This window comes from Apteryx mantelli, chromosome 15 (assembly GCF_036417845.1).
Source record: "Apteryx mantelli isolate bAptMan1 chromosome 15, bAptMan1.hap1, whole genome shotgun sequence".
In the NCBI taxonomy this organism is placed as follows: domain Eukaryota; kingdom Metazoa; phylum Chordata; class Aves; order Apterygiformes; family Apterygidae; genus Apteryx; species Apteryx mantelli.
In genome coordinates, this window is record NC_089992.1 from 1984889 (window position 1) to 2088608 (window position 103720).

The following is a 103720-nucleotide window of genomic DNA, read 5'->3' on the forward strand; positions in this document are numbered from 1 at the left end:
AGCGGGCGCCTGCAGAGCCCGGCATGGCCTCGGAGGCTCTTCTCCATCCTTCGCACATCGCCCTCTGGGCCTGGCACTTCCCAAGTCGGGGTGCAGGTTTCCCATAAGGAGACTTTGCTCCCAGATAAAGCGGATGCGAATGCAGGGATTTGCCCCGCAAACGTGGGATTTTCTGCTGCTCTGCAGGCGGAAGCCGGGGAGCTGGAGCTGCGCAGGCTGCGGGTGCGGGACGGCCGCCGGCCACAGAGGCTCCAGCCCTACAGAGGGTGGCAATGCCACAATTTGGGGCATTTTTACATGGGCTGGATGTGTGCGTTCGCCACGCGGGAACAACAGCCCTTTCCTCGGCATGCAGAGCATCCCCGAAGCTGGCACGCCTGGTCTCTGGCTCCTAACAGGGACAGGAGCCGGTAGCTGGTGACTTCTGCTGAAAGCAGCCAGCTTTTGCAGACTGTTCCCCCTATGCTTTGGTTACGCTGTGTTTTAAATTTCAAATGTACTTGTTGTCTGAGTTTTTTAATATTTCCTTCTCTTTCCTAAAAAAAAAAAAATTTAACTTTCACCAAAAGAATAAAGAAGTTTGCTCCCTTTGGCTGTCGCTGTCCCCTGAAATTCTGATTTTTGTTCCAGCACTAGGTATGGCAGTAAGAGCTGGACAACACAGTTAAGAACTGAGCGTGTCCAGTTTTGTTGCCCAGCGCTCCGCTGGTGGAAGGGTGCTGCCCAAGCGAGCTGCAGAGCACCCGCATCTCCGCGACGGTTTGCATCCCGCCGCTCCTTTGATCTCCGTCCCAGACGTGTCCTCTCCCGCCTGGAGTCCCCAAACATATATTTTCAGGAGGGAAGGGAGGGGGGGAATGAAAAGCAACTGGATCTCCCCAGCGCTCTGCGGCATCCAAGAGCGCGTCTTGAGCGGAGCTTATCTTCCCTCTGCAGCCAACGGGCGCTCAGGAGACAGGCTCCAGCCTTTGGACCCGTTTCAAGGCATCTTCACTGGTGGCTGGCGGGGAAGAGGGAGAAAAACCCATTCGGGACCTTCCCTTGCTCTTCTGCTTTTCCGGGTGGCAACCGGCCCTGCAGCAGCTCCTTCAGCCACCAGTTCCCTGGGGTTTTGCTTCACCTCCTGGCTGCGATTTGGGTCTCCCAGGGCTTGATGGACGCAGGGAGCACGTGAGATGCTCCAGGGCGCCCTTGCAAGCAAGGCCTGGCAGGGTGGGGAAAGGGCCCAGGAAAGTGCCTCTAGGGTCGCGTCTACCATCCATAAATAAACCAGGGGATGTATTTATCTTTTCCTTTGGAAAAAGGGGGGACTTGCAGGCAGCAGCGGGTCCTACCTCCCCGGCGGGAGAGGCCCCGGCTGACTCCTCTAACGTGAGCGCAAGCGAGGTTCGCAGGAGCTGTAAACCCGCCGGAGGCCCGGGTGCACCCGGCCCGAAAACGCCGAGTTCCCACGGGAACCCGCCTCGCCGGCGGCTCCCGCGGAGGATGGGGACGCACGGGACCTCACCGCCCCGCGGACATTCCCAGCTGGCTAACGCGGCTCCGAGGTCACGGGCCCCAAACTCCCAGCGGACAGCTGCCGGAGGAGCAGAGGGGCCGCGGGAATTGCTGAAACCCATCCGGGGAATCCCTGGCAGCGGGGGGGGGGGGGGAAACCCGCTTGCTGGCCTTTTCCTCCGGCTCCGTTGCCGTTAGCCATCCCGCGGGGCTTTTCCCGAAAGGGTGCCGGGGCCGAGCCTGTCCTGCCTCCCGTCCCCTCGTGCTGCACCTCCTCCAAGCTCCGCTCGTCCCTCCCACTCCGTCCCCACCGCCGGCTGCTGTCAGGGAGCCGGGAAGGGCTGGGGAGCAGCGAGAGGGCTGTTATCCGAGCAAGGCTACCGGTCTGGCTCGGTGCCTCCGGCGGATGCTCGGGGCCCATGGACCCCCGCCGCGGGCTCGCCGTCGCCTGGGCGCTCTGCCTGCTGCCAGGTGAGCGCCGCGCCGTGCCACGCCGTGCCGTGCCGTGCCGTGCCGGGGGGGGGGTCCCGCCGCCGCGGCTCCGGGGAGCCGAGCGGGAGCCCGAGGGGTGCCGGGGCGCCGGCGGGGGCGGCTGGCTGCTCCTCCTTGGCCGCTCGCCCGCGGGTCGAAGCTCGGCCGGAGCGGAAAGAGGGTCCCCAGCAGCGGCCGCTCGTGCTTTGCTTTTATCCGACGTCTCTCCGCACGCAGCCCGGGCTGGGCAAGCGGCGAGGTAAAGCGAGCGAAGCCCTTGTCCCGCCGGCCACGCATGCACCCGGAGCCGGGGGACGCTGCCGCCGCCGCGGCGCGCGTTTCCACGCATCCCCGTGGAAAAGGGTTCGAGTCGCAGAGCTCGGAACTCCTCTAACCGCGCCGGCGCTGCATGAAGCGGGGCGAGCGGCCGCGGAGCTGCCTGCCGCTGCTTAATGGGGAACATGTGTCGGTGCCTCGCGGCGGGGCGGCGCGGGGGCGAGCGGGGGGCGGCGCGGGGGCGAGCGCGGGGGCGAGCGCGGGGGCGAGCGCGGGGGTGAGCGCGGGGGCGAGCGGGGGCGAGCGCGGGGGCGAGCGCGGGACCGAGCCTCCCCGAAGGGCGCTTACGCGGGCGGCCGGGTGCCCTTCAGGAGCGGCCGTGCAAGGGGGGGGGGGGGGATCGCGGCTCTTGCAGGCTGCCTTTCGGGGGGGGGACGTGGCAAATCCGCGTCTCCGCCTCCGTGCGGACAGCAGCGCGGTGCCTGCTCGGAGGGAAATCCCTCCCCGGGGAGATTCCCGGAGCGCGGCTCCGTGCCGGCCGCCGGCTCGTTAAGGGGCGGCTCGTTAGGATGAAGGTCCGGAGCAGCCGCCCGGGCGGGTGGCGATGGCAGGCGGGACGCGACCTGCGGTGCGGGGATCCAGGGGATCCCGGCAGGAAACGCCGCGATTCCGCCGCTTTGGGTGCTTCGAACCGCGCGGCCGTTTTGCTCCGTCAGTTTGTTTTTGCAGAGGGGGGAGCTGGCTCGTCCCCCTCCAACGGGTCACCGAGCCGCCGAACGGCGCTGCCGGCTCCGTCGGGCACGGCCGGGATGCCCGGGGCTTCGGCAGCGGGGAAGGGGCTCTGGCACCGGATTTGGGGTGGCTGCAGCCCCGAGGCCGGAGAGCGGGGCCAGGACGCGCCCGGCCGAGCAGCAGCGAGAGCTGCCGCCGTCGCTTCCCGCCGCTATTATTTCATTCCTTGGTGCTGTTTCGTGCCGCCCCGCGTTCCAAAAGTGGCAAAGCAGCTTCTCCCCGGCTTTTTGGGGACAGAAAGCCGGGATTATGGAAGCACAAGGTACTTCTGTAGCTAACGCTCTGCGGTGGCTTGTTGAAGATTTTGTGGGTAACCAGGAATGTTGCAGAGCACGGGCTTGCGATGACTGATTTTGCATTCAGCTTCGGTATTCCCTGCTTTCCTCTCTGCAGCTGTATCAGCGAGCAGAAAGCAGTGTGTTTCCTAACGCCTGATGACAAGCGCAGGCTTTGCCACCGCAACCCGGGGAGGAATTTGGGGTTTTCAGCATTTCATTGTGCAAAGGGGGGGTGGACAGAAGTTAGAGCTAGAGGGAAGCACAGGGACATCTGGTCTGACCTGCTCCCTCTCGGGGCCTGCTAGCTTTTGCCCAAATACCCTCTACGAAGCTCAAAGGCTTTCTAGATAAGCCAAATATTTCAGTCCTCCAAAAGAAAAAAAAAAACCAAATGTGCATCACAGATGGGGTCCAGAGGAGCCTCCGATGCCACCAAAGACCCCGTGGCGGCAGGGACTTTGTGGCGCGGGCCCCCGCCGTGCGCACGCGAATGCGGCAACCGGAGCAGCGCGAGGTGCAAGCTGCAGCGCCGGCACCGCGGGGCCGCGACGGCGGGCACAGGAGCCGCGACAGCGCCAGCTTCTGCACCCGCACACGCTGCCTCCCGCACGTGGGCTGGAGCCGTTAGAGAGGAAACGGGAGAGAAAACAGCACCGCAAATTTTAAAGCGCCGGATCGTGCCGTTTGACCCCGGGGCCGCTCCAGGTTTTTGACAGATGTGGGCTTTCCGCCTGCTCTGCTCTGCCGGGCTCCCGGGCTCCCGCGAGAAGCAGCGTGCCGTGAGCGAGGGGGGCACGGCCCCGCGCGCTGCTCCCGTTGCACATGCGTGATGTTTTGCTCCAGCTTCCAGTGGGAAACGGGGCTGGCACAGCCATGGCCAGGTCACGCCGGGCTGCGCGGTCCGGATTCGAGTTCCCCTGTGCTTTATACGCCGCTGTCAGTCTGCGCCTGGAGGCCCCCGAGCTCTTCCTCTCTCGAGAAATTCTGTCCTGAGCTACAGAAGTGCCCGTGGCCGGCAAAACAGCTCGGTTTTGCAAAATAGTATTTTTCCCCCAGCCATAAAAAAAAAAAAAAAAGAAATTCTCCCACCAGCTCCGCTGTCCAGCTCGGTTCTCCTTAAATTGCAACGGCCCGGAGGCAACGATCACGCGCCGAAGCCCATCGCCAGGACAAGCTCGGGGCGCAAGACCCTTGCAACAAAAGCAGCCCCGTGCCGAGCGCGGCTGCACCGTGCCGCGTTGTGCCAGCTTTCCCGCGGGTCCCTTTGCAACCCGCGCCCCGACGGACTCGGCAAAGGGCGGTCTGAGAGGGGGGCGAGGGGGGACCCGTCCTTCGCAGGAACTTTAGCACCGGCTCGGGCAGGTTACCGCACGCATCGCGCTGCCACCCAGCAGGCTTTGCTCCCGCGAGCTGCTTTCCCAAAGTGTCCGCAGGCGGAGGGGATGGAGCCCCCAGGAAAGCGCCCATTTCCAGCGCTGCATTTCGGCAAATCCCTTCACCTGGGCAAGGGGAGGGCAGCGGGAGGCCCCGGCGGAGGGAGCAGGCGTCCGGGCCCGAGAGCATCCCCCTCCGGCAGGTCTGGCTGCCTGGGCTCTTGCACGGAGAACTTATTTTTAGTGTTTTGGCAGGAAAGGTAGCTTTTATTCCCAGTATTGTTTCCCAAATGTGCTTTTTTTCTTTTCAATATTTGACCTGACAAGAATCAAAAGTTTGGGCCCGGCAAAAGCTCCAGTTCCGAAAGGAGATATTTGAGGCTTCCTGCCTTGGCGGGATCGCAAGCAAAACATGTGGGTTTTGGTCACTTATTTATGACAGTGATGTCACTCCTGACAAGAAAATGGGACTCGGTTCTTTGGGTTGCTAAATCTCCTTGACAACCTTTCAAAAGGCTCTGATTAATTTAATCCAGTTTAAATACTCTCAGACTTTTCTTTCTGCCTCGAGTGCACCCACATCTGTCTGCTTTCCGAAATGCCTCCCCTCCCGTATGCGCATTCCCCGGACTTTGCCATCCATTGTTTTAAGCTTTCTTCCCGCTCGCTCAGTTTCTCTGGCCGCCGGTGCCGCGGCAGCAGCCCCTCGAAGGTGGATGGTGGCAGCCGCCTGCCTGGAGCGGGAGCAGTGGGCTGCTGTGCTCCGGCGCCTCGCGGTCCCGCGCTCCGGCGGGATCACCCCGCATTCCGGCGGGATCGCCCCGCACCCTCGGAGTCGGCATGTGGGATTCGTCTGCGGTTGGCTGCAGCTCTTCGTGTCCACACGGGCTTTATTTCTGATAAAAAACGAGCACAGAGATAATTTTAAAGAGAAGGAGAAGAGGGCTGGTCCCAGTGCAGGTCCTCGGCGCGGTGTTCCTGGCTGAGGAATCGGACGTCTTTGGTGCGCAGAGCCGTGCGGAGCCGTGCGGAGCCACGCAGAGCCACACAGAGCCACACAGAGCCATGCAAAGCCATGCAAAGCCATGCAGAGCTGCGTGGAGCCATGCAAAGCCGTGCAGAGCCGCGTGGAGCTGTGCAGAGCCATGTAGAGCCATGCAAAGCCTGCAGAGCTGCGCAGAGCCATGCAGAGCCACACAGAGCCACGCAGAGCCATGCAGAGCCGTGTGGAGCCATGCGGAGCCATGCGGAGCCATGTGGAGCCACGCAGAGCTGCACAAGCGATGCTGGCCGTGGCAATACCTGCAGCAGCAGAGCTCTGCCGTAGTCTGACTGCTTGCTCCTCTCCGCACCTCGGGGCTGCCATCCCTCGCTAGTCCCTGTTCCCAGTCAGTCGTGTCCGTACGCGTTGCTGCCTATGGTTTCGGAGTTAGATGACTGCTGCGAAGAGCGGGCGTTTGGCACCCCGGTGGCGCCCGTGCCTGCTCCCGGCCCGGCCACGCGCTGCACCGAAAGGCAGCGAGGAACGGCAGAGCGCTGCGGCTGTGCGCCGGTCCCGGAGCGCGCCGGAGGGAAAGGCCGGGGCGGCGCGCTCCTTGCTCGTCCTTGCAAGACAGCCGGGGCGGGCTGCATCCCGCTGCCCTGGCATCCCGGCATCCCGGTGTCCCGTGCCAGCATCCAGGAGCTCCTGTCCTGGGCCAAAACCCCACACTTTGCCCAGCGCCCGGGTTCGGGAGATGGGCTGTTTGCAAGAGCTTTGCACAACCCGGCCGGAGCGCGCGGCTGGGGAGGTGTTTCTGGGGGGCTTTCCTGGGAAAAGGCTGCTTCGGTGTAAAACCTGGGACACGCTGCTGAGCGCAAGCAATGCAGAACCAGAAGAAAATTCCTTGTGTTCTCCCTGACACTTTGAAAGCAATGTCGTTTCCTTGGTGTTACCTGAAATTGCAGCTTGGCAGTTGGTGCTGGAAATAATTTTTCCTAGAGAAGAAGCTTGCAATTTTGCATCTCTTAGTTAGAACTCGTGGAAAACGCTGAAGTTGTTTATAAAAAAAAAAAGTTTATCAAAAAAAAAGAAAAAAGATGATTTTACAGAATGCATTAAAAATCAAAGACAATGCTCCTGAATGGGTTTGGGACAGGAGCTGGGAATAGCCTGGGAGCGGGCTGCAGCCTGCGGGTTTCCCTTTCCATCCCCTGCAGCCAGACCCTCGAGCAGGGCCCTGCCCGCTTGATTTCCCCCAAAAACACCTTGGGCAGCTTTGAGGCTCCCGCCGCTTGTGTACGTGGGCAGGAGCCCGTTGTTCTTGGGCTCGTTCCCGTGCAAATAGGAATTAATTTTGCTTTTCTTGGAAGACAGCGGAGGGGCATGGTGGCACGTGGCAGCTGGATGTGTCACTGTCCCGCGGTGTCCCAGCTCCGTGGTCTTTCCCCGCTCGTCATCTTCCCTTGTGATGGCCTTTGATGACCGGTCTTGGTAACGAGGCCTTGATTTCCCCGTTGGGTAATGGTTAAGATGAAGCAGTTTTTAATATGTTTTTTAATGTTAAATAAGGTCAGTCTACCACAAAATATGCTGGATCTGATCCCCTGCATCTCTTTTTTTTTGGTTTCCTGCTTTCTAGAATTTCTTTTTGCAGGGTTTTAAAGGTCCTTACCTCAGCTCGCCTCGGCGAGACGCGGAGCTCCTCGGTTTAGCAAGCCAGCATTGCAGCTTTGTCGCTCCGACTGCAAAAAATCCTGCCTCTTCCCAACGTTCCTGCCTGTAAAAGCAACTTTCCATCCTGAGTTTTTTGCCTGGGAAGCGACATTCCCAGCTTCTCCTGATGACAACCTCGTTTTATACCCCTATAAATACCAAACGTGATCCCTCGGCGCGTTCTTTTCCTCTTCCAGCCGCCGTTCCTAACGGTGCCAGACTCTTATTTGTAACAGCATGAGACATCCGGCAGCCGCTCTCTGCCCGCGCGCGGCGAGCAAAAAGCTGGGATATCCCGGCCATCGCCTCTGCTTCCCCTTGCTCAGCGGAGTCTCCTGCGCGTCCCCCCCTTGCCCAGGACTTGGACCATGCGCGTCTACACTTAAGGAGACCCGAGGGGAAAATTGCATCGTAAAGAAGAACCCCCGCGCGTGGAAGCGGTGCCGTACGGGCGTGCGCGGAGGGTTTGGATGCGATGCTCAGCCGGCGGGTGCAGGCCTCTGAATGAGGATGTGCACCGGGATATTCCAGGGCAATATCCGCATCCGACCCCGCGGTGTGGGTAGATGCTCTTCCCGCGGGGTGGTCTCCGAGCCAGGCGGCTTTTCCGTCGGGGAGGCTGGGAGAATAATCTCACTAGGTCTAGGTCCTTGCAGCGAGAGGAGCTCGGATAGGGAAAGCGAGGAAAGAGAGAAACGGCCAGCTTTACCCCCAGCTAGACCGCCGAGATTTGCTCCAATGCAAGAAAATTGCCCCTGAAGGTGCATCCTGCCGGGCTTGCTGTTGCTGTGGGCGTTGGGCTCCTCTGGGCAAAACCAGCCGCGATTTTGCAGCCCAGTGAGGCAAAACCAGCTGCGATTTTGCAGCCCAGGGCTCCCGCTTCAGCCCGTCCGATGCAGCGGCTCGGCTGCTCCCAGGGCACGGCTGCGAGCAGCCCCAGCAAAGCCGACCTAAGCGGCTCGTCCTGGCTCGTGTTTCTCCTGCGGCTTCTCCAAGCAACGCTCCCCTCCTCGCCCGCCGCCCTGGGGCCTCCGCGGCACGTTCGGCGCGTGCACGCGTCTGTGTGTGCATTCACACGGCAAACCGCCCGGACGGCCGCAAAAAGATATAACTTTCAAAGTTACAGAAAAGTCTCTTTATGTGGTGGCGATACCCAGAAATACCCACGCCTGCTGCTGGGGTGGGGGGGGGAGAGAAAGGGCACCCGTTCATCCGGGGCTGTTAAGATGCTTGTGCTGGGTTGAAGCAGTGCTGCGCCGCTCCTCTGCAGCGGCTCCGCACCCGCAAGGAGCCGCGGGAAATCTCCGTGCCCACAAGGAGCCGCGGGAAATCTCTGTGCCCCGCGGCAGCCTCTTCCCCTCCGTTTGCATTTTTGCATTCCAGGATGCGGCGACGAGGCACGTCCCTAAAGCAAACCCTGTAGCGCACAGCGAATTTACTGTTCTCCTTGACTGCCACAACCACAGGATGCCGTTCACGCGGAGCCGGGGGGCGCCGGGATTTCCCTCATCCCCTTGCGAGGTCTGTGCTGCTCGCACAGATCCTGGTGCTGGACAGCACGCGCCTGGCGCGGCCGCGCAGGTCCCGCGTGCCCCCAGCCCCGGGGATCGGCGCAAGGAGGGCTCCCTTGCTGCCGGAGCGATGGTAGCAGCCCAGCAGCGGCCGCCTCCATCAGCAGCGGCAATTGCAGTGGTCTAGAGGAAAAAAAGCATTTCCTTTTCACAAAGCACAAGTGCGTTTTTGCTTTGGTGGAGCTGGCTGGCGCCGGCGCAGCACTGCCTGGCAGCACGTCGGCACCTGAAGGGTGCAGCCTCTTTGCAGGCCACAGGTGGGCTGGAGAAGGAGGAGGAATCTTCCTCGATGCCTGTGCAGCTGCAGCCTCTAAACCCTAAATGACCCAGCTTAAAACCAGCATCTCCCTGGGGTGGCTCAGCAGCTGTGGGTGCTGCAGGTGAGATGGGGCTGGGGTGGAAGTGCACTGGGGTGGGAATGCCTTGCTCTTGCTCCAGGTCTCGTGCAGGGCACGCTCTGTGTTTGGGGAATGGCATCCTCCTGCCGATGTGGTGCCTTGACTGATGGGGTCCCTCTTTTTTCTCTCCCCAGGGTTCAGTGATGCCTTCAATATTGACACCAAGAGGCCCAAAATCATAGCAGGCTCCAAGGAAGCGTATTTTGGCTACACAGTGCAGCAGCATGACATTGGGGGAAAGAAATGGTAAGTGAGCTCTGCGCCAGGCTCGGAAGAGGTGGGGGGTCTAAAGCAACCTACCAAAATGCCAAATATTTCCTTCTGCTCTTTCCTGTTGCTGGTTTGGGGTGGGTTATGCTGAAGGAAATCAAAGTTCTGCTCCAGGTGATGCTGGTGCCAAGCCCAGCTATGGAAAGCAATTTTGCACCAGATGAGAAAAGAAGTCTTCTGCCTGTCAAAAAGAAGAATTTTAAGTGAGGGCTGATGGTATATTTAATGTCTGCTGTCGTAGGTGTGTGGAGGGGAAGGGGCAGTGCTGGGGTGCTGGCCTCTGCCAAGTGAGCCTCAGTTGTGGTTCTTGTGTCTGTGAAATGGGGCTGTTGGGGAGGCGCAGGGGGCTTTTCGGCCGGTTTCTGCATCCAGATGGCAAGGGTGTTGTGGGACCTGGGGCCAACGGTGACCTCCAGCAGCAGGTGGAGAGAGCTGCTTGTGGTGTTTCTGGCATTTCTGCCATGGAAAATGCCTTTTCCCCCCAAGGACCTCGGTGGTGGATGAACCCCGGTGCAGCCTGTCGCTCTGCCCTGCACTGGCCTTCCAGCATGTGCAGCCGGGCTGGGGCAGGTGCTGGGAGCGGGGGTTTGATTTCACTTCAGCAGGTTCACAGTTCCCTGAGGTTGCTCTGACTCCAAAACTCAGTGGAAACCCATTTGATTTTTGGGTCAAGGCCATTCCGTTTTTATATAGTTTCCACCAAAGAGCTGAGGTCTGCAGAAGCGATCAAATCTGCCTGCGTTGGTTAGCAATGCAAGATGAAACTTGGATGAATTTCACTCGGGTTTTGGGTTTCACGGCAGACGTTTTGCTCCTAGCCAGGGACTATCCACAGCTGGGAAAGGAGAGGAGCCGGTGCTAAGTGGCCACTTGGCAGATCTCAGAGGAGACACTTAATGTGCTCCAGAGTCCATCCAGCTACTCCAGCGATGAGGGCAGCCCAAAAGCACATGAAACTCCCTGCAACTGCAGCGCTTAACAGTCTGGGGTCAACAGCCAGGCTTCAAGCAGCAAGCAGACACTTACTGCAGACTGATACTTCTGAAATTCGAAATAAGGCGCGTGAGCTTGGCTGGTGTTGGAGGGAGGCGCAGCGGAGCAGAGCCCAGAGCTCGGTGCAAGCTGTGGGTGCACGGGGCAGCAGCTAGGGAGGGCTGGATTTAACCTCGGGGTCCCCAGCTCTTGTCACCACTGCCCCGAGCATCCTTAGTCCCCATTTCCCTTCTCTTTAATACCAGGTCAGAGCCGTCTGCCCAGGCCCGCTGCACCGCGCTGTGCGTTGCTGCTGGCTCTGTGCCCCGGGTGCTGTAAGGCCACAAGCATTACATGCTTTTTCCAAATTGTACCATATATTGAGTTAATTACAGACGGAGCCGCTGGTAGCGGTGCGGGTAGGGGGGCTGTTATAACAGCAATGGTACTGCTGCGTCTGTGAGTGCCCAGAGCGCTGGACTGGTGCAAGGGAGGTGATTTGGGGTCCAGCGCTCTCGGCAATGATCCTGATGGGATATTCGCAATTAAACATGCGCTGCTGTTATCTCTCCTTGGGTCAGGGTTTCCCCCCGCTGCCCAGCGGGGATGCAAGTTGGTATTCCTGCAGCGTTGAGTGGTGGGATGATGCTCCGCTCTCCTGCAGGGTCCCGTGCTTTGTGGGAAGGAGGGCAGGAGTGCACCCTTTCCCTGCACAGCTCCAGCCATGCTGAGCTCAGTGCTCCTGGGATCACGGGCAGCCACCTTGGCTCATCACAGGACAGGTCCTGAACAGGGATTTTGGCATCCGAGTCTCTCCTGCTTCTCTACTTGCTTTTGGCCTTGCTGTGCCCAAATTGCAGGGGACAGCCCCATGGGGGGGGAGGGTCCTTCAGGTTTCCCCTCGGAGGCTCAAAGCCCTCACGTCCATGTGCTGCTGACCAGCTTTTCCAGTGCTTCAGCTCAAGAGCTTGCGCATGGCATAAGGCTGCTGGCAGCCTGCAGAAAGCCAACGCAAGCGGGCATGCGTGCAGGAGTTCAGGCGCTGCCAGCTGCTTCTGCTTGCTGCTTCTTGATAAGTGAAATGCTGAAACCCTTGTGGCTCAGGGAATGGAGACATCACCGGAGGACCTGCTAAATCAACACAAGCTCTTACCCTGCTTCCCTGTGACTCAGGCATTTAAAATTGAACAGGGGAGAGGAATAACCACACTTGCCAAATGCCTTGCAATTAGGGGTTTCGGGGACGTTTTTGGGTGGTTTGCTCTGAAGGGCGCAGTCAGCAGATCCTCCCTCTGATTCACCGCTGCCCGCGCGCGCAGGCGTTGTGCCAGGAGCGATTCCTGGCCAGGGGTTTTCTAGGCACCATGGCCACCCCGGGTGCTGGGGGACGTCCTCACTGGGTACATCCGTGTGTCTCTGGGCAGGTCTGCAAATGTCATCAGGGAACCTCCACCTGAGCTGATGCTGCCTGGTCAGCAACACGGACTAGGTATCTCCTGGGATCCTTTTGGTCCTTGCTGGCTACGGACCCAGGTCATGCGATGGTTCCCTGATCGGGCAGCTCATGTTTAATAGCCAGTAGCCAGAAGCTCCCAGTGCAGAAGAGAAGCCTCTGCCCTTTCTTTGCTTGAGAACACGGATATTTACCCCGAAAAATACTTTTTTTTTTGAGGGGTAAAGAGTTTTGGGCAGCCTGACAGCACAACTGCTTGTGGCCAAAGGCAACAAAGCCAGGAGTAAACACAGCTGTCAAATAGTTCCAGATTTGCATGTATAAAGTAAATTCCTGCTATTTCCCCTGCCCAAGGCAAGGGCAGAGCTGGCAGGGTCTGCTCCCAGTGACAGTTGCTGTTGCCTTGGTGTCAGGAGAGCTTCTTCAGCGTTGGATGGAAATATCACAATTTCACTTGAACCTTCAAGCCCAGAGCTGGGTGTGGGTGCAAACTCCTGGAAATGTACCGTTTCCAGCGCAGCCCCGTTGCTTTGCGCCTGTCCCAGCCCGTGGGGACCTCTGTGCGGTGGTGGCCTGTGAACCATATGGTTTTGAGCTTGCAGCCAGGTGGGCTGGAGCAGTCAGGGGTGGCTCAGCTCAGGCTGGAGTGCTGTCATGCCTTAGGGTCCATCTCTGCTCCATCTATGCAGGGGATGGTCTGGTTGCACAGTCAAACTGAGGTGGTTTGAGCAGGATGCTGCGGACAGAGCAAACACGCAGCTGGCAACAAAGTCCCAGAGCCCATTGCTGTAGCAACTCAGGATTAACTGCTCAGCTGATCATGTCAGGACCCTCAGTCTTGGACAGGCACTGTTAGACTAAGTTCAGATTTGGTAGGTTTAGCGAGGGAACCCGAATGCAAAGTGTCCTCATGCACCGAAGTGAGGCACAGCAGAAGGCTGTGAGCACCTCGCCGCTATTGCTGCGGAAGCACGCAGAGCCTCACCGAGCAGCGCGGGCTTCATTGCCGGGGGAATATCAGCTCAGCCCGGTGCCGGCATCACTCGCCCGTACTCCACTGTGTGTGCAAACGACTGACACGAGGACTTGTGTGCTGGTGCGTGCAGGTCAGGCTGGTTTCGAGCAGACCCTCAGTTTGCACATGCAAGATGGGGTGATGGGGACTGAGCTCTCTGGAGCTGCCCGTCTGACACCGCAGCATGCGCTTGTTTTTTATTTTGCACTGATCTCTGCTGTGAAATATCTTGTACCAGGAATTGATCCAAAACCCCAAAAATGTGATGGTATTTGACCTGGGCTCTGCAGGAGACTTGGCTTCCACAAAGGCATCTGATGGTCAGGGCTAAGCCCAGCAAACTGTTTAGAGATTGCAGTTCCCCAAAGCAGATAAGGAACAGGAGCTAAGTGTCTCTGCCTTCGCATTCCTGCCCACCTTTGCTTTTGGAGAATATGGGGTTTTTTTAATATTTCACTTGATTCTGTAAGTGCCAAAAATTTCCCCTTGGAAGGGAGCAGCATAGCTGAATGCAAACGGCATGCGCGTGTGCTGACCTTCAGGAGCACGGCTCTGAGGTGCTCGGGCACCGGAGTGCTCCTCCAGTGCCGTCCGTAGGTGGGAATGTCACTTTGGACCACGGGAAAGCTTTCAGGGACACATCCAACAGGAGATGGAGATGCTGCAGTGACACAGCTCAGTTAGGGACGCTGTTTTGGGGCTTTTCCACTCCTGCCGCGTGCCTTGGGGCTGCCACTGTCGCTGCTGGGGTTGGCGAGGGCCTGCTTCCCTCGGGAAGCAGCGGAGGGAGGATTTTGCTTCCTTTCCGAGGCAGGACGCTGGGTTTGGAGGCCACATCTGGCTCGTTTTGGCCCTTCCTGCATCTCTCCTGCCAACATCAACCTAGACTTTGCTGTAGCTTTCTCTTCTGTCTCTTCCTTTGCATGAAAAAAGGTTCCCTATGCAAAATAAGTGAATGTGCATACATAAATACAATATGCATTCACATAGGCAATTATATGGTATAAAATGTCTATTAAATATATGTACATATTTAAAAAATAAAGCCACCATGACTCACTCTGGTTAAAAGATAAATGACCGAACAAGCAAAACGTCTATAGTGTAAACCCAAGGGCCGCAGGGGGGGAGCAGCTCTGCCGCATGATAGTAATTCTGCAGCGCCTCGGCCCCTTCCAGGGGCTTGGGAGCTGGCAGAGGCAGAAGAAATGGGAATGAGGAGACGAAACCACAGCTCGCTGGTGAGGCAGAAGCCAGGAAAGGCATCCTTGAATATCAGCCCTGAAACGTCCAGCAAAATCCGCCGAAAAGGAGCAAAGGAGCCCCGAGACGCTAAATGGTTATCTCAGAAACGTGGCTCGTATAGGAGAGATCGTTATAACAACATGCGAGAACTCAGCTGCCAAGCGCCAAATGTGGAATCTGAGTACTTTGGCTCCCGTGCTCAAGTCTGAGTCTTTTAATGCTACTTCTGGCCAGCATAGATGGTTTTAGAAGGATTTCAAAGCTCTGTGTGTGTGTGTATATATATATATAGGCATATTTGTGTGTGTGTACACAAACTTGTGTAATATTCTGTAGGTACATACTTAGTTGTGACTATTTTCCCTTTTCTAACCTTTAGCCGAGGGAGCCAGACAGTTTGCACATGGGGGCTATAACTGCAGCCCTGATAGTGGAAAATCTGGGAGGAAAGAATTCGGCTTATTAAACTCCAGGGGGAAAAACGCTGGGATATACATTCAGCTCTAAAAGCCCGTCGACTCGTGGGGTCGCTTTCTCTGTTCGCCGTCTCCCAGATCGGTGGGTGACTTTCGGTGCTTTTCTCAACGCTTTTTCATTAAGCTGGTGCTGCGATCGCTGCTTGCTCCAAGTGTGCGAATGGAAAAAACGGTGACGAAAGGCACCGTAACGAGCAGCGCAGCTTTGTGCAGCAGCAATGACTCGGGGGCCGCTTTGCCCCAGTGCAGGCAGGACGTGCAGCGCCCGGCACTGAGGTCTGAATGTCCCGAAATACCTGGTGCCTAGTGCCAGCGTGAAGCTTGGGGGGAAACTGGAGCTGCCCTGGCGTCTGTGCTCAGACTGAAGTGGCTGGACAGAGGTTTTGGTTAGAGAAGATGGAGTTATTTTAAGGGCAGCGGCAATCGCGTTGTTATCCTGAAGGGATGACTTGGCCTGGAGCTGCTCCTCTGCCCCAAGTCACATTTTTGGCCTGTGCAATGTTTTGGGGTAGTTCAGGTGCGAATTGTGCAAGTCCGATCTGGCTTGTAGATGGATTTTTTTGGGGCAAAATAAGTGTGTTCAAACATGCTGAACCTCTCCTCGAATGCGCATGGGACACGTCCCTCAAATCGGGGCGCTCCCCTGCCCGCGCACGGTTCGGCAGAGCCCCGCGACCCTCGCACAGCACGTGGGTCTTTGCATTGCCTATGACTTGAATTACTTTGAGTTTTGGGGGGAAAATGTTCTTGAAGGTCCACGATCGGGGGGGAGAAGGGAAGAAGCTCCCTCCCGCTGTCGCCCTCCTCTCCTGGCTGCTTCTCTTGCTCGCTCTCCATTGCTGCGGACTTGCTTCTCCGTGCTTTCCCCGCCAGCGCCGGGCTCCCCCCCTCCAGCTATGCAAAAACCTGAAGCTTGGGAAGACTTGGCTGCGGAAGGAAAACCCTGGAAATAAACATCCGTGAGCCTTCAGAAGCCATAAAAATAATAAATATCCCATTCCCGAGCTGGCTTGGGCAAGCGCTGCGCTGCCGCTGTGCTCCGGCGAGGTGGCAATCGCTCAGGGAGCATCGTCCCAGCCAGGCTGCGCCGGCTCAGGACTCGGGGCGGTGGATGGTCCCGAGCTGCCCCCTCTCTCCGGCCCCCGTGCAGCGTGCGGAGCCCCGGCGTGGGGTCCAGACCCGGACGAGGGCAGCCGCGACCCCTGCAGCTGCCCCCAATGCAGACACGACGTTTGCAGTCCGAGCGTAACCCAAGGAGAAAAGGAGGAGGGAGGAGAATCTGCTCGGAGGATTCGCAGCGATAATTGTGCTGATCTGGAAAAACGGTTGCAGGGTTTGCTGCCTCCCTCCTTCTGCGAGAGGCTTTCTTGGCCGCGGCGCTCCTGCGGTCTGGCCGCCTCCCGAGCGCGGGGGTTATTCGGGTGGAAGGGCGCAGAGCTGCGAGGCGTTCCTCCGGCGCGGGGGCACCGTCTGCTCCCGCCGCGCCCCTTCCCCATCCCATCGCGAGCCCTCGGGGCTCCCGTGCACCCGTTCACCGCTCCCGGCAGCAGGAGCAGCTACGGGGCATCCCTGCTCCCGGCAGGTTTCTGGGCGCTCGAAAGACTTGGGAGCGCGTGGCATGGATAAAATCCTTGTGTAACGTAAGCAGGAGGTAGCTGGAAACCCAGCGGCTTTGTCACGAGCGTCCCGGTTGTCCGGGGCTGCTCCGCAGGCTGGGCTGCCCCCGCTGTGGGGCACCACGGAGCACCCGGAAACTTCCCGTCCCTGGGCATCCTTTGGGGCGAATCGGTGTGATTCTGTCACAGACTGCAGAGCCAGCTTGCAGCCGCTGCAGGGTTAGGTCCTTTTATTTGTTTATTTTTTGGAAAATGTTGGGTCTAATCAGAAAAATAGACGTGGTCCCATGTCAGTCCTTGCAGAAGAGCCGCCTCTCGGCACGGCTCAGCCTTTGCTGCCGGCCAGGGAGCCTGTGCTCGGTGCTTTGCATCAGCCCCTCGGAGCAGATCCCGGCCATGCAGGGATGCTCCCGGATAGCTCACCCAGCCGGCGGGGCAGCAGCCGGGGCTCTCCCCGATGGATGCAGCCCCCCAGTCGGCGCAGCCGCACCGTCCCGGCATGTTGCCTCCTGGGCTCGCCGGTGCTCCGGCACCTCTGACACCCCTGTTCTCCAGCCTCCCGAGGGCCGAGCATTTCCTCTGCCCGAATCCCAAGGGTTTACCTGGGGTTTCCGAGCCGCCGGGGTGAAAGCAGCATTCCCTGACTTGCACCTGCTTGCTCCAATGCCAGTGTGCGTGTCCCCATGCTAAAGTGCACCAGGATTTCTATAAAGAAGCAGGAGACGGAGGGGCTCCGCAAGGCAGGGAGAGGCAGGAGCTGGAGCCGGGCCCGCAGGTGCCCACGAGCCAGGATCACCTCATTTCGGAGGCGCATCGTCCTCCGCCGTTGGGTCATCAGCACACGGGTGAACGTTGTCTTAGTGGTTTTTAAAGCATCCTCGTTACAACACAGCATTGGCATCTCGGCCATCCTCCTGCAGCTGGAGGTTAGAGGTGTCCTGAAACCACATCCTACCTCTGCCCCTGCCTTGCACCCACCCTGCAAAGCCTCCGCAGCCTCCTTGCCGTGGATCTGTAGGAAGAAAGGGCATCCTTCTCCTTCCCATCCCCTATAGCTCGGCTGCACGTGGGCCTTTGCAATCGCAGCCCTGTGCAGGGTTTGGAGCACAGTCCTGGGACTCGGACAGGGCAGCCGGACGGAGCACCACGCTCCGCAATATCCGAGTGGTGCACCAATGCTCAAATGCACGGAGTGGGAACACCCACAAATACGGATAGCTGGCAGTAATGGATAATTTCGGAAAGCAAGAGGCAGCTGGGGAGAGCTGGAATCGGGGATCAGGGTTTGCTCCGAAAACCCCGGGAGGAAGCCGGAGATCGTGCGAGCCCCGAGGTCCCCGCAGCGAAGCGGCCGCCTGACGCCTGCCGAAAGGCAGCGCCGGGCTCCGAACGCCGCGGTGGAAACCCGCTGTGCGGCCTCGCCTGTAAACACCTCTTCATTACAGTATCCCTAAGTACAAGGGAAAAAATTACACCAGGAAAAACAGGAGAGTATCATTATTGCTGACCACAATATTCTGCGAGTTCCTGAGACATGTTTTGCAACGCGCCCGTCATATGCTATTTTAAGGAGAACTCCGGCAATTTTGCTTACTGCGACAGCCGTTTAATCGCCGCGGCAGAACACGCGGCTTGCTGCGAAAGGGGTGCTGCGCGCGCCGGGACGAGGCAGGGGCTCGAGCGCTCCTCAGCGCCGTGCCCAGGGATCACGCCGGCTTCCAGGCTGAGCCGCCAAGCCTTGCCCACGGGGCTGGTGCTGTTTTTTGGGGAGGCCGGTTGGCGCGGCGCCCGCTCGGCACGCTCTGCCCTTTAGTCTCAGCTTGCAAGCCCGGCGGCCGCGGGAGCGGTGTCGCGCGCGGCCCCGGCTGATGTGCTGCGAGCGTCCCGTGTCCTCGCGGGCAGTCGCCCTTCGCGGCGCTTGCTGCTCCCTCTTACGTCTATGCTGCTTAAAAGGGCCCTGGGTGGAGACGGCTCGCGCGGGAACGGGCTGTGTAATTAGGCGCCTCCCGTCCCTTGGAACAGCCGGCTGAATTACAGCCCTGCTTATGCTTCGCTTTGCAACGAGAAGGTTTGTTAGAAAACAGGCAAAACGCTGATCGGCCCTTAAAAAAAAGCCCCCGGCACCTGGGGCTGAGGTGGAGGGGGATCAGGCTTCGGCTTGTCCCCTCCCGGCTGGCAGAGCCGGGGACGCCGTCCCTAGCCGAGGGACGCCAGAAACCCATTGCAGACGGCGTGAATATCTTCCCCCGCCACTGCTAATTCCAGGGCCGTTATTCCCAACGCGCCTGCGGCACGTGGAGCCGGGCAGAGTTTTCGTGGCTCGGGGCCGTCCTGGCTTGGCGACCCTGGGGACTCGCGCTGCGGAGCCCCGTTCCCGCGGGGCTGCATCTGCCTCTCCGCAGGGCTGAGCGCGAGCGTTTCCCCAGCCTTGCGTCGCAGGCTCCCAACGAGAAAGCGCCGGGGCTTATTTTCCAATACTGTATTATTCCAAAAGTTTGACTGTGATTTGCTCCTATTTCTGTATCTATTTATTAACGCGCACGTGCATGCGCTCGCCCTCCCGCCGCAGGGAGCTGGTGCCGGTCTGCGCTCCGCCAGCGAGCACGGCACGCGGCCTCACATCGCTCCATGTGCGTCCCGCCGTGCCGGCAGCCGGATGCAATTCCTGTAACGTGGAGCAGGCGACGGCTCGGTCGCCCCGCTCGTCTCAGCAAGGCGCAGGCGCTATCCCGCAGGGGAGCTCTCGCCCCCGTTAAATGCTTTTTGCAAAATTGGGCACGGGCTCCGGGCTCCCCGGTGTTACACGGCTCCTTGGAGAGCACCAAAACCGGCAGATTTTCCATGTGCACCAGCCACCGCCGACCTGCGGCGCAGCCCCTGCGGGCCGGTCTGCATGGGCAGACGGCAGGGAGTCACCTCCAGGGCTTCCTTAACGGAGCAGATCCGTTGTTGGGTCCTGCATCCTCCTCTTTGCTCCATCCTCCGCTGTTTCTGCTTCTCTCCCTGGACTCCCTCTAGGTATTTCTTTTCCACCATTGCCAACATAGGAAAAAAAAAAATTTTTTTCAAAGTCCATTCCTCTGTCATATTCTGTCCAAAGAGCCACAAACCCACTTAAAGTTTTCCACAGCTGAACTCTCCCTTTCCTGAACCTCCTCCATCACTTCTTTGTCCAGTCCCATCTTGAATAAATTAGCTACAAGTGAATTTGTCTTGCAGGAGATTAAGTGTTCCGTTGATTGAAAAACCCTGTGAAAAGCGTCGCTGCTGCTCCGTCCCTCCCCGATCCTCGCGTGCCAGACTCACCAGCTAGACATACCTTCCTTTCCCGATTTCTTTCCATTTAATCAAAGCATCTTGGGAATCCAAACGCGCCCTGCGATGCACGAAGGGCGCCTGTTACTCCGGGGGTTGCGCCGTGAGAGATCGGGTGTCATCTGGGTGCAAAATGCAGGAAAAAGCCGTCGCTGGCCGGCGTCGATGTCCGGGCTGTTCTCACGTGTTCTCGGTTCGGGTTTTGCTCCCTGGGTTGGAGCCAGGAAACGGGAGCGATGGGAGGTACCAGCGGGTGCAAGGCGCTGCCTGGGCTCGGGTGTCTTTTGCTGGGTGGAAATGGCCTATAATCGACACCATAAAATGTCCGGTTTTGTGCAGTCGAGCCTCAGAATCTCTTGTTCTAACCTCTGAGATAAGGGCCGAGTGGTCACGAGAAACGGATCCCCGAATCCTCCGTGTTTGGAAGATGAAATTAGGCCGGGCCGCTGCCTCAGGCGAGCTTGCAGGGGGAACGGGGAGCGCGGAGGGGCAAGGCTGCGGGCTGACAACGCTCAGCACGGGCTCACGGGTGCTACAGGTAGGAGGAAAGCCTAAATTAAAAGCCCATAATACATAAGGGACGTTTGGCAGAAATTAAAAATTAGGAAATAAAGAATATTTGTGAAAGAAGGAAAACCATCAGGGTAATACCCAAGATTGTCAGAGCAGGACAGTGAAGTTTTTAGAGTACGTTAGGAGCAACGGCCTCGTTTCAGAAGGTGATGGGGCAAAACTGCTGGCACCAACGGGGGAAAAAGGCAGGACTGTGAGCCAATACTCACCTTTTCTTCGAAAAACCTTTCAACACAGGTGTAACCCAGAAGTTCAGGCGATGGAAGGAACCCTGCAGGTTAAAGTGCCTCCGTAAAATTTGGCTTGGTGGCACAGCAGGTTGTTTTAAGGGAGGACTACGTGGTATCAGCGATATGTACAGCAAATTATTAGCATCCGCTAAGGCCAGGGGCGAGCTGTCCCGCGGGACCGGCTTGGCCGCAGCCTTCCCGGTGCTCCGGCTCTCAGCGCCTTCGGCACGGGCGATGACTTCCCGGACGTGCTCCAGCCAAACATGGTTCACTGGGTTCAATGCGGACACAACCGGCAGAAATTAATGTTTATGACACACACAAGTTGGTCAGATAATGTTTTAGCACAGTGTGGGGGGAAAAACAAACAAAACAGTGATTCAGTCAGTACCCAGCAGCTGTTACCTCCAGTCGCTCTAAACACTGGAATAAGAGAGCATTTTAGAGGTGCTGTTGCCCTAAAATGCCAGCAGCAGTGCGCTGTGCGCTCTGTTAATGCTCACGTGAAATGAAACCATTTAAAACAACGTGAAAAAGCTGCAAATTCCAGAATCGAATCCGACGCGTTATTTAGCTGCCTGATAGGAAACTCCCTGCAGTTGCCCGCACCGACGCTCCAGACCACAGCTTGTGTGGGACACCATAACCTGGGACAGAGCCTGGTCTCAAATCTCCGGATGACTTGCAAAGCAGAAATTCAGCTTCCGTTTCCCTTACCTCAGGCGCAGCACAGATATTCCTAGAGCATTTCCACTAACATCTTGGTTTCGAGTTTTTTCCAGGATAAAAGCTAAAAACATGTTCTCAGACATATTGCTCCATTGCTCCGAGCAGTCTGTGCTTTTCCCGTTTAATCCTTGTTTTGCTTTTGTTTTCCCCAGAAGGAGTGCGCGAAAAGGAAGGGGCTTGTTTGGTTCTTATTTTCTTTTAAAGCTTAATTTATCAGCCAAACTGCGGCTGCCTCGTCAGCCTTTGCAGAGAGCTCTGCTTGCTCCGGCTCGGGCCCCGTCCGGGGGCAGCAGCCGTCCTGGGAGCGCGCAGGGCATGATCCGGGGTGATGCAAAACCGGTGGTGGGTGCTGCAGCCGGCGGCCTCTCGCAAGCATTTGTCATGGTGATTCAGGAAGGGCCCTTTCTTTAGAAGAGAAATGTTTAAACCACAGTTTACAAACCACAGAAATAGAAGAGGCTTGTGACCAGCCTGCGGATTAGCGAGCAGGCCGGTGTCTCCGAGCAGCCCTTGAACTCTGGTAAACATCTGCTCGCTTCCTGTAACTGGTACCGTCACCTTTCCGACAGCTGGAAAAGCCTTTTTCCCTGGCTGCCAAGTTTCCATGAGGATTCGACAACTTCAGATAATTAATCATTTAAATTTAACCCAAAAGGGAGAACAATGCCATTGTCTTGGGAGACAAAAATTCTGCTTTCATTAGCTCCGCAAGCCCTTTGCATTTGTGGCAGCGTCCGTAAATGTCTGGGCTTGCTTTGGGCTCTGACGTCGGGCTGGGGAATTGGTGGAATGTGTTGTTTTGCAGTCTCAGATTTTAAAGAGATGCTCTGAGCTATTAAACACTCCTGCTGGGGGTTAGCGAGCGTCGGTTGCTGAGTGGGGCGGCCTAGCTGGGGCTCTGCTGCTGGAGGAAGAGGAAGAGGAGCCCGCGCGGCGCCGCCGTGCATGGGGTGACTCCGATAGCCCAGGTGACGTTCAGGTCTCCGGGTGAGAAAATCGTTCGAGCCGTCAAGGCGTTGCTGCTCTGGGCAGTTAAAGCCTGGTTCTTCTTGGGGGGTGAAGAATAAAAAACGAGAATACGTGCTCTTGTTCATGGGGAATTTCTGAGGAGCGCAATGAAAACTGGATGTGAAGTAGGACCGAGGGACCGTTTTTTTCCATAGGTCGGGTCGTCTCTCTTTCTCACCTTCTGAGGTGTCTCAACCTTTATTTCTTTTCATCTTCAAGGTCTTTCCCTCCCCCCACCCCATCTCTCAATACATTTCGCATCTACTCTGTGCCCCGCTCTGAGCACAAGCAAGGGGGTGTCGATAGTGGGGCAGAGAGGAGACATGCGTGAGCTCCCCGCGCTGGCGGGACAGCGGGTATCCAGATTGCCCCAAACTTCTGAATGCTATTGAGGACAGTTTCAGACAGTTGTTATTTTATCCTAATTAATCTCCTCTTTAGCGCTGAATTTGTGAGAGGGGAAGTATTTCCATTAAAATCCTTAAGTGCTGCTTAGATTTTGGAGGTTTTGAATTGGTGAGCAATCCCGTCTTGTAGTGATGCAACCAAAGAATTAGTGTTTAATGTCTTTGTAGAATCAGTGTTACAAAAATGACCGTTTCTGTCTAACCAGGAACATCTGTGCTGAGGACAGTTGCTTTTCCAGCCGTTTTATGGGGTGATGCAGAACAAAAGAGGTTCTGTTTACTTGGAGATCTGGACATGGAGGGTTGTTTCAGCTTGCCTCCACCAGAAGGATTTTAAAAGCAAAACGCAGTAGAGCAGATATATTTTGGGCTAACATATTGGGAGCAGAAGATGCCAGTAATCCGTGGTTCGGGATATTTTTGAACTAGCCTGGAAGGAATGGCCGAATTCCTCAGGTTCCGCTCTCCTCCCTCTTTGGTCTGCTGGTTTGTGCTATTCTTGTCAAGTCCACAAGAAAAAGCGAGAAAAATACTTGCAGTGTCCCAGACACACACAGAGAGTGGCCTAGCCAATTGCCTGCACCCTGAGTAGAAGTATGTGTATTTATCAGCTGATGAGCCTCTTATTTTAAAGCACAGATAGATGCCAAACATCCCCGCCCTCCGCTGAGGTTGTTATCCTAGTGTACCTCTCCGGGCTCCTCATCCTCCAAGCAAAACTCTAGGAAATCCTTTCTTTGAGCTTTCTCAGGGAGAAAACTCCCCGCAGGTCTTAGTCTGCGTGACGGTCACCGCTATAACAGCTCCTTGCTTTTGCTCCCAATGTTGCTAGGCAGGAAGTTTCTCCTTTCTAGCGGGGTTCATCACCATCTGCATCCTCAAGCCCATCCTGACGTTCAAAGGTTCGTACCTTCAACAGCAGCAAGAGGTGATATCTCTCTTCCCCCGCCAGAAATGGGGGCTGCTGTGGCCCCATAAGGTGACCTTGGAAGGATGCTGATGGCTTCAGCTCCCGTCCTGGACACCAGGGCTGGGTGGTGGAGCTGCATCCTCAACCCTGATGGGGTGGTGGCCTGGGCTGGAGGTGGCTGGGGGACCTCAGCCCCTCCGTGTGCTGCTGGATGCTTTCGCCAGCATTCGCGTGACTGCTCCGCCTGCGGGGTGTAACTTCCAGCCAGGAATGAGTCACTTTATCAAACATTATCATTGCCTGCAGTTGTGGGAAGGGTGAGCCAAGCTGGCTGTCGGCTGCTCCCATTGAGCGCGGTGTCAGGGACGACCGCGTCTTCCTTCCAGCGAGTCACAGGCGGAGGAAGCTCCCTCCAACACGTCGTAAGCAACGTGGGAAGCGCTCGGGCCACGAGTAATTCTGGCCGCCGTCGTCGCCCCCCGGCGTGAGCTGCGGGCTGCTCCCGGGGCTCCGGGCGAGAGCGTGGGGGCAGCACGGCGCGTGGGGCCGGCGAGCTGCACTTTGTGGCCACAAGAAAGACGCGTCTGGCAGGAAACACCAAAACATCTGTTTCTGCCACCGGCGTTTTTTCTCTCCGCGAGGCTCCGGCAGCGGCTTACGGCCACCGACGGGCTCGGCCGTTCCCCCGGAGCGATGGGGCTGCCTGCAGCCGCGGGGAGATGGCATCCTCGTGCATGGAGGTGTGCACAGATAAACGTGCCTATGGGTGCAAGCCTGCTTTCAGAGAAGGAAGGGATACGTTATTGAGCTCTTCTGTGCCGTTTGGGGATGCGGTATGTCCCCCAGGAAACCTTTATTCGCATAGCTGCTTCTGTCCAAGCGCCTTGTTCAAGCTCAGAGATATTCCCCTCAAAGAGGAATTCCTCCCGTTTCCTTTCCTTCTGACTCTTCCGATGCTGAATACATTGGGGTTTTGTGGCTCACAAGAAGCCATAACTGAAAGCATTTTGACCGCTTCTTCGCGGGGAGGGGGTTTCGGGTTTTTTTTCCATGAAAAGCGGCCCTCACGAGCGGCCTCTGGGTACTGACAGAAACCTCTTCTCTGCAGGCTGGTGGTGGGAGCCCCCTACGAAACCAACGGGCAGCAGAAGACGGGCGACGTCTACAAGTGCCCGGTGAACGGCGACACGCACAGCAACTGCACCAAACTCAACCTAGGTACCCGGCAGCCGCCCCGCGCTGGGCTCGGGGCCGCGGGGCCGCGGGAGGCAAGGGCGCCGTTTCGGCACAGCTGGGTGCGCGTGCTTTTTTTTGCTCTTTCAAGACCCCTGCCGCGTTGCCGCAGGTTCTCTCCGAGAGCACGAGGGCAGGAGGTTTGGGGAGGATTTTTAGATGAGAAACGAGCTCAGGCGTTCGCGTAACTCCTGGTGCTGGGCTTCGAGAAACATTAGGATAAAGCCGAGCAACTCAGGATAAAATAAAAATGAATGATTATTTATTATTATTTATTTATGTTAGCTTAAATTGTTTTGTTTATTAATTGATCAGGATAAAATTATCAGCGGATAAAATTCTTCCCTTGCCGGGTTAGCTCGCGCTTGCCCTCTTTCTCTTGATTGCGCCTGCCTTTGATGCAGCCTGAGCGAGAACTGGGATAACCGGGCTGAGAAATAGCAAATAGCCTATTGCATACTCCCCTGTGCGTGTGCCGCTGCTGGGGGATGCTCGGATGACGTGCCCCCCAGGGGAAATTTCCCGGGAGCGGGCAGGTTCGCTGCCGGTATCGAGCCCGCCGCTGTGTCTTTGGTATCCGGAGAAACTTCCGTGCAGCCCCACCGCCGCCTCGTGGTGCCGCCTCGGCACAAGGAGCAGATGCCAGGGAGGCAGAGTCCCGCGGCCGGATCCCCTCCAGCCCCGGGAAGGACAGCGCTTCTCATGGAGAGGGAGGAAAGCCCGGTTCTTCTATACCGCCAAGGTCTGCGGGTGTCTTTGGTCTGCAGAGGCGTAAGCGCAGGAGGAGCTCGTCTGAGCCGTACCGACGTCTCGAGCGCGGCCGCCACCAGACCCCGAGCTACCTGCATAACGTCGCGACGCGAAAGCCCAAAAGTGCCGTTCGGCCGCTAGAGCAGCGTCAGGAGATCCGCGGATTCGTGCGGACGCAGGGAAAAACACGTGGAGTCGGCCACCAGCTCCCAGCCGTAATAACCCACTGCGGCAGCACCCGCGTTGCTGGGTGACTGTAAAATACAGCCGCGAGTGCCAGAGGTCAGAGCTGTTTAGCGAGAGCTTGGCCGGCATCGTGCTATTCCTCCAGCTCGAGTCCCAGGCCTCTTTCTCAGGGTCTTCCTCTCTCAGGCGAAGCAAGCCCTGGCCGCTGATGCAAGGATACGGGGATATCGCAACCTGACCTTGCCCAAGTCAGCGCAGTGCAAGGCGCTGGGGCGCCGAGGGCGAACGATCCCCCTTCGCTGCCGCCAGCGAGCCCGAGACCAGAGACCCGCGCCGTCGATGGGCATGTCCCCACGGCAGCAGGGAGTGCAGGAACCGGGAACTTTCTCATGATCTTGAGGAACATCGTCTGGGTTCGGGGGAAAAGTCTGGGATTTTTTATACTGGAGCAGCTGTGCAGCTGTCGTTTCATTCTTCTTTGTTATTAATCTGAAGTATTCTCGGTTTCGAAGCTGATAAGGCTGGAAGAACTTTGGCTCGTTCAAAATATTCCTGACTGAAAGTGGAAAAAAAAAAAAAGGGAACCAAATCTATTTTTGTTCGAAAACATTCAGTTTTCATTTTTCTCTTATTTCTAATGACAACATCAAAATTCTTCAAGGAAACAAATCTCTTTTGTTTTTAAATTTGAATTTTACTAAAAAGCAATTTCTTTTTCCATTAGAAACAAATTTTTTAATGAGAAGATCTATTCCATGTGCACATGCTATTTTTTATTTTTAATTAACTTGTCTAGTTAGTGCAATCCATTGGCACCATTTGAATAAAGCCACGTGCAGAGCTGCCCTCCGGGGATGTCAGGCTACAGGCGAACGTGCAGTGGAGATGACCATAGTGGAGCGAAGAGGGGGCCGACACAGGGCCATGTGGTCCTGCAGGTCTGCCGCTTCCTTTTCCGTGCAAAGCAGGCTGGAGATGCCAGCACGAGCCAGCTACGGCTGGGAGCATCCCGGTCCCTATTGCAGAGCTGTGACGCCGATGCGTACACCTGGGTACCCACAGCACTTACGTGTGTCTTCAGCACAGATTGATTATCCGTGGCTGTAGCCACGATCCTGCTAGATTTATAACATGCTCTAAAGCCCCCTTTTCTCCGGATTTGCTGCGGCGTGTATGCAAACAGTGTGAAGCTCGAGGCAAGGCAGGGTGCATGTGGCTGAGACGCAGCGATGGAGGGAGATGCTGGTGGCCAGCCGTCCTCACCTTCCCGCAGCTCCTGAGCCGGGGCGGCTTGGCCCTCCTGCCCTGTGGATCTGCACCGCGTAGGAATGGGCCAGACCCACCAAGCGGGGCTGCAAGAGGTCCTGGGGGGGGGGTGAGTTTTGAGCAGATATCCTGCCAATTAAATGGGAAGAAGCTTTTGTGTTAGAAATGACCTTGAGCTGCTCGGCGGGAGGCACAAGTGAGACACACGAAGGAGCTTTCCCCAAGCCGGAGACTTTTAGAAGAGGGCTTGTCCAGGGCCACCTTACCCAGCGTAGGATGCTGAGTTTGGACCGACCTCCCTCGTGCTCCGGGCTGCGGGTCCAGGTTTGCATTTGGGGGCTGAGCCTCCTCTCGATTTAAACCTCAGCAAGGAACTTCCAAAGGCCACAAAAACCAACAAATAAAACCCCCCAGTTTTACCATAAGATGACCAACTTCTTCCTCTGCGGTTTCCTTCTCGGGCGGAAGGCAAAGGCTCCGGGCGAGCCCTCGGCGAGCGCAGGCAGCCCCGGATCCGGGCAGAGCCGGCCGGTGCCCCGCGAGCCGGCACGCGCTGCCGTGTGCGAGCCCAGCAGCTGCCCGGCCACCGCGCGCTGAGCTAGTTTTGACGGCCTGATGAAACCCTGCTGGAGGAATGAATGAATCAGACAGTGTTTTTGTTAAAGCTAAGAGATATTAATGTTAACCCAAATAAAGGGTTGCCCTGTGGGCCATTCCCAGCTTTGGGATTGCGACAAGAGGAATGGAAGAAATGCACAAATATAAATCAGACGCTAAGTGCGTGTTGGACCAACAATAAAAGATGAGATGCTAGGGCCGCTTGCAGTGTTGTTTCCAAAGATTTACTGTGTAAGAAATGCAGTTTCTGACTTGCTCTTTCATTCCCTGGAAGACATGTTTCTCTTTGTTGGTTGTGGGATTTAGGGAAAAAAAGTCTTATCTCAACAACTGCTTCAAACAGAGCATGAACACAAGTGCCGCAATGTAAACAGGGCAGAGCTGTCTCTCGGGCTTTCAGCTGGAGATACAGGGGAGCAAAACGGAAACGAGGATTTTCACACTCGCGCGAGTCCCGCGGCCGGCACATCGCCCGTGCCCGCCCCGCGCACGGCCCGGCACCGCTAACTGCCCTGTTCTCTCTGAAGGAAGAGTGACGCTTTCCAACGTCTCCGAGCGGAAGGACAACATGCGTCTTGGTCTGAGCCTGGCCACCAACCCCAAGGACAACAGCTTCCTGGTAAGAAACGGGATGTTTGCAATAGCTCTACCTCCCTATGCAAGGAGTTGAGGCTTTTCTGTAATATACATAAGTGTATAAAGTTATACAAATATGCAGGCATAAATATATGCATATATTTAAATAGACATATGCACACGCATGCACATGTCTTTCAGCAGCTTTGTATCAGCTATTTGCTGTTTTAGGATCTAGCTCCGGGGGGGTGGTCTCATGCCAGACTGCCAGCCCACCGCATCGACAACGTCAAAGCACGCTTCCCCGCCGAGCGATGCTCCCGACCTGGGTGTCGCCAGCCTCGGTGGCCGCCCTTGCTGCTGCCTGGCTGCTGCTGCGGCACACGAGCAGCCTGCCCCCGAGCCGGGCGCCCGCGCGCTCCCTGCGGCACCGACGGGTCGCGCTCCCTCTTCTCCGGGGGGGAAGAGGTGCCGACGGAAAGGAGAGCCTGGAGCCAGCGGGTTTCTCCGCCAGCTCCTACTCAGGCCAGCAGGTCCCAAGCGGACGGGAAGCGCCGAGTCCTGTTTGCTGCTCTTTAGCACCTCCAGAGCAATGGCTTAAGAAGTGGCAGTTTAAAGCCGTCACTGACGCTTTATTTTTCCCTCATTTTTATAGGCCTGCAGTCCTCTCTGGTCCCACGAGTGTGGGAGCTCTTACTACACCACAGGAATGTGCTCCAGGGTGAACTCCAACTTCAGATTCTCCAAAACCGTGGCTCCTGCTCTCCAGAGTATGAGAAACAATCTGTTTTGCAGCCTCTAACGCAAACCCGGCTTTTGAAGCTAAAGAGAATTTTTGTTCTTTAGTCGCTCCAGCACCACTGAGAAAACAAAGCGATGTCAGTATTTAAAAGGAGGCAAGATAGTAGAGGAAATTGTTGCAGGAAAGTGATTCAAAGGGGGTTACGTATGCGGACATCTGGTAAACATTTTCCTTTTGACTGACACTTGGGGAAGACAAAAAATACCTTATTCTTCCAAAAACAGAAATAAAAGTATCCAGAATATTTTATCAGCGCAGTTAGGAAGGCAAAATAGGGAAAGAATTCAAACCCCGGCCACACAATACAAAGAGCTCATTGACTGAAAGCTAAACATCTTGGCCCAAATTTGTAAACTTGGGTGCATAGAACTGGGACCTGGTTTTATTCCGAGGTTTTAAATGAGCCTCCTGGTTTTCCCGTAGGTGCTAAGAAATCGCAGAGGCTGGTGCCTCTGCGGGAGTCCCCAGGCGGGTGCGCGGGCGGCCGACCACGCTGGGCTCTCCCAGCTCAGCCGCGGCAGAGCCCCACCACCCACCAGCCCCATCGCCCTCTTATCAAGGGAGGTTGCAGGACACGGAGGAGAAACCTTCCGCTGGGTGATCGGTTTCTACGGATTTTGACAGTGTCGCTTCCCTCCTTAAGACCAGACGATGCTTTTAGCCCTCGCTGGGACGGTTGTGGGTGCTTTAGAAGGAGGAAGGTTAACGCGCGTTGTGCCACGCGGCACGCGCCATACGGCAGGTTAGCGCTTCTCTCCGGGTCGGGGGCTCCAGGGAGAGTTCAAAGTCCCCTTTGAACCCGCTCGTCTTCCCTAGCCGGCGATCACGTTGATTAACCGCCCCAGTGTGCAACTGCAGCGAACGGATGAGCCAGCCCCAAAATGGCTGTGGTAAATGAGCTCGGTAATCAAATAATGTCTTTGGAAAACTCAACGTTTTCTGGGTTTCTGCAACTTTTCTAAACACTGTTAGGAAAATAAAAGCAAGACAGAGAGATGACTGAACAACTTTCTCCTTCGAAAGCCAGTTGGCTTCCTAAATCCTCCGTGGCTCTTACTTTTGAACTGGGTCCTGGGGTTCTCACTGGGGTTTTTGGCTTAGACGTTGCTGAGGTTTTAATGGGAACTTGTCTGAGGAAATACCAGGCTCGCATTACGCAGCGAGCGCAGACGGGGTGGTGAGCCTTGTATCAACACAGAGGAGAAACAAGCCTCTACCCCCGCAAGCGAGCTCCTTGGCACGCGCCGTGCTTGCAGGGCTGCTGCTGCTGCTCCCGGCGGAGGTTGCGCTGGAGTCGGGCGCCCGCTCGCGTGCCCCCGAGCCGGAGCAGCGAGGCTTCCCGCAGCAATCGGAGGACTTACGCGCAAGCAAAGCGCTGCTCCGCAGCAGGAAGGGAGGACTCTATTAGACCAGATGGAGATCCGCATCTGAATCAGAGAAGATATCGCTGGGTGTTATTCTTAGAAAATTTTTCCACCCTTTTCTTGGCAGAGACGATGCGTGTGGGTTCTCTCTGTCTTGTGGAAGTGAATACGACCTGAAGGTCTTCGTGAATGATTGAAATAAGGTTTTTCAAACAAATCATAAGAGCAAGTACCTGACTGCAAGGAATAAAGCCATAAATTTCCTCGTTACAAGTGTTGCCAAGGTCTTTCAGTAACACACTGTGTATTTTTCACAGGATGCCAGACGTACATGGACATAATCATAGTTCTGGATGGATCAAACAGCATATATCCTTGGGTTGAAGTTCAGCACTTCCTGATAAACATCTTGAAAAAATTTTATATTGGCCCCGGCCAGATTCAAGTAAGCCCGTGCACAACTTGTGTATTTCTGTGTACTTCTGTATGCTTTTTCCCATGTCATGCAGATTCCCCTAGCCTTTTTCAAAGTCCTCTTTCCGCCAATTTGTTGTAGTTTGGCACCGTGCTTTTTCAAAACAAACTTTCAACGTATGTATTTTAAAGCCAAGCCCATGGAAATAACGCTTACATTAATGTCCTTAAATGAGCTGTGGAGAGAGGAGCAACCCACACCCTGGCTGGGCCAGGGGAGGATGAAATCATGTGGAAATAGAGGAGTAATGCCCCGTACAGGCGCAGCTCGTTGTAGCCGTGAAGAGCTCCCCGACCTCTTCGCGTCGGCAGTCGTGGGGTTATCTGTTTGTAACACCCCTTTAATCCCTAGGTTGGAGTCGTCCAGTATGGAGAAGACGTCGTCCATGAGTTTCACTTAAATGACTACAGGTCTGTAAAGGATGTGGTAGCGGCTGCCAGTCACATAGAGCAAAGAGGCGGCACCGAAACCCGGACAGCCTACGGGATAGAGTTTGCTCGGTAAAATCTCTCACCTTCACGTTCCTTCCGATAACCAGTTTGAAATCGTCATCTGTTTTGGCTTCCCCCTCTCTCCCCCCACCTTTCTGAGATCTCAGCCCTCTCCGATGCAGCCTCACGTCTGCCCCAGCCTAGAGGCTCAGCTCTTCTTCGCACCCACGTTAGATGACTGGGAGCTTAATAAAGCCCTGAACCACAGCTCCATCTCCCTATTTATCTGGGATAAGTGCCCATTTCATGCAAATTTTTACCGCACCCCCAGGCCAGGACCTGACTGCTCTTCTTGGTGCAGATTCGGGGCAATGTGCAGAATTAGAGGAGTCCCTCCTGAAAGAAGCCATGTGCCCCGGAGGAGAGGTCCCCCCGTGGAGGTCCACCAGGCTCCACGAGAGCCCTGCGTCCCCCGGCATCTCCCCGGCGGGCGGGCGGCGCGGGGGACCGCGGGGGGCCGCGGGGGGCCGCGGGCACGGGCCGTGAGGGACCGCAGCCCGCCCGGCGGCTCTGAGCAGCCCGGGGCATCTCTTCACTTGCAGCTCGGAAGCGTTTCAGAAAGGTGGCCGGAAAGGGGCAAAGAGAGTAATGATTGTAATCACAGATGGAGAGTCGCACGACAGCCCAGACCTGGAGAAGGTGATCGAGGACAGCGAGAAGGACAACGTCACCCGCTATGCGGTGGCTGTAAGTAGAGGGGGGGGCCTGTCGTGAGCCACCGGCCGCCAAAGCGGGCGCCTCGGCGGCGAGCACCGCGGTTGAGCCCCGCGTCTGCCTTTTAGTCCCTGAGCTCTAGACGGAGTGGCTCCAGGCTCCTTGGGAGCAACTTTTTATGGGAATTGCAAGCCATGATTTTGGGGTCTTTCCCTAAGTATGTCTATGACCTCGTGCCTCAGTTTCCCCATCTGTAAATTGGGCCCTCGCTGGCAGTGCCACCAGGATATAGTTCATATGCGCAAGTCAGATGTGATCCCTGAAGGAAAGATACCCCACCACGGGCAAGGCCGGGGCTGCCGGGGCGAATTATGGCAACTTCTTGCTCCCTGATTTGCTCCTGTAATTGGATGTCAGGCGGGGACGGGTAGCGCAGGCTTTACGGCTCCTTGCGAGCGGACACCTCCCGTTCGGGCGGTTTGGAACAGCTCGATCCATTGTGCGAAAACGCCCGAGACTCGCGTTTTTATTTCAAACCTAGGTACTGGGTTATTACAACAGAAGGGGAATCAACCCGGAAGCCTTTCTGAACGAAATAAAATTTATAGCGAGCGACCCGGACGACAAGCATTTCTTCAACGTCACAGACGAAGCGGCGCTCAAAGACATCGTGGACGCGCTGGGAGAAAGGATATTTAGCTTGGAAGGTGAGCGAGTCGGTTTCTAACCGCTCCGCGTTCCTCCGGGCCGGGCTGCGGGGAACCGCTGCCGATGTGCCGCCTCTGGCCTTTAACGCGCCTGCCGAGTTGGAACGGACCCGGCTGGGTGTTTCTCTAGCATCGGTCTCTCCCTTAGTTCCAGAGCATAAAGTCGTGCTTTGAGCATCTTCCTTTTCCTAATTCCGTACTGAGGAAGATCCTTCTCCTGAGCTCTTTGCACCCCGCGTCCCCTCTCCGCCAAAGGTCGCCTAAAAGTTCTTTTTTTGGAGAGCTTGTTTGCGACGGCTCTGTAATTTATGGCAGGCATTTGAAATCTGGCACGCGAGCAGCCTGGGAGGCAGCCGCTCTCTTTCGCTTACCCGTCAAGCTCCATTCAAAGCCAGCCAAGTTATAAGCAGTCAAAATTCGCCGTATGCCGGCTGCCAGGGATACCCGGGGGTGTCAGACGTTATGGGATTACGAGAATAATGTGGGATTTTTTTTTAGCTTATTGGCTGAAAGAAAAGATGGGGAAACGTTGTTTTATATCAGTCTAAGCAAAAGTGCTCTGTCCACCTGCAGAAACGAACCTCGGCCACCCCGGGCTCTGGCTTCTGCCGAATAAAGCACTTCTTTCTTTGTGACGAGCTTGTTTCTTCAAACTAAATTTGTCTAAACTTCGTAGGAAAATTGCGTACTGAAACAAACAATTGAAACAAAAGATGGAGGGTTTTCACTTAAAATGACACATCTTAGGGCTTTGGCTTGCGGGATTTGGTTCAGACCAGTTTTGCCAGTTAGCTTGGTCCAAGCAGCTCAATATTTTTCTGTGGCAGAAAGTGCCGCCTGAGAAACTTCACCCACTTGTAAAATGGGGCAAAATCCTCCAAATCCCCATTTCTGTGTGATTCTGCAGGTAGCAGGGAGGAAATGCAGCGCTCACAGTGTTTATCCAGCGGCTCGTTAGCAGTGCGAGCCGGTGTAATTGTGGTGATTTAGGGGGAAATGGGCACATTTGTGCCAGCTGAGGTCATTTGTGCTCCAGGCTGGGCAGAGATGGCTGTTCTTCTTGCCCAAATCCACCAAGCAGCCTGGCTTCTCCAAGAAACCTTTCCAGTAAGTACAAATTCCTTTTTATTTTAGGAACCAACAACAAGAATGAAATCTCCTTTGGACTGGAAATGTCCCAGACTGGGTTTTCATCACATATTGTGGAAGTAAGAGAGCAAGCGTGTCTGTTCGGTTCCTGCTCGTGTGTTTATTGTGGGTAGCTGACCTGCGGAAAATGGGTGGGTTGGGTTTTAGTGCATGAGGTCAGGCTGCAAACACAAGTCTGTGACAGTTTTAAGATGTGTTTAACTTGTGCTTCAGTGTTTAATCTGAGCCTTTTGTGCATCCCTAAGAAACAGCCTATTTTTCCCAAAGCAAATAGATCCTAAAGCTTAGAGGAGGCGTCCAGAAGTTTGCTCTGTATTTCCTCTCTCACTCTTTAAGGGAACCGGTAGTATTAAATAGCTTCCACGTTTGTTCCTAAAGCTGTACCGCGTAATGCTGAAGTGAACGCGAGTCTTGCCTGGAGGCTAAATTCATCCCTAGCACAAATTCAGCAAAACTTCAGCCCTTTCTCAGCCCACGCTGCGCTGCAGGGGACAGTCAGGGACCTTCGTTCTCTGGCTGCCGACAGGCGCCACGGGCCAGCAGGTCCGAGCTGAAAGTCAGCAGGGATTTCTGCTCAGGCTCTGGCTTTTTAAAAAAAAACAAAAAACAAAACAAAAAAACACTGCTTGAAATACCAAAACGCACGCAGAGCGGGGGGGGGGGGGGTGCGGAGCAGTTTAACCCCTCCAGCGTCCGCCACGGGCCGCGGGCTTGGCGCGGGGTGGGAGGACCGGCTGCAGGCGCTGCTGCAATCGGGGATTGTTTTTTTCCCCTATTCGTGAGGTTCCTCCCTGTTTCTGTAAATGGCAAGCGTGGTTTCTGGGAGGGACTGCTCTGCTGTTTCTCTCTTCCACGCTCTGTAGCGTCTAGCACGTACGTTGTCTAGGAATCGGGCTTTTAGGGAGATGTTCTTGCACAAGAACAGCCCGTCGGGTTCATCCCAGCCATCCGGTGTGAATCAGCTCTGCCCGTTTGGGCAGCGAAAAGGAGAATTGTCTCCATTCAGCAAGAAATACTTTAAATGGAGAGAGGCCAAGAAATGAGCACTGAAGCCACCTGAGTGTGAAAAAGGCAGCGGGGTCTGTCCAGATCCCGGCCATCTGGAAGGACTAGCTAATCTCCCGAGAGCGCTTTGCTGTTTTTCAAGGCCTGGCCCCAACCCTGCCGCTATCCTCAGCCCAGGTTCACGGCAGCGCTTCAAAATCGGCCCCGAAACCTCCGCTCGGAGCCTTGCGGGTGGCCGGGGCGGCGCGGCGGGGCTCGGGGCCGGCGCTCTCCCAAGCCCTGGGGCTCCTGGCGTCTCTGCGGGAGCTGCTGCGCTGCAGATGCTGCTGCAAACCCCTCGCTGGGCACGGGCAGCTGTAGCGAAGCGCACCGACCGGCCTAATTAAGAGCTGAAGCCGGGGTGTTAACCCACCGCCCAGAGCCCTCCCTGGGACGGGAACCTGAAGGGGCTTTAAAAGTCCACGCGAGGCGCCCGTAGCCTGCCTCTCTGCCCTCCGTTAACGAGCACGGTAACGTTGCTTTCCAAAATCTGCAAGCTGGATTCGGTGCAAAACAAAGAGCGATCGACCTTGTGCCCAGCGCCCCTCTTTAAACTCGTTTTAGCGCCAGCTCGGGCTTCGTGTTCGGGCACGCTTGCAATTAAGCCGCCCCCGAGCTGCAATCGGGGCGGTGGGAGGGCGGCGCTGGCGGTGCCGCTGGTGCCCCGATCCATCGGGATCTCGTTGGAGAGGGGCGTCCGGGCAGGGGGACAGCCCGGGGCGGCCCGTGCGGAGTCCGGGACACCGCTGGCCCTTCCGTTGCACAAGGGCTGGAGGGTGTCGCTCTCGGTTTGCCTAGATTCGGAGACGTTTGCTGTTCAGACTTCCAGCTTTTTGAATAGCCAAACACCCCAATGTCGAACGCTCGTTTCCCCCCAGGACGGGATCTTGCTGGGGGCAGTGGGTGCCTACGACTGGAACGGAGCAGTCCTCAAGGAAACCAGCAGCGGGAAGGTCATTCCTCTCCGAGAGTCCTATCTCCAGGAGTTCCCAGAAGAGCTGAAAAATCACGGTGCTTATTTAGGTAAGGGAACCAAAATAGGCTCTGTTTCCAGGGCAGAATTCGTAATTTTACGCTTAATAATAGGAAACACAAAATATTTCACCACTGACTAATATTTGCCAGCGCTCCCAGCACATGCCGTACAGTGCCCGGCTGTCTGCGAGCTCCCGCCCGAGCGAGACCTGTGCTGCCCCTTGCTCGCTGATAAAGTGTAAGCGAGCACCTCTCCCGGGAGGCATCCAAAGCCCAACACAACGTGCAGCACAGAAGTGCTTAAAAGCAGAAACAATTCAGACGTGAGCTCTGGCCGGTCCAGGCCATCTACAGTACTTACTGGAATGGTTTAGAAAACACTGATGAAATTTCATGCCTAGGGAGGAAATACCTGCTGTGTTAATCCGTTCCATGTGCAGCTCTTGAAGCCCCGGAGCAATAACAGCAGCCTGGCTTGCACGGTGAAGCCTCTCTCCCGAGCCGCGCGGGCCGGGCTGCCGCGAGCTGTCCCCCGCGCGGGGACTCATCAGGGTCTCGGAGCTCTTCCCTCTGTGCCCGGGAACACCAGGAGCCCCAGGACGTGTGGTTTTCCCCCAAGAAAGAGTAGGGCTAAACTCTGGGGACAACAGCAGAGTATCGCCTCGGTTTGGCTGTTGGTGCCTGGAGCGGGGACCGCTACGGTTGTGCAAAAAATGCTCGTGACAATACATGGGAGTTTTGTTTCACCCCCATCTTTGCCATTGACTCAAATAAGAAAAACAGAAGTATTGCAAAAAGCCCTGTGCATCCTGCTGCAAAGCAGCCCAGTTGTCCCGGCTCCAGGACTGGGGTGTTTCTGAGGCCAATGCTCTGCTTGAGGGGGTCAACGCCAAGGGAAAGGGGTCCATTAACCCCTACGGTCCCGAAATACTCAAAACCCAACTGGATATGGCACTGAGCAGTCTGCTGCAGCTTCAGAGGTGGCCCTGCTTTGAGCATCTGATAATTTAAGTAGCTTTTAAAACTGACTGTGAATGTGCGAGAACCTGGAGTCGGCTGCAGGGTGACCATCGGCATGTTGTGCCCTCGTGGCCCCAGCGTTATACCCCTATTTAAGCTATTGCAGTCCATGGGGGCTGCCAAGCACCGCAAGCCTGACACGCGGTATGTAGTGCTGGTGATCCCTGTGCAGAAAATACCCCTTGGGGACAGGAAAAACGGCTCCCTGGGGGTCTTCAGCTTATGCAGGGGTGTTTGCACACGGACTTGTGAGCGATGTTCTGCGTGGTTTTATCGCGCCGCGAATTTTAACGTCAAACGTCAGCAAAACCTTCCTCCGGTGCCTGTGACGTTGTTCTGGACGTGGCTTTTGGCAGGCTCTTTCCGGAGCGATGCCGCAGGCACGTCTCCTGCGCGCGCACCACGTCGCGGTTTGTTTAGCTTCATACGAGCCGTGAAGCAAAACGGTCATCAGGCAACAAATCGGGCTCCGCTTCGATGAAAGCAGGGTTTTGCGCGTGGTTTGCCAGCTGTGCTGGCCCGTGCCAAAGCCCTCGTTGAGGAGCGGTAGGTGAGGACCGGAGCAGGCAGCTCAAAGCACAAGGTCGCAGCAGCTGGGTTGGCTTGGATGACTTTATCTTTTGAAGCAACCTCCGTTTATAGCTCGCCGATCTGGGAAGCGGCCAGAGTTGTGTTAGCGGCTTGCAATTAATGGAAAGCAGACGGCGGGGGAAGCGGTGCCGTCGCGGGGGAGGCTGGCAGCCGGCGGGAGCCGGCGTCCCGCTCGGACGGCGGGGCACGGCTCCCGGTGCCGGCGCGCTCACCGCTCGCCCGCCCGCCCCGCCGCAGGCTACACCGTCTCCTCCGTGATATCCGCCGAGCGCCAGCGGATCTACGTGGCGGGAGCGCCCAGGTTCAACCACACGGGGAAAGTCATCATTTTCACCATGCACAACAACCGAAACCTCACCATCCACCAGGCGCTGAAAGGCGAGCAGGTAAAGCGCGAGGGCTGCCGGGACGGAGCGAGCGTCCGCCGCGGCTCCTCCGCGCTCTTCCTCTCCCTAGCCGGCTTTTCCACCTGGCCTAGGTGGCTTCCGGAGGGTTGTAAGGAAGGAACGGGTGGCCGGGGTCTCGCGGCCGCTCCGGGCATCCATCCTCCCGCCGCGTCTCCCTCCTTGCAGATCGGCTCCTACTACGGGAGCGAGATCAGCCCGGTGGACGTGAACGGCGACGGCGTCACGGACGCGCTGCTGGTGGGAGCCCCCATGTACTTCAGCGAGGGCAGGGAGAGGGGCAAGGTCTACGTCTACGCCCTGAGAGAGGTGGGTGCCCCCCTGGCCGGGCTGCTGCCTGGACCCCAGCCTGGAACCCCTGCGCGTGTGGGGCTTCGGACCGCGTCCTCGTGGATGCAGCGGTGCCGCCGGCAGCTCCGTGTGCGGTGGGCACGTTTCCACCCGGGAGCGCCGGGTGTCCGCCTGGCACCGACGTGCCATGCGCTTTTTCCCAGAGTCTCTGGCTCGCCGGATGAAAGGCTCTGTGGGCGGGAGGAGTCGGGCTTTATTTATTTTGCAGGGCTCTTAAGGGATGTGCCTGTTTGTTTTGCCTTTTGGGGTTTTCTCTTTCCAGGCTTGCTGCTGATGCTTTCTTTTTTTTTTCTTTTTTTCTTCTTCTTCTTTTCTCTGTGGCCGGTTTCGCAGAACCGCTTTGTTTTCAGCGGGGCCCTCGACGATTTGCAGAGCTACCAGAACTCCCGGTTCGGCTCCTGCATCGCCGCGGTGCCTGATCTCAACCAGGACTCCTACAACGACGTCGTCATCGGGGCACCTTTGGAAGATGACCACCAAGGAGCAATATACATCTTCCACGGCTTTGAAGAGACCATCCTGAAGAAATACAAGCAGGTACAACTCCCTGGTGCTCTGCTTCTCCTCTTCCTGAATTATGGGCACCAACAAAGCCGAAGGATGTTTGGCCATGGATTTCCACAGGGCAGGAATTCACATCCAGCATTTAAGTGTTGCTTACTGTTGCCAGATACGTTTTCTTGTGATAGGCCCAAGACAAAACAAATGTTAGATGTGGAAAATAGGCTTGAAATTAGGGGGAATGCTTAGCACTTAGTGCAATGGATTGCTTGAAATGAAATATTAGAAACATTCATGAGAAATAGGAAATGTGCAAAGTAATTTCAGTAGAAATTTCTGGATGGCACATCTGAGGAGAAGCTGTTCTGATTTCCTGGAAAATTCTAACTGGTGCAATCACCTGAAAAGTGATATTTTTAGTAATTTAGTCATACAGTGGAGACTTGAATCGGCCAGTCTCAGTGGATGTGACTGCAAACCAGCCTGTCACAAGAGTGACGGACCTGCGCAGAAATGGGACAGGGAGGTGGCTCGGCAGGCCCCAAGCGCTGGGTGCTGGGCTGCGGGACGCTCGTCGGCCTCGGGAGCCTTCGCGCCCCTCAAAATCAAATGAGCCCTCCAAGCCCAGCATCCCCGTTCCCACACACACAACTCCTTCGCCTCCCGAAATGCCCAGCTGCACGCACACCTGCGTGCACACGCAAATGCCTTCCTCGGCTCGCTAGCGGGAGCACGGACGCAGAGGCTCGCTTTGCAGGCAGGCAGCGATGCTCCTACCGGAATTGAGGCTGGATTTTTTTCCCTTTTGCTTTTCAGAGGATAGCAGCTGTGGACCTCGGACCGGGCCTGATGTATTTTGGATGCAGCATCCATGGACAGCTGGATCTGAATGAAGACGGGCTCATAGACTTAGCAGTTGGCTCTCTTGGGAATGCCGTGCTGTTATGGTTAGCTATAGCTCATCTGGCACTGTCCCCTGCCCCGAGTTCACTGCCATACGTTGATGTTTTTTAAGATAAGTTTTGCCCTTAAAATCTGACCAGTCTTTCCACAATAAAAATCCCCTGTCCGATGGGGCCGTGGGATTTCAGATGCTGTCTTACAATGCAGTTGAGGCCTAGAAGGACATCAGAGTTTTTTTGCATCGAGTTTCATCGTTAGTTCCCCAGAAGTTTCAAACTAGCTAATTTATTTACTGTGATTTGCCCAGATTCCCTCTGTTCTTATTAAATAGACAATTTAATATTTCCAAATATTGGTTTACGTTTGGAAAGTCCCCTGAAGCTCTTAGGATGGATTCTAGCTGTGCCTCGCTGCCTCCAGCAGAGATGCGCTACGCAAACCCACCCCAGGGTCTGGCTTGAAAAGTGCTATGTACGCACCAAGGGCCAAATCCTGCTCAGTGTCAAGTGCATTTGCTGGCATAAGCTGGAGGCAAATGTGTGTGCAGCAGAGCGATCTTATTCTTCAATTACTATGCAGCCAAGCCAAGGCCGGATGAACATGCCATTATGGCCTTTGGTCATCCTCAGCACCTTTTGATGCCAAGAAAAGTGTCAAAAAAGCGATTCTGGAGACATGGGAGCCTTCTGGAGGCTGCTGTGGCCACGTGCAGGTGTCCCACTCAGGCAGGGGACGGTGCCGAGCTCAGGGTGGATGGGACTCCAGCAAGCGAGGCAGCAAGCTCCTCTGGCCCCAAGGCTTGCAAAGGCCTGACGCTGCTCTGCTGGCCACAGCAAGCTGTGGTCAACCTCACAACACGTCTCCTTATCCCTTGTTTGCCCCGCAGGTCCCGCAGCGTCGTCCAAATCAACGCCAGCATCCGCTTCGAGCCGTCCAAAATCAACATCTTCACCAAGGACTGCAAGCGCAATGGGAAGGATGCCACCTGCATGTCAGCCTTCGTCTGCTTCACCGCAGTCTTCCTCTCTGCCCACTTCCAGACGGCCAGCGTGGGTAAGTGGCACTGCTGCTCTTGTGGCACTGCTGCTTAAATGAGGAAAACTTCTTTCGCTTATTCTTTAGCTCTCCAGGCGTGAGGAAGAGCACAGCAGCCCTGCTTTTGCTGAGGGAAATGAGCTAAGAGCTCGGTGTATTTGGAGGAGCGCGCCTGTGCCGTCTGGCACGTCCTTTCTATACCCCAGCCCCGCTACTTTTGCCCCTTACCCTGGCTCATAACTCGCGTACCAGGGACTCCAGCACTATTATTAAGCAATGCTAAGAAACACCCCGAGGCTGTAACCTTATTAACGTCTGTCCCTGGAACCAAGCCCTCTCACGGGTCTGAGGGACTTGCAAGATGATGCTTCATATCTGTGTGAGTGTGAAAACGACTCCCATGATCACACAGCTTGGCCAGCCTGAGCGTTAAGCAGGAGACAGAAGACATGACCAGCGTGGCATCTTAGAGAGAGACGGTCTCGCACAAGTACGCGTGCTGAAGCTGTCGCCTGCCACCTCGCAGATCAGCAGGACCAGCAGCGGGGCCCCGTTGCTGGGTCCTTTACGCTCGGCGCAACGCTTGGTCACGCTGGACGCTCTTCTGAGACATCCTCTTTCAGGAAAGGTGTCACAAAATTGTGTCCCATTTCTTCTGCAGTCTCTGCATGAAATGACTCCAGCGCCCGCAAAAACACGGAGCTCATGAGCTTCGTCTCAGAAGGACATCTGTGGACCATATGCGCCCAAGCTTCACTAACATCTCAGAGAATCTTTATGCATTTATTGGCTAGCTCTGGTTTTAAAACGTTGCATATTGCTGTGACCCTGAGTCTACCCGGAGGATGCCCGTGACTCAGCTGGAGCGAGAGGAAATGAAAGCAGCATGCCCTCCCGAGACCCACACCAACAGGCAGCGGCAAACGCTGTTAGAGGCCCTTACATGGCAGATGAAACTTGGTCCCAGCCAAAGCCAAAGGAAAACTTCCCATTCCCTAGAGCAAGGATTTTGACTTGTACTACCGAGTACAACTCCTGTAATTACAGAGCTTACGGGGCAAGAAGCCGAGTGCTTGCCTGCCCCCCAGAAGAGCCAGCCGGTGGAGGGTGCATGCTGGGGACTGATGCGGACTTCTCACTTTCTGGTGTGTTTTGCATTGCATTGGTGTAGCGGGTGCAAATTCCCTCCTGCTTGGCACTGGGTTTGGGCATCTTCTGTTTCTCTTCAACAGCACTGCAGGAAATAAATGATTTCCCAGTAAAGCATTTAAGAGAGGACAGCGCACCAGGGTAGCAACACCTTCGCAACCAGTTCAGGCCATCAAGTGAATATATATATAAAGCAAATATTTACATATTCCGTACAGCTTTTTCTCAGTGCCTTGAAACCGCCCATCTTCAAAGCTCCTCATTCAGTCTGGAATGCGGATGCTTGAAACAAGAAGTCTGTTTGAAAAATCCCAACTTTTTCCTTTACGGTTTCTCTGCACCCTGCTTTGAACATGCACGTTGTGAATGGTGTCAGCTGTGCAGATGGACAGGAGCAATACAGCGTAGGCTTTTAAACCTTCCTTATTTGTTTTAAGAGGCTTTTGACTTAGCAATTGGAATTGGAGCGCACAAAGCGTGTTGTTGGGCCGGTCTTGTTATAGAGCAAGTGCCGCCGCGCAGAGAAACCCTCTGACCCGAGCTGCTCTCCTTCCAGCCATGAGGTACGATGCCACCATCGACGAGCGGAGGTACACGCCGCGAGCACACCTGGACGAGAACGCGGACAGGCACGCGCACAAGGCGCTCGCGTTGTTCGCTGGACAGGAGCACTGCGACAAGCTGAACTTCCACGTGTTGGTAGGTATAAACGAGGACGGGGCTGGCATCTTCTCTTCTGCCCTTCTTCTTGCAGCCGGTGGGCTTCTCCCCCCCTTGGCTGCAAGAGGGGCTTGAAGCTGCCCGAGTGGGGCCGCTCTTTGCAAGGAGAAACTGCGGCACGGTGCGACGCGCCGGGACACGGACGGAGGGGCTAAGTGGAAGCGCCTCAAAGGCCTCACGTGGCTAGAAATGAGGCCGAGCTTAATCTCCAAGCCCGGATTCATTATCGCTGGGTTTGATGTGGTTAGGGACCGACCCTGTCCAAGGGAGCTGCTGGCGCGCTGCAGCTGGTCAGTCGGAGATGTGACTTCATCGCAGTCCCAGCTTGCGTTTCGCTTTTTTTTTCCTCTAAGCCTTAGCCGTGCCAGCGCTGCCCGCAGGGACTGCGTGCGCTCGTGACTTGCATGAGGCTGCCCTCCCACTCCGAACTCGGTGCAAACTCCTCCTGATCTAAAACCAAATGCTTTTGTGTCAGTCCCCAGGCGCCCTCGTTCTCTGCACTCCTCCTACCACCAGGGTCCCTTTCCCCCGGCATCGGTAGCCAGTGAAACCCTCTGCGTCGCTAGCGAGGAACAGTTGATGCACAGACCTGGCCAAAATCGAGCATTCCCAGCGAATGATGAGAATTCTTCGGAGGCCAGAGAGGGCTGTGCTGCCAGACTGGCTCAGCCTCAAACCCCAGCCTGAACTGCCCTGAACTTCTGGGAAATTTGATTCTGAAGTTTGAGACTGAGCTTGTGATTTAGCCTAGGAAGCATCTCGCTTCGGAGCAGCTAGATGCACTGCGCACAGCTAGGCTGACACATGAAAATGGTTTACGCAGCTATGGGAAAGGTGCACCTTTGTCACTGGCCCAGTAAGTCCCAGGTAAGGATTGCCGGGACAGCTCCATCTGCCCGGGCAACGTGGCCTGGAGTTGCATCCCCCTCGGAGCATCCGCCTTTTCAGAGCCAGCATCTCCAGGACAAAGCGTTTCTTGCGCCGTCAGACACGCGCAGCTGGGCGTTGTACAGCACCCCTGAGTCCGCGTCGCCTCTGTCCCTGTGTAAAGATTAGCTGGAGAGATAAGATGATTACGTACCAGATGTACCAAACCGCACAGCTTTTATTTCATGACGCAGTCGAGCACACCTGTGATTCTGCCTTGCTTTGCTCTCTGACTCAGCTGCCCTTCGCACGCTGGAGTCCTGCCTTTTTTAACGACGTCTCTTATCTGCTGTAGGACACAGCTGACTATGTGAAGCCGGTGACGTTTTCCATAGACTACGACCTGGTGAGCCCTGAAGACGGTCCCATGCTGGATGACGGCTGGCCGACTTCACTCAAGGTCTCGGTACGTAGCAGTGCTTGGGCGACAGCAGCGGGCACAGGATGGTGCAGAATGGGTCACGGCGATAGTTTGTACTGACCTCCGCAGGCACCTTTTCCCTGGGGATCTCGCCGCCAAGGGAGGCTGGGAACTGCATAACTGCATAATCCCTCCCTTGGGAATTTCAGCTGGAGACACAGCCCCTTCCCTGCCCCACCATCGTGCTAAACAAGCGGGCTTGCTGACCGCCGCGTGTGCAACGCTTCCCTGGGGCAGGAGGTGACCCCTGGCCTTCCCCGAGAGCTGGCTTTAAGCAGAAGTTAAAGATGAGAGCTTAGTGGATGAAGGGTGGATGCGTTTCAAGCGTGATTAATGTGGAAGCTGGATAGTTTCAAATGATTCTAGAGGATATTGGTGTCTGTAGTTGGAATTAAAAAGGCAATTCGGTGGTAAATTTGGTTAGCAGATTTCTTTCTGAATGTAACACTTCCATCTTTATCTTGGGGCCTTAATTCCCAAACTCTCCCATGATGGTAACGTATTACGTGTGTGCTGTTTATTGTATAAGTCACATGGACTTAAGTTTGGAAGCTGCGGGGCTTTTTGGTATCCTCTGCAGCCTGAGGATCACTGCACGTGCCGGTTCTCTTGGGCATGTAACGCGGAGCGCAAAGCGTCGCTGAGCTCTTCTTGCCGTTCCCCTCAGGTGCCTTTCTGGAACGGGTGCAACGAGGATGAGCACTGCGTCCCTGACCTGGTCCTGGACGCCAGAAGCGACGTTCCAAGTGCCATGTGAGTCGGTCGCCTGGGGCAGAGCGTCCTCCTAGCCAGTGCCACAAACCGTCTCTGAAACCCAACCGCGTTGGGGCTACGGAGGGTTTGTCCCTATATGCTGGTTTCCCTTTTCACCTTTGCTTTTGCACTGGCCTTAATTGCATCTCCTCCATGCCCAGCAAGTACACGTGTGTGAGCTGGCGATGAAATCCATCATAACAAAGAGCAAAGTCTGGCCCAATGAATCACAAAAATCTTCTTTATCTTCTGTGCAGAACTTGCATTTATTTCTTAAGGGCTTGTCACAATATCGTGAGCTTTTGTTCCCCCTAGCTGCGACGCTTCGCTCTCTGCAGAGATGCTTTCACTTTTGTCCCTGTTAGTTTGGGCTCCCAGCGCACATCTCGCCCCATCCCCGAGGGTCACCACGTGCCGAGCACAGACTGGCTGAACTTCTCCGCTCTTCAGCATTAGCGCGGAGAGGCTGGGACACTCGCCGGATCTGTCCGGACTCCAGAGAGAAAAGCGGCAGGGTACAAAACGGCATCACAGCTGGGTAGGGAGTCGGAGCCTGCCGTAAACGTGCGAGGCTGCTCACCCACCACGAGTGATCATCTGGGGCTTTAGTAATTGCGGAGTTTTTCAGTCTACGTATTCAGTGCCTTCTGCATGTTGGGTTTTTCCTTTGTTTTGGGGGGTTTTTTTTGTTTTGTTTTTGTTTTGCTTTACTCTCTCTCTGCTCCTAGCAAAGACTAACAACTTGCCATCCTCCCTGCCAAGTTCCCTGCCTGCTTGGCACAGATGGGTGGTTTCTCAGGGAATCCACAAAACAACTAATATTGGATGCCATGGTGATGAGCCCCAGGGAGACAAATCAGCAAATAACAGGGGGAATAAATGCAAGGCTGGCGTTACCCGCTTGGCAATTACAGCCTTAACTCATGCAGCAGAAGTAATTGTACGCTACGTCTGATCGCTCAAAGTGCTTCCCGGTAAAGGTTATCCAGGAGGAACGTCAGAGCCCGACGCTCTGGCTCCCACTGATGGCAGCGGGCTCTGCACCCACGGCCAGCGCTGCCACCTGAAGCTTGCTCGTTTTCCGTAATACAGCACTTATTGCTCCGTGTCTCTTGTAAAGCTCTCGGTCCTGGGGCGAGACCCGGAGCACAGCCCGGACTGCGTGGCGCATCCTTTGGCTTTGGGGACCCGCGTGCGTCCAGCGCTCCTGGCTGAGCTGTGGGCTCAGTGTTTGACGGGAGCTGTAGGTGGAGGATTATTTATATATCTTAGTGGCTAGAGCCCTACGGATAAATGATGGGCAGCCGCTGTGGTCTACCGGTGTGGCAGGCCTCTAATCCAGTTTCTCCCAAAGCTCGTGGAGCTTTCCTGCCGGCATTAGTGGACTTTGGATCACACCCTACAAGAGAAACCAATATAGAGGTTATTTTGCTGAGAAAATCACTTTTTGAAGTTACTTGTCAGAGCAGACCTAGTTCTTTAAAGTGGTGTCCTGGCTGCTTCACCGTTAAAGGTAGAAGACAGCCCTGATGTGCAGCACTTTACATTTTCCTTTCCTTTTCTTTTTCATATAGAAAATCAAGGCACAAACATCTATCAAGTCTGCAGAAATGTGCTTTGTCTGCTGCCATTGCAGAGTCTGTGTTGGCCCCAGGTGTAGCTATTGGTAAACTTAACTGGACAGAGACCTCTGCCAGACTGAACCTACCTGTCATCTTTACTCTGTTAATGGTGTCAGATCCACTTTTCCTTAAATCTCAGCTGTATCAAGAGATAATAGCTGGGTCCAAGGCAGCTGGGCAGCGTTATCCAAGAATCGCAGGCAAAATAGCGTTCCTCTCCCGTCTGCGTGAGAAACACGATTCCTCTTTTCACGGTAGCACGGCCTACGACGGACACATGAGCAGAGAATTAATTGCACTGTCTTTCACGGCAACAAATGTGTATTTCTTTATCTCCTTGCCTTGGTGATAAGGAGAGCTGCTGAATTTGTGGCGACCCTACCGCAAGCTGTAGGGGACTTACAAAATGAGGACGCTCTGCCGGAGAGCGTACAAACAGGGCTGCGGAGCGTTGTTTGCCAGCAGCCAGCTCGGCCGCAGCGCGATAAAAATCCCCCCAAGCCTTAGGGTCACGGCTTAGAGGAAGCCTCCCTCGGGCACAGGTGGGTCTGGGCAAGGTTTTGCAAGCAGCGCTCACCCGTACCGCTCTCCTCCTGCCCCAGGGAGTATTGCAGAAGGGCTCTGAGGAAGTCGCCGTCGGACTGCTCAGCCTACACGCTCTCCTTCGACACCTCCATCTTCATCATCGAGAGCACCAGGAGGAGGGTGGCCGTCGAGGCCACGCTGGAGAACAGGGGGGAGAACGCCTACAGCACCGTCCTCAACATCTCGTTCTCGAGAAACCTCCAGTTCGCGAGCTTGATTCAGAAGGTAAAGACGTATTTCAAGAGACCGCGATTACGGGAAGGGGGTGGGGGGGAATCGTGGCAAGGTGGGGGCCACGGCGGGGCGGCGAGGGGTCCCTCGGCAGCCCGGGGAAGGGGTCGAGCCGGTCCCCGAGGGGCTCGAGGAGGCATCCTCGTGCTGCACTGCTAGGGAGCAGGAAGAAACCTTCGTCTTATTTAGCCCACGTCTGCTAAGGGAGATCCGTTGCTTTCCACCAAAGCTCCTAACCCTGGCTAGGTGAGAAAGCAGAGTCCTAAACCAGAGCCCAATAATTTCCTTATGCCTCATAAATTAGGTGTATTTAGGGGGTTAGTTTCTAAGCATTTGTGGAGTCTTCAGCTTGGAGAAACAAAAACATTCTAAAAGCTTGAAATAAGGTCAAATGCAGATGAAATTATTTCCCGTTTTATTTCCTCGCTCTCAAACGCGGATGAAATTCTCCCGTTCTGTTTTCTTCTGAGGCTTAAAAATACTTGCTGCACGTCGCCAAGTTCCCGTCAGGGATGAATTCTTGCAGCTGAGTTATAACTCTTGAAAATATGAGCTGATAACGGGAACACGACCAAGCGCTGAGCACCGAGCCAGCCCCCGCCGCCTCTCCGGGCGCCCTCCCACCTCGCCTCGGCCACCCCGACCCCTTCCAGCCTCCCCTCCCATCCCGCAGGGGATCCGCAAGGATGTCCTCGTGGGGCCAAGGTTTTCTGGGACCAGCTCCGGTACCCCCTGGGGCTCCAGAGATGGGGCCAGCCTAGATGTGGCCAGAAATTCTCCAATGAGACAGTTTTATGCGCAGGGGCAGCCCCGTTTCAAGGCTTTCTTCTGGCTTCCCGTGGGAGCTGCCGTGCATCAGTCCTGTGCTTTCCCTTCCCGCAAACACGAGTGTCCTCCGGGAGAAGATGCTCTTTGCTTGCACCGTTATCTCCCTTTTGCTCCACCTCGCTCCGCAGCACGTTGCTCGTTGCTGGCGGCAGGTACCACGCTCGCGGGAAGAGCCGCCCTTTCCCAAATCCTCGCAAATATTTCACTCCTGCCACTGCTTGTCTCGGGGCAGCTCCTCCCTTTCATTAGGGAGGTTTTTTCTCCTCCGGAAGCTGCTCCTCTGCCTTTATCACTGGCTCCCAAACAGCCGGGCATCCCTAGTCTCCCACCTCCGCGGTGCCCCGGGAGCCGGGAGCTGGTCCCTGCTCGGATGAGAAGCCGGAGCTGGGAGGCTGCCGGTGCCCCGTTTTGGCTGGGAGGGGGCCCGTTTCGCAGGGCCGGGGGCACCGTGCGCCCGGCGGCGCTCCCGGGCCGGGAAGCTGCCCGTCGTGCTGCCGGTGAACGCGCTGATCCGGCTGAGCCTCCCTCCATCCGCCGAGTGACTCCGTAACCGGCCGCGGATCGCGTATCCCGCGTTTGTTATTCCAAACGCTCTGCCAGCAGAAAATTGTGGGACGTGGTGCCCGCAGAGGAAGAAAAATGCAGGGGGCTGCTTCGCCTTTCCTGGTAGATTCCTCCAGATTAACCGAGGAAAACTCTCACGCCGGGTGACAGAAAGCGCAATGCGGCGGCGTTTGCACAAAATATTTTTAGCTAGCTATAAAAACGTCGCTCTGCCGATGCGTTCTTGGCTGCCGCCACTTCTAAATAAGCAAATCGGCTACCGGAGGGGATGGAAGTTTGTGCCGGAGGCCATGTGGAGACCCGAATAAGAAGCAGTCCGGCCCCGGGAAGCAAACGCTCCCGGAGGATGGCGAGGGGGAGAGCTGCGTGCCGCTGCTGACCGCTGGCGGCTTCGTGCCCGGCCGGCGCCGTGTCGGTCCGGTTGCTCTCCGGGACATGTCCGGCGGCAGCGGCCAGCAGCACCGTCGCGAACCAAGACCCTTGCAGGAGCCGCTCCAACACGGAGCCGAAAAGAGGCCCGAAGTGTTCGTGGTCTCCCCGCGAGCCCAAGCTCTTTTTTTTTGCGCTTTGCAGTGGGCTAAGAGCTTCCCCAGCTCAGCTGAGGAGCTGGAGCTCGTCCAGGCAGCAGGAATGCAACTGTCAGGACTAGTAAATTAAATATTGCTCCTTAGCTGATGACCGTACAGAATAATATATCGTGTTGTTTCTTGATGCTTCCCTGTGACTCCTGATCATAGAAAAACGTTCTTCGTTACGATTACTGTGCCAAGAACCATCAGTTTTATTGGGTCTTTTTCATTCATTGCTCTAGTTAAATTTCTAAACAGGATTTAAATCAGAATGCTTCAAGTAGCTTGTTAGAAATGGGAATGGCCCTGGAAATGAAGCGGCGCGGGAAAGACTTTTAGCCTGCAGCAAACAGGGTTTTTTCCTCTCTCCACCCCCAAGCTGAAACCTTTTCCAGGCCGTCTGCCGAGCCGCGAGAGGGGCGTTTGCCGGTGTCCGTAACGAGCCCGGCCGTGGGACTCGTGGGAGGTGGGAGGTGTCGCTCCCCGGGTCACGGACGCGTTGCATCCCGTTTTAGGACGACACGGACGTCAACATCGAATGCGTGACTGAGGAGAAGCATCCCAACAAGAGAACGTGCAACGTGAGCTACCCGTTCTTCCGAGCCAAGGCCAAGGTAGAGCCGTTGCCTCCCGCTTTGCAAGCGGTGGCGTGCACGGGGGGGGAAAGGGCTTTCTGCCCCACGTGGGGACGGGACCCCCCTGCCGAGGCGGAGCAGGGTCCCTGCTGTTCCCGTGCTCTGCTCCCTGCACCCACCACCCCCTCGGGACCGGGCTTTGCAAGGGCAGGCGGGAGGCTTGAGCAGGATTTTTAAACATACTTGATTTCTTCCTTTTTCCTCAATTTTGCTGGTGTTTGAAAGGCGCGTTAGGGGGCCTTGGATGGCTGAGATGTTGCCTAAAAGCTGCCTTGAATTCCAGGAGATCTTCAGGCCACAAAATCAAAACCAGCTCCTCTGAGTCAAAGAATTTGACTCTAATCCTTTGGAGCAGTTTAACGTTGGCTTTGAACCGCTGCTGGTAATTTACCACCAGACTTCCCTTGCTTGCAAAATGAGTCACCTTCCCCCGGTAGGTAGGGCACCTTCCTAGTTCTCGTGCTCCGAACAGCCGGGGTCTATCCGGACCCTCCCGTAAGTCTGCCCGAGCCCCCTCGGGGTGGTGGCATCCTCCAGACCACAGTCCGCCTTACAGCATTTCGCAGTGCTTGGCATAAAGCCACGTTCACTTAGTACCATTTTTTTTTTTTTAAAAGCCATAAAACCATTTTAGTTCCGTAGCACTGAATACTTTGCAAACATCACATGCAGCGTTAAGGTGATGAAAAGCAAGCTAATGTCACATGGGGCCAAGCCAGGACCTTGTCGCTAGGACTGCTCTTGTGCGAAACAGGCTCACCGCGTGAAAGACCCAGCAAATCTGAGCCTCCCTCTTGCAGGGAACACGGGATAATCCGTAGAGTGATGGCAGATGCAACTTTATGATCTTCAGGATCCGGATTTTCCACCTTTACTTTTTACAGTGCATTTTCCTAACGTGACTTGGTAAACACAAACATCTGACATCTCCCTTACCAAATACCCCCTGCCTGTCCCACATGCTCACGGGAAAGTGGTGCGATACAAGCAGAATATAAGCAGGTCATGATAAAAAAAAATCTTTCCTAGGCACAAATCAGTACGTTAGTTTGAAGCCTTTGCTTGTCAGAAGCTTGAAAATGATGGATGTGCTTCAGGCACCTCTCTAGAGTTTAAATAAAGAGGTCTCGGATGCTTGTGGCCGTAGATGAAAACGGAGCTGCCTGATTCCCCATGACCTACAAGGGCTGAGAATGCATCTGCGTGGCATCAGGTAGTCCAGGTCCTGCCAAAACAAAGACAAGCTGGAAATGGAAATTTGGCCCGAGAGCAGCAGGAGCTTTAATATTATAATCAGCTGTGCAGTCCCAGACAGTTTGAGGTCATTGCCGCGGCTCTTGCAGATGTGACATTCATCACATTTTATTGTTGTTGGACTCTCTCGCCGGCGCTCCTTCCCCTGCCGCGGACCCCGCGCTGCAGAGGGGAGTTAACGGCCCCTTGCTGCAAGACCCCGGGGGATTTTCCCTTTTAGAGGGGGGCTGCTTTGTTCTCCGGCCTAAGAGCTAAAAATACAGCGTACAGGCAGAGGAAAAAAAGTCCTGGTGCGGTCTCTTCTCTCACTGGAAAGATAAGGCTCTACCTAGAGCCTGCGGCTTCTCCCGTTGCATTTCGTAGCGCTGCCTGGCGCACGGAGAGCGGCAGGGGCAGGGGCAGGGCTGGCCGGAGGACGCGCTCGCTGCTGCAGCTCCGCTCCACGCCTGGGTGGCACGCTCTTTTTTTCCTAATTTTTTTTCCCTCCAATCCGTTCTCAATCTCTGCAGGTAGCTTTTCGCCTGGATTTTGAGTTCAGCAAGTCGATTTTTCTTCAAAGCATGGAGATCTACTTGACTGCCAACAGGTTAATGGTTGCATTTTTTCCTCTCTGCTCCCTTTTCATGGGTTTGCCTGCTCTCTCCGCCGCCTGGACGCGGCGTTGTCTGCACCGATCCTGCCTCCTGCCGCGCCATCGCGGCTCCCCGGCTGCTGGTTTCACCGCTTGCCCCCGCTCTGCAATTGCCCGAGCCATTTCCCTGGTGCGGGTTTGGAGAGGACGGACCGGCCGCTGCTCCGGTTGCCCTTGACTGGAGCCGGGGTTTCCATCTCCCCTAGCTGCTAGCACGCTTAGGTGATGCTGTTGGCTTTCCTCCAGAGGCATCCCTGGGGGAATAGCTGCATGGAAACTAGACTGCCATTGGTTATTACGGAGTATGCAGCGATGAATTTGGAAGCCAGGCTACCTTTATTTATCTATATATTTACATTCATACTTTTTCTGTATATATAGAAACGTTGTGCCATAGCTGCCAGGTTCTGCAGCTGCATGGAAAGGGCCTCTAACCGTGGCTTCTTCATCTAGCCCCTTTCCCAGCTGCAGACGTTCCCAGGAAAAAACGTCTCGTAACACCCTTGCAAAATTCTCCTCGCTCGCTCGCCCGGCCCAGGTGAATTTTCCTGACAGCCAAGTGAAATCTCACTGGGGCTTTTCTTCATTTTCATCAATCACCGTGCCGGAGGGCGGCCAAGGCTTTTCCGTGCCAGGGCTGGTGCACGTGCAGGACTGGTTTGAGACTGCTGCACGCTCCAGTGAGGGCACCGGAAACCTTCCTCCAAATGATCTACGTTTACAGCCTTGGGCTAATAAAAGTTACGGAGCAAAAGTGCTCCTCTCTATGCTTTTGCCAAAAAGCATTCGTTGAGGCTTTCCCCACGGCCCCCGTGCACCAGAAATGCTGGGCTGCAGCGGAGGAAGAGGAGGCGGGTGACGTGGGGCAGCAGCCCCCCCAGGAGCAGCACAGGGCAGAAAACCTTTCCGCGGTTTCAGACAGGGCTTGCTGCGGTTGTGACCGCGTTTGCACGGCTTGGCAGCCCGGGGGTCCCAGCCCCCGCGGTCGCCCGCGTCCCTCCTTCGCCCTGGTGCGGTCCGTGATGCTCCCCATGCAGAAGGTTGCTGTGGCATCCACACACGCACTTTGCATCCTTCCCACCGCCCCCGTGGGGGGCCAAAACGCGAGAGCCCGCATGCGCCACCGGTTTCCCCCACCAGCACGGCGAAACGGTCGCGCGCTGCAGCCGGTGCCCGGTCCCGCGGGTGGGCTCGCGCCGGCGCGTGGTGGCTCCAAGGGGAAAGGGCCGAGCGTTGCAGAGCACACAAGTGGCGCTGTGCCGGCAGCAAATGCCATTTGGCGTGTTCCCGTCCTGCCCCGCAGCGGTGCCCAGGCAGCCAGGAGCAGCAGCCCGACGCTGGCGCGCTCCGGAGGATTCCCCCTGCTTTCCTGCAAGAATAAAAGCTGCTTTGCATGCGTGTTTTTTGCAAGCTCTTTGCCCGCGGCGGGTCCCAGGCGGGTGCTGCTGGGCGCCGCGTGCCCCGGTTCTCCCGCCGGCCGTGGGACCTGACCGCCCCGCGCTCTGCTTGCGTTTCAGCGACAGCGAGGAGAGCGAGAGCACCAAGGACGACAATTTCGCCCTCCTGAATTTCCACCTCAAGTACGAAGCCGACCTGCTCTTCACCAGGTGCGACCCCGGGGGGGGGAAGCCGTGGGCGATTCGGGCAGCTTCCCCGGGCCCCTGCCTGCAGCGTTGCACTTTTGCTCCGATGCCGAGCAGCAGGATTTGCCGCAGGGAATTGCGGCAGCGAGCGCGGGTCCTTCCTCGCGTCCTCCCGGACGGCAGCCCGGCAGGGACGGCTCGTTTGCCGCTTTTTGCCTGCTCGCATAACGCTCGATATGCACCTAGAAAAATCAGCAGTGAAAAGCAGTGAGGCGCTGTGCATTTCACGGCGTTTCAATGCACGAGCGTACGCAAGCGTTATTAAATCCGCGTGAGTGCCGTTTTATTTTTAAGGGGAAAAAACTACTTCCTGCAGATAATGATGTTCGTAACGCGTGCTGCTAGCCGGTGCTGCGCCTGGGCCGGCAGCCGCACCGTCCAAAGCCGCCTCGCCAGAGGTGCAGCGACGGGCGTGCGTGGGCGGCTGGGGCCATCGACGTTAGCTGAAGCGCTTTCCCCAAGTGCAGTGCGTCCTCTGTCCAAGGAGAGCAGGCAGCGAAGGCACAGATGATAATTTATTAACCCGATTATAAGAAAAAAAACGCAGCCCCGAGAAGCACATTCCCTGGCGCCGCCTGCTGTAATTCTTACCAGGTCTTGGAGGCCTTCAGCCACTCTTTTTTTTTTTTATACTTGAGGCAGTGGGGCACAGAAAATAAAGCCACTTTATTGCTTGTAATTTACGGAGGGGGAGGACTCTGAGTCCGAGTCACCCTCCTCAGAGAAGGAAGAGCTTGGAAGAAAAGCAACAACGGAAAACCCACGTTTGGGCATGGTGGGAAGACGAGAGGAAGGAGCGGTTTTGGGGGGCGTTTGGGTTTTCTGGCCGCGCGCCCCAGGTGCGGGCAGCGGCGAGCGCGCGGCCCCGTGCCGGCGCTTTCCCATGGCGCTCCCATCCCATCCCGTCCCATCCCGTCCGGCGGGGCAGCCCGGCAGCAGCTCGCGGATCAGATGCTCCTGGCTCTTTCCCCTGCTCTCCAGCTGCGAAATATAAATTTGATTTACCTACTTAGATTTACATGCGAAGTCAAACCACCGATCAAGGCCTTGGATGTCTCTGTTACATTAAAGACGTGAGGAAAATTATACAATGAAGGGGAAAATACTGCAGAAGCAGAATAGCGTGAAAATCCTCCCCCCCCCCCCTTTTCTTTTTTTTGTTTTCGCGAGGTGCGGACGGGGAATGGTTTCCGCTCGCCAAGAGGCCGGGCACAGAGCCCTCTCTTTGGGAAAGGCGCCTGCAAGAGGGGCCAAGGCGGCCGGGAGCCGCGGTGGCCCGCGGTGGCCTCGCCGCTCGGCGCGGGGACGCGACTTGTTCTGCTCTCTCGCGGCAGGGCGTCGAGCCTGGACTACTACGAGGTCAAGTCGAACAGCTCCCTGGAGCGATACGACAGCATCGGCCCCCCGTTTCATTGCACGTTTAAGGTGAGGAGCAGGCTGAGGTCGGCCGCCAGCAGCCCCCCCCCCCCCCCCCCGGCCGGGAGCCGCGCCACCCTCGCGCCCGGGGCCGGTGCCGGTGCCGACGGTGGGAAAAGCTCCCTCCGCCCTTGCAGCTGCAGAACCTGGGCTTTTTCCCCGTGGAGGGGATCACCATCAAGTTCACCATCCCGGTGGCCACCAGAGGCGGGAATCGCCTGCTGCTGCTGACGGATTTCGCTACGGACCAGGTAGGAAGGGGAGGGGGGGGGTCCTGCCCCATTAACGTGAGCCGAGCGCCTGGAATTGGGAAGCCCCTATGGGGCCGGCAGCGAGGTGGGCACGGAGCTGCCGCCGTGGCTTCCTAAACGTGGCCGGGAAGCGGCTCCGAATGCCGCGGGAAGCAGGTCGGCAGCGGCGTCCCGCAGCGGGTAGCTCCTTTCCGTGTGCCCGTTCCCAGCCCGTGTTAAAGCCTCGGCCCGTGCTGCCGTCCCGGGGCTTCTCCCTTCGGCGTTCGCTTGGCTGGAAACACGGAAAATGGTAGCAGCCAAAGGGTTTAGTCCAAATAGTTCTCAGAGCTAAAACTCCCTCTGGTGTTTAACGAATTCTTGAGGGTCTTGAAAGAATTAGCTTTCTGGAACAAACCGGAGCCCCGAGCGGCCGGGAAGCGGCGGGAGGGCTTGGAGCGAGCCGCTAGGTATGCCGTGACTCACGCCGCCTCCGCAGCCGCGCGCGCCTCGCGTTCCGCAACGAGCCCCAGCCCTCCGCAGCGGGCAGCGGCGGGGGGGGGGGGGGGGGGGGTTCGCACCCCCAGCTCCGGCGAGCTGCCCGTGGCACCTGGAGCGCTCCGGGGCGCCGTGCCAGGCGAGGCTGCCTGCCGGCTGGGGAAAAGGCACGAAACGCGGGAATTAACTTTCCCGCACGAGGCTGCCGGGCTCCTCCTTTTTGGGCAGCGTTTGCTCGGTAGGGAACAGAAATAGCCCGTGATGTGTGACGCAGCGGGGAGCGCGAGCCCGGACCACGAGGAGCGGCGCGCTCCCACGCGGATAACTCTGCCCTGTCCCTGCAGGGGCGGGCGAGGAGCCGGACCGGCGCGGCTCCTCCGAAGACGGCGCCGTTTTAGTCTCGGAAGGCTGGTTAGGAGAGCGCTGCGCTCTCGTGCGCGCCCAAACCGCCTCGGTTTAGCCGTGAGCCCTTCCCCGGCTCCCTGCTGCCGAGCCGGGAGCTGCCTCCAGCTGTCGGCAAAGCCCCGGGGCTACGGGGGTGCGGGGGGTGCTGGAGGAGGCACGGGAGCGGCGTGCGCCGTGGCTGCCCTCGCGGCTCGCGGGGTCTTCGGGCGGCCCCGCTGCGAAGCTGCTCCCTGAGCCCCCCCCCCCCCCGCTTGTCCCCCCCCCCCCCCCCCCCCGCAAAGGAGAACACGACCTGCAACATCTGGGGAAACACCACCGACTACCGGAGCACGCCCGCGGAGGAGGACCTCTTCCGGAGCCCGCACCTGGTATGCCGCGCACGCCCCGCGTCCCTGGGTGCACAGCTGGCGAGTGCACAGCTGGCAGGCGCATGCATGCCCTGCATCCCTGGGTGCACAGCTGGTGGCTGGGGGGTGCACAGCTGGCGAGGGCACAGCTGGCAGGCACACACACGCCCTGCATCCCTGGGTGCACAGCTGGCGAGTGCACAGCTGGCAGGCGCATGCATGCCCCGCGTCCCTGGGTGCACAGCTGGCGGCTGGGGGATGCACAGCTGGCAAGGGCACAGCTGGCAGGCACACACACGCCCTGCATCCCTGGGTGCACAGCTGGCGAGTGCACAGCTGGCAGGCGCACGCATGCCCTGCATCCCTGGGTGCACAGCTGGTGGCTGGGGGGTGCGCAGCTGGCGAGTGCACAGCTGGCAGCTGCATGTATGCCCCGCGTCCCTGGGTGCATAACTGGTGAGTGCACAGCTGGCAGGTGTGTGCACGCCCCACATCCCTGGGCGCACAGCTGGCAGGTGGGGGGCGCACAGCTGGCAGTTGCACAGCTGGCAGACACACATCTCGCGTCTCTGGGTGCACAGCTGGCAGCTGGGGGGTGCACAGCTGGTGAGTGCACAGCTGGCAGGTGCGCACATGCCCCACATCTCTGGGCGCACAGCTGGTGAGTGCACAGCTGGCGGGTGCACAGCTGGCAGGCGCACGCACAGCTGGCCGGGCCACGGGGCGCAATGGGGAGCAGCAGCCCAGACCTGCCCCAGTCCCGCAGCGTCCTGGCAGCCCCCCCACGGCCTCCAAAGAGGGCAGGGGCAGGAGGGGCGGCAGGACCGGTGCCACCGGGCGCCCCACGGCCCGGCGCTGCCTCGGTCGGCTTCTCGGGGGTCTAAGGAGGCGCCAGGCGGTGCCCGGCGCTGGGCCGCGCGGCTCCTGCCGCTGCGAGGGGCTGGTGCTGCCCACGCAGAGCGAGGGAGCAAACGTCAAGGCAAGAAGCACGGAGCAGCTCGAAGCCCAGCTGCAGCTTCGCCCCGGCTCCGCTCCCACGCGAGCTCGGAGGCTGCTCGCGCCCGGGGTTTTGGTTGCAGTCCAGCCCCTAAGGCTTGATGTCCGATTCCTCCTTTTGATCGCAAGGTTTTCCTCTCCCCCTTCTCTGGGGATGTGCAAGGAGAGGAAAAGCAGAGCTCGCCAGCAGGGTCCTTTCACGTCGCCGCTGCGTAGCGAGGGCGACGCGGGATGTGTTTAGTCCCGCGCGGTGCGGAGCAGCGGCCGAGCCCAGCCCCGTCCGACGGCGACGTTGCCGGAATGCAAACTTCTTCTCTTGCAGAACCACAGCAACTCTGACGTCGTTTCTATCGACTGTAATGTGAATCTTGCACCTAACGAGGAGATGAACTTCCACTTACGTGGCAATCTGTGGATGAAGTCACTCAAAGCAGTAAGTCCGACGAAAGCAGACTTGCGGCCTTTGCCGAGAAATACCCCGAAGGCGAACACAGTGCAAATGCCTGGTTTTTTCCCCCCCGCAACTGCCGTCCCTCCCGGGAAGGCCAGGCACATGCAGCTGGATTTGCATTGTCACATCCTAGTTATTCCCTCCCTGCGAGCCGGTGTCCCCCTGCCCCATCCGCACCCACAACCTCGCTCAGCGTCGGGGGGGGGGGGGATTCGATGCCGAGTGCTCGCGCAGCCCTTTCGGGAGCGATTTGGCCACGTGCGCTACCGGCGGCTGCGAAGCCGGGCTGGGCGCGGGCGAGGGCGAGGGCTCCGCCGGGAGCCACCCGGAGCGGCGCCGGCTCCTCCGCGGCTGCCGGCGCTCAGGCGCGGCCCCGGGCGCCCCGCGAGCCCCTTCCCTCTCTGCGCAGCTGAAGTTCAAGTCACTGAAGCTCACCACGAACGCCGCGCTCCAGCGACGCTTCCGCAGCCCCTTTGTCTTCCGCGAGGAGGACCCCAGCCGCCAGGTGAGCCCGGCCCCGGGACGGCGGAAACGCGGCAGAGGATGGTCAGATCCGGCCGCGGCGGCTTTAGGGGCTCCGCGGCGGAGCTGCTCGGGCGCCCCGATCCCGTCCGTGCCCGCGGCAGCGGCCGGAGGAGCCCAGCGGCCGTTCAGGCAGGTCGAGGCAGCCAGGCTGGTCCCAAACTGCTCGAAAGCAGACGAAATCCCCATTTTCTGTGCTCCGAGACTGACCCCAGTCAGCAAAGCGCCTTGGCCAGCAGGGATGTGCCGGAGCAGCCGGAGGAGTGACTCTCCCCGCGCCCGGCACTGGCTGCCTGCAAACCAGCTCTGCAGAGCCCGGAGCAGCTCAGCGCAGCGTTGGCCAGACCAGGGCAGCCCTGGCCAGGCAGGGCCCCAGCGGCACCTGGATTTAGCAGTGGAAACCCGGGCAAACCCTGATGCATGGGGTGGGCAGCCTCCCTGTGTCCCCAGCATCCCCGTGTCCCCAGCATCCCTGTGTCCCCAGCATCCCTGTATCCCCAGCATCCCCAGCATCCCTAGCATCCCAGCATCCCCAGCATCCCCATGTCCCCAGCATCCATCGCACCGTCCCCGGTGTCCCCGGCGTTCCCACGCCCACGGCAGCCTGGCTCTGGCCCCCAGGGACAGTCTGTTTTTACGCTCTTTGCCTTGCAGATAACGTTTGAAATCTCCAAGCCGGAGGAGTCGCAGATCCCCATCTGGATCATCCTCGGGAGCACGTTAGGAGGCCTCCTGCTCCTTGCCCTGCTCGTCCTCGCGCTCTGGAAGGTGAGAGGCTCTTTTTTAAGCCGTGCGCATCTTCGGCAGCCGCTCGCCGAGGGCAGCGCGGGTGTTTCCCGCGGGCCGAGCGCCGCCCGGCGCACTCGCCCGCCGAGCCGCGAAACCCTTCCGCACGAGCGGCCGCGCGGCGCGGGGAGCACCGAGCGCTGCAAAAGCCGCAGGGGCACCGGCCGGCCCCGAGCGCTCGCTCCCGGGACGCGGCGGGTTGCAGGGAGGGGGCTCCGGGGGCGCCCGGCTGCTGCGATCGGGGCTGCTCCGGGCTGCTCCGCAAAGGCAGCGACGCTCCGACCCGCTCGTGCATCTGGGGTGGGGGAGTCTGAGCCGGCTGCAAAAAAGAAAAAAAAAAACACAAAAGGAAAAGTCCGAAACCTTCTGTTTCTAGACGCCTTCCCGTAGTGGTTTTCCAGCACTCTTAGGATTCTGCGATGTCTCAAGGAAGTACTAAATATAAACCCATTTTGGTAATGCGGGCCGAATGCCTTAACGTCAAACACACCTCTCTACCCAAATTAGCTTCTCTGACCTCTTCTGATTGCCGCATTAGCAATATTTAGGGCCTAAACTGCCTGGCAGTATCCCTTTAAAAGAAACGCACTTCCAAGTAATCGTCATCTGGAGTAATGGCGGGGTTTTCTTTTTTGTCTTTTCTTCAATTCCTACAGCTTGGATTTTTTAAAAGTGGCAGTCGCAAGCGAGATACGGAGCAGGAACAGAGTGCCAAAGTGTTAGAATGAGGCTTCCCCAGCGAGGGCCACTAACGCTCGTCTCTCTCTCAATCACCACCTTCCTAGTAATTTACTGGTTACGGAGTATGTGTTCGTCTTGATGCCGAGGGATTTGTGTGCTGAGCTCTGTTTGCATCGAGATGAGAATGCGCCCCTTTTTGTGTGAAATTGCCTAAACAGTCCCCCTCCCCCCCCAAAAAAAAAAATCCAAAAAAATAATAATAAATAAATAGTTTGGTAGCCCTGTGCCACGGGAGCACACGCAGCAAAGGTACTTCAAACTGGTTTTGAAATAGCTCTGCCGGTCCGGGAAGGGCCAGCGGCGCGTCCGGGCGCGAGGGACGGGGCGAGCAAATCGCCCGGCAGCCCCGCGCCTGGCGGGCGCCCGCCGGAGCCGCAGCGACTCGCCGCGGAGCCGGAGCGCAAATCCTCGCGCCTTCGCCGAACAGAGCAATCAAACGGAGATTTTTAATTTGCCTTCTTTTTAATGCACTGAATACAAATAATAGCAAATTAAAGCACCTTAATGCAAATCTCCAGGGTCCAGCTGTATATACTTATTCTGAGAATATTTACCTGTTTGTTTAAACAAACAAACAAAAAAAAAAAATCAAAAACCAGTTTGAAGTGTTTTCTACAAACTGAACAGTTGCGAAGAGCATGTGTCCAGCAAGAATCTGAACCTGTATTATAATTGTATATACTTGGTGTAATGCAAAAGCGGATGGTCAGTGCTGTTTGACAAAAATCTTTCTTTTTGCATAACAGAATTATTTATGCTAATATTAATTTTATGAATGGAAAGAAAGCATATGTCCACCTGATGTGTAATGAAGTTTGTTAAATACTGTCTTAGTATTTTTTTGAGGATTAAAAATACAGTATTTTGAAAATTAATAGTTTCCAATACCGTTCTGTGTTACCCCCCCCTCCAGCAATGGCCGGTTTATCAATAGGTGAATTGTCCACGTCCCTTTTAGCCCGAGCGGAAGAGGACGGGATTTGTGCCTGGCTCCCCACGTATTTATTTACTTTGCTGTAAAAGCCTTTTGCAGCACGACCGCGGAGCAGCCTTCTTTTAAAGGGACACTGCCAGGCGGGGGACGAGGGGCTGGGGCTGAGCCCCGCCGAGCGTTGCCTGCGCTCGCTTTGGCAAGTAAATAAATTGGGGGGGGGGGGGGGGGGGGGGGAGAAATCCAGTTTTCACTGCTGGCATCCTCCGCTTGAATGGAAATTATTAATGATGTCAGTGGGGTCTCGGGCTGCCCCGGAGAGCCGAAGTCCCGGCGGAGGGGGCCTGGGAGGGCCCGGGGCTGGCACCCATTTCGCAGCAGCATTTTGGGGTGGTTTGGGTGGGATGCGCTCCCGGGGATTCATTACAGTGCGGGGAACGGCAAACGCTCCCGCAGCCCAACGAGGTTGAACTTTGCAGATCCATTTGTCTCCCTCTTTATGCACAACCAATTTTTCATGATGCCATTGAAAGCATGCAAGTAGGATACGTGAAGAATACCGAAGGTATCGTTCCAGCATTTTATTCAAAAAAAATTAACACTTGCTTTGCAAGGGTGGCCTGAAAGGGACTCAGCTCCCGGTGCCATGGATGCGAGACCTGTTCCTCCCTCCCCATCCTTTAAATAACTGCAAAGAAAATGCCTCGAGGTCAGAAATCGCCAGGGCCTGATCCTGCACCAGGGCCGTTCCCAGCACCCAGCTTTCCGGCTGCCTGCAAAGGGCTCCGGAGCTGCTCTGCAGGGACTGCGGAAACGCGGGCGAGCTGGCGTCCAGCTAGCGCAGGTTAGCTGCTTTCCGTCGCGATGCAAGAAAAAAGCGGGTTTGCAACCAGCCGACGCTGGGGGCTCGGGGTGCTGTGGCCCGGGAGTGCCGGGAAGCGCCTGGGATCGGCTTCCCGCACGCGCATCCTGCCAAACCCCCCGCCAGCGCCGCAGCTGCTGCAAGCGATGCAGCAACCAGCGTGCTTGTGTACGGGGTATGTAAATACGGTTAAACATTTGCCTCTACCTTTGTAAACACGGACATGCTGGGACATATAATTTTAAGATTTGTGTACATGGCCTTAACTGTCAGCTAGTTATTCCTGGATTATTTTCAGAGCTCTCTTACTCCATGGTGATTTTGAAATGCTGCATAACAGGCCTGGAAACAGCTGAGATTTCCTTGGAAGGTTAGGAAAAAAAACACAGAGTTGTTTTTCCATGACTTTGGCCCCTTTCAAGCTGTCGCAAGCAAAAGTTGCCCCCCCCCCCGCAGCACGAGCCTCGCTGGTGTCAGATGGGTAAAGCACGGAAAGGACCAAACGTGGGGTGAGAGCGGGGCGCTGCTGGTTTAATTTTCGAGATGGTAATTTAGCTCGTGTCCCCCTGGTGCCATTTCTAGTTTTGCTAAAAGCCTTTGGGACAGCAAGCCTGGCTTTAACACGATACGGTACGTGCAAACACTGCCGCTTACTGCAGGACCGACGAGCTCGGCCACGGGCATGAGAAATTGGGGATTCAGGGTTGGGGGGGGGGGGGGGGGGGGATCGCGTCCTTCCCATCCCTCCGGCAGAGACCGGCGTTTGCACTGCAGGGCGTTGCACCGCTTTTGAGGCTCGGGCAAGGCAGGCGAGGACCATATAGACCTACAGCGTGATGTTTAACCCCGGCAGCAAACAGAGCATAAAGGTGGTAGTTGCCGTCGGGTGATGCTAAGTGGCTGCTCGCGTACTGCTCGCGGCTGTCGGTACTGTTTAGATGTGCTTATCAAATTGGATCTGCTTCTGGTTCGTTTCTCATAAAAAAAAAAAAAAAAAATCACGTTTTTACCTCCGCAAAACACGGGGCGTTGGAGATGCGCCTTTGCAAAGGAGCCCGCTCACGCCCGGACGCAAACGCGTGGGACGCGGTTAGAGCGCGACGCCGGGCTCTGCCCCTCGCTGAGACGGGACTCGGTTAAAACTATAGGGAGTTTATTTATCCCCACAGGTTTTTATCAATCTAACTGAAACCAGTACAGGCAGCTCCGCCTGGACGTAAGCGCAGGGTCACAATTTCCCACCCAGTTTGGCCGACGCTTGCACCTGAGCAGCCAAAGACTTAAGGAAAAAAAACCACAATTATAAACCAAGTTTACGTTAAGGGGTCACCTCACCATTCGACCCAGATAGATAAAAAGGGACTGTTCTCGTTTTCGCCAAATAAAAGTTTAACTCTGCAGGTCGACATAGTCTAAACAGGATTTGTTGCAAGTAGATCCGGGAGACAAAGCGGGGACCGAGCGGGGATCCCAGGCGGAGCCGGGCGGCCGCGGCGTCGGAGCCGCGCCGGCAAAATCCGGACGTTTCCCAACTATGGACCCGGCAGGGACCGAAGTGAACAGGCTCCGCTGACCCGCCGAGATTAAAAGAATCAAAGTAGTGAACGCTCAAAACAACGGCCAGGAAATTTTGATGCAAATTTGAGATTATGTAGCGTAAAATATCTCTTTTTATTAAAAATACACCCGGGACTTTTTTCCTGTAGGTATTTGAGATAGTCAATACTGGCACATTTAGCTTTAGAAAAGTCCTATATACCACCAACAGAACGGGAACAAACGGATCAAACAAGGAAGAAAATTCACTGTTTGTAAGTCATCAGTATGACCACAAGGATTAAATAAAGCGCGAGCGGAAAAAAACGACCGCGCAACGTCTTTAGGGTTACCGATCCCCACGAAAGGCCTGACTGATTGGAAAGCGGCTCTTCCAAAGCGACAGTGGGCACGCGGCATAATTCACGCCAAACACGCCTCCTCGGGGCGTATTTTTGCAAGTCGGGTCCGAGCCGCCGCCGCCGCCGCAGCTAGCGGCCCAGCACCGCGAGCAGCGACGTCCCCCCGCTCCTCTTCCCGGGGACGGGAGCACCCGGGGGCTTTGCGTTTAAATAACCCCCCCACCCCAGGAGCACGTGCACCCTTCCAGCTTTGAATGCTTGGGAAACACATTCCCGGGCTAAGGAGAGGGAAGGGCCCAGGATGCCGAGAACCGCGACGGATGTTTTCGGCAGGAAGGCAGCAGGGGCAACCAGCCACCCCGAGTTTTCCCACCCTTCGGCCACGTGCTTTTACTGCCATAGCAAAGGCAGCAAAGGGCAGGGGCGCGATTCCACCTTCCCCCTTTGCAGGTGCACAAACCCGGCTGCCTCGGGAGCGGGGACAAGGAACAGGGACCCCCGCTGCCCCCGTCCCCTCCTCCTTCCAACACCCTTCGCCAACCTCTGCCAAGAGGTTTCACGGCTGCTTTTGGGTGACGGCGTCTTCTCTCCTCAGGTCTTCACGTACTGAAACGGGCCCAGGAAGAGCACGAGCAAAGAGGAACCGCAGAAACCACGCTGCACCGGAGCCGAGGCCGGAGAGGAGCGGTGCACAGAGCCACGGGCAGCGAGGAAGCAGCAGCTTTCCCAGGAGAGTGTTTGGTGTAACAATTTTTTCTTATTAAAAGGCAGAATTTTGGGAGGAGGCGCTTCCTTTTCCTTATTGTTATCTACAGATATTTCAAACATGCACGCTTGTTCCAAGAACAGTTTTATACAGGTATTTCACAAGAACACAACACTTAGATTATTCTATATGTCAGAAACAGATCCTGAGAAATACAGTGCAAGGAAATACTGTCTCAATCAATCATACAGCAATTGGTAATTATTTCCATTAGAGCAATTGAGAATGCTTCCTGTTATCTACTGCTACCTACATAACAAACAATATTAGTCACTAACAAGTGCTCAGCCTTCTCCCTTCTTTTCAGCCGCTCTCCCAAGCCAAACAGATTCACGGACCACTGATTCTCATTTTTAGCCATACGCACATTATGAATTGTGGACGTGCATACGTAAAAAGGATCGGCAAGGTATCGGAGGTCTGTTTGATGCATGGGGCATAGTATAACAGAAGACTTTTTCCCCTCTAACGCGTACACACTGAGTCACAGATTGGTTAACTTTAGCTGACGTCAGCTCCCAGCAACGTGGCTGAGGAAAATCCATCTGGTGTGCGTTCTCAAGTTGTTCGAGTTACAGGTTCAAAGCTTTAGCCATAATGGACACAATCCCAAGGTGTGAGATTAAAAGCATTTACCAGTTCACGAGATGAGCCACAGTGAGTTAAAAGTTTTTTTGTGTTTCCAACAGTCATGTTAAAAATCACCATGGTACAGTCCCCGAGAAACACCGAACTCCAGCTTTCCTTATGACCTCGAATTGACACGTTTCGGACTGTAGGAGGAAGACATTGAGGATAACAGTTTACAGGAACACTAAAACCTTCCTAACTGTGTTAGAACATCCACTTGTTGCATTAAGGCCCCAGGTGGCTGAATTTGGCTTTGCCATTTTGCCCGACGTTCAACTGCAACAGTCAATTTTTTATTATTTATTTATGCTGTAGTCCAACCTACCTGAGATATAAATAGCAGACACATTTTCCATTTCAGGAGCTAGTTTTCATTCTAGCAGAGTAAAGTTTGCAGTTTAGACAACATAGTATTTCTAAAGCTTTTCCCTTTAAGGAGACACGCTAGCCAACGCTTACAGTACCGTACAATCTAAGCAGTGCTATTCTGCTTGGCACTAGACAAAAACTAGAGTTACAAACTAATTCCACATTCAATGTTTATTTATTTGTAATACAAATAGAAACGTGTGCCCAAATCTCGCCTTAAAGTTCTACTCAGATTGTTTAAAAAAACCCTACAGAACATTCTTTCATCTTCTGACAGTTAAAAAGCTGCATTTAAAATAAACAGTTTTCAGTAGCCTGTCAAAACAAGTGACATTTTACTGTTGGAGTATCTGCAACTTCTACCAAGGAGAAGTACTTTCTCAAGCAACAGATTTATTATACAATCAGTTGCTTATCATAGAAGATCTTATGATAGGACAATTTTTTAAAAATCAGTTTTAATAGAGATTATCATAATGAAAGGAGTAAAAATCATGGAAAAATTCTCAAGTCCAATTCAGGGAGGCACAGACTCCATGCTTATTGGAAACACCAGTTTCAAGCAGTATCACGCTCCAAAGGAAGACTCTCTTTGGCAACAGACTACTCCATTAGGAAGATACAGCATTAGGAATCCAAGAGTGCAGTTTTACATACTTTGAGTCAAAAAGGTGCATGTTCATCATTAACATAACAAAAACAAGTTAAAAGCATTTTTGAAATGTTGGGACACACACAAACACAAATACCCTACAAGTTCTCTAGGTATCCATGCATGATCTTTATATATGAGCAACTTAGCTACATAAAAAGAAACCATGATTCTGGTTCGTTTAGATCAATGTGCAAGTTCCTTTTTCAGAAGTTATTCAATACTTACTGTAGTATTGTAAATGAAGAGCTTGATAATTCAGCTGTTCTTAGATAAACATACCCATAGTTGAACTGAAACCTGTATTTCCTAACAGAGCATTCCATACTTCTGTAGCTGTTGATAACTGCTGTTCAAATTTTAATAAAAAAAATAAAAATTTAAAATATTACCAACATCTTCAGCATTAACTGAAAGGCATAAAAAAGATGGTGAGGTATGAGAGCAATGGGCTGCTCTGTATGTTGAGACTTCACTTTTAGCCAACTACCACATAATTTCCAATTGTTTTTTCTCACTTCACTCCGAGAAGATTTAAGACTTGCAAAGCTACTGTATCGGTAGCATGGTGACACGGGCTTTCAGAGGTGCCTTTGTAAATAACTACTTAAAGCACTTCTTTGCAAATTGTAGGTGAAAATGTATATTTGAAACAAAATATTTTGCACCAATTATATTTGTATTCCTTTCGTTTTGTTTATAACACAAGAGATAACAAAGCAAATTTTTAATTAAAAAAAAAAAGACCAAAATCTCAAACATCAGATTTGATTACAGGAAAACTATGTGGCTTCCCCCCCCCCCCAAGATCTGCATAAGAACTGAGGCTGAAGACTGAATGCAAAGGAACCAAACAAATAAAGAATGGAGAAAAACAAATCTCTGTATATATATGTATTCTGTTATCTGCAGTGGATGTCTTCACGGAATAGCACCACCATGAAAGATTTTATGTAGCCTAGTGAAACTTCACAAATTCTTCCAGAGTTCTGGGGATCTGGTTTTGGTAGCTGATGTTGTAGATCCGTACTGCTCGGGCAGCCAGGCACTTGAGACTCAGCTTCATTTGAGTTTTAAGGAGTATTTCAGACACCCCTGTTGTACTTTTATCGAGAGGAGTTTTCTTCTGCTTATTCGTCATGTCTGTATGCGCCCCAGCCTCCACCAGGCTAATGATGATGGAATGCAACGTCAAGAAGTCACTGATGGGCCTGTGGTACTGGACTATGATGTGGAGCGGGCTATTTCCTTCGTTGTCCACCGCGTTCACGTCAGCCCCGCAATCTAGCAAGAGTTTTGTGACAAGCGCGTTGGGAAAGCTGCAGACATCATTCGTGTGGAAGTCATCCACCGGCGTACTGGAATTGACAGCATGATGCAGCAAACTAGAGCCGTCCCGAGTCCTGGGGTCGAGATGAATCAGGTTATAAATTTGTTTGTTGATTCGTGACTGATCCTCTTCGCTGCACTGGGTCTTGGTAGAGATGCAGACTAAGTAGAGGAAGGTGAAAATATTGCATTCGTAGTTGTCCATGGCTGTGTGGATGTCAGTGTCTTGGGTGGTTTTGATCCTGGACATTCCTTGTTCTATTTCCAAGACACTGCACCTCAGAACGCTCTCGATGTCCTTGGCTTTAACAGGCTCGTTTAAGTGTATCATCTGGGAAAACACTTGAGCAAACCTCAGGAGATCCTTATGAGTATTCCTATTGCCTTTTTGCCTTAAATGCAAGGCATGGAGCCATAACTTGATACACTGTTCAAACTCCATGTTATCTGCATAAACAGCCCCACGGTAAATAATGGGGTGAGAAACATCAATATTGTCCGAGCCCAGAATTCTTTCACGCACAATGAGGCCTTCCATGTGAAGGGCATCTCTGTCCTGCCTAATAGACTCTAATTCCTGAGGAGTTCTGCATTCAGTTCTGTTTCCATAAGCTTCAATTTGTGGAAGAACTTCTTTTTCAATTATATTCTCGCTGTCTCTGTACCTCTCCAGCATTGCTAAATATAAATAGTGATAAGTCTTCATTATATCATAATTTTCTCTGTCGTTTGCAAATGAGGCACCCAGAAGTTCCAAAGCTTCAATCCTGCTCCTTCGATCGCAATCAGCATGAGCAAGCAGCAGCTCCACAACATCTGCCTTGCAGCTCTCGGCAGCTACTTTCAGAGGAGTCATGCCATGGCCGTTCACCATCATCGCTGCCTTCCACTTGACCAGCTCCCTCACTATTTCTAGATGGCCAGCTTCAGCTGCAAAGTGTAACGCTGTCGCACCACAGTGGGCTTTGGCATTGGGATCGGCGTGCTGCTCGAGGAGATACCTCACCACATCCGTGTGGCCTTTGTAAGCCGCAATCATAAGGCAAGTGTTGTCGTACTTGTTGGCAATGCTGATGTTGGCATTGTTTTCTACCAGGTATTTAACAATGTCCAGTCTGCCATCAAAACACGCGGCCCGCAGGGGAGTTGAATTGGTCACTGTAGTGTGATTCACATTGGCTCCATGACTAACGAGCAATTTGACAACTTCAAAGTGTCCAGCTCCTGCTGCACACCAGAGAGCTGTGGCTCCATCAATGACAAAGCTAAAAACGTAAAGACAGAAACAAGCAGTTAAACTGCTGCTCTTATAAAGAGAGCTGAACAATATGCAAAGAAGCACATACCTAGCCATCAAAGATATTTTATAGCCATCCAGTTTTTATACTTGAAGGAAATTACCAGAATGGCCAAGACAAAAGAATGAGACTTATCAAGTACACGGACCTCCTGAAGGAAGAAACGCTGGAAACTGAGACTTCAAAGCAGCCAGGGGGTTTAGCCACATTCTCCACTTGCACTTTCTGGGCTGCTTTGAAGGTCCCACCTCAAGCTCCAGCCCCCGGCCTACCCAGGCCTCGGGAAGAACGGTTACAAGAATTACCATCAATTTGATCTCACGTGTGAGAGACGGACACATTAGAGGGAAAACTTAAAGTTCACGTACTGACAAAAAGAGAACAAAACACAGACGTGAATAAAGGTGGAGCTATACGATACACTGGCTTTGGCAGCAAAGCCGGCTTAAGAAGTTCATATCCTATCGCTTGCTCTCTGTCCCTGTGCTGCAATTTGCCACCCCTTCCGTCGTGCCAATGCCTGTGAGACCACACTGTAAGCCAGACCAGCAATCTGGTTAAAAAAAAAGAAAGAAAGAAAGAAAAAGAAAAGCAGAGGTTATTCTAAGCAGTTTTGTTTCAGAGATCTGTTTTACATTATGGCCCTGTAGACAGCTTACTGGCACTCATAAACGAGGGGACAGTTAACTTTAGCAAAGGAATCACAGTTTCTTAAGCCGTTTTCATTCCCAAATCCAGCGTGTCGCATAACTACAAAGATAAAGGTTTATGTTCTTTCCATTCCACCACGTCTTTGAAGCAGCACTTAAATGTAGAAACAGGAGGCGTTCACACCGCACTTAATATACACTCACAGCACATCCCAAACCACAGAGGAAGGACAAATATCTTATTTCCATGTGTCCACGTGGTCACGGTTTTCCAAAGTTAAAATATTGTAACACACCAACTTAATTTTAACAGTGATTTTTATCACTTCACAAAACTCTGTTGTAGCCTAGTAGGAATAGTTGTGTGGCTATTTGCAACTCCAGCACCTCTAGACGACGCTTCAGAGGCCATGTAAAAGCTCCGGAACGCAGAAATGTCTATAGCGCAGATGTGGCTACCTTTACTCACAGTAAGAAGTTCTTTATTTTGCAAATAATCACACTAGAGCATTTTTATTTTAAAATAGGAATAGAGATTTCAGAGTCAGGACCTAAGATTTGTTAACCAAGCAATTTATAGGTGTGCTACAGGTATACACATTCACAAGCCAAAAGCCTGGAGGCCAAACAAGTGGATTTTCTGTGTCATGAGATGACAAGAGAAACGAAAACAATGCCAAGCATGATCTGAGGACACGTGACCTGGGGACTCCTCACCGAGGCCAGAGAAGAGGTGATGGCACACTGCGCCCATTGTGTCCCAAACAACACTTCCTTTAATCTCTTTGAGGCAGCGGCTCTGGCAAGCAGAGCCACCAGCCCAGCAATAGAAAAGAGAAAATTCAGCAGCAAAGCGGGGCCCTTTCTATCACTTCCCGCCAGCAGAGGCCCTTCCTCTACCTAAAATTGGGACAGACCCCCTCGCCCTAGGCATCTCCAATTTTTGTTTGAGAAAGGAGGGCTGGAAGAGAATAGGAAAAAAACCACACACGCAAGTCAACCTCTCCCCCTTCACTCAGCACATGAGAATGAAGTTAGTTTTTTCTTAGTTAGGTGGAGCTCCACAGACGTAACTGCAGCCCATCAAGCAGGAGCCAGATGAAAGTTATCAGTGGGACCCATTACAAGTCCTCCTTCAGTACCCGAAATGAGCTCTCCTTTCTAAAGCCTGTAGCGTACGGTAAGCAACCTGCAAAACCTGAAGCTGTTCACAAGACAAACGTAGCTTCGCGATTAGTCAGCCTCACTTAAGAGTCACGGATGAGCAAGTACTTGCTGAGCGCTGCGGGAGATCTCAGAAACAAGAGAGAGAATGACGCTAATGAAAAAGTTCAGGAATGCGTAAATGCAACAGCCTGCAGTTGTAACCTGAGCACAGGTAGCATTACTTCAAAATCTGGTAACGCGTCAGTACGTAACATTCACTGTACCAAAATACGTGCTTTAGCATGGCCAGGAAGTTAAAATTTGTTTAGAAACAGGCTTTCTGCAATGACCTAGCCACATTTCGCAGATCAAACCCATTTACAAATATGATTTGGCAACACAGCATCTACATACAGATGTTGGCTAGGAGAGCTAGCTGCCACCAGCAATGAAAATTTCTTCTTTCTTTTTCTAAGCGTGCTGGCCTGCCACCACAACAAACATCCCGGGGTGCCGTGCGTCTGGACAACCTGTCTTCAATCAGCTCCCTGAGATCGGAAACCAGCCTTTTCCAAGAGCAGGAGCGCAACCACCACCATCCTGGCCACATCCCAGTTCGAGGAGAAGCATTCCCTTCCTCCTACCTCCCCCTGCTGTTTCGGGCAGACGGTACACTTTCCTTCACCTCCCGTCTTAAAACGTCACCTCTCGCTCCGGGCCATCCCGCACACGGGTTTTCAGCGGCGAAGGAAGGGGCGATTCCCACGTAATCCGCACGTTTGTCCAAACTGGACGTGGAAAAAGGCGCAACATGAGCGGGCAGAGGCCTGGCTCTGGCCGCGCGGACAGCGCTCGCCCTACGCTCACCCGGCCTCCGGGGACGACCCGAGCCTGCCGGGACCCTCGACGCCAGCTGATGTCACAGAATGGCACATTTTGGTACGGCTGGGGGAGAAAAGGGCACCTGCCTACCGCGGCGGGCAACTCTCCAGGCTGCGGTGAGGCCGGTATCCTTTCCGTAACTTCCACTGGGGAATTTCAGAAATACAAAAGGCACCTACAGCTCTTACGGTAACTTTACGAACGTCAGTTGAGGGAGCGGTGGTCTGTAAGGCGCTCCGGTGCCCGCACAGCCGCTCGTGGCTTTCTCGGCCACCAGCTGAGCAATAAAGAGAGGGCGATTAGCGTCAGCAGCTCACAGGAAGGTCACGAAGGCACCGGGGGCCGGGTCGAACCGGGTCGCTCGTGTCGGCGGGCTCGGCCTGGAAGGAAAGGGGGCGAGGCGACGTGCTCTACGTACCCGTCGAAGCGGACCGTGCCGGTCTGCTGGGTCTGCACGCGGTAGTGCTCCAGGAGCAGGCGGACCACCTTGGTGTGGCCGTTGCGGGCGGCGATGATGAGCGGCGTGGAGCGCTGGCCGCCGTGCTGGCTCACGTAGCCCAGCAGGTACTTGATGTCGCTCTCGGAGCGGTTGAGGAGCAGGGCGGCCAGGGTCAGCACGCGCCCCTCGCTCGCCGCCTTGTACACGTAGCCCGCCAGGCCCTCCATGGCGGCCTCCTCCTCCTCCCGGCTCCGGGCCCGCCGCCCGGGCCTGCCCGCCACCACCGCCGCCGGGGCCACGGCCGGGGCGGCCTCTCCCTCCTCCTCCTCCTCCGTCCTGCCTCGGTGCCCGGCGGGGGGCACATGCGGCCCCCTCGGGGCGAGCCGCCCCCCGGGCCCGGCCAGCCCCTCCGGGCCGGCGGCGAGGCGGGGGCGCCCCAGCGCCCACCGCCGCCTCACCCGCCCCGCGAGGCCCGGCTGCGCCCGCCCGCCCCGGGCCCCCGGCCCATCCCCCGGGCCGCCGCCGCTGCCGCCGCCGCCGCCGCGCAGCTCCTCCGGGCCCGGCGCCGGAAGGGGGACGCGAACCCGCGGCCTCAGCGCCGCTTCCCCCCGCTCGCAGCGGGGCCCCGCGCACCTCCCCCGCTCCGTACGGGAGCCCGCAGGGGCCTGCAGAGGGCGAAGACGCGGAACGCGCCCCGCCTGGCCCCGCCCCGCCTCCCCGCGGCGGGCCGCGCTCCGGTCGGGCCGGCGGACGGGGGGGCGCCGCTACGGGTCGCCGGAAGGGACGCGCGGCGCAGACGGGCGTCCCCGGGCCGCTCCTCCCCCCGCCGCCGCTGCTGCCGCCGCCGCCGCCGCCGCCGACTCCGGAAGCGAACCCGGAAGCGCCGCGGCGCGCCGCGCCCGCCGCCCCCGGGAAACGGCGGCGGCGCAGAGGCGTTCCGGGACGGCCCGGCGGTGCCAGGCCCCTGGGCGAGCACCGGCTTCGCCTTCCCCCCCGCCCTGTGGGGAGACGGGACTGAGCTCCGCAGCGGGCGCCCGGCCCGGGGGGGGGGTGGGGGGCAGGGGTTCGTCCCTGGCTGCCAGGGGAGAAGCCCCCCGGGAGCGGCTCCTCTCCGTTACCCCTCGGCAGCTTCGCGAGGCCGCTCTTGGCTTAGCCGAGAGCAGCGCTGAAGCCCGTCCGCTGCCCTGTCTCTCCCCTTTCTGTACAGAGCTTCTCTTTTTCCAGAAGCCCTCCGGAGCTGCGCCACGCCGTGGCTCGTCACGCGATACGAGTAAACGGCGCTGTAAGTAAAGCGATACGCTAATTGCACTGCCGCCCGCTACCTGCCATTGTTTTAAAGGGGATACGGTATCGGCCGTATTAATAGTTAATCTAAAATCATGCAACTAGAGCCACTGCGCTTTGTGGAAAGTTTCGTACAAGCGGGGCCATGCATTATGGATGGGCGCGATGGCCCAGCTGGGCTGCAGACAGTTGCCAAACTGAGGCCGGAGGAGACGGGAGCAGCGCAAGTCAGGACACGGTCAGCTCGGAGTTGTTCAGTCAATAAGGATCAACTTTTAACAGTCACATAAACGTGTACGCTACAGCTCAACAACCCGGGTTCACGTTAAGTGGAACCCGTCTCCGTTACTTCAAGGATCTCCTCCACTCTTCATGGGAATTGTTTCCAGCAAAAGCTGGAGGTGTCCCAGCACTACTTCTTTTCTCCACTGTACTGGCAGAAAAGGTGCAATGAAATTCCTTTTGAAGAAGCACTAACGCAGCCACTGTCCCTCCTGAAGAGCATCACTCTGAGCACAAATTAAGGTTTCCGTTGCACAGCGTCTCGGAGCCTCCATGGGAAACTCGGTGGGAAACTACTCATATAGAGCTCATTGCAGTCCGGACCACGGTCCACCAGTGTGAAAGCTATTACACAGCTCTAAATTATTATCCACAGTTACCGTCTCAACTCTGTAGACTGACACAGCCAAGGAAACAGAAGTACTAACTTATCAGTGTAATTATTGCTAATAATCTCAGCTAGAAGCTGACCCTGAGAGGACTTTGCTCTGTGCAAGTCATCGATTCCCAGCGTGCTCAGCCCTCAAATGCCGAAGTCTGTTTCATTAAACTGCCTCGGAGCAGGGGCAGAAGCTGAAGGGAAGTCTCAGGGCATCAAACTGTTTAGTCCATTGCATCCCATTTCCCCTGACAAGCAGCGCATCTGCGACTGCATATTCATTTGAGGAGCCCTACTTGCTTCAAAAGCAGACACAGCTCCCATTTTAGACCCTCAGATATAAGCCCCAGGGGATGCAAATTCTTCACTGCCTCACACCTTTACTACCAGTGAAAAGTGAGCACTGTTTTGCCCTTAATTGATGGGATTCAATCTGGGACAAACACCGGGCACCAGTGAACCAAGCACAGCCGGGAGCAGCACCAACAGCTCCCGCCTTGCTGGAATAAAGTCATTTCCTCCGAGCTGCCTCCGGCGAGGGCAGGCAACCGGCCTTGCTGGACTTGCAGCTAAATGGAAAAATATGCCAAACAGGTCTATCAGAACAAACCCAGCAGGAACAGATGCCAGATTCCTCCCATGCTTGTTTTTGTCCTTTCTACGTTTAGAGCTTTGAGGTAAGAGGACTGAATGGTCCTTCCGTTTTACACCGTTCAGGTGCAAATCACACACTTTTCATTGCAGAGGTAAAGGAAACGAGGCATACCACATTTAGTGATTTGCTCATGGCAATAAGCCAGATCTGTAGCGATGTTCAACAACCTTATTTCAATTAAACCTTATACTTAAAATGATAAGGTGATTGCGTGAGACTGTGTATTTTGCACATCATTGTCTGTCGGCCTTTATTCACCTTTGAATCTGTTGGCCAGAAGGTGATGACTCACCTAAAGACAGCAGAGGTACTTCAAGGCCAACAGGTTTGAACCAAACAGCACTTAAAGCGTTAAACATCGTCCTTCTCCCCTTCCTCTATTTTAAAAATAGCAAAGATTATCCGAGCGTGCTTTGGCCAAGGAAGGCAAATAAAATAAGCTGCCCAGATTTTCCGTGCGGAACAGAGGGATGGTGCTCTGAAGGGGAAGGTCGCAGGCTCGGCGGATTAGCGATGGTTCCCCTCCCTCCTCGGATAAGCCGAGCTCACCGCTCCTCTCCTAAAACATCACCGCGCCTCGGGGATGCGTCTGTATGCCAAAAGCCCCAATCCCACCCGGCGGCTCGGCAGCGGGGGGCTGTTTCGGCTTTTTCGCCCGGTGATTTGGCTGAGGAATTGCGGTTGCAATAAGCTCCTGCGCAGCGACCCCGGCCCTCACCCGACCCGCTCCCGCCGCAGCTCGGCCTCCGCCGCCTTCGCCCTCTCACTACGTGGTTCTCCCTCCCCAAGACCCTCCCTGGGGCTGGGCGGGCTCGCGTGTCGCGGCGCGGATAGCTGCTATAACGTTAAGGCGAGCCGCAGCGGTGTGATGAGCCGTCAGGCCTCAGCCGCCCCGGGCGGGTGCGCGGGGAGGGGGGGTGTTGTCATGGCGACGGGGCCGCGCAGCCGCGCTGGGGCGGTGGAGCCTGGGCGGAGGGGGGGGGATGTTGTCATGGCGGCGGGGCTCGGGCGGAGGGAGGGGAGTTGCCATGGTGACGGAGCCGCGCAGCCGCGCTGGGGCGACGGTGTCCGGGCGGAGGGGGGGATGTTGCCATGGCGACGGGGCCGCGCAGCCGCGCTGGGGCGGCGGGGTCCGGGCGGAAGGGGGGTGTTGCCATGGCGACGGGGCCGCGCAGCCGCGCTGGGGCGGCGGGGTCCGGGCGGAAGGGGGTGTTGCCATGGCGACGGGCCCGCGCAGCCGCGGCGGCGCCGAGGCGGGGCCCGGGCGGAGCCGCGGCGGCCGGGGGCGGCCCGCAGCCGGGCCGGGCCGAGCGGCGCGGGCACATGCAGGGCGCGGCGCGGCGGCGGCCGCACCCGGCGGCGGCGGCCCCGGGCTCCCCGCAGCCCGCCGGGCCCCTCTACCAGGGCAGGTGAGCGGCGGGGGGGGGGACGGGACACCGGGCCCAGCGGGGAGGAGGCGCCCCCGCCCCGTCCGGGGCCCCCGAGCCCTCCGGACCTCCGGCCTGTCCTGCGGGTTCCGGTTCGGCCCGGGAGCCGCAGCCTTGTCCGTGCTCCCCCCGGCTCGTCCAGGGCTCCCCGGCTCGTCCCGGGTACCACAGCCTTGCCCTGCGCTCCCCCGGCCCTTCCAGGGTACCCCAGCCTCATCCAGCCCCCCCCCCCCCCCAGCTCCTCCTGGGTTCCCTGGCTTCATCCAGGGTACCACCACCTTCTCCAGGATGTCCCGGCTCTTCCAGGGCTCCCTGGCTCATCCCAGGCACTGCAACCTCGTCCTGGGTTCCTCAGCCTTGTCCACAATATCCCGGCTCTTCCAGGGCTCCCCGGCTCATCCCAAGTACCACAACCTCATCCTGGGTTCCTCAGCCTTGTCCAGGATGTCCCAGCTCACAAGGGTCCCCCAGCTCATCCACAGCACCTCATCTTATCCTGGTTACCCCAGATTACATGGAGACACCTAGCCTGTCCAGGGTTCCCCCAGCCCTCTCCAGGGAACTGCAGCTCTTCCAGGGTATCCCAGCTCATCCAGGATGCCCCAGCCTCATCCGTGTCCCCCAGCTCACCCGCAATTCCCAGGCTCATCCAGGGAGCTACAGCTCTTCCAGGGTGCCCAGCTCATCCAGGATATCCCGGGTCATCCAAGGAACTGCCAGTTACGCAGAGTTCCTCCAGCTCATCCAGGGTGCCCCAGGTTCACTGGCTCATCCCGTGTATCCTGGCTCTTCCAGGGTACCCCGGCTTGTCCAAGGCACCCTCACTTGTCCAGGGCACCACAGCTCTTCCTCTGCCCATGAGGTTCGGACCGTGCGCTCAGGCAGCGCAGTACGGCCATGCCCTTCTGATTACGGCACCACGGAAGAGCAATTTGTGGCACAGCCAGGATAAAACGGCCGATTTTCCTGTAGGGAGGTGAAGGTTTGATGATGCTGGAGCGTTATTTGATGAAAGGCTTCCGCAGAGTTGTTCTGCAGAGGCAGAGGAGAATAATCTTCAGACATCAAGGTGAAAGCACGTCCAGAGCATCCCTGTGCTTGAGTACCACCAGGCATTAATGCATTTTAGCATTCATCAGAAGTGCTGTGGGAGTTTAATTTTGCTTTGTCATGCAAAAGTTAAAAATAGTTGCACTTAATTCAACACTTAAAGCTTTTCATTCTGCTTTTGTGCTCACTTTGCAGCCACTGACGGCCTTCTTACAGGGATGTGCCAGTTTTTCTTAATGATGCTTTGCCTTTCTGTACTGCCTCCTCCTCCCTTCGGAGTCTAACTTTGTTGTTACTCCACAGATCTCAAACCCAAGAAATGCACCATCAGCCAGGAAAGCACAGGCTATGGGCAGGGACACAGACTTGGCTTCTGTCCTTGCCTCTTCAGAAACCTGGTGTATGACCTCACATATTTGGCCCCATTTCTCCGTGCTTTGTTTGCTATCTGAGTTTCTGCTTCTCAAAGCACGGTCTGTGACCACTGCACAGAGCAAGACGGTCCTTTTCCAAGATCACTTGAAACATGCTCTCTCCCCTAGTCTTAAACAATTCTTGAGGGATGGTTGAGGAGGGGGAAAGAAACACTCAACAGTACAAAACTGGAGTCATTGACCACGCTAGCCCACAGCAGGCTGACACTTTGACTTCTGTTGTTACTAGGCATGGAGCAGTCAAGAGCGAAGACACCTTCAAGACTTCTCAGTTTCATTTTGATCTGTGGTTCTACTTCACTCTGCAGAACTGGGTGCTGGACTTTGGGCGTCCCATTGCGATGGTGAGTGTGACGGAGGCAGGCCCACTGGGCGTTTGCGCTTGTTTAGGATATAGAATAGCAGAGTTGTGACGGTTTGACCCAGAGCGTCCCCTGTAGGCTGAGGGACTGTTTCCGTGCACTGCCTGCCTTCACCAAAGTGACATCCTTGAGTATGTTTTTGAAATCAGGACCACTGTGACATATTGGTGCGAATAACTGTTACCAGGCATGTTGCTCAAGTAGCAAGGAAGGTATCTGGGAAACTTGGTTCCAAGTCACTTTTCCTGCAACTTTGTTTTTGTTACATAAAAACTAACTACAGAGGTTTATGCCGTTCTTCTCCACAGCCTGCCTGTAGGTCTTGAGTTTAGGAACTGCTGAGACTCCTGCTCTCCAGATAATGCATGGCAGGACAGAACTGGTCTTTGCCTTCAAAGTATGTGGGGGTTTTTTGTTGTCGTTGCCAACATCTGAACATGACAAAGTGTTATACACAGAATGCATTGATGTAGGATTCCTGAATGCCTTTTTCACCTGGCCACGCAGCTTCACAGAGTCAGCTTTTGGTAGCACTGCAAGAGTGAATGGCTGAGATTTAAATACACTGTTCATTTAGTGCATATTTCCAAAATATGTTTTAGCTATATGTACTGCAAGAAGAGTTAATCAACTTTGTTATTAACTGCTATGTGAAGTCAAGTCAGCCAGTTGGCTGTTAACTCAAACCATAACAATTAGGAAACAGCAGCAGTCTAAAACAAAGACTTTCTCTCTCACTGTCTTTCAGCCAGTTACTGGGGGCTGCAGATGTTTTGAAAGTAAAACGCAGTAATTGCCCACTGGGTCATGAGAATGTACTGAGGTGCTTCTTTCCGCTCTCCTCAGATTATTCTACCTTTGGAGTGGTTTCCACTAAACAAACCAAGTGCTGGAGATTATTTCCACATGGCTTACAATGTTATCACACCATTTCTTCTGCTAAAGGTAAGCCTCAAAGCACAAGTGTTTCATTTTTGAAATATTATCTGTAAAACCAAGACACATAATACGGTTTTCTGAAAGACAAGAATTTCTCAGACGCTTGTTGAACAAATGTTAGTTACTCACAAATTCCTGCAAATGAGCCAGTCCTCCTGTAGGTTAGAATTTTTCTACTCCAGAAAGAATTTAAGGTACTATCTCTTAAGGAGCAAGGCAGTGACCATCTCCCCACCCTTCTGCATACTGACAAAAATGTTTTCAGCAAGTCTTACAGCAGCCACTCCTAGGCCACAGAAAGATCATTTAGTCTCTCTCTCTCTCTCTCATTTTTAGGCAGTTTGTATATCATGAACTAGTGGGAGTCCAGACTGGTTTCTCTGCCTGTTTTTTATGAACTGAAGCAAACATGGTCAGACTGGACTCTGTATGTGACCCTTTCGAGTCAGCCTCCAGCCTTTAACAGAAGCACAAGTTCCAGGAGAAGGCTGCAGAAATTTAAGCCCAGAAAAAATCATTTTGCTTATTAATCATATTTCCTGCATATACAAAGCAGATTATTTCCCACAGTAACTCCAGCTTCAGTGGAATTCTGAGTCCTTTACCCTGACTGAGCTAAAGCATATTTTTAAGATGACATCCATCCATGATTTAAAGACCTTAACAAAGCTGGAACTATTGTAGATTTTTCTAAATTGTTCAGTGCTTAATTACACTTGCTCTTTGACATTAGAATTATATCTTTAGCTTAAATTTATCTAGCTTCAGCTGCCAGCCACTGGATCTTGTAAACCATTTACGAGGTTAAAGAATGTTGTATCATTAGAAATCTTCTTATATTAAATACTTAGCAGCCAGAAGATCTACGAAAGCAATTATAAATATATTTTAACCTTCATTAGCTAGAAGTTGAATTATGTCCTGAGATGTAAATGGTTCTCTCTCTCCTGAGTCTGGGAGTTTCTAAATGCCATTGTGGCCAAAAAAAGAATATTCAGTATCCAGTCCTTTGGGGGATTTGAAGCGTACGAAACTCTCGGTCTGATCTGTCACAGTCTGACACAACTGATTTCTACAGGTTACGTACTCATCAGGTTAAAATTTGCTGTCTTTGGCTTGCTTGGCAGCAGAGCATGAAGGACTGGTACACACAAAAAAAGCCATTTGTTATTCAGGATACATTTCTCTTGTCCAGTGTCCTCTCGAAGGCAGTGTCCAACCTTTTCCTCTCGTCAGATGAGAGCTTTCCTGAGCCTTTTATTCTCCTCGCCTATCTGTGAGTCTTTTGACATTCATACAGCAGTTATAGAGAAAGGGAAAGTTAACCCTCAAAATTAAATACAAATAAGGAGCTTTTCAGTGCATATAGAGACCATCTATGAAGGGCTGCAAAGCTGATCTGGCAGCGCAGAGATGGGAAGGCAAAGGTTGCCACTGCTGATCCTCCAGCAGGGCTAGACTGACGCATTCACTCTGACCTTGAGTTTCTGAGGCCGACTTAGCATTTCCTCTTAATGCACCTTCCTCACGGAGGCAATGAGATTTTGGGAAAGTGGGGCTCACTTCAGACAACCAAGCCATGCATGCTTCTCTTCTATGAAATGACCGCAAAAGTAGTCACATTGCTGTTTTCTCTTAGTAGGTCTCTGCAGTTCGTTCTCTGAGGCATAAAGAGAATGATTAAGCTTTCCATCTCCTGCGTCCCAAATCACAAAGTACCTTAGTTGAGATTTATGCATTTTGAGGTCTTCCCACTTTGCAAGTTAAGTGGAGGGTTCCCTTCCAGATAGATCTTACTTCTCTTCCCCAGTCTGGCTTGCATGAGCTTGCCTCAGGCTCTGGGTCATACTGGGGCTGCTCCACATCAGCCACACGTACCTGTGTCCACCCAGACCTAAGCAGACCACAAAATGGTATGGGGAGTACTCCATCATTAAATTTGACTGCTGGTACTCAAAACGGTTGCTTCACTCCCCAACCTGTTTATTGGTGAATAGATTTTTTCTATATATTAGTTTGGTTTAAGTGAAGCTTCCTCTTTAGAAACAAATGCACAGAGAACCATGAGTCAGATTCCATTAGGGAGGAAAAAAAAAAATCTAAACGGTCCAAAAAGGGACCTTTGAAAAACATCTAGCAGAGAATTATAAATGAACAAATGTCCCTTAACCAAAGGAGTTAAGGGCACTGTGCTCTCAGCTGGAGTGATGCTAGAGGTTCTTCTCACCACTGGAGGGCACAGAGAGGCTTTCAAATAGATTTAGCAAAGGCACTACAGAAAGCAGCTGCCTTATTGTTCCTAATTAATCATGTTTTTGATCATATCTGGTGAATAAATTGCTTTGAGTACTGTATTAGAAATACTGGATGACTGACTCAGTCTGAGCATTGACTCTAGTAAGGGGTGCTGCTTGCAGAAAGGTTTAACAAGGCCACAAAGTCTGTTTTCGTTGTTGCAAAAAGGGATAGAAGTGCATACCCAAAACGGAAAGCCACATAGGCTAATGGAAGTGCGTCAGAGATGTGTGTTGGGGTCATAACCGCAATAAGAGAAGCACGCTCCCTTCAGGTCCAGTCACACTGGTTTGTCCATGATGGGCTATGTTTATTTCCCAGTTGGGGTGCTAACAGCTGTGGACAGCAGCTCAGATCTGCTACGGCAACATAACCTACAGTATTTTTTACAGGCTTTTGCTTGGTTTTAGATTATTTTTGCTAGCCATGATTAAGTTAGAGAGGGCAGAATTGGTTACAGCGTCGTGCTTCTCTCCTCATACCTCCTCACTCTTCAACACATCTCTATATTTTTAGCTCATTGAAAGATCCCCTAAGACCTTACCAAGATCAATGGTGTACGTCAGCATCATCATGTTTGTCATGGGAGCAAGCATCCACTTGGTTGGAGACTCTGTGAACCATCGCTTGATTTTCAGTGGCTACCAGCACCATCTGTCTGTAAGAGAGAATCCAATCATCAAAAACTTGAAGCCAGAGACACTGGTAAAGAGGCTGTGTTTTATACAAACACTTAAAAATATTAATTGCTTGTTCTTATTTAATAATGTACTGTTCCTCTGTCATTTTAAATCTGTTTCATTGCATTTCAGATTGATTCCTTTGAGCTGCTGTACTACTACGATGAGTATTTAGGTCATTCAATGTGGTAAGCATTTTACAGTGTATCTAGTGGCCTCAGAACATGACACAAGGAAAGGCAAATCTGTTCTGTTCATAGCCTAATATGTAAAAAAACAAAACACAGCTGATGAGATATGGTTAGGGGTAATATTCTTGTAGCTAGTGGGATTACAGTGGATTTCTCCCTTTGAAAATTGCCTGTTCCCACTATTCCATCTCTGTCATCCTCACTGATATTTCTAGGACGTGCAGTTTGACAGTTGCAGTGAACAGAGGAACAGCTCCTCTCTTCTCTCCCCTTAGTGGCCTCTTTTATGGGATGCCCAGATGAAGAGACAGTTTATAGTGCAAGTTTAAGGATTCTGCAGGCTCACTGACTGTGACCACCCGTGTTTTTGCTTCTCTGGAGGTTGACTCTAAAACAGCTTGGTTTTGCCTAGTTTCTCCAGGATGCTCTAGACACTTGCTCGTTTTCCTCCTTTATCGTGCATCCATTTAGCACCCCTCCAGCTAGACCAGAGGGTTGCTCGTGTAGCTAGACCAATGCCACCCAGTGACAGAGGCTACGTGGTCCCAGTACTCCCAACCGTGCTGATTCAGGGAGTCCAGTTAGGTTCAAGTTCAAATTTCACCACCATGGCAGCACTGTTGCCAGCAGCTGATCCTAGCAGCACTTGGTCCAGTTTGACAGTAGGCTTAATCCAGTGCAACTCCAGTTCCGTCTGCATCCTACTTAGAGTATATCTAGCCCTTGTGCGACCACGTGTGATGCTGAATCAACTTGCTAACCCCAACAGCCAAATAATCCTAGTCGCTACATGGTTGTGCTGTTGCTAGATTCTGCATGAGAGCAGGATCACGCTTTAGAACAGAACTGCACCCTTGGCCCCAGAGCACAGATTCACTCTGGGGGAACAAGCATCTGCACTCTGCACCCAGCTGCTATTTTAGCCCTGTGTGTCTGAACCAGACTTAGCCTCAGCTCAGGCAGGTTCCTCCCCCCCCCCCAGGCACTCAGCACACTTTTGCTAGAGCATGTTTGCCTGTTTGAACGTGCGTTTTTTGCAGAACGGCGCTGGCTGCCTCCAGCCCCCCAGGACAGGCCTTGACAATCCCATTTCCACATGAAATGCATGTGGAGATAAGCTGTTATGGCGAGTGTTTGAGTGGAGGGCTGCATCTGAATCAACAAGGTCAGGCTCCTGCGCTGTTGCAGGCGTGCTGATCACCTGCTTGTGCCGCTGCAGGCTGCATCAGGTCCAGGTCCGCGTCCTCCTGGCTGGTGTGGCTCTTGCAGCCAGGCAGCGATGGTGGCAGAGCAGCAGCTGTCGGCATAGACATGTCCCATATCCTGGGTGGGCTGATCTCACTGCTCTGCCTGTACTGAAGACCCTGGAGAGAACTGTCTGTCCCTTTATCTGCTGCCAGATAACCTTAGGTCTCTCTGATGTACAGAGGAAAGTCCTTCTCCCATCAGGCTACTTCAGATTTCTCTGCTGTTCCCCAGGAACTACAAAGCAAGCAAATTCCATTCCTTTAAAAAAGGGCTCTGTTAGTTTGTTTAAATCCTGGTCCACGTCCTGCTTTCCTGTGGTTTAGCTTTTAACACAACACAATGCGCTTAAACAGCTTTTGGAGTCTGGGAGCGTAACAAATGCAATTGTTCGACCGGGCACTTGAACCCGGTGTTTGACCTAATCAGCAAACTCTGGCTTTTCCTGCAAGAGCCCCAGAAGTCTAATTGTCTTCAGAAGCGCTCTGCATAGTGAGGACAGACAATAGCCCCACACTTGGCCCTGCCAGGCCTTTGGCTTTTATTGACACAATGGTAATCTCATAGCGACAGCTGTGACACTCGCAGGGAGGCTATAGCCTTACAGCCACCGTGGTCATAGCGTGACGCTATGGAGTTAGGCCCTACGGTTTTTGCAGGCGGTCCAGTTACACGTTGCTTCAGCAACTCGAGTCTTGGCTGGCCTGTGCTTCTGCTCTTTGGCCAAATGCATTCGTGGGCTCAGTACAGGACTTGTCTTCATGCAGCATTTAGATTTGGGGGGGGGTTATCAACACTTGTCTGCTGGTGAAAGATTAGCAGAGCAAACGCATGTTTGGAAGCTGAGGGCTAGTCTACGCTGAAGTAATGCGAGCAGAGTCAGTTACCACAAGGATCTCAGTTCCCTTGTTGCTTCTGAGACCATAACGTAGACATAACGGATGAACACCTGCAGAAAACCAGCCAGGCCCTGATACAGCGGTGAAGGCTCCAGGACTTAGTACACCAAGGTGCTGTTTTTCAGAGTCACAGCCCTGACGGGAGGTCTGTTTCCATTCACAGGTACATCCCTTTCTTTCTGATACTGTTTATATATTTCACTGGCTGCTTCACTCCTGTTGAAGAAGAGAGCAGGATGCCAATGGCTGCATTGCTCCTGATAGGGCCAAGCAGCCTTTATTACTGGTAAGTGCTTTTTGTCCTTTCTGGACAGGGGAGGGATGAAGAGGGCAGCAAGTGCTCGAGGCACAGTGCAGGTGGCTCTGCAGCACGCAGGCAGAGGCTCTCCCTTCTCCACAGTGGAATTTGCCGCAGCTTCTGCTGTGCAGGTCTCTGAAATCAAATCAAATCAAGTCTGTTGAAATTTGCAGTCTGTTTAGCCTATGCAAGTTGTCTGGGCCTGAGCTCAGCTGGGCCAACTTTAGCTTCCTCTCTCGGTGTGGTGCACTCTGTCACTGCTGGGTGCATTTCTTCATCCATGTTGTCCCCCACTGACTAATGAAGCGGGAGCAGGTAGGTTCAGCCCAGCTGGTTCTGCAAGGGCAGCACCCTCTTTTTGGAAGAGGCAAGGCCTCAGCTCTGTGCTGGCAAAGGCCCTATGAGTCACAAGTAAATTTTTCATCCAGGAAGCAGCACAAAGGAGCTGGCTATACTCAGCAAAGGAAAGATCATCTGTGAGCAATGAAGAGCTGCTTCTTTGGGCACTGTGGGGCACCTCTCCATCCTACATAACCCTTCTACTAGTGGTCCTGACACTGGTGTATTCTGGAGACAAGTCCACTCCCTTTGCTTCTGGCACTGATTCCACCCTGCACCAGTTGCTCCAAACCCACCTGATTAGCAGTCAAGCCAGTATTTTTCCTCCTCTGTCTCAGGAATCCTGATACAGGATATTCTTATCTCTGGAGCTCAGGCTTTCAGCCTCCATAGTATTTGCTGTCTGTCCCCTCTTTAAAGCCTGCTAGTCACTGTTAAGGGAGCCTGTGTTCTTTGAAGATTTGGGGGTGGTCACCTGGTGCCTGCAGCTCATCCACCTGATCTCAGGTTGTTCGTGGTAACAGAGATTGTCTCGTCAGTCATCTGGAGGTTTTACACAGAGCCCAGACCATTTGCGTGACAGCCTTACGCTGCCTCTTCGGCTCACCCTGCGGGTCCAAATAGCCTTTTGAGAGAGGTCTTATTTATTTCCCATTTTCATTAGCCTCATCTTCCCAAATGGTTTCCCTGATGGCAGTCAAACAACTTGTCATTCATCTTCAGAGACAATGTTCTCTTGCCTGTGGCTTTACCCCCTGCTGAGACTGTTTTTATACAGTAAATTAATTTTTGATAGTCAAAAGCATCAGGATGATTTGGTCAGTTCCCAGTTACCCCATTGCACTTCCTTTAAATACATCAGCATGAAACTCTGCAGTTTGCGTGCTAGCAATTTAAGAACAAGCAAGCATAATTCCTTCACTTCTTCCCGTCAGCCTGGCAGTTTCTCAATGCAGGTCTATTTAAGGAGACACCCATTTGCTAACCACCTGCCCCTGTGGATGGGCTCCCTCAAGAGCTATCATCCCAAATGTCTGGTTTCCGGTGTTCCTGATGAGCTTGCTGCCTCTTTGGACTCCCCCAGACTGAGAGCACTGTACTGATTCATGCTCAGGGGTCTGCGCAACACAGGAGGGGGAAAAAAAAAGGAACTGGTAATGATTATTCCCCATTTCTTGTAGATAAGAACTAGAGAACTCATCATGCAGCAGGTCTGAAGGAACATGAAAGAGTAGTGCCTCTTGATGTAGCACGTAATTACAGCTGTGGGACTCACTGCCACAGGAAACTTGGGGAGCGAGTAGCCTCAGAGCAGACAGACAGACTGACTGACTCAAGGAAGACAAGTTCCCCGTGTGGCTGTCAGACAGGACAGCCCAGACGCAGCCTGCAGATCAGGAAGCCTCTGAGCAGCTGATTACCAGGCAGGAAGGTGTGTCAGGGAAGGGTAACTCGCTTTGCTGGCTCGCTAACACCCTTTTCCTTAAGCAACCAAGACTGGCCACTGCCAGATACACCACAGGGAGAAATGGCTTTTTGGACTAATAACCACATGCATCCGTGTATCCCAGTCAGATCCCAACCAGGGAGGAGGTGGTATTTATTATTTCAACCCTGAGCTTAAGAGCGAGCCCTCCCATGCTATATGCTGGGGCTCCGCACAGAGAAGGCATTGAGAGTACAAACTCCCCGTGTAATTGCGCTGTCCTTGTTTAAGACTCTTTGGCTCCCTTGTTAATTTGATCAGGGACCTTTATTGTGACCCTTAGAAAATACCTTCTCTGCCGTTCCTCCGTTTCCCTGGGTAAAACGGGGAGCAGATGGCTTTTACTGTCACCGGAAACAATTTGGGCAGATCGACGAAGAGCAGCGTGCAAGCGCAGCACTGCCCTGTAGCAAAGCGGTGCCACGTCCGCGGGTTAGTCCTGCCGTCGGTCCCCACCTGAGCCCCTTTCCCTCGCCTGGTGCCTTGGAGACGGAGCCTGGCCTCAGGTTTGCATTTAAGCTTCCAGTTCACAAAGTGAGACCATCGACTTTAAAATCCCATGTTGGGTACACGTTTCTGTACCTGTTCTATTGATAAATTACTGATAGGAAACTTGAAAACGAATCAGTTTAAAAGATGGCAGTAGAGAGCAGCGCAGCTTTGCTTACCTAGACGCAGAGCAGGGAGAAGGGGCCGAGCGTGACGCTGGCCGTTCATTCGCACAGCTCTCGTAGGAACTTAACCTCTCGCAGCACCAGTCAGTCAGGTAGGTTTCATCATGGGTGCTCAAGTGCTTGGCTTGCAGATCTGCCCCAGGAAAGCTTGCTAGAGAGCAGAACGGTTCTTCAGGCACAACACAGCTGCCTGAGCAGAAGACGAGGGCCTTGGCTGTTAGCGGCAGGGCCAGTTCCTGCCGTCAAGGTCACAGCTCCCACGAGAGGCTCCTGGAGGGACCCTGGCGTGAGACGTTTCACCCATGTAACGCTACAAGAGCTGGGTGCTGCTGCTGCTGCTCTGTGCTTCCTCCCAGCGGGCACTAATGGGTATTTTTGCTTTGTAGGTATCTCGTGACAGAGGGTCAGATTTTCATCCTCTACATTTTCACTTTCTTTGCCATGATGGCTTTAGTGATGCACCAGAAACGCAAAGGACTTGTCCTGGACAGCAATGGGCTTTTCCTGTTCTACTCCTTCATCATAACATTGGTCCTAATTGCCGTTTGGGTGATTTGGCTGTGGAATGACAAAATTCTCAGGAAGAAGTACCCTGGCGTGATCTATATCCCCGAGCCATGGGCATTTTACACCCTGCACATGAACAACCTCCATGCAGCAAAGGAAAGTTTATAAGTTTTGATATTTTAGAGTGATTTGAAGAAAAAAAAAAATCTAGTTTTTCTAATGTAGACATATTTCAAATAAATTACTGACCAACGTTCGCTGCAAGGCATATTGTGTGTTAACCAGACCTAGCTCAGGAGGGGGAAAGATGGTCACTGTGACTGTTAACTCTTTAAAAGCTGCTAGCACAGCAGGGTCACCTCCCTTGGTAGCATCCATCTCCAGTTTGTGATGACGCGGTTCCACCCTGGACCTTTCTGGGTGCTTGAAGGACACCACTAATTCCCTGCTGCATCAGAGCGGAAAAGCATCAGACGCGTCCTGCGTTTGTGCGTGCCCCTCGGCTTTGCTCTGAGGCGGAACGGGCCGGAGCGCGGGTCCAGGCTGCTGGCGAGCGGCCGCTCGCCGTCTCCTTTAGCGGGAGCAGTCTGCCAGGAATTCGGAGCGCTCTCATCCTCCCTGCGTCTTGGCACGGAGCGGCGGCGATTTATCTGCTCCTCCTACGCCGCTCCCGGCCTGAGTAAACAGGCAGGGGAAGGGCTTCGCGCCGGGGAGGAGGCTGGGCACGTCTTCGCCGCAGGCTCTGCTCGCGCCGGCCGTGTCCCCCCACCGCAGGGTGCAGGGACTCGGGGCCGGGACCCACGCGGCTCCCGGCGCTGCGGTTGCCGGCGCTCGGGCTCAGCCCTCTGCTAAAGGCAGGAGCAGGAAGGGCCTGGCTGGAGATGAAGGCGGCTGCTCAGAAGGGCTCGTTCCTCCCGCCGGGGTCGCCGGTCCTCCCCGTTGCCGTTCGCCCCCTTCTCCTCCTCCAGGACTGGCTCCGGCCCCCTCCGCGCGGATTCCTGCCCAGAAGCTCGGCAAAGCCCTTTTCCAGCCCTGCTCTAGTTCTCACCCACCTGCAGCTCAGACCGATTCGAGCGCGAAATCGCCCCGTCCTTCAAACCCCTCCTGAAGGCAGGGGCCTCCGGAGCATGGCCCGGCTCCCGCACCCTGCCAGGACGCCGGGACACGTCGGAAGCCGCCAGCGCGAGGCAGAGCCCTGGCTTTGAGAGGGTCGGCAGCGTCAGGCAAAGCCGCGAGCGTCACCAGGGCAGCGGGGGAGCCTGCTCCTGGCCGGGCGCTCGCTGCCACCCGGCGAGTCTCTGCCGCCTGCCTTGGCGTTGGCGTTGGCGTTGACGTCCTTTCGCTGTAGCTCGTTCCTTATCACAGCTCGCTGAGTCTCAAGTCCTCAGGTGATGGAGCTGAGCTCCTAAAACTCTTCAGCTAAGTCACTGTAATGGTTTATGTCCATAAAATTCGTATTAGACCCCTGTGTGACAGAACCCCAGTGTTAAAAAATAATAAAAGTTATTAGCAAACCATGCAGAATAAAGATGTTTGGTAAAAGCTGTGCGACTCACGTTAGTTAACGAAGCCGTTCCGTTCTCTGAAGGGCGAGTCCTCGTCCCGCAGGGTTGCAGGACCCGTCCGTACCTCGGCTATGCAGCGATAACAACCGAGAGCTGCACGGTTAGGGCTCGTGCGACGCGACAGCAGCCGTTAGAGCCTCTGAATATTTTCTTCTCAGTCACGGTCTGGCTTCAAGTACTCGCGCGCCCGGCCTGCCTCCTTGCTGCCCAGCGCTGCCGTCGCCGGGTGTCTTCCGGTGACGCTTCCCGAGCGCCGGCGGAGCCGCGGGGGCAGAGCTCCCCCCTTCCAGCACCGTCCCGCGGCACCTCGCCCTGCCGCCACCCCAGCGCTACCCCGGTTCTGCTCGACATTCGGATTTTAGTCTATTGAAAACGGGAGAGGTTGAAACTGAAACGGTTTTCTCCCTCCTCTTTTTATTTTTGATGCGGGAGAAAAACGGGCAAGAATTGAAAAGTTTTGCACCAACGCCATTCCCTTCAAGCTGTTGGCTCCGCTTTTTGTTTTTGTTTTTAAACCGAATTGTGGATTTTTTTCTAGCATTTTCCTGTAAAAAACTTGGTTTTCAATGGCTCGAGTGCCAATTGAACGGCAGAAGTGTAACACTAGAAGGGAGCAGAAGGCAGGACCAGACGCAGCTGTTTGTCCAGGCTGTTCCACGTCGGGTGGATGCAGCGGCCTCCTGCCACACGCCAAGATTTAGGAAATGACGAGAGCGGTGGCCAAGGGGCCTCCCGCCGCTTCCACATCGTCTTCCGGAGGCTTCCCGGGAGAGCGGGCTGGATGCGAGTCCTGCAGGGCCGCAGCAGAGGGCTGGAACGAGGGTCGGCCATCCCTGAGGATGCTCACTCCCAACAGGTTAGTTAAAAGTTAATTAAAAAAAAAAAAAAAAGGACAACCGAGAGCATTTAAACCACCTTGAAACCCTTCTCCCAGCCCGTTTCTCGTGTCCCCAGCCCCGGGGACACGCGTTCGACCCCCTGCAGACAGCCGAGGCCGTCCCGCTCCTCGCTGCGGCTCCACGGCCGGGCAGGACGACCGGCAACATTGCACCGAGCCCAGCCGGGACGCGCAACTCGTGATTTATCTTGTTCTCCTGCCCAACAGCAAAACCCTTTCAAGAGGATGCAAAGCAGTAAATCCCCCTGCATCCGTCCCGAACAGCCTCCTTCGGTATTTGCACCTCTGCATTTGTCCCCCAAGCGGCAGTATTTAAGCTCAGCTCAATCTGAGATTATCCAACCTTTTGTATTCGCCCAACTCATTTCATTATCCAGCCCGACCCCCAAGGGCTGAAACAACCTTAAATCCAGCCGGAGGAGCTGGATTTAAGCGCCACGGCTCGGGGTCCGTCCCGCAATGCCGCTGTTCCCAGCCCCGCTGGCGAAGCGGACACGTGGGAATCCAGCCCCCGGCGCGGCTCCGGCCGTGTAGCCATAGCAGCCGGGTATTTATTACAGTCCCGGCCGCTCCGCCCGGCGCCTGCCGCGGACTTTAGCCCTTCTTCAAGCAGGAAGCAGGTAGGAGAGCGCAGCCCATCCTGGCGGCCGGCTCGAAAGCGAGGGAAGGACCCCAAAATCATGGTGAGCGAAACGCTTTGGGCGACGCAGACCGCGCGTCCCCGCGCCCCCCGCTCCAAATTTTAAAGCTGCTGTTTTCTCTCTCTCTCTCCTCTCCCCCCTCTCCCGTGCTACAGGCAAAATTTCTGTCCCAGGATCAAATTAATGGTACGTATGGTTTTGCTCTTTTTTAATTAAGACCAGTTTAACAAGCTTACAGCTAACAGCGCTTCTCACAAAAGGGTCCGATTCCGGGCTCGTGCTCCGCTGCTTACTGCCGTCCTCGCTCTCGAGGGCGTCTGCTGCTGCTTGTACAGCGAGACTGGAGGCAGCCGCCGCACGCACGGGGCTGCCGGGGCCGAAGCAGCTGGGGCGGGAGTCGCTCGCCCACCCTGCGCTTTCTGCACCCAGAAAGCTGCGTTTCATCCAGAAAGAGCCAGGGAAAGAGGTCTCGCCGCTCGCTTCCCGGCCCCTTGCAAGCCACAGCGAGAAGTTTAAGGTCTGCATTTGCAACCCCGGTTTCCTACGCGGACCGAGCGACGGCTCAAGGGGAAGGAGGGGGCAGGGGGCCCAGCCGCCAGCCCCGGGGGTCAGGGCACATCTCGGTCCCTCCTTGATGCAGGGTCCCCCCTCGAGCGCAGACGGGTGCAGTCCGCCGCGGCAGAGGACCAGGGAAGAGAGCCGAAACACGCGTTACGCTGGAAGAGCGGCTCCACGCACGCAGCTTTTCTCTACCGCACCGTGCACCCGCGCCCAGCTCCCGCGACCAGGGCCCCTCGCGCTGCCCCGTGCATCGATGCACTCGGTGGAGGAGGAGGAGGAGGGGGGATATTTGGGGGAGGCTCCCGTCCAAGCGTGGTGGGTCCTTGCTGGCCCCGCGGGCGGCGAGCCCTTCGCCACGCCGTGCAACGCCGGAGGCGAGCAAAGGCAGCGCCCGGCACGGGCGGTTCGGCTCACGGGTCTCACCGAGCCTCCTCTTCCTCTCCAAACGTAGCGTGAGAATCTGCTCGTGGCCAAGAGAGAAGCAGAGGAGGGGGGAGGAAGGGGATCAAGCCAAGAAAGGCTGAGAGTTTCGCTCGCAGGATGCTCTGCAGGCGGGACGACCTGCCCAGCAAACCCACGGGTTAGCGCCGAGCGCGATGGGGTGGCCGAGGAGCCCGCTGCTGCGGGAAGGGAGGGTGAGAGAGGACAGCGTTATCGAGGTCAGCCTGAGCCCTGATTTATTTGTTTAAAGCCTGCGAGGTCGGCGCTCCAGGGGGGAAGAGCGGAAGGCGAGGAGCCAGGCTGGGCTCACGGGGACGAGGGAGGAGCACGGGGGGGACAGTCGAATGCCAGGAGGGCACGTGGAGGCAGCAGCGGAGGTTCATCTCATCTGCAGCCACCCACAGCCAGTGGTCACGGCCTTCCACCAAACGCTAGATTTTCGGTTCTTTTGTCTTTGGTTAGAACCCGGCCGCGTACCCGCACGGCGGCCGGCTCCGTACGCATGGACCCCACATTTGGGATGCCACCCGGGGCCGCAGCAGCGAGCCCCTCTCCACCACGCAGTGCTCAGCAGAGCTAGCTCCTCCCCGGCACTTCAGCCCGGTGCATCCTCACGGCTAGGTCAGGCACCGCACAGAAACCCCTAGGTCTTCCTCATTTCAACTTAAAGCCTGTTACATCATGTCCTACCCACCACAAAGGAAGAGAAAATTACTTTCAAGTCTATCACATATTTGAAGAACCTGGCTCCACTTTCAGACCTTGTTAGACTGAAAGACCCCCAACGAGCTCAGTTATTCACAGGATCAGACTTCTAACGACCCTTGGCGCTTTCCGTGTCCTCCCCCGCTGCCCATCATCTTTCCTGAAACACGACACCCCGAAGGGACACCATGTCCCAGCTGGATCCCTACCGGCGCGGCTTGGCCAGCCAATTGTAGAAGCATCACTTGTAGATCGATGTAACCTTACATGGCGTAACGCATGGTTTTGGTTTTTAATTAGAGTTCAAGGAATGTTTTTCCCTGTACGATAAGAAACAAAAAGGCAAGATAAAGGCCACCGACCTGATCGTCGTGATGCGCTGCCTGGGAGCCAGCCCAACGCCAGGAGAGGTCCAGAAACACCTTCACTTGCACAAGATCGGTGAGTAAAGTGCAGCTGTAGCGCATCAGTGAAACGTATGGTATGGGGTTACGGTTGGAGCTTGGCCCCAGAAAGCAGGTCTAAATTTTTCAAAGAGGATGAGCAAACTAGAGTAGCTATCTGGCCTTGGCAGGTTTTTGTTAAAACTCGACTTTTCTGTGGTCGGGAACCTACGTGCAAAGCAAATGAGGCTGGCTAGGATCTAGATCGATTATTGGGTCTCAGGTGAAACAGCCCAGGCAATACGGCGTAACCAAGAGCAGTCACCAAAACCTGGTCCGACGTGCGAGATGGTGAACAAAGTCAGTCAAGCACACTGGTTAAAACAGTGCCATTAAAATAAAAACCCAAAAACCAAAAAACACCCCCTCAAGAGAGGAGTGGGGGGCGGCATCCTGCAGCCGCTCGGGTGAACCGTGCTGTACTGACTATGAGTTTGAGATTGGGAAACTGCCCAGTCCAAGCAGCAGAGGTAGAAGAGATCAGAAAGATTTTAACCTGCAAATACATATGAAGGTATTCAGAGGGGAGCACAAAGACTGAAGAACCACCGTGAGATAAGGCGCGGGGGATTAAGGGTTATGGACACAGAGCTTGCAGAGCGCAAGCCCAGCAAAGCTCTAGACGAGAGCCCGAGGGGCGACCCCGAACGCAGCCCCGCCGCTCCACGGCCCCCTGCTCAGCCCTGCCCACGCACGTACCTGCACTGGGTCGCCCGTCTTCTCTCTTTTGATGTACACCAGCCAAGACGAGGGCTTGCTCTAAATTCCGGCTGCCCTTACCGTTTTCACGAACCCGAAATACCTCATTTAAACCCTGCAACGCCGCAGCGGCCCCGAGGGTGCGACCTGGAGAAGCTCGCTCCGTCGCGAGCGCGGACGCCGACGCGCCGCACCGCCGGCGAGGCAGAGGCCAGGAGCGGTCTGCGAACCGCCAAGCGGGAACACGGCCGCTTTGCACGGACCGCAGGCTACCAGCAACAGGCAGAGCAGTGCCACGGTCTTGAACGCAGGGCTTCGATGAGATGCAGAAGCCGGGCAGATGCTCTCTGGTCCGAGCAGCGCGGGCAGAACAGGAGGAGGTGGCCCCGGGAGGGGAGCGGGGAACGGTGAGGCCGGGATCCAACTGCGATGCCGCCACGTCCACAGGGAACCTGCTCTTACTTTTCCAGACAGAAACGCAGAACTGGATTTTTCCACTTTCCTGAATATAATGTACAGGCAAATGAAGCAGGAGGAACCCGAAAAGGAAATCCTCACGGCCTTGTCCATGATAGACAGGCAGAAGAAAGGCTTCATCACCGCCGCAGAACTGAGAGCCAAGCTTACGAGACTGGGAGAGAAACTCTCCGAGGCAGAAGGTACGGTTTCGCAGCGGGCATGTCAAATACTCCTCATCCTCTACTTCCTCCTTCCCCGGTTTTCCACTTCAGGTGGGTCTGGGAGCAGAAAGCTGCCCAGCGGGGAAAACGCAAATCATCCGCGCTAGCAAAATTCAGGGCTGCAGCACCTGGGTGCCGGGGGCAGGAGGCTCCGTAAGCGCGTGCTCGGCTTTTCGCTTTTCGCACCCAGGGGAGCAGGGAGCTTCGGGACCCGCGTGCAGACCCCCGAGCGCTGCCGGACCCTTGCTGCTTGCACGAGGTCACCCCGCTGCCGTCGGCCTCCGCGCGCACCGGTCCCTCGGTAGCGACTTCGTGCTTTGCCGCTCCAGGCGGGGGGGAGAAGGCAGCTGCCGGTGAACTAAGGGAGCTTCTCCCTTTTTCAAGTTGTTTCCTGAATGATGGGGTTTTTTTTTTTTTTGCTCAGAGATGACTCACTGTTTTTTCAGAGTAAGCGTCTATCCCACGAAGGGCCTTCGGAAAGCTTCCGCGTCCTCAGCTCTAGAGATGCTTTAAGAAATACACAGGGGAACCGGCAATTTCCCAGGAACGCTGCTGCGATTAGCTCTGGGGCAGAGCAGTTTCCAAGAGGCAGAGTGGGACTTTTTAATTAAGATTTAAAAAAATAAAAACACAAAACAGCAGCAACAAAAAAAAAACCCTCAAAACCCCACCACTGTCCGGTTTGTCAGAAACCTGCCCAAGGGGCACTATGGAAGGGAATTCCCAGGGAGCTGAAAACAATCAGAACCCGATTTTGGCCTAGTCATTTTACATATGTACATAAACGGGTTTTAAATGCATGCTATGCTTTTTAAGGTCTCATAGGATGAGCCGGGGGGCCGAGGCCTGATGGATGCCAGCCCCGCCGCTCCTCAGATCGCCCAGGTCCCTGCCTGCAAGCCCAGATGTGCTGAGGGCTCCTGTCGCTTGCTCGCTCAAAAACGCACCAGCCGCACACGGCACATCTGGCTGCCTGCCGGTTCTCGCAGAGCTCTCGCCCCTTCTGCCTCCCTGCAGAGAGGCGGCGGCTTTGGAGCTTCGAAATTACTCAGTCTCTGCCAAAGACGGAGCATTAGAGAAACTTATCAGATGTCCGATACGGTCCAGGAGCATTTTACCAGTGTTACGGAGTTTGTGCAGAGCCCATTAGGCTCCAAAAGGGCCCAAGAACTGTCCTTGCTAACATTAAAGCAGAGTTTAGACTAAATCGGAGCAAGGTTTGACAGTCCGATCACCACCACTGGCTGTCAGCTTTATGGGTGATGTACCAGCAAGGCATGTCTTCTGAGCGCTTTCCTCAACTATTTAACTGGAATAACAGTTTATACAGCTATTTACATCTGAAAACACTTTCAGAGCTATTGTAAGAGCTGAAAAAGCAGTGAAGACATGGAGACATTAGCCCTAATTAAAGGCACCCTGGCAAGAATGTTATTATATTGGGGGGCGAGGCGACATTTCCCATCATCTTGCAAGTAGACGTGTGGCTGACACGCCAACTCGTAACCAGGCACTGCAGATCCCAGTGCAGCAAGCTGTGTTTCTTCTCAACAAGAAATTCCCCCTTTGGCTTGACAGAATGAACCCTGGCTTGCTAAGCTGCTATAAATATTTGATGCCAGAACAGACTCAATTTCATTAGCATCTGCGATTGTTCAGTAACTACTGGCACGTACCTTCATTTACAGTGGTTCCAGAAAAGCCTTCCCTTCATTTTAATTTAATGTACTTTTACCAAATGAGAAACAACACATTTCTCTTCCGAGTTATTTTTAAGTGTTCTGGGAAGAATTAATTATTTTTGAGTTTATGCCCCTGGAAGTATACAGTTACCATCAGGATATTCTCATTTGAAAAGCAGGATTAGATCTCCTGAAAACAAAGAGCTGTTACTTACCTTACAGCACCAGTGGCTCTGCAAGGCGTTCTCACCATAGCACTTCACTTACCCCACTCGGAAACCAGATCCCTCAGCAGCAGCGGCCACCGGGGCTGCGCTTCCCCCTTTTGCATACCGATACCTGTCTGCAAACACAGAGGTGCAAAGGGAAAAACAGCATCTCGGCCAACACCGTATCAAGCACAGAGGGAGAAAGCAGGTTACGCTGCTCGTAGAGACTTTCTATACAGAACTATTTACAGTAAAATAACCTTCCCCCCCCCTTCTCCCCCACCATGACCTTCCCCCAGGATTTCACAACTGACAACTGCAAAGCTATTATTTTGTGCTCAAATATGGGTACTAGGAGTCTTACTTAAAGGACCACAGCTCTTTCAGCCTGAACAGCTGTTCTGGCCACCTCAGTCAAGCAGTTGGCTAGTAAAAACACAGACCAGCCTCTGCAGAGCTGCCCCCACGTTCTTCAGGGATGGGTCACTCTCCTGGCAGGCAGGGGAGAGCAGGCAGCCTCCAGGAAGGCCAGGTGGCTCCAGCCCGGACAGGAGCAATATGCAGAAGACTCAGTTAGTGCATGGAAGGTGGGAGAGAAGTCTAATCCACTCCAGCAGTTCAGGGGATCAGATGGGATTCCTCTCTAAGAATTTTTTGTGCCGTTTGCTTTGGCCTGCAAATAGGTGTGGTGTGTAGTTATTCCCACTTGTCAAGGAAGCTCCGTGGTGCTGGTCCTCATAGCCACGTGACATCCATCTGTATTGGTCTACTAACAGGCTCTGACCACCTAGAAGGCACAATGCTAAAGTACTGACCATACGATAAACCCAGGTCTGCAACCCAACAGCTTCCTCTCTCCAGGCATGATACTGTTTGCAGACAGTTGGCCCAAAGAATTGAAGACGGCACCACGCTGGTGAAACCAGACACACGGACCCCAACATTAGCAAGCATGCAAGCAAAAAACACTCTTCTGGACTGTACTAGATGCCTTATCGGAAGAATTGTTGCCCAAAACACTATCAAATAAAAGCTCCTGAAATTCTCTTAAACTTGGTTTAGCACCCACCCACTGTATGTTATGGATAAACAAGCAAGAGAATTCTCCCCCTCTCCCGTGTAGAATATGGCATCTAATTCCCAGCTGCAACATCATTCAGCAACAGTTAATATTGCTTTTCCATGTGTTACTTATGTACTTCTATTTTATTGACATTTATTATTTGAGGGGGGAAATACCAAACTATCAATTTTAATGGCTTAGTCTTTACAGAAGAGAACATTTTAGGTTAGGCGACTGATGTCACTGCCAAGGCATTCCCAAAGCTGGAACGGAAAGCATCCCTACTCGCACGTGGCAATTTGTACAGCTACCACTTCTTCAGAAATATAGTTCAGCTAGAGCCTTAAGAGCCACAACTGAGGTGGTTTTCTTTGCTTCCGAACACTTTGCTTCCGCCTACATTAAAAAGTGACACTGGCATCCTTAGGGTCACAGTGCAAACTGACTTAAACCTGGGCACAGTCTGTCAGCCAGCGTTAACTCCAGCGCCTTCACTGGCACCACACTTCACCGGACGTCAAAGACGACCACCCCTGCTCCAAATTGTATTATTAGAGTTTAAAGCTGAAATCAAAATTAGAGTGCTAATTGATGCTAGTTTAAAAATGCAATCTGGGTGGTACATCCAACTGATCCTGGAACTTATCACTTCTAATAAAAATTTGAAAACCCAAATCCCACAGTACTGTTACTTAGAAGATCACAACACTCCTACTACGTGTCAAATTAAAATTATCTTTATATTTTCTTTTACTCTTACTTTCAGTGGATGACCTGCTAAAAGAAGCCAAAGTTGGACCAAATGGAACAATAAAATACGAAGAATTTGTCCGCACCATTAGTCTTCCTGCAGCCGACTACTGAAATTCAAAGCAAGAGATTGGTAACAGCAGGACCTGAAACTTTGATTTCAATTTTTCCTAGTCACTGTTTAGACTCAGGAATCATTATTTGCCATTAAGAATCCATATTCTGCCTTGAGTTTAGCTTACACAAACAGGTTCCCACCTCATTTCCAGAAAAACATTGTCACTTAGATGTGAGCTCTCAGAGTCATTTAAATAAACTGAATGTAACATTCCCTTGTGTAAAACGTGTCACGCTTACAAAACAACTGTTATTTTAAAAGTGCATTTAAGTCTACAGATCACAGCATAAATTATGATTTATAGCTGATGTCACGCAGTTTTTGCATTCCAAAAAGTCAGCAAAAATCATAACCATTTGCTATTTCCACACACCCGAGCCTGGGCACAGTTCTCCGTGTGTAAAGGAATTTCTCGGCAGGCTCGGTTACGTCCTGACAGTGGCAAGTTCAGTGTAACCGCGTAGCTCTCCAGTATTGCCGGCATCCCCAACACGGCTCCCATAACGTAACTCCCCGTCGGATGTGGCTCTGTCACAAAGTTGTCGAGACACCAGCACCGCGTGAAGGGCGGCCGCATCCTTTTCACTACTCAGAGGGGCCGGAGACGAGCAGCCTGGATTTTTCTCACTGCACCAAGACAGAGTTTAGAGGAAACTGGAAGGGCAACTCCTGCTCTCAAAGCACAGGAACTAGGATCACCGATTCATATGTCGGAGGAGTCAAAGAGGATGATGAATAAGATTTCTCTATGTTTCTACTTATGTCACATTATTTACTTTGCAAGATGCACGATGCTGCAGCGTCCAGTCTCCGTGCAGTTAAGCTGCCGCTGAATTCTGAGGCAAGACTGAAAAACGCAGCGCTTGGCAAAGGCGTCTGTCACCAGGTACTGGGCTAGCTGCCCAGAACACGCTCCCAAAGACAGCCAGGCAGGGAAAAACAGCGGCTGTGAAAATTCAGCTTCTCTATAACAGAAATAAAGCTGTTTCTCTTGACTTTAAACTGATTTAAACCAACATGCCCCAAAACAGTGGGTTTTAATCTTATTTTTACTATAGCATGTTAGTCTTAGATACGGTCCACAGACTGGCATGTGACAACATACCGCAGATCTCCTCTACTGTCACCTGGAAATTTTCAGAGACCATCTTTGCACAATAACAGAACTAACAGCAACCTCTTAAGGACGTTAGTAGACCACAAATTCCTGCCATTTCTACCCAGGGGAGCCCCCTTTCCTCCATCCTCCTCCCCATCCATCCAGACCTCTCCCTCCTTCTATTAATTCTGAATCTTTACCCCCAAAGCAACTAATTCACCCCTCTGCTCTATTTGTGAAATAACCTGGCAGATAAAGTGCCTTTTCCCCCACTGAGGTATGCAGTGACAGCATGAACACTGCAGACTCGGCTTACCACTAACACCATCATACATGGCCGCAACACTTGTAATCAACCATGACTAACTAGCACAGAAAATTGGTTAGAAACTGAAAAATGAAGTGCAGGAAATCTTTTTAACCCTTCCAAATTGGTAACAATATCTCTGTGAAGTTGAGATGGGTATTATTCTCGTGGAAAATTATCACATGAGGAGAAAAGCAGCACAGGAGATTACACGACTTGCTGAATGCTATGCAAGAACGGAAGGGGAGCCACAACGTACCTTTCAGTCCCGCGCTTGAGACCAGCGGCAGTTTCGTGCCCAGCTTCCCTTGACGCGGAGCCAAGCCGAAGTTTCTGCAGTTTTCACAAGACATTGGTTTTCAGCTAACCCAATAAGCTCAAACTCAAATCCTCACACACCAAGTGACTAAAAAAAGGTCCTGATCAGCAAAGGACTGCAATTCAAGGCATATCTTGTCATGCCCATCTACAGAGTCCCTCAATTTCGTACATTAGCTCTTCCTACTCAGGGGGCGGAGGGGGAATCCCTCATTTCTCTGAAAGTCAGAGTTACCAGCAGTTCGACACTCAGCTAACACTCCAGGAAAAACAGAAGAAAGCGAAAGAGAGATCAGGTTCACTAGAAAACCAAGAACTGGTTCTAGCTAACAGCAAAAGACACCATTTCCCTCTGTTGCCACTATTCACAGTCAATCTCAACCTTATGGCCAAAAAAACCAAACCAAACCAAAACCAAAACCAAAACCACCACCACAAACAAAGCACCCTACCTTTACGGAGGATCTTTGTGCATTAGCACCTCGCGGAGGTATGCCCACAGCTTGAAGGTGGGAAGGTTTCTGCCTACAAGGCTGAAAGGCTCTTCCAGACCTTTGCTATGCAAGTCCTGGGGAGGAAGGGGAGCAAAAACCTCTGTTGCTCTGACAGCGAGCGTAATTAGTTTATGAAACAAGGAGTTCATTTAGAAGCATTTGTTTCCAATATGCATCAATAGCCAAATTACAAATGATCCAATACACAGTTTAATTCTTCCCCATTGACCAGAACAGTTGATTAACAAATCCTTTCAGCTGTAGACAGTATAAAAGCTTGTATGTCACGGGGATTGATCGGCTCAAAATCACTTCGGATTATTCCAGAATGCATCTGTATCGTAACAGGCTGTTGCTACCCTCTCCGGGTGGATAAACATTACCCAAATAACAGCTAGCAAAAGGAACAGTACACTTCACACATCCGCACAAAACAAAGCATCATTGTTAGAGCTCAGAGAGGCAAGGGTGAAACACTCCACGCTACCAAGCTTTTAGAAGCAAAGCCTTCCTGTTCAAAAGGGTCCTTTGCAACTCTCGCAGTTCACAGAAAGCAATGCCGCCCCCCGTTTTTTTTGTTTGTTTGTTTTTAGAAAACACAACATAACTGAATGCTTTTTATTACATCTAAAGATTTCTACATAAACAGGTAACATTCAATAGGTAAACCATTTTTTCCAATGCATATAATAAATATTTTCACTTGGTACTTTTATACAAACTGACATTGGTCTACTATACATTTTTAAAAGCCATTTATGGGTTTGGCATGCCATATGGAAACTAAGAGAAAGTTTTAAGGCAATGAATGACAGATTTAAATTCATGGAATTAATGGTAATTTTAATATTCTGCTTATATACATTTTCCCTTTGTTAATTAAAACAATTAACAGCAGCACTTTCGGGGACCACCAGCAATTTTCCCTTGTTAGAAATCTAAGCTCTGTTTAAAAAAAAAAAAGAGAGAGAGAGAAAGAAACAGTTACACTGATAAAACAAAATCCTTTCTGAATATATTTAAAATGTGCTTAAAACCCTGAAATGTTAAACTGCAACAAAGACTTAATTTTCGAGATGTTCTCCTCGCAGTCTTTAGCTCTGCATTAGGAGGCAGCTCCAAGACAGTTCAACGCAAATCTATCAGTCATCCCATCCTTGACAGGCTTATTGAACCCTTGCCACGGAGAGGAATGGGCACGCCTGGAATTGCTATCGCGTCTATAATTATGGAAGTACTACAAAGTTCGTAATGCACAGTATAGGTTATAGGTTAGCACGGTTTTTCTTCTTTTAAAAGATGCACCAATAATGCCCACAAGAGTGATTCAAAGCCACTTCCACCCTGCTATTCAAACAACAGCTATTTACTCATACCTGTGTGTATATACACATACACACATACAGTACTATACGTAATACAGAGACACACGTGCACACACCCGCCCACCCCTCCAGTGGAAGAAGTTGAGGACAAGAAGGGTTAACCACTAGTCTAAGGATTACATAAACTTTGTAATCTACAGAGAATTTAGCAGGACTGCAAGCCAGCCTAACACCGGATTGCTGTGCTGCACCTTGAATAATACGCAAAAGAACAGAGATTTAGTTTTGGATTTACATTTGCAGGGAACTTCCAGAGAACTCAGACCGAGACTTCTACCAAGTAATGTTAACTGTGGTCAGAGGCACAGAGAGTCATCAACTATAAAGAACATCTTAGTATGAAATACGAATACTCACAAAGCATATGGAATTAACACCACAAAGGAGGATCTAAGAGCATTTCTGTCCCTTCTTTGTAGGGCAACGAGCTTAAAAAATGACAAAGGTGAACTGAAAAGCCTTCCTTCCCTCCAGGGTCACTTGTGAGGAAGCAGGAGACATCGTCAGTTGACCTCACTTTCCAAAAGCTAGAGACATGCGTAAAGGATGCCAGATTTTCTGTTACCATTCACTTGCCACATTTAATTTCATATGGGAATTAACGAGATTTTAATACCGCTGTCAAAACTGACATAAGCAGCTTTTCAGCTCATCTTTAACAACAGGGTCAATGGAAAGGTTGCCACAACGGTCAGTAAAATAGCCACAAGCTCTCCAGAATTCCTCTCCGAAGTGTTTTAGAAGCGGGGGACACGCACGCTCCCAGGTGCACTGGCGGCAGTCTGGGAGAATCAAAGTTACTCCAGATTTACAAACAGTGTTGTAGCAAAGCATATGCTCTGAAGTCACCCAGTTAATGACTAAAATGTATGAGATATATTCCTAATGTAGGTTTAATCACTTCAAAATCAGACTGAGTTTAAAAAATAAGTATTTCCCATTTTCTAGCCTTTTATTTATTTTTTTAACTGACATTTAATAAATTATAAAATTGGTGTATGGTGAAATATATATATCAGCCAGATATGTATGAAATACACATGCATGGGAAAAACTATTTAACTCACTTTTAACTCACACACACAGATCTATAAATACATATATACACACACATATACATATAAACACAAACATTTGTTTTCAAAATTCAAGTCAACTATTTAGTGGCAGAGTGATGCTGTAAAAACACTAAAAACAATTTTGATGCCACATATTCATGTGAACCTTTCAAATAACCATACAACTGATCATACAGCAATACCTAATGCTACTTGGATAAAGTTTTTTTTTCTTTTTCTTTTTTTTTTTTTTTTAATCAATGCAAGATTTTGAGACAACTTCATAGGCAAAAGGTGGCCCTTGTCAATGCTCAAAGCAACTAGCTGCAATCAATAGTTTGGACATTAAAAATTCAGATGAGAATCTGTTAATTTCTTGTATTCCTTACTATCTTTCCTGATAAACTTGTTACCTGCACTTTCAACCAGTTAAAAAAATATTTTTCACACCAGAGGAAATATTTACTCTCTGACATGGACTTTGGGACACAAGAGAATCACCTCCTTCCCTCCCCCTACTCTTACTTTAAAGAATCTCCTGAAAAAATGCATTCCAGCTATTTACACATTTCACTCTTTAACAAGAATGGATCAGCCCAAATGACCCACCAGTTCTAAAAAAAAGATTTTCCTATGTCATGCACAACTTCAAAAAAAATGAGAAAAGAAACCAGGGAGCAAGTATGGCTCCAAGTTCAACATAAGCGTACTGAACAACAGGGAAATCAATCAAAATATTTTGAAGGCCAAAAAGAGGAAACTGAATTTGAAACCCATTACCCTAAGAAACTTCAATAGGTAGAGAGTCATCTCAGTGCATGGGCTCTGGCTAGGGCTTTTTTATTGGGTTGGTTTTTGGTTGAAGAGACTCACATTGAACACTCAGTAGTAACTTAGCTTTGATGAATGTGAAGTGAGAAGACTGTACCAAGACCAGTATCAGCTGCACAAACCATGCAATAGTGCGTTGGTATTCATATTTTCTTCCTTTTGTTGACAAGTTCATTTTTAAGCAGAAATTTGATCTACTGCAACTAAAAGTAGGTTTCCCCAGACAGAATAAGGTAGGCCTCAATTCAATAGGCCACTTATACACGCATGGCTAACTTTAAAGCACAAGCAGTTCCACAAATTTAAAATTGACACATGCTTAATATTTTGCTGATTAGGATCTTAAGTTACTTTAATAGGATTTCATAGTAAGTTATTAGAAACAAAAACCTACAGTCAAACGTGTCAATGCTTTTATCCGGGGCTAGAGTCTATAAAAATTCTCTGTCTTGTCCCACACAAGTGCAGCCAAACAATTGCTCAGCCTGAGATTTTATTGAGTCTGGCCCACAAGAATAATTGGTGCACTAATGAGCTTACAACATGCTTGATTAAAGCATGGAATTAAAAAAAAAAAAAAAAAAGTCACTCCTGAAAGGCTATATGTTCTGCAAACAGAGGGAATGCTGTGGAACAGTGGATAGGGTTTATTCCACTTTAAGCGTAATAAAATCTGCGCTAAAAATGGGATGGGGGAATTAGATTCCACCACCAAAGGTAAATGTCTCCAAGAGGAGAAAAAAAAAAACTCCTACAAGTTAGAACTTTAAAAGTTCAGTTCCTTTCCCATTTATGTTACACTGTGAAGAAAATAATGCCATTTGTGTCCACACTAAGGAAGGAAAAAAAAAAAAAAGAAAAAAAAAAGTAACTCACATGACAAATGCACAGGTGTAAAGTCTTCAGTGT

General features: G+C 53.9%; 4 protein-coding genes across 5 annotated transcripts; 3 read left to right on the forward strand and 1 right to left on the reverse strand.

Moving 5' to 3' along the window:
• Positions 1-24711: 24711 nt before the first annotated feature.
• On the forward strand, positions 24712-65666 carry ITGA11 (integrin subunit alpha 11). Of its 2 annotated transcripts, none has more exons than XM_067305439.1 (28): positions 24712-24788; positions 28151-28242; positions 28855-28969; positions 30683-30810; positions 31192-31340; positions 31874-32018; positions 32527-32692; positions 33827-33900; positions 35764-35908; positions 37709-37857; positions 38044-38184; positions 38560-38763; positions 39544-39674; positions 40517-40683; positions 42371-42513; positions 43757-43867; positions 44550-44635; positions 46860-47067; positions 49550-49648; positions 51433-51509; positions 53072-53161; positions 54532-54622; positions 54751-54864; positions 56025-56111; positions 57409-57519; positions 57947-58042; positions 58714-58827; positions 63873-65666. In XM_067305439.1, exons 2-28 carry the CDS (start codon positions 28192-28194, stop codon positions 63885-63887), a joined length of 3207 nt encoding a protein of 1068 aa, XP_067161540.1. In that variant the 5' UTR covers positions 24712-24788; positions 28151-28191; the 3' UTR covers positions 63888-65666. The 2 variants fall into 2 exon arrangements, with proteins under 2 accessions (XP_067161540.1, XP_067161539.1); XM_067305438.1 differs by lacking the exon at positions 63873-65666 and adding an exon at positions 59502-60430.
• FEM1B (fem-1 homolog B) lies at positions 65199-71842 on the reverse strand. Its single transcript, XM_013943702.2, has 2 exons — positions 71418-71842; positions 65199-68288 (listed from the first exon to the last, which is right to left on the reverse strand). Exons 1-2 carry the CDS (start codon positions 71663-71665, stop codon positions 66653-66655), a joined length of 1884 nt encoding a protein of 627 aa, XP_013799156.2. The 5' UTR covers positions 71666-71842; the 3' UTR covers positions 65199-66652.
• A 3509-nt stretch (positions 71843-75351) lies between these two features.
• Positions 75352-87121, forward strand: CLN6 (CLN6 transmembrane ER protein). The gene is made up of 7 exons (XM_067305734.1): positions 75352-75447; positions 77179-77293; positions 78158-78256; positions 81062-81250; positions 81358-81413; positions 83724-83846; positions 86744-87121. The coding sequence occupies exons 1-7, from the start codon at positions 75362-75364 to the stop codon at positions 87030-87032; spliced, it is 957 nt and encodes a 318-aa protein (XP_067161835.1). The 5' UTR covers positions 75352-75361; the 3' UTR covers positions 87033-87121.
• Positions 87122-91910: 4789 nt separating this feature from the next.
• Positions 91911-97531, forward strand: CALML4 (calmodulin like 4). The gene is made up of 3 exons (XM_067305733.1): positions 91911-92116; positions 93288-93476; positions 97218-97531. The coding sequence occupies exons 1-3, from the start codon at positions 92050-92052 to the stop codon at positions 97313-97315; spliced, it is 354 nt and encodes a 117-aa protein (XP_067161834.1). The 5' UTR covers positions 91911-92049; the 3' UTR covers positions 97316-97531.
• The last annotated feature ends 6189 nt before the right edge of the window (positions 97532-103720 follow it).

What these genes read in the sequence shown, in the direction of transcription:
- CALML4 (XM_067305733.1), top strand. Translation starts at nt 92,050, where the DNA reads ATGCGCTGCCTGGGAGCCAGCCCAACGCCAGGAGAGGTCCAGAAACAC. An exon ending in CCTTCACTTGCACAAGATCG is followed by an intron (nt 92,117 to 93,287) that starts GTGAGTAAAGTG and finishes TTACTTTTCCAG; the next exon opens with ACAGAAACGCAGAACTGGAT. An exon ending in GAAACTCTCCGAGGCAGAAG is followed by an intron (nt 93,477 to 97,217) that starts GTACGGTTTCGC and finishes TCTTACTTTCAG; the next exon opens with TGGATGACCTGCTAAAAGAA.
- FEM1B (XM_013943702.2), bottom strand. Translation starts at nt 71,665, where the DNA reads ATGGAGGGCCTGGCGGGCTACGTGTACAAGGCGGCGAGCGAGGGGCGC. An exon ending in GGCACGGTCCGCTTCGACGG is followed by an intron (nt 68,289 to 71,417) that starts GTACGTAGAGCA and finishes TTACGTTTTTAG; the next exon opens with CTTTGTCATTGATGGAGCCA.
- ITGA11 (XM_067305438.1), top strand. Translation starts at nt 28,192, where the DNA reads ATGCGTCTTGGTCTGAGCCTGGCCACCAACCCCAAGGACAACAGCTTC. An exon ending in TTTCATCACATATTGTGGAA is followed by an intron (nt 33,901 to 35,763) that starts GTAAGAGAGCAA and finishes GTTTCCCCCCAG; the next exon opens with GACGGGATCTTGCTGGGGGC. An exon ending in TCCTGAAGAAATACAAGCAG is followed by an intron (nt 38,764 to 39,543) that starts GTACAACTCCCT and finishes TTTGCTTTTCAG; the next exon opens with AGGATAGCAGCTGTGGACCT.
- CLN6 (XM_067305734.1), top strand. Translation starts at nt 75,362, where the DNA reads ATGCAGGGCGCGGCGCGGCGGCGGCCGCACCCGGCGGCGGCGGCCCCG. An exon ending in CACCATTTCTTCTGCTAAAG is followed by an intron (nt 78,257 to 81,061) that starts GTAAGCCTCAAA and finishes CTATATTTTTAG; the next exon opens with CTCATTGAAAGATCCCCTAA. An exon ending in CCAAGCAGCCTTTATTACTG is followed by an intron (nt 83,847 to 86,743) that starts GTAAGTGCTTTT and finishes TTTGCTTTGTAG; the next exon opens with GTATCTCGTGACAGAGGGTC.